This window comes from Typopeltis vanoorti, chromosome 24 (genome assembly GCF_054136105.1).
Source record: "Typopeltis vanoorti isolate ZY-2024b chromosome 24, IOZ_Tvanoo_1.0, whole genome shotgun sequence".
Lineage (NCBI taxonomy): Eukaryota > Metazoa > Arthropoda > Arachnida > Uropygi > Thelyphonidae > Typopeltis > Typopeltis vanoorti.
Window position 1 is genome coordinate 32,024,298 of NC_143572.1, and position 144,179 is coordinate 32,168,476.

Here is a 144,179-nt window from a genome sequence, read left to right on the forward strand (position 1 = left end):
AGATGAAATTGTGAGACACCTATTGCTCCACATCCAAAATTTTAGTCCTTCAAAAGTGTAAGGATATCGGATGTTCATTCCTATTTGCATGACATTTACGCAGAAGCTATAAAAATAGAAGTTACTGAATATAATTATATTTTTATTTATAAATAAATTCCTATGTAGTTCATAGGGATTGGTTTTTGCATTTCTCAGCGCTAAACTGACCAAAGATAGATTTAAGTTCTAGCCTAGTCTCAAACTAGAGGAAGATAAACTTTTTCTTCTGGAAACTCGGATTTTTCGTCCCTAAACTGAAGAAAATCGATCGTAGAATCCACGCTATTTCAGATATTAAAAATATTGTGTTAGGGTTAGGGACCAACAGATAATGGCACTTGTTGAGCCATATCTTCACTACAAGCCACTTAAATTAGTGACAGCTTTGGCACAGCTATCTCTGATTGGCTACCAGCGGAGATTAAATTGCCCACTCAGTCTCCAAAAGTTAGATAAGGCTAAAATGATTTCGTCTCCTCCCTATAACGAAATAAAAGGCTTTAGCTGATTTTTTTATATAACTAAATTCCCTACTATTAAATAATGGCATTTACAAACAATAAAGTGTGTGTGTGTGTATATATATACACACACACACACTTTATATATATAATATATATATAAAGTGTGTGTGTATATATAATATATATATATATATATATATATATATATATTATTATTATTATTATTATTATTATTATCATTATTCCTGATACCTCCAAGGAGTCCCAAGACTCATCGCGGGAGGACACCTACAACTGTCTCAACCACTACACTGAACCTCTACTACGAATCATCTCCATCAGCGACATCTACCGCCCACCTCCACCACAACTAGTATTTTTTGTCTGTAAATTGCATGTGTTCTGACACATGTAGAAAGCTTTTTACCTTGGATATATATTAAATTAAAGATACCAAGCAATTTTATAAGCTAGGTTTTAATCCTTTTTCCCAAGTAAGCAAACAGAGAAGTAAGTCAAGTTTGCGGCTGCAAGTAGTGCAACACTAGGCAACTCGTTGTAAAGGTGGAGTAAACTCTGATCACTTTCCTTAGAATTTTCCCTAATGCAAAGATCATCAGAAGTTTAATTCTAGTGTTATCAATTATATCCGATTTTCCTGGATACAACTATTAATTTTAATAAAAACAGTCCCTATGGAAATGGTGTTTTGTTTCCAAAGTGCTACTCTGCCCAAAATCATTATACATTAGATTTTAGTCACCAACCTAAGGATAACCTTTGGGCACTTTTCAGCCATTTTTTGAGTTATTAGATCTTTAGCATTGTCAAATTTATGTCGTTCTTCCAGAAACATTGGTTTTTAATCTTACGTCTAAAAAAAAGTCGAACTCATATACTATTAGAGACCATAATGTAATATTAAGACCACAAGATAGCACCAATTGTTTTCTAGTCTCTCTCACTCTCTCTCTCTCTCTCTCTCTCTCTCTCTCTCTCTCTCTCTCTCTCTCTCTCTCTCTCTCTCTCTCTCTCTTCCTCTCCCCCATATAAAGCCTGTTCATTTATATGTAAATAACTTTTAAAGCAGGCGCCTGTATAACCCCATGGAAATCCTACTTTTTCATTCTAGATTGCTGAAAAAAACACCCCTATAAATGCATTTCTAGATAAAAGTAGAGGAACAATTTTCTAGATATTTTTCTGAGACAATAAAGTCATTTTTGTTGTGTGCACTCTTTTTTATCACAACTCAGAAGAACACACATAAAACTCACATTAATTTAGACAGTAATATATAGAGTTGGGGACTTGAGATTGTGGCAGTTGTCTCTTATGCATTCCTTCATGGATGCATATGAAATCACTCATAGCCTTGACTGAGATAATGGTAGAGTTGGCTACTAATTAATCTTCAAAAATCTGCCTAAAACCTTTTTGCCCATTTGGGGACAAAAGATGTTAGATGATTTATCTATCTTTTTAAGCATTCTGAAGTCGTTTCGTTTGGCTTACCCACGATACTAATGTCCTGCAGAAAGGATATAGATAAAAAATTTTCCCCCAAAAAAAACAATGCATTAGCACTACTTTTTTTCAGCTTCTAAAGTAATTTTGTTTGGCCTACCCATGATACTAATGTCCAATAAGTGGACGGATTTCATGGAAGTAATTTACATTTAAAAATCCTAGAAACAACTTATCAGTGCACTTTTAATACAACTGTCGAAAAAAAATCATTTTCGTAACTCATCTCCCCATTGTAATTCCAAGTGTCTTTTGCCACCATCAGTAAATTTTCCCACGAAGTTATAAGAATACTGCATGCAGCTGATGAATCTTTTTGTCATCAGTCATATTTTTATATTAACAACACTCACAAGATGTTAGAAAACAAATTGGGCATCAATACCATTTGTTAGTTGAGCAGGGGGGGGAGGAATAGTAGCCTATTGATGTGATCCCTCAGCACCCGAAGTTTGGAGTCTGCTGAGATACTTTGCATAGGGACTAGTTTGGAGAGCAAAAGTAGCTGAAATGAAAGAACAAAATGACAAGTGATTATTCCATCAGCATATTATCTCTGAATAAATGATGATTAGTAGCTCTATGCGTTTTGAAGTCTTAGAGAAAAGACTTCAAAACGCTAAATGATAGAAATAAGCAGTTGAGAAGCGACCACTGCTTCTTCCCTTTGTGAATTAGATTACTTAATAAAACAAAAATCAGTTAACACCTTTTTGTTCTATAGGGAGTAGGCGAGGCCGTTTTTTAGCCCTATCTAATTTTAGATTTAGATTATTAGAGAAGAATTAGATTATTTGTTTATTTATTTGTTTTGATACTAATAAAATTAAGTAACCTGTATAGTCCTATGGTAATCGTGTTTTCTTTATTACCACTAGGCTTCCTGAAGAAAGACTGTCATAGGTTTGATTCTGGTCATTGACCAGAGACTCTTTCATAACCTTTTCTTAACTTCAATCCCCATACAGTCATTATATACTATGAACTATAAGGTAAGGTTTTTGTCCCAGAATTGTGACTTTTTTTATTCTATATCCCAAAAACTTAACCAGAGAACTGATACTATTACAGACAGTAATCAGTGTTAACGTTTAGGACCATGAGATGTACTAATCATCTTCCATACTCTCTGTAAATCCTTGGTTCATTACTACTTCAGCTCATTATCACTGAAGGCAAAAGTAGGGAAGACAAGTTATCCATCTGTCATCGGAAAAATTTAGTTAGAGTTAAAAAGCTCAGCATACTCCCTTTGGGGAAAAATCTTGTCTGTTTTCCATTAATCCAATAGTTGATGGACACAGTCAGGTCTGCCGAGAGAAATTTTCGGGCCCGTGACAGGTCTGTGGTCCAGGCGCTTAAAAAAGTGAGGCCAGGACCACAAGTTTCTCCTTTCATTTTTGATTTCAAGATTAAAAAATATATTTTTTAAAAAATAATTAAAAAATCAAATTTATAAGAATATTTAGTTTTAATTTTTAGCGCATGGGCTACACTATACAGTTGCACACTTTACAAACAATCACAAAACCTTCGTCTATCAAAATACTAACAAGAACGAAGCGTTCTGGCAGGGAACATTACTGTGAATGCAATTACTAGCTAGCGCTAGCGCAGCCGACTGCAACAACCTTGCACGAATGCCTATGACGTCATCACCCGCTATAACTACAGCGATCCGCGCCGAGTTTGTTTTAGACAGATTTAGCCGTCTGTCTAAAACAAAACACAGTGTTATTCTCGATAAGCTATTATCCTTTATCATTGTTGTATTATTACGAGAATTGAAACCATGCATTATAAACACAGTTATGTGACACGTCGGGACCCGACGGCCGGGCCCTTTTAGATTCCGGGCCTGTGACAAAAGTCTGAAATGTTACCCCCTCTCGGAGGCCCTGGGTACAGTGCTACATTTACTAGGGAATTACACAGAATAAGATGGTTACCCACTGTCTTTTTTGTCTAATAGTTTCCGATCGGATGTTAGCAGATGTGTATATTCACAGGACCAGTTTGCCTGTTTTATGAGGAAGAAAAACTCCCTAACACCACATGGGACTGGCCACCTTTGATTTAAAAGCCTTCACAAAGTTCCTCGCGTCAAATACGGGATTCCAAACTCAGGTCATTCCAACCCAACGGCTCCATTGAAACTAACTAACTTACAGAAATTCAAATGTATTAGATTTGTTATTTTAAACTATGTGAATATCCTTTAGCCTTAAATAGCTTTTGGGAATCTTTGTGCTACGAATGTTACCCCTTAGCTATCAATGATAGCTGATTTCATTGCTTTACCATAGTGTAAGTGCTGCAGTTGACATCCCTGAGGTGTGTGATTAAAATATACTTATCTATGCCAAAGATATATATCTGAAGGAAGAAATCTGAATAAATATTGAAAACATATAAGCCTGTATTTTAACAGAATAAAATAAGATTTACTAAAAATTTTCCACAAACACACGCCAAAAATAAAAGTTCTCACAGAAATAGCACGTGCAAGCATACAATTTATCTGTAGCGACACTGTTCAAAGAGCAGTGTCGAATTCACTTGTTATGCGCAGTGACAAGCGCAAACAAATATTGGTGAGTCTAGCCGGAACTGACCGAACGTGATAATTTCGATATTGCGTTATATGGCAATGCATTTGTTTCATAATCTAAAGCGTTAATCGAACAATTACAGTTCAGGCAACGTCGAAACATAAGCTGTAATCTTTAACAACTTATATTGCATTTATATAATGTTGTAAGCATTAATATTATTTATAAACACAAACAACATTTATTATTTTCGTTTTTTCCTTGGGGGTGCTGTAGTGTCGCAGTGCTTATGTACAAACCGCCACTTCTGCCTGAAGAAAGATACTATAAGTGCGAGTCTACATGGTTGAAGAATAGAGATATTCTCGGCGTGTTTCTTGAGTTGTTTCCCAAGTTAGTTGTTTTAGGCATGGCATATAGGGTTTTCTTTCAAAGCTCGGGTTTTTAACTCCTTATTTATTTCAAAAATCGGCCTTATTATTACTGTTATTACGCATATTACTGTTACAGACAGTAATATGAGTCTTAGACAGCAGGACCGCGAGATAGCAGCAGTTGTATCTCTCTCTCTCTCTCTCTCTCTCTCTCTCTCTCTCTCTCTCTCTCTCTCTCTCTCTCTCTCTCTCACATACACACACACACGCACACAAAACAAGTCTTGTACGCGCGGTTAGCATTGTGGCTATGCGTTTTGCAACTATATGCCTGGGGAAGGAGTGTCCTAGGTTCGATTCCCGTCAACGACGTGAGGAGCTGAAGGATCTTCCTCAACCATAGCCAAGTTAACCGGTCTTGGGTGTGGACAGCAGGGTTTATTTCCCCCAGTTTATCTGGGGTTTTTCATCCTGCAAGCAGGCAAACCGGCCCCGTGAACACACGCTGCTACAGTCAAAAATACATACTTAATCCCTCATTAAGAGGGCTCAACCAGTCTAAAGGACGGTCGAGGAACGGGAAGAACCCCACACGAATAAATAAATAAACAATGTCTTGGTTCATGGATAGCTTGCGCTCACTATAAGTGAAGACTGAGGGAGGACTTGCTATCCATCTTCAAATTTTGTTAGAGCTACAGGAGCTACACGTACTGAGGGTACAATTACATTTATAACAAAAAATCAATAATAAATTAGCTAACGCCTTTATTCATCAACAGAATTTGGCTTGACCGTTTAGCCCTGACCAAAGTCCCCTTTTGGAAACTAGGGGAAGCAACCCTTAGCCACTCACAGTAATTTTAATTGGCAAACAGAGAAGACAGTAAACTACCGTCATCTGGGTGTCCCTTGGTGTTGAAATCCCGAGTTTCTGAGGAACTCTTGATTGTCGGTGCCAGTTCGCCACTAAAAGAAGTTCCTCTAATCGTGATTAGAATCGAATTTATAGTGGCCTTTCCTCGTGTGACCTAGAATCATGATTGTAAGGGCCATTTCCACAGAGCTATATAGACACCCGTTCAATAATAATAAATGGAATAATTTATTTTAATTATTTTTCTTGAATAATAATAATAAAAGTTTATTTTTTGAATAATACTAAAAATAAATTAAATTTGTTTTATTTTATTGAAAACACTTTTTATTATATTGAAAGAAAGACGCTGAGGTTTTCGATCCTACTTTGTGTAGATATTACACTTAACCATAGCAGGATTAAAATATAGATGAGTGACCCTTTACCCGTCTTCTTTAACAGTCGGCTATATCCTTTAAGCGTGAACCTTTATATGGAGGTGCCGCTAGCTGCTAAAGCAGCGTGTTCTTTTGAAAATGGCGTTGCCTTGTCGTCTGCTTGTGTCTGGGCTTCCACGTTTGTCTCCGGCAGCGAAAGTTTCTAAATGCTATAAACTTTGCCGTTTTCACACGAAATGTTATTTTTCCAGTCGAAAACCTGGAAATAAAGGGTCACTTTTGGAGAAGTACCAGAGTGCAAAACAAGCATGTGAAGGTAAGATGGTCTCTTGAGCATGATATGTTTTGGATTTGATGTGCTCACCAGAAGGTGGACATCGGACGATCGATTGGATTTTAATGAATCTGATCAGGAAAATCAGTGGAATATCATAATCAGCACAGCTTTAAGTTCTTTATACCAGTGGTAAACTAATCACGTGTAAATATCGAAAATTACCGATTGTCTTTTTTTAGTTTATGTAGGAATAGAATACAACTAGGAAATACTCGAATTAGTTAATATTAGCTAGCCCTGTCTCTCTCTTTTTGAGCAAGGCTACAGAATTGCAGAACTAGGTGCCGCCAAAAATTTCAACGAATTTGAAACTATATTGATGGCCTATGATTTTTCTCCTGTGCATTGACTATATGAATGACGATCTCTTATTTTCGCACCTCACTTCTAATGCAGAAATTTTCTGACTATTGCTTGCCTTTTCTTTTGTCAATGGTTCTCTAATATTTCTGTTTCTCATTATAGACTTCCATTTTGAAACAAAGATTTAGAAATGTTTGTTACTTATGCTTATCCCTATGCCTGCCATCCTTAAATGGTAAGAAGAGAACTGGTTATTTTTAATGTAATGGAAATGCAGAGAGATCTGTCTTCTTGTTATTCACAAAACAGATGTCCTCATTTCTTCTTACCTATGATAATATCTAAATCCTGAGATGAGGTTGGTATCACCTTATTTTAACATTTACTTCCATCCCCCCCCCTCCCTTCAGAAAATTTGCTCTTGTCTTTGATCCCAAACATTACTTCTTTCTGAAGAACGATGTTTCTGTCTATAACCTTGCTCACAGATGGTAAAATACTTATTGATTCCATGAGTCCAAGGATTAAATAATACTGAGAATGTGGATCTGCAACAAACATTTAGATTTTGTTTCTCGAGATATGCACTAATTTCCAAAGGTGGAAAGAGTGGTGAAAATAGCATAGCCCAGAGTTTTCTACAACCTGTTAGATAAGCTTGAAGTTTTGGTTGCTCAGTCATTGAATTCAAGCAAATTTTGAACAAATTTAATTCTGTATGTGTATACATGATAGATACATAAATGCATAGGTTGGTGCTGTATAATATGTTAGACCCATGGGTAGGCTAAGGATTGAATAAATGCAAAACACTGTTTTAGACCAGACATGGTCTTTGCAGATCACCTCGGCTACAGTGGAATTTAGCCTACAGCCTCTGCTAGCCAGTTTACAAATATTTGCATTTGTCCTGGGAATGTCATGCCTGTTCTAATAAAATCCCAGTCAGTTCAACTGGAATATAAATTCATAGCATGTTTACTCATCCTGGTTACAATGGCTGTTCATCTTAGCCATGTTCATTGTATTATTCTATGACAATAATAAAATCTTATATAATGAAATTTATGGATTTTATATTTATAATTCATGTGAAATCATTGAAATAAATTAGTCCACCAGAATTCAAAAGCTATATACAAACATTTTATGGGCATTGGAATAGTTAAGTTAATGACTTCACAAGAAAAGATCTTCATGATGGCACTCATGGGGCATCACCCCTAAAGAGAATTGAAGTTGCCTGTGAATGTAGCAAGGTATTTGGGTTTCTTATTAATTCTAGATTAAGCTTTGTTGCATAGTTCATAAGAGATGCTAATACTATAACAGATTGAATACTTAATGATAAATGCTTACTGTACTGTTTTCTGTTTCATGTTGTATACTTAGTCATGTATTACAGTATCATCAACATGTGCTTTAAATCTGCCATACTTCAAAGTTCAGACACCCCATGGAATGTACAGTGGTAATAGGGATCATTACATAACTAGTTGGTCAGTGATTCATTGGTCGGCAAAAACTAAATTTAGCATGGCAACCACTGGTCTGTTAATTAAATTTGTTAATTTGTAATGAAACAGTTGCTTTATTTAAGCCTCAGTTTCTTAGCAGGACCATCCATAATGCTCTAATCTAATGGCCACAGGCCTTGGTTGGCAATGTGGTTAGCATATCAGCTCTCCTGCCAAGAGGTTGTGGGTTCAAATCCTGCCATGGGCATGGATGTTTGTAATTGTCCCACTACTCTTTGTGGAAAGGGAATCTGCAATGCTACCACTTTTTCTTGCAGAAGGTTTCACTCCCAAAACAAATGAGGTACAAGAGAGTGACCACATGGCATCAGAACGTCACGTGAATAACTAACTAACCTAATGGTCCAGGGTTCAAATTCCTGTTAGTGCTATGCTTTTACACTCCAGACATGGCACTGATGTGCTTTTAGGTCTTTCGGCCTCTCAACTTCTGAATTTCAATTTGACATGTTGCCACAAATACTTTCCATGTTTATTGGAAAGAAAGAAAAAAGAACTTATTCAGTCTAGCAGATAACATCTGTCCTTTTTTTTGTTCTTTGTTTCCAAATTAGCAATGGCAAAGTCTACAGAATCTGTTCTGACTATTTATCCTTCGTAAAGTGTAAGATGCTGTTCAAGTATAACAGCTGCATCTTGAAAATTCACATTTGATTTATGTACTGTATTATCATAAGTAAGTTAGAAGAACAATGGTACATTGTGCCCTTCGATTGGAAAAGGCCCAAGTTGACTCTCGTTGTGACAAGACGAATCTTTATATGTTTTTTTTTTTTTAATTGGAAGTGAGTTTGCCGATCTGTTATGGAGGTAGCAAGGTTTTCTCCCAGAAATTTAGGTTTTTCATCCTGCATGCAGACAAATTAGCACTGAGAAAACACACAATTTACAGACAAAAAATACTAGTGGTGGTGGGCAGTAGATGGCATTGATATAGATGATGATGGTAATTGCAGTGTGCTGGAGTTAGTGGTGGAGACAGAGAGCTGTAGAGTAGGTGCCCTCCCTTGATGAGTCATTTGACTCCTTGGAGGTGTCACATAATAATTATAATAATAATGAAATTTGATGGAAGTTTTTTCACTAGGCTATGCTACCAATTATATATTTGGTTTAATCCTTTATTCAAGTGTAAGCAAACAAAGTTTGCACCTGGAGTATTTTGGACTGGAGAAACTCATGGTAAAATTGGAATAGGTTCTGATCACTTGCCTTAGAATCTCCCATAATGCAAAGCACATCTCCTTGCGGACCACTACCCAGACCAGTTTTGACCAATAAAGGTCGAAACCTGTATGGGTAGTGGCCCTTCTCTTAATGCATAGCATTACACATCTCTGCAAGGAGATGTGCTTTGCATTATAGGAGATACTAAGGCAAGTAATCAGAACTTATTCCACCTTTACCACGAGTTTCCCCAGTCCTGAAAATACTTCAGGTGCAAACTTTGTTTGCTTACACTTGGATAAAGGATTAAATCAAATATATAATTGGTAGCATAGGCAGAGAAGAGGGGATATGATAGAAACATTTAAATTACTAAAAGGTTTTTATAAGATTGATGCAGGAATGGTTCAGCTGTGTGATAGAAGAATTTTTTAATAGAAGATAGATGGAGAATTCTTTAAGGAAAAGGTTTTATTAGATTGATGCAGGAGAAATGTTTCAGCTGGGTGATAGTGATGGAAGAACAAGAGGTCATCCCTGGAAATTAAGGAAAAGTGTGATTAACAAGGGTGTGAGAACTAGGTTTTTCTTCTGGAGGGTGGTGAATGAGTGGAATGCATTGCCTGACTCAGTTGTGAGTTCTTCCCATGGAGATCCCCATAATAATAATAATAATATTTTCGCAATGTTCAGAAACAATGTTTGCAAAGGTTTATAAAGGAATTAACACACAAAGAAAGTTGGCACACAAAAAAAAAATTAACAGAAAATAGCACTAGAGATTTAGCAATGGTGTATTACTTCTGTAGAAAAATTGCAGAGTTTACATTATCTACTGCCACTTATTTTGCACTGGTTTCTTTAATTTCATAATTCAAATTTTTCGATCTTGGAAGACAGTGAATTTATGATCATTCTTGTTTAAATTTATGTAACGTTGTGTAACTTTTTTTCTTTTTATCTTTTTTCCCATTTTGGTGGGGGAAAAAATTAGAATGTTTCCTGCATATTACATGACTAGACATGTAATTCTATTGTTAGCATATCAGCAAAGCAAAGTTATACCGGAGTATACAGATTGTGTTGTGTACAGTTTTTTTTTAAAACAATAAGTACCAGTACTCATTCTTTACTAACAGGAAAAATTGATAAAAAAATTAAAAAGATATTGCTATTTCATAGTGTGATAATATTTCGGAATAAGAACAGCAAATGAAGTATATAACACGCATGATTTATTAAGCATAAATGTAATGTACAAATATACAAAAAAAAAAAAATAAAGTGTGTATTTTTTTTTTTTATTATATGGCAATGAGATATTTGCCAAAGCTTCATGTGCCAAATATCTTAACTGACATAGTGAAAAACATAAATTTAATTGAATAAACCAAATGTGTAAACAATTACTGATTATTGCAAATCTCTAAATGTACTGTATATGTATGCCATACTGTTGTCGTGTATCCCCCCCCCCCCAAAAAAAAGCAATATATGTGTATTTTTAATCCTGAGGATGATCCTAATATTAGGATCATCCTGGTATTACAGTTCTGCTGAATTGCATCCAGCATTCCTCTGCTTTCAGTTAAACTTATAACATGAGAGATAGCTGCTTCACATCCATTCATAATCCAACTGGAACCTCATTAGACCTGCTTCTCCTTCCATTTCATCTATCTCTGTTCACTGTAATAGCCTAGCCAGCAAAGTGTAACACTTTTAAGCTTCCTTATATATTAAATGAGAATGTACTAGTTGCTTTAGCCATAATTCTAACCAACCCATCCATCAAGTGTTCTCTAAGGACTATAACTCTATTATTATTTTGGTAACCTTTATGGATTCAATAAACATATCATAGGAGGCCCACTCAATCAGCAACATATCTATCATAATGAACTTTGAAGTTATTTAAACTACCTGCATGCACAGTGCACTTCTACAATGCATTCTACTTACAACCTTTCACATACAAATCCACTACTGATACCCTTCTTCACCACATCTTTATATAATTTCCAGGGATAGCCTCTCATTCTTCCTGTCTTAACATCCACTCATTTTATAATTCCTTCTGTATTAATCTGATAGAATACTTTAACTAACTTGAAAGGTCTCTATCATATCTCCTCTTTTCCTCCTGTCCACCAATCTCTGTAATCCACATTTGCTCAGATGCTCTTCATAACCAACACTCCAGAGTTTTGATATCACTTTGGCCATTCTTCTTTGGACCCTCTCTAGTGTTTCCACATCACAGTGAAAACTAGGTGACCAAATCTGACTAAATTAGTCCATATATGGTCTGACCAATGCCTTATGTAGAGGCACCACTACCTCCTTATTGCTACATGTCAATGCACTTTTTATCATAGCAGCAATACAATGTGCCCTCAGGACTTCAGTTCACTGTCTACCATCACTCCAAGATCCCAAATCTCATCCACTTCCTAAGTACAGCTTCACCAGTACAATACACAGCATATTAAAACTGCAACCCCCCATTGATTTGTCTGAACTAAAAGTCTATTCAAATCTTCCTGTACAGAATTAATATCAGCACTACTCCTGATCAGGGCTGTGCCAACCCGAGGGTGAAAGGGGTACACCGCACCCGAGCGGCATTTTATGTAGCTAATATCTAATTTGGATTATACAATGCAGTATTAGGGGCAGCCAATAAAAGTTTGCACCCAGGCAGCAAATACCCTTGCCGTGCCCCTGCTCGTGATAATTCTAACTTTGCAGCATTGACAAACATTTGAAGATTCCCAGTATCCACACAAAATATTATTAACAAATAAGTTAAACAGTAGGGGCCCAAGAACAGAACCCTGAGGCATGCCACTCGTCACCTTTCTTTTTTGAGACACTGCTCCATCATACACAACTTGTTGGTATCTTTCAGAAAGCCAGTCTTCAATCAATCTAAATAATCTGCTATCTAATCCCATTTTCTGCAGCTTATACACCAATCTGTTATGTGGTAATTATCAAATGCCTTTACAAAGTCCAAGAAAATCACTGTATATGAATCTCCCTTATCTAACACATTTGTCACCTTATAAAACGTAAGCAAATTGCTAAAACAAGACTTGCTCTCCACAAATCCATATTGACCATCATAGAAAATCTTATCCATCAACCCAATCCTGTATTCTATTTCTAATTAATTTTTCCAACATTTTGATCACAATTGCACATATACAGATGGTCCATAATTGGATATTTCTGTTTTTGTACCATGCTTGTGGAGTGGTATTATTTTGCCTTCTTTCTGCTCCTTAGAACCTTCCCCACTGCAAGACTTTAAATAACCAGTTCAAGGGCATGGCTAACTCTTTTGCACATTCTTTAAAAATATGTGGTAATATGTCATCCATTCTCACAGCCTTATTAACAGCTAATCCAAGCAACACTTGATACACCTATGATTCTTTCACCTTTAATTATCCTACATATTGCACAGCATCATTCACACCACTATGATATACACTGATGAAGTGTTCATTAAATACTTCAATTATATCATTTGCTATAGTTACTCTGCTACTATAACCCTAATGATATTCAAAAATACCATTAGGTTCTTTTTCTCCTTATTCACACTCATGTCACTAATGTGCTATAGGTTCTGTAAGTGGGATTGATATAAAAAAATACAAAAAAATGCTGAGTTGTCAGTTTATTAGATAAACCCATTTAATAGTGTGAACAAGCGAGCCATCAGAACCTTGATACACTAAAGTATATTGACTCTGAGTTTCTATGGAAACAGGGAACAGCTGGATTAATTCCTGCAGTTCCATCAAATTTGATAGGGTGAACTCTTTCATGCATATCTTGTTCCATATTATCCCAGAACTCTTGCTTTATTGACACTGAAGAGCCTCTGCTGATATTAGTGCTTGTATTGTTGTAATTAAACATAATGGATCCATGTGTTTGGGTTATCATGATACCCTCCTTTTCTCATGAAATAAAAGAACTGGAATTCATCATCTCCATGTGACCTTTGTCTAGTACTGCTATTCCTTTGCCCATCTTAGCTGTAGTTACTTTTTTTGTTGTTGTTGTTGTTGGACCTGGTATAGTACCCTCACTGATTGTCTGCTGTTACTCCTTATTTGAGTCATAGTAGTAGAGTAAGTTTAAAATTGGACTCAGTAAGTGCTGAGAACTGCTATTCAGTTATAATAGTATTGTTGGTAGTGCCAGAATTGGAGGAGACAGTGCCCATTGAAGTATAGAAAAGGCACATTTTCTATTCTTCGGTGGGCACTGTCTCCTCCAAACAGGGAAACTATGGAATGGAATGAGGAAAATATCATTAAACAATATTCATGTTGGAGATTTAATAGTATTGACAGCACTAATAAAGGATCAGAAACTAATTTTAATGCTTCAGATATTTTGTCAGGCACTGAGACATCTTTAAGGAGTATAAATAACACTTGTAACACACACACAATGACAACATAATGCTCAATGAAACACGTGATTATGACTAAAGGCCACTTTAAACTAACAGCTGGTGTTAGTTTATTTTCACAGTATTGATTACAACACAATGATAAAATAATTAATATTTATTAACTTATTAGCTGATATTTTTCTAGTATTATATCCAGCATCTTCAGAGCACAAGAACAGTTTGTTATAGTATCTAGGTGGTACACCCCCTATGGGCATCTGTAGGTGTCTAGTATGTAAATTGGGACCCCCGATGATTCACAATTCCCAAATTTTGGGACATTTTTTTGCATCATATTTGTTTAAATATGGTTGATTTCTTAGTGCTGCTGCAGATTTGAAAAAACAGTTTTTCTTTTTTAAAACTATAATTACTGTGATGAGCATGGTGATTTTCTTCCAGAAGATCCTGTTAGTGGTCCAGTCAATAAATTAAAAAAAAGAAAGACTATTTTCGAATCAGCAGCACTCAGAAATTCAACCAAATTTCAAGAAATAAGATTTCAAAAAAACTTCCAAAATTTGGTAAGATTGTCAGGGGTCCCCCCAATTTACATCCTCATCCTAGGATGTCTACAAATATCCACTCATGGTATCATATTGTCCTTGTGTGTGTGTTAAGAGTGTTATTTATACTCCCTGAAGATATCTGTCACTGAGACAAAATATTAGAAGCATTAAAATTAGTTTTTAATCCTTTCTTACTGTTCTGTCAATACTCCATTAAACCTCCAACATGATGTTCTACCAGCACTTAAGCCTTAACATATGGAAACAGTATTCCACAACTAAACAGACTTAGGGAGGATTAGCAGTTCTGATAAGAAGCAACATTTGGAGAAAAGAAACTGACTTTTTCAGGATGCTGTGGTAGCTATAACTCTGATATGTTTTATGCTAGAAGAAATAGATTAATGTTGTTCCCTAAAAAAGGTTGTGCCTTTTGATACTACTGGTATCAAGGGCAGAAGATTAAAGGTAAGATCAGATGGAATAGATTATATAGTGAAACTTTTTTTGTCCTCAAGCACGCTACTGTACGCATAGAGGAATTCCAATATAAGCATGTGCACTAACTTTCCTTTGTATAATGTATAATGTCTTAAGATACTTAAGACGAAATATCTACATATTATTAAAATTTAATTACTGTGGTATGTGTGGGAATTTTTAGTTGGAATAGATTATTTTTTGAGAATTAAAGCAGGACTGGGTTCTGTAGAGAATCTACTAGGTTATCTTCCTTCCACTGGAGCAGCATTTCCCAAACCTTTCCTATGATGGAACACTTCACAAATCCTGAAATTTTCACGGAACACCTTGGTTATTTTGTAATGTATTAATTAATTATAATAAATTTAGTTTAATTCTTTATCCAAGTGTGAGCAAACAAAGTTTGCGCCTGAAAATATCTTCAGGACTGGGGTAATGTAGTACAACATCGGGCAACTCGTAGCAAAGGTGGACCAAACTAACATCACTCCTATCTCAGTATTTCTCATAATGCAAAACACATCTCCTTGCAGATATGTATAATGTTATGCATTAAGGAAAGGACCACACCTAGACTAGTTTCGACCCCTATTGAGGTCTCCTCAGTGGGAGACCTCAATAGGGGTCCAGGCCCAGAAGTGGAGATACCAGGCAGAAGCAATGGCGAGGTCATCTTTACCTATAGGAGTTGCCAATGTGTTTTGCATTATTCTAGAGGAGTGATATTAAAATGGGATCTTCTTGATGTTCCCTGAGAAAAAATGTGTTCAGAGCGCAAAGATCAGGGAGCGATTGGTATATGGTAGATCCTGATAAGTCAAGATGGTTACCTGGTTCCAACCAAGAACATCATCCTTATCTTCGATACATCTCAAATTCCAACATCTGTAAAAGCAGGATATCTCAATTCTCCTATTAGGCTGTACATTTGTAATCCACTGAAATGCCTTAAATGTCAGAAATATGGGTATGGTGACAGCATAGAGCATGATAATAAATCAAGCTCTGGGAAAAAAGGGGGGGCTAAAATGTGTCAACTGTCACTGAGTTCATCCAGCTTATTCCTCATACATGTCTGAATTAAAAGAATGAAAAATAAATACAAAAGATAAAACAGAACAAAGTATATCATATCAGGATGCAAAAAGGAAGCTATCCACCACCATCACATCTATCCTGAAATCTTATGCTAAGAAGGTAACAGTTAAGAAAATATCAATAATAACTCAAACCCATATGTCTATTCCACCATCTGATAATTTCCCCATAATTGAACTTTGTGATCATAAGTGATTCTCTTTGCAGTGTGAACTTGTACCACCTATGGTGGAAGTTTATTTTTCACTTGGTTAGACTATAATAAATTTAGTTTAATCCTTTATCCAAGTGCGAGCAAACAAAGTTTGCGCCTGAAAATATCTTCAGGACTGGGGTAAGGTAGTACAACACCGGGCAACTCGTAGCAAAGGTGGAACAAGCTAACACCCTTGGATAAAGGATTAAACTAAATTTATTATAGTCTAACCAAGTGAAAAATAAACTTTCAACATCTTTCTCTAAATCCAGAATAAGTTAATAAAAAGGTGGCAAACCGTTTGGCAACTCCTATAGGTAAAGATGACCTCACCATTGCTTCTGCCTGGTATCTCCATTTCTGGGCTTGACTCCCACTGAAGAGACTTCAATAAAGGTCAAAACTATTCTGGGTATTGGCCCTTCCCTTAATGCATAACATTATACATATCCACAAGGAGATGTGTTTTGCATTATGGGAGATACTGAGATAGGAGTGATGTTAGCTTGGTCCACCTTTGCTACGAGTTGCCCGGTGTTATACTACCTTACTCCAGTCCTGAAGATATTTTCAGGAGCAAACTTTGTTTGCTCACACTTGGTTAAAGGATTAAACTAAATTTATTATAGTCTAACCAAGTGAAAAATAAACTTTCAACAAAAGGATTAATTGTTAATTTAGCTGATTTTTATTATTAATTAATAATTAATTAAATATCAATTAAACATAAACATCATTAAATTAATTTGTGCTGATTTTCATTTGACATATCCCATTCTGATCACCAAAAATGTATAATATGATTATAAGTACTTACGAGTGAATGCAGACTTTTTCTCCTGTCTGCTGGTAGTTTTCCCTTCCTTTTGTACATCCTGGAGATCGCTTTGTAGACTGGAGGTGGATGAATCCCTATCTGTTGCATCACAAATACCTTCAATAAGAGATTTCTTAATACCAAAATTAAACAAAGTCCCTTTCTCTTATTCATATTAAAATTAAAATCTGCAGGCCTATTACTTTTAAAATATCACTACACTATGGTTTCGAAGCTCTCGCTCTACAATATGAACTTGCGAAGAAGGTATTCAGTATTACTAGATTTGAGAACCAGATGCAGACTACCTTGATCTTCAATTTTAATGGAAAAATTTTCTTTATACTTCCTTGCTGATTGGTCACTAACATTTGCAACACAGTTGTTATTTCTTTCAGTTTTGAGAACAGAGGATATGCCGTCCATTGTTGTAATTAGCTTGCAGGCAATTTTTATGATCGGTCATAAATAGCGGTATTCTCTTTCTCGATTGTCGAAAGGTTTCTACATGTGAAAATTAATGATAATTCATGAATATTTCCATGTTTAAAAATATACTGCTTGGTCACTGACATTTGCTACACAGATGTCGTTTCCTTCAGTTTTGAGAACAGAGGATATGTCGTCCATTGTTATAATCTGCTTGCAGTAAATTTTTATGACCGCTCATAAACAGTGGTATTCCCTTTCCCAAATGTTGAAAGGCTTCGATGTGTGTAAATTAACGATTCACAGATGTTATTAGGCTTTCTGGGTCTGAGCTTTTCGACATATTCACCATTATTATTCTCCTCAGAATATTTCCACTATAAAATATTTATTCATGAAAAATGCTTAGAAAACTGAAACTACAAATTCCAGGAGAACTTCTCGCAGAACACAGTTTGGGAAACCTTGCCCTGGAGAATGGTGAAATGATTATTATAATTCTAACAGATTCTACATGATGTGATTATGCATCATGTAGAATCTGTTGTGATGTCTTACTCTGCACATATTACATAATATTACAAGTCTTACTCTGCACAATCATGATGTGATTATGCAGAGCAAGACTTGTAATATTATGCCTTTCATTTTTTTTTCTTTTCTTACAATCGAGAATAATTACAGTAGAATTTTAGAAATTACAAATCAACTTTTGAAAAATTCTAATAAACAAAAAAATATTACCTTTAAACATTACAATATTTCTTTTTTTTTTTTATATTCCCTTACTGTATTAAAAATACACTTAATCATATTTAATATTTATGAATGTGATTTATTTTGCAGTTGATCTTCCTCCACCTGAAGTTAATCCTCATGGTGTGTTTGCAAATAATGAGCTTGATTTGTCTGATATTGAAGTCTATGGTTTTGACTATGATTATACCCTGGCAGTTTATAAGGAATCTCTACATTACCTCATTTATGATTTAGGTCGTGAGTGGCTTATTAATAAATTTAAGGTGTGTCTCTTGTTTTGTGACTAATTCTTATATTATGGTAGTTAACCCCTTTGTGTGGATAGAATGATTGAATCTTGTAAGACATATTTTTTGGAATAAATTTCTTATTAATTAAAACTTATTTTTTTAAAGTAAGCATTTGATTTGTTTTTTGGCATTACATTTAAATATTAAATTGAACATACCTAAATAACATTATGATGTTTGTTTTCAACATTTTAAATTTAGATCTCTCCATGTCTTTCTGTTATGTTTGCTAGTTGAGATATTATCTGAAATTTTACAGACTGCTTGCAGTCTGTAAAATTTTAAAAATTGCCTGCAATTCATTTTGGATCCCTGAAATAGAAATGTCTTTAAATCAGTGAACCTGTTGAGCTGCAATTTCATCTCGGGAAGTAAAAAAAAAAAAAAAAAATTACCAAGTCTGGGGAATACGGATCAATTCAGAACTATAGCCATATATTCTTGCTCCAGAAACGGTTGCACACACGGTCTGCTAGAGCGTTATCGTGGTGAGGAAACTTTCTATTTGTTTTCAGTGAAGATCTCTTAAAACTTCTGTGATATTCTTAGTTGACAGTTTGACCTGCAACTCCTTCACGGTCATAACCTGGACTCACAGAATACTTAAGTTTCAATACTCAGTGTTCAATTATGAACCTAGAAAACTACACAGAAATCAATGTTCTTTCATAGCTTCCTCTATGAATGCTGTTCTGTTTGTAACATTACAAATGGTTGGAAAGAGCTAGGTTCAAATCCCATGCAAGAAATTACATACTCTTCAAACGAAGGTGAGGTGGATTTGGATTGGCTGGTCTCGTATGGATGTGGTAGGAAAAAAATCACCGATGGGAATTCAATACTCCTTCTGAAAACAAGCAGGCTAGCCAGAGAACACACACAATTAACAGACACAATTGTTTTTCAAAGTTCTGTGAAATTTTAATCAGTTTACAAGAAAATTTAATGCACACTCTTAGCTCTTTCATGTCACTCATTTAGAAGATTACTGAGCAGCTAAGCGACATTTGCACATAAACACTGTCATGTGATGCTCAAACTCATAATAAAGCAACATACTTAAAGAGTAGTAAATCATATTACTAGTTGTGTGTGTCTCCCTTTCAGCCAGTTCAAGAAATTTTAGTTAGCACTTTGTAGTTTTCATTCCATCCCTGCTGAGATAATGCAGTTATTAAACATCTCATCCTTCATATGTTATTGAGCATAACTTCATTAATAATATGTTACTTTAATTGTTGTGAATGAGTTCAGTTTTTTTTTTTTTTTTTTTTCAAATTTTTTTTTTCCTTGATAATGGTTATATACAACTAAAGTAGTAGTAGTGGTACGTGCATTTAGCCTAGTGGCTGTGCGCTTCGCAGCCATATGCCTGGGGAAGGAGTGGCCTAGGTTTGAATTCCCATCGGTGATGTGAGGAGCGGAAGGATCTTCCTCAGCCATAGCCAAGTTAGCCGGTCTTGGGCGTGGACAGTAGGGTCCCCCCCCCCCCTCCGCCGCCCAGTTTATCCTGGGAATTTTCATCCCGCAAAGCAGGCAAACCAGCCTTGAGAACTCAACACTACTGGACCTAGGATACACCAGGGCATAGGGATGACCACCTTATCCTGTGAACAGCTTGAGATCCGATGATTAATAAACCTTCGACACCGCAAGGTAAAAGAGGGCATAAAGAAGATGGTGTAGTAGTAGTAGTATGAATTCTCCCCTCCCCTCTCAAATATATCTGTGATGATTTGACTTTGTTACACCGTTCGGTATATCAGTTTAAGCCTGTTAAGTGACTTGTAGCTTGAGTCCTGGCAGATGCTGTAAGAATTTCTACTCTGAGTCTGCCTAATCGCATATAATTTCCAAGATTCATCATGTAGCATACCTGCAAAATGAATCTGAAAGAATCTGAATGGGGCGGTGAGTTTTGTGGGCTCATTAGCCCACCAAACAGCAGAAATGGTTATGACAATCTCAGTGGAGATGTTCATATAGATCATAAATTGCTTCTTGATTCCCAGTATAAATAAGTTTTATTCTTCAAATTAAGGGGATATTAAATCCCACATTTTTTTAAAACCGAATAAGAAAGTCAAAGATTGGAATCAGAAAGTTTCATGCCGAATATAGTAAACTATAAAAGTATCGGCAGTTACTAGTGTGAACTAATGCAAGTAGTCCTTGTACATAGCACAATCTCAGGCAACTCGTTGCAAAGGTGGAGAAAGTTCCGATTGTTAATCTTGGTATTTTCCATAATGTAAGATAGAGCCTTTAAAGTAACATATTATTAATGAAGTTATGCTCAATAATATATGAAGGATGAGATGTTTAATAACTGCATTATCTCAGCAGGGATGGAATGAAAACTACAAAGTGCTAACTAAAATTTCTTACATTTTTTCCATAATAAAGAGCCTGTTGGCTCTTTATATTTAAGTAACTTAATGGTTGCACCTGTTTGATAACTCATATAGCAGAGTATATAAGTTCTTTTCGCTATACCCTTTGGTATCTATTTGGTCTAGCTACTCACTGATGAAGCCTCAAAAAAGGCTGAAACCGGTCTGGGTAGTGACCTCCCACCATAATGTAATAACAACATACATTTCCTAGGAATGTGTTTTTACATTATGGAAAATACCAAGATTAGCGATCAGAACTTTCCCCACCTTTGCAATGAGTTGCCTGAGATTGTACTACATACTAGGACTACTTGCATTAGCTCACGCTAGTAACCGCCGATACTTTTATAGTTTACTATATTCGGCATGAATCTCTGATTCCAATCTTTGTTTCTTATTCGGTTTTAAAACAATGTGAGATTTAATATCCCCTTAATTTGAATAATGTTTATATCGCTGAAATGAAGCCTATTGGCTCTTTATATTTAAGTAAGTTTTATTCATTCTGCCAAAGATCACATTAGATGCAATTCTGTGATTCATAGTTATTCTTTTGTTGTTATCATGCCATTTGTATGATTTAATTATTAAATATGCAGAGCTTTGCAGTATAACCTTGTCTTTGGAGGACTGATATGTGAATATGGTCAGGTTCCAACACTGTGACAGTATTGTTGGAACCTGACCATAACATGCATATTTTTAGTGAATATAGAATACAATCTGGTCAGAATCGTAAATTATCAGTCTGTTCTCCATTCAGCATACTGGTGGATACCTAATCCTGTGACGTTCCACATGAAGGTTAGGATTGGACATAAAGTCAAACTCCATTTGGTTCTTTCTGCATTCCTTAAAGATCAAGTAGGGATCTCCTTCCAGTTATATAGCTTTGATCTTTAAGGATCAATGGTTAATAGAAAATGTAGTGATATTAACATGTTTATGCTGGATAGTATCCACACTAGCTCTGGCATATGTCATTTCTATGTCAGGACTCACATTTTCATATAGCTTATACAGCATGTCAGTTGCACCTTTTTTTAGGAATGTTATTTGTAAAATTAGCATTTGAGAAATCTTAATGATATTGAAAATCTCAAATGCAATTTGAAATTATTTCAAGTTTATAAGAATATGTATCTTTGTTTGCTTTAGAAAATTTGTTTTACATAAATTTTGTGATTTCTTTGCCTAGCTGTTACTTTATAAACAGCTATTACACATTTTCTGCAGCTGAAAATTTGAAAGAGGATGTTAGGACAAATGTTTAGTTAGACACAGTGTTTTGGCACTATAATAACTGTTTCTAGCATGCATGAAGCATAGCATTTGTGAGAAGGATAAATAATTCCAACAGTGATTTGGAAATTATTTATGTATATATTACCTGTAAAAATTGTATACTGATCATTAGTGAATAAAAGAAAATTCATAGCAAATCGAGCAAAATATAAATAAAACAGAAATAAATACACAAAACAAGCACAACAAATTTTACAAGATGATTTGCTGCTTCTTCAACCCACAATGTATTCTTGCTATGCCTGTGTTTATTATTTTTTATTTTTACTGTCATCAGTTGTTCCAGTTATTTAAAAAAAACTTCAATATATTTTATTTACTAAACACTGTCACATTTTCTTAAAATGTGACAGTGTTTAGTAAATGGCAGCCAGACAAAATTCTCTGGCTGCCATTCTCAAGTTTTCATTCTCTCCCTACTTGTTTTTCCTCATTACTCTGATACTGAATGCTTGCTCTCTCTCTTTCTCTCTCTCACTCAGTTGTCAATCACCCATCAATCTCCTCAATAAGCATGCACACATTCCTGTAAATGGCAAGCGATAAGTTGGGTAGTGATGACTGACAGAATGTCGTCATTAGTGTAAAGAGAATGTCTTTACAAAACACAACAAATATCTCAACACTTAACAATTTTAAATTACAATAAAAAAGATTGAAAGTAACACAACTATCAGAATCTAGTAAGTACATCAATTTCAAATGGTTTACATTTTCATTTTAACAATAATATCAATAATGGCACATCGCAAGTCCGACCATACATGACCAAAACTAATAATAATGTACTAACAGAGAAACAATTGTAAAAAGATTTGTAATTTTAAATTATGATTATTTTTACATCTAGATGGATCACTAGATTAGTCCTTCCCTTAGTTATTTACTGAGCTAACAAACATATACTACTGCTTTTTATTATGGATTAGTTATTTATATTTCGCAAACATATCTCCTTCACTCTCTTCATAAGTTTTTTAATTATGTCTTGAGTTTATAGGATTACATGTCATTCGCTCCACCCAGCAACTTATAGGACACATACATACATACATAATATCACAAATGCTAATTATTAATACAGTAATTACTATTTATCCGACCCTTCAGTTATCAGAACAGAGTTCAGATAATTGAAGGGTTAACCTTTTGAAGTTTGGATAAATGGTAGATCACTATAATTCTTTTCTAATAAGGAAAGATATTTCTGTTCATATGTTCTTCATCTCCCTTATATTTCCCATTATTATGCAACTTATTAATAATGGTTCACATATTTACAACTTATCAACTAAACGTGACATTTTCCTTAATCATTTTCTATTTTTTTCCTAAAATAAACATATAAGCCCTCCCCCCCATACACAGATTTGGTTGTAATCGAAGAATAGTCACAATATGTGGTGCATTTGCCAGTATATACCAATGACATTCCCCAGAGCACAGTGTCATCACTTACCCTGCCTTAGATGGTGAGGTAGCGAGATAGTCCCAATCTCCCCAACATGAATGCGTTGAGATATTCAGCAAAGTATGCATCTCTCTTCCTCCACCACTGCCTTCCTCATTAGCAGTGTTATAAAATTGTCATTCCCAATATTTTCACACATCTTTACTGTGATGTATATTTTAGTCCATTAACAATGTACTTGGTGGGGTTGTATATATTGCTGCCATCGTCTATGTGTGTAGTGTATCTATTAAATGGATTCAGTAGTGCACTGCTGAGATTTTCTGCAGGATTAAAGTAACAAGAAATACCTGATTAAATTACATTGTTTAAATAGAGAAATACAACTGAAATGACAGAGGTATTATCATTTTGAGAGATATTGATATGGATAGTTGCATTAGAACAGGTAAGTTCTGCATTAGTAGATTGACAAGAACACTTTGTGAAGTAATTGCTTTCCAAGCAGATAGCCAAAATCAGAGAGCTGTTTGCATATGCAAACAGCTTACTCAACTTACTCAACTTTTTTTTTTTTTTTCCTGGAGATAAAATATGTGATTACTTCCACTGTTAGATGCTCTTGATTTATTTATTTTGCATCCCTTTATATGCAGGTTAACCCTCCTTCCCCTCTCTCCCCAAAAAAGGGCCCAAAGTCAGATATTTTTTATTTATTTTTTTCATATTCAGTGAAAATTGGATATATAGATAAGTTTTCTACAACTTTTAAAAATTATACATCCAATACTACTTCCTGCTTTTGGAGCATATAGTATATGCTCAAGATATCCTATTTAGATCAGCTTCAAGACTGAAATTGATTTGGCTCCCCCACACAAATTCAGCCCCGAGTGATAACTCACTTTCTTTCCTGATGTATGAAGCAAAACATCATCCTGCTGGAATCAGAATTAGAAAGCCATTTAATGATTGAGACATACCCGAAATAGAAGCCATTTAATGATTGAGATGGCGCGTCTTCTATCACTCTGGATTGAGGATTATAATCAATAAAAATAACTCTTGGTACAGGGAATATTCAGGCAAAAGCTCTCAATATTTTTACCTCATCGAAAGAAACCAAACCAAGAGGAATGTGAAAGCTTTACTGCGAGTTTAGGATGGTTTGACTATTTTAAAAATCAAGCTGGGCTGTAGAATGTAAGAATAACTGGGGAATCTGCTAGTGCTGATTAAAGATTCTATGGCAAAGTTTCCTGAAGAATTGGAAAGGATAATTCAGGAGGGTGATTATGACGATTGGCAAATATTCAACATTGACGAAACTGGTTTCTTTTGGAAACATATACCAACAAAAACTTTCCTAGCTAAAACTAAAGCATCTCATTCAGGATACAAAGTATCTAAAGATCATTTTATGCTTCTATTAGATGGCGACTTTAAACTTCAAGCCTATGTTAGTTTATCATGCGCAAAATCCAAGATTTCACGTTATTGAAGAAATCAGCACAATTGGAAAAAAATAACTTGGATTTAATGAACTGGATAATGAAGATGTGAGAAACTTGCTTGATTCCCATTCAGAACAGTTAAGCATGAATGATCTCCTTCAACTAGAAGAACAGTGTGCATATGAAGAAGATAGGAAGTGCAAACGAGAAGAGAATGTTATAACTAAGAAGCTAACTGCAAAAGAACTTGAGCTAGTTTTCAATTTTGTTTGATGCTTATATGGAACAAAACTTCAAAGTCCACCAAAATCTTGATAAAGTGATTGCCAGCTATTGCAATTCAAACATCTTTACTTAATTATTTTGTAAAAAAGTAGTTCAATCAAATGTTTAGACATTAAATAAAAATTTAAGCAATTGATTTTTATTAAACTTGATGATTTTATCCTCTAATATAGCTTATATTGTGATTTTTTTTCCAAATTAACGCTAATTGATTGATGAATTATAATTATGCCTATTGTTTATTGTATTTGCTTAATGCAATTTTGCTTAGCATGCATTAATCGTGTTAAGCGAGATTTTCCTGTAGATACAAATGTATAGCAGGATTGCATATTCTGTGACTGAAGACATGTTTTGTTTATATTTGCTTATTCCCTTTACATCCCTGTCATTACCTTTTAAAAGCATATTCTAGACTTCAAATCTAATGAAAAGGTCCTAATAAACATAAATCCAGAAACCTTGCATTTCCAAGATATGACCCATTGCAGCAGCAGCAGCAGCACAAATACCAACATCCTGCAATTCAAATAAAGACAATGTCAAGATATAAGCATAAATCCCTTAGAAACTGGCAAAAGAAACACTGTAGTATAACACGCCTCACAGCGAGTGTTAAAAATTACCTCTGTTGACAGCCTCATGAAGTTCATGACTGGTGTTTGATGGCAGTGAATGTTCAACATATTCTTCAGTTTGACATTCTTAATAGAATACACCAGTGATTTCATATAACCCTACAAGTGAAAGTTAAAAGAATTTAAGGTTGGATTACTAAAGAGGCCATGTTCACTTGAACCAATCCATCTTTTCAGGAAATTGTTAATTATGACTCCCGCTGGTCTCACCACTGGAGAGCAGTGAAGCTCCATCGTGCATGAACCATATGTTTCTCCTCCATACCAAGATAACATAGAGTTCATCATGAAAAATATTTTCTGCTCTTTTATTGCAAGATGCCGTAGTACAAAAGTCCTGTAAGCCTTCTTAGCAAAACATATTTCTGTCTTGATCTATCTTCAAAGATACCTGTCCATAGGTTGATGGAGAATTGCTGCTGATGTGTCAACTGAATGACTGCATGTAATTGTTGCAATAACCAAAAATACCAAAGTTAACAAGCCTCATCTGTAAACAGCATGCAAAAGAGAAATCTTCCTCCTCCTCCCCCCCCCACACACACATACATTCTGTTATAGAAACTGCTAACAAAATACTAATTGATTATCATCTGATAGAAGTGCTTGAAACTGCTAGAAATAGAACAGTTAAAAGCTGTTCTATTTATAAAATTTTATCAAATGTTATATGCATAAAGACAACACACACAAAAACTGTCTCCATACTCTGAATGATCATGTACTGCTGTGAAATGCTTAACTCTGTGCCAGTTTCTTACCTCCATATATTATGACTTTAAAAATGAAAAAGGTCAGTGAAAATATTTGAAAGGAATGCAGAAAGGAGTAGATGATATTCGACCAGAAATGTTCAAGTATGGAGGTATAAAAGTTTTATACTTCCATAATAGCCACACTGCACAGTTCATAAATCAAATGCTGAGTATTACAGAAGAATTTCCCAACTGAGCGAGACAAATAGTTGAGAGATAATGGGATTTTCACAAGGTATGTCTGAAAGAGACGTGTGACAGGGTACCAAGAAAAAGCTGGTTTAATTGCTACATTATGTGGTGTAAATGGGACATTATAGAGTTATTATCCATAGTCTATATTTAAGTTGTAAGTTGGTTAGAATTGAGATGTAAGAAGATAACCAGATGGTAAAATTTCAAGAAAGTATTAGTGCATGCTTTTGTCTTACCTCCAATATCTCCACTCTTGTCATCTGTATGAATTTATAAAGGAAAGTGGCATTAAACCTGATATCAAAAATTGGAGATATTAATCTTAACAATTCATGCACATGATGTTATACTCTTAAATAAATCCAGTACAAGTCTACAGATTCCTTAACTAAAATAATTGTTGTAACAAATTTATCAAGAAAATCAATAATGAAAAGACAGACTATCAAAATAAGCAAGAACCTGAATAATGTGGTGGCATCCTTAATGGAGAACCTGTAAAATAAGTAAAATATGTTAGCTATTTAGGTCCAATTTTTAGTGAAGAGGGCAAATTAAATATGGAAATAAACAACAGAACAAGCAAAGCTTGTGCTATAAGGGGAAATCAACTGAAATTTATATAGAATAAGAGAAAGTTTAGTCAAAACACTAAACTATCTGTATACAAGACAGTGTTTAAACCAGTTTTAACTTATGGATCTGAGAGATGGGTTAAAAATAAAAGACTTGATCAAAGACTAGTAGATTACAGATATAAGAGCTCTGAGAAACATTAGGGGAGGGAACATGATGGCATCATTGACAGAATCATATTAAAAAAATAGGACATGTGGAAGGAACTTAACATTGCTAGCATTCAGGAACGTGTGATCCGAGCTAATATGAGGAGGTAATGGTCACTTAAGTAGAATTGAAGAAGAAAGGTTAGCAAAACAAGTGTTTTTTTTTTTTCCCAAGCAGGAAGGATGCAAGAAGACCGAGATCTAGATGAACTGATCAAGTAAGAAGTGCCTTCAAAGACCAAAATATAAGATGTGATAATATCATAGTACTAACGGTTAACAGAACAACTTGTATGAAAATTGTCAATAGGAAATTAGTAATGTGTATAGATGTAAACTTATCATAGAATCCTGTACACCCCTTGACAGGACATATCAGGAATTTGATCTCCCTTTCCAAGATTCAGGTTCAATCAAATTGTGAATGAAAATGCTCAGAATGCAGTGGGAAAAATGCATTCATGCAAATCATAATTGTGTGTATTTCTTATTACACATTTTTCACATTCCTTTAATGCCAAGTGAATGTACAAATTATGTGACCATTTTCAAACATGTGACCACAATTTTCATTCTCTAGTTGCGCATTAAAAATATCAATTTTCTAAAGCATAGCTATGTTATGTAGTCATAGAAACTAAATGATTTCAGTGTGGTAGACAAGTTGCTAGTTAAGTGGGCCTTCCACGGTGAGTCTGCCGACTTGATGGAGGTTACTATAGTAATGACGTAATAATAAGTAACTGGTCCAATTATTTGCTCTTTCTGTTCTATTACAAAAAAGATATTTTTTAAAGAAGTGCTGAACAAAATTTAGTCAGTCTGTATTTTTATTTGTAGTATCCAGCAGAAATTGCCGATCTACAGTATAAACCTGGATTTGCAATCAGAGGGCTTCATTATGATATTCAGAAGGTAAGTTTAAACCACATAAAATTATATGTGTGAGAAAATTGATAAATCTAGCACTCATCCTGCAATGTGTAAATTATGATCACATAATTTGGATGAATTAAATTGTAAACTAATACACTGGCATGTATGTAAAATATAACGTCATTAAAAATGTTGCTTTACAAGTGAGATATTACATATATTAAACTTTTCTTATTGTGATTCTACAAAGTTCATTGACCTCATTTGTTATTCTTTTACTCTTGTTAAAGCCAAGAACCCACTTATTTCTCTTCTGTGTGGATTCTGTTTGTAAGTGACCTATTACCATGTACTTTAACAAAATATGAGCTTGAAATGGAGACATATTGTTAAAACTTTCTGTATTTCTATTATGTATTTCTCAACACTGCTTTGTCTTTTTTTATTCTTTGGTTAAACTTCATGAGATGTCGTAAATGGTTGATTGCCTTAACTATCGACTACCATCATTTATATATTTCTATTGGTTCTTATGTTCTCACGCTCTATAGTCTAGCAAATTTATTTGTTTTATGACTGCACCAGTTAGATTATGTACTGAGTGAGAGATTAAGATTTTAAACTAAAGATAAAGCAGACATTGTTAGCATTCCTCCACTTATATTAATCTTTACCCTTAATTAGTCATGGTTTTATTATTGATCGCTTAAACTTTATCTTATGCAGATTCAAAATTTTCAGGATAGTGCATTGATAGAATCAGTTCAATGTGTTGTTCACTGTTATATCGATGTTTCTATGTGATTTATGCTTAATTAGTTGTTTATTTAAATCTATCCTTTCTTACCTAAAACCTTATACAATCAAAATCCTACCGGCTGCTCTATTGTTATATACTCACCTTTCATTATTTATTCTTTCTTCTCTTACTTTAATCTTATTCTTATATCTAGGATTGTTTCCTCTTCGGATACTGGTGAATTTATATTTTGCTGTGCCAGCCAGTATCCTATAGTAGAAAAGATCCTTACTCAGGGAGACAATACTAAATTCTTAGCTTTCTTACACAATATCTTATTTAAACTGCCATATAGATTCAGATTATTGCAGTCGTGACTTAAATCTATATTTAAATTCACTCTCTAAATCCTTCCCGCCAAAATAGGTTCTATTTTTATAAGTGGTAAGTTGGAATCGTAATCAGGCATGACTCAGGTTCCGGTAAATATGACATGTTTATTGGAATATCTAAAACACAATACAAAATTCATACACTCAATTATGCTCAATACTAAATAAAACTCGAACTAAGAGATTAACACATTCTAAACTAATTAAATCTTATAAAGCATGCTAAACACAGTAACTGCATATTGGGATAGATAGCAAATGATATGAAGTTAAGCTAAATACCTTTCAGTAGTATTACTCGCAAGAGAAAACTAACAAATTCTAATGTTACTGAGATACTAAATTCTACTATTCTTATCGCATCAAGTTAATCCTATCACATACAAAATTACAAAAGATTTCTTCCAAACAATTCTTCTTACGCTCAAAAGAGGTTAACTTTTTAAATAGAGACTGTCCACAGAGTTCTTTAGAATACAGTTCTTAATTTCACATTCATAAACAATCTTCTCTCTTCTAATGAACTTTCACGCAAAATGGAGTAATTGCACCTTACTGAGCTTTTTCCGCATCGTTCTGCACCACATGTATTTCTGGATACTTCTCATCTATTGGCTGTCCATACGCCAACATAGGGGTTATGCTATCTTCATTCCTTCTGCTGAAAACAGACTCAAATCTTTGCGTTTCAGGAACAACTCGATGAGACTTTTCAGTGATGGATTGATTCTGCTAGGGCTGGAAATTTTACCTTCAGCTTTGCATAGAATCCTACTTCATTTTAAGAACGCTTGCAGTCTGACATCTTATCACAGACTTCACCCCCTTTATGCGAAACTGCCTGCTACCTTCCGAACCACCAAAACAGGAAAACGTTACGACCAGAGAGAGTCTTCCGATATGGGCTCAACCCCTTATATTCTTCTATAGAGCGCCCTCTTTTCTCAGTCCCCTATTTGCAAACGGCCCTTATCTTTTCACTCCTTTGGGTTCATCCTTTACTTTTACGACACTGTTATACTTGGATTCACAGAATACATGGCAACGTAATTTTCCGAGTAAACTATAGCCGCTTTACACGTGTAGCTTTATGCCTTCCAGGAATTATTACTTAGCAACTTTTTTGATGACTCACAGTAAATTTTATATAGCTTAAGTGAGGCTTAAATTTAAATCAGATTATCTCTCTTTTTTTAGACATACTTAAAAATGAAATCTTAATATAATCACATCAGCTTAAATATAAGGCACTTGAAATAAAGAATAGAAATTTTACATAAAGTGAAGAAGTTTCACTTTTAATTACAGCTGATGTGCAGGTATTTCTCTTTGTCAGCAAGTTTTATATGTTAGATTCCAAATGAATGATTTCTTTCCAAGTTTCCTTCATTTAGGATCTAACATCACAAACCATTTAATTAAATCAAAAATTAATATTTACACAGTTGGATTCATATTTACATATATATATATATACAGTTGCATTACAAATCTGTTATTTTCAATTCCTACCTAATTCAAACTTAGTTCTGATTTTCTTCCTTTAAAGTTAATTCATAAACTAGAATATCCTGCCAGTCACATACACAAACTGATGATAAAGCATATCGTGAGTAAGCTTAATTCAATATCAATATGCATTATCTCACTGCACCCATAAACAGATACACTTGATTTACAACCTTGTTCGGAATTATCACATATATAACTACTAACAGTTCTTATTCAGCACTGCCTTTTACATGAATCTTTTGTTCACATAAGTGCTCCCTTTTGTCCTTCTTTCCTTCTGCTGGCTTCTTCTCGATTTCCTGCCAAATTTCTTCTTTGTCCGAGTCGCCAATTATTCTGTGCCCTTTAGGACCCTTGCGACTTATGATGCTCCTCTTTTGATTGCTGAAGACAGACCTCGCATGGTGGCAAACCCAGATAAGAGAAGGTGAAGACCCTAAGACAAAATCCTTCTGAATAATTCGGCTTATAAAGGCCCGGACTTCCATTGTATGCATGCACACGACCCATGAAACTTCCATATATGGTCACTATTGACATCTGACCATGATGATGTCATACTTCGAGGATATCTTTTTCTCCTCTTTTCATGTCACCTTTATCATCTCTAATTCCTTTTACATAACTCTTTCCTCCATTTTTGAGCTCTGTCAACACCTCTAGAATATCTTTCCACCTTCTTGATATCTGTTTTCTATATTCTTACCAAAGTCCTCCCATGACTTTTGTTTAGCTAGTTTTACACAGTGTTTAGCTTTCTTACATTTGTCTCTGTATTTTCTCTAAGAGTACAAGCTGACTTATTTGCCAGGAACTTTTGATATGCTTTCTTCTTTTCCTTCACTGCCTCTTTAACTTCCTGTATCCACCATGGGGATTCTGATTTTTCTATCCTTGTAAACAAAACCTCACCACATGCCTCTCTGGCTGAATCAATCAATGTTTTCTTCAGAATTTGCCACTGACTTTCCAAGGTTTGGTTCCAGTTCTCAAACTCTTTCATTTTTTTTCTTGAATAATGTTTGTGTATTTTAGTCTACAGTTTACATCTGAGAGCTGTGCAACTTTTATTCGCTTCAAAACTTTCTTACATGCTCTTGTTTTCAGTATGAAATTGAATTTTATCCTGCTCAAGACTAAATGGTGATCACTTCCAATTTCAAATCCTCTGTACACTCTAGTGTCCTGCACAAGGGAGAAAACATCACTATCAACAATAACATAGTCAATGAGACTTTTCTTATTCCTTGCCTTTTCTCTCCATGTAAATTTGGGCACATTTTTATGTTGGAACATTGTATTAGTAATAACTAGTCCATGTCCTGAGCTGAAATCCAAACAGGTATTTGCCATTATTATGAGCTTTGCTCTTTTCTCCAAATTTTCCCAAAATATTATTGTATGTCTGACAATCATTTCCTACTCTGCTATTTAGATCCCCAATAACGACCAACTTTTCCTTTTTCATTGTGTCAGTTGCTTTCTCTAAAGCCTCAAAAATTTCCTCCACTTCTACCTTAGTAGAACCAAAATCTGTTCTAAGGAAATCTTCTGTGGAACCATAGGCACAAATAAGTCTCATTGTCCAGTTCCCCATTCTCATATTTGCCCACATTACTCTACTTGAGACTGCCTGCCATTCAAGAAGATTAGCCTCGTCTATCGACATAATAGGGGTGACTGAAACAAAAAAGGCAAAAACTGGTGAGATCTTTCTGAGCAATAAATACAAAATGTTATATTCAGGCCTTTTTTGTTTCAGTCACCCCTATTATGTCGATCTGGGATGTACATGATAAATATTAGACATGGTAGAAAATGAAGAAAACAATTATATAATAAACCTATGCAATTTTTTAGTCTAGGTAGTACTAGGAAGTTGAGAAGAAATTTCAGCTGTCAAAGAAGCAGTTGGAGGCTTAGGGCTTCCACTATTAAACTGCTACTATTTAAGCAATGCAGGCCCAAAAGTTCATAATATATTTCTGACTAATCACACAAGAGCAAACCTTCTCCAGTACTTCCTGGGTGTTAATCTTCTGTTTGGAATAAATGATAATGGCCTAAGAGCTGAAATTGTTCCTGAATAATACAGATGCTTAACTTGAAAACTGCTGCATCATTCTGGCACTGATATTCTTTCCACTAATAACTGCAAAATCTGTTCTAAGGAAATCTTTAACCACTTCTTCCATTAACTTCTACAGTTAGGTACTATAATTACCAAAAATAATCATTCAACTGCTTAGGTATTTGATGAGACACCAAAGCAATTTCTTTAAAGAGAGACGGATAGAGATGCTCTTAAGAAGAGTATGGGTATTTATAAACACTTAATTTTTTGTGTAGTTTAACTGGGTTTTTTTTTTCATTATTTTCTTGCAAATATATAATAAAATATGATTTTTTACAATTATTTGTAAAATTAATGAATTTTTAGAATTCATTTTAGCTTTTTTTTTTCTGATTTTTTTTTTTAAATCATTAAGCTTATGCTGTTTGGAATATGCATTGACTCTTACCTTAAACTATAGAACTACTGAAAAAGAGTAAAGAACAAGAAATCTGAAGGAAATTTTCTAGAATACAAAATTATCTGTAAGTTACTTAAGGAAAAGAATTCCAGAAGACTACAAAACTTTCAGGATACAAAACCTAAGAGAAGCAGTGCAGGCAAAACCAGCCTGAAAAAAATAGAGAAAGTAAATTTTAAAGTCAATTCCATCTGCTTTACAGGATCAAAATAAAGAAAAACATGTTAATAGAAAAAGAATAAAAGAAATTGTGCAGAATTTTTATAACTATCTTTGTGCAACTAAGTGCCAAGTCTCAGAACCTATCATTCCAAAACCAAGCAACATATCAGATCTACTTAAAGAAGAAATAGAACACGCCCTCAAGAAAATGAGTAAAGGTAAAGCCTCAGGACTTGATCATGTTAAGACTGAAGAAATCCAACAAGGTGGACCAACTATATTCAAGGCCTTGGCTGCCAGATTCACGTGGTACTTCAAATAAAGAAGGATTCCAGAGGAATGGAAGACTCAAAAACCATACTTCTATTCAAAAAAGGGAACAAGGAAGACAATTATTGCCCAATCTGTCTACTCTCTCACATAAAATCGTGAACAGAATCCAAACCACACTCGAAGACAACTCCAGTAGAGAGCAGGCAGGATTCAGAAGAGGCTTCTCCACAATAGATCATATCCAGGTCATTTCGCAACTAACAGAAAAATGCAGAGAATACCGAATCCTCTGTTTCCTTTTTATTGATTTTAAAAAAGCATTTGATACCATAGAACACAATGCAGTCATCAGTGCCTTACTGGAAATAAATGTGGACCCTACTTACATCCATATGATAAAAGAAATTAACAAAAATCAGACAACACAAATAACGCTATTTGATCAACCTATAAATATAGATATAAAGAGAGGGGTCTGCCTATGTGATCTCCCAAATATATTTACCAGCACTTTAGAATACGTTCTGAAAAAAATGACCTAAATGGAGGAATAAGCATAGATGGTGAAAAACTACAAATCCTTATGTTTGCTGATGATCTAATACTGATATCCCACAACCCAAAAGACCTAGAAGAAATGGGTGAAAAAATTTACACAAACAGCAGTAAGATAGGCTTAGAAATGAATCTAGAAAAAACAAAATGGACTAAAAACATCTACACAAGTGACAGTCGCCTATGCATTAATAACAATAAAGGACAAACAATAAAAATGAATAATGATATATCTGAAGAACTAGCAAAAAGAAAGAAAGCTGCATGGTTATCATTTAACAAACACACTAAAAGAAACACTTACTTGATCCAAATATTAACATTTCTGTGAAGGCAAAACTATTTAATAGTGATATTCTTCCATCACTCGCATATGGATTAGAAACATGGAACACGACAAGGAAAGAAGAGACTCTCAGAATAACTTGGCGTGCAATAGAACATAGGATTTGTAATGTCAGCAAAATGGAACATGTTAGAAACACCGAACTAAGAAAGAGATCAGGCATGAAAGATGTGGTAAGTGAGTATACGAAAGCAAGATGAGATGGGCAGGTCACATAGCCAGACTCAGGGATAACAGATAGACATATAGATTACTCAACTGGCAACCAAGAATAAAGAGAAAACCCAGGAAGACCACCTACTAGATGGGAAGATCCACTAGTGAAATCTATGGATATAACATGGAAGAGAGAGGTTCAAGATCAAGATCGTTGGAGGCATCTTTGTGACCTGCACTCATGGAGAAATCTTGAGTGAAACACAGGTCCATCAAGGTAATACTTTGGATATAATATTTACCTGTTTTTAGTCTTGTTGACCAATCTTACTGTTTTGATTTACTTTGTCAGGTACTTCACTATACTTGAATAAGTCTGTGATTCAAGGTTTCAATTTAGCCTTTCATTTATATATAGGGTTTGTTAATGAAGATCGATTCTTTTCATCAGATACAGTTTGAAAGTGTTTACCGGTAAGTTAATTAACTTTTTATCTTTTTGGGTAAATGTTAGTTAGAATTGCTCCTAATTACAAATAATTTATACTACATGTATTCTAATTGTGTGTGTGGGGGGGGGGGGGTATGTGAGGAATAGTTTATAATGCCAAGAGGTATTGGTATCTAATCTGGTGATTTAGGAAACATTGGAGCATAATTAAACAAGTTTTTTGTTCAAAAAAATCAGCTAGCAGCTTATATTCCTTTATAGGCAGCAGGTGAGGCCTTTTATAGCTTTTGGAGACTGAGTGGGCAGTTCAGTCTCCACCAGTAGCCAATCAGAGATAGTTGGCCCAAGACTATCACTAATTATAAGTAGCAACTGATGAAGAGACTGGCTAATTGTTCTCTTTGTTTGTTTATATGATGTTTTACAGTTAGTGTGTCACTCAGGAAGGCATGAGGAAAGGAGAACAAATATTAGAACCATATCTTTCATTAAATTTAGATGCAATAAAAATCTGAAATTCAATGAGTTCCCTATTATTTACCCATTGTTATCAAAATCATTGTATCTGAGGTTATACTGAACTTTTGCTTAATTATTTTGTATTGAGCATTGTTTTTTCTTGTGATAAGGAAGAGTTGACTGTATTTAGTGTTTTCAATTTGGTTTCACAATATTAAATGAAAACACTTAAATCTCATTATAATGCTCATAAGATGAAAGGAATAGTCTGTTATAGAGAAACTTTGCTATAGCAAATTTCCTTTAGCATTGCTGTTACTTTTCAGTAGTTTTATAGTGAGAGCCACTATATTAAAACTTGACTCTTCTTGGGCTTATATAGTACTTATTTATTGCCGAAGTTTGTTTATTTTTATTTCTTTTTTTTTTTTTTTTTCCATTTACATGTACAAGTTACATTCAGTAGTCTTTCCTTGATGTAAAATGTGTGTCTTTACAGAGGACCTCACTCCATTAAGTGAAAAAGAAGTGGTTAATATTTATGAAGGTTCCTATATTCCCCAGTACTTATTTATTGCCGAAGTTTGTTTATTTTTCTTTCTTTTTTTTTTTTTACCATTTACATGTACAAGTTACATTCAGTAGTCTTTCCTTGATGTAAAATGTGTGTCTTTACAGAGGACTCACTCCATTAAGTGAAAAAGAAGTGGTTAATATTTATGAAGGTTCCTATATTCCCCAGGCATTGATTCGAGGCTCATCAGGTGAGGTATGTGAAAATGTTTGCACTAACTCTAATTCTGAGTTTGTAGTTCATTTTAAGCTGTTATTGTTAGATTTAGTACTATATCGTGTTCTTTACTATCCTTTTAGTGTTAACATCACATCTGTATGACATGAATTTCATTTTAAAAAATGTGTTCATCTGACTTCTTTGGCTATATTGAAGTTCTTGAACATTTTTTATAAGAATCACATAACCAATTCTGATATTTAAAAAAAAAAAAAAAAAAAAAAAAAACTTTTAACAGTTCTTCAATTCTCAACTAGTTTTGTTTTGTGTCATTCTGTATACTTTCAGCAGAGCATATTTTATATTGAATTTCATTTCTCTGTATCTGAAAAAAGTGAATACATATTTTTTTAAAAAAAAGGTTAGTTTTGCTGATTTAAATAATCGAAATTCTGCACATAGTCAATAAAGAATTTACCAGGGCTTCTGACCTAATGGTTTTCACTCTCTATTGTCAGACCTTCTAAGTAGATATCTATGTGGAATATCAGTTAACATACTGAAATGGGCTGGCCATTTGAGACACAGCTGACCATATTATATTCTGTATTAACAAAAACTACACATATATGATGTAATCAGATACTCTTTATTCAGGAAAACCAGGACAAATAGTGAAAGGCTACTGCAACCCTTGAACTCGACAGAATTGAAGGTAGCTCTATCAACATATGAAGCATGGAGTTCAAGGAATTACAGAAACATTCTACCAACAAAATTAATGTTGTCAAGATGAAGACAAAAACAGGAGCAATATCTCTAAATAATAACTTTGATTTATTCAGGTAATTGTGATGAGGGAGATGAAGGAATAGCTAGGTATTTTGCAGTGAATATAAAAATAAACTTCATGAAAGCAGACATTTCAAGTAGAATGTGATGTGGACAGATTTCAAAATACGAAATTGAATGAGACATATTCTGCCTGCGGTTTTCAAAGTTCTACTAGAGAAAAAGTAAAAATCTTTGAATTGTTTAAAGAGCTGACCTAAACAGTAGATTAGAAAATAATTCACAAACATACAGAAATCTGAGATATGATGAAAAATGCACAATAATTGTAAGTTTCTGTTCATTATGTAAAATATCATCAAATTCCTGATATTTCTTCAAGGAATGTACAGAATAGTATTGCATGATTAAATTCCCATTATTAACTTCCCATTGACAACTTTCTTCCAAATTGATCTGTTTGAGGGGGAGGAGTCTGAAAGTAATGTCTTCATTGTGATAGTTCCACATCCAAACGAGATGTCACTTAAAAAAAAAGATAAGGTTCTTACTTTATTTTCATACACTGTTTCTCTTCTCAACATAGTCTTCCTCCATTACCAAGTTTGTCAAAGACATAGTAAACCTCGTAGGTTTAATTTTCTTGCCTTTGCTTTGACCTGTTTGTTATTTCAAAATAGATACCTGTGAGATGTGTCTTCAGTTTATGAAGTAACCAGAAGTTTTATGGAGCAAAGTCTGGGATGTCTGGAGGATGTTCCACAACTTCAGTGAATGCACTGTTCTTGGCCTTGCACTCATCCTGTTTCTCTAAACAAGAAACAGGATGAGTGCAAGGTTAATTCATTGTTGTTCCTTTCATTACACAGTCTTGTGAATGATACCTTTCTTATCTTGAAAGATGGTCAGTATGCACTTTCTGACAAAAGATTGTTTCATAATTTTTGAAAAGCCTGAAATGAATTATGGAGACAGTATGCTATACACTATACCTTTTGGCAACTCCTATAGGTAAAGATGACCTCGCCAATCCTTCTGCCTGGTATCTCCACTTCTGGGCCTGGCTCCCACTGAAGAGACCTCAATAAAGGTCGAAACTAGTCTGGGTAGTTGCCCTTCCCTTAATGCATAACGTTATACATATCCACAAGGAGATGTGTTTTGCATTATGGGAGATACTGAGATAGGAGTGATGTTAGCTTGTTCCACCTTTGCTACGAGTTGCCCAGCGTTGTACTGCCTTACCCCAGTCCTGAAGATATTTTCAGGTGCAAACTTTGTTTGCTCACAATTGGATAAAGGATTAAACTAAATTTATTATATGCTATACATTAACTTTTCATGGATCATAATGATTGGGTCCAGCTTTTGTTCCTAGTCACAATTTTTTTTTCTTTCCTTTTTTTTCTGAAGAAATGCATTATCTTTGGTAACATTGAAGCAATCAGCAATAAACTTCCTAATTTCATTTGCTTTTCATTTCACTTAACTAGTCAACTGATATATCACCCAAAGCGTGCAATTTTGTTATTGCCCATTTCTGTAATTAATTGATTAACTCATGCTAATCTGGTGTTCAGTTTCAGTGCTAGTGATCTTTATATATATATACTATGGAGCACCCTAGTATATATATATAAAATTACTAGTAGCAATTATATATTATATATATAATTAATAAAAATAGAAAGAAAAAAAAATCCTTAACTACTGATGATATTGAATGTACTGTAAGTTTATAGAAGCCATATAAAAAAAAATTTAAAAAACCTGGGTTCCCTTGAATGAATAAACAAACTAATGGGGAAAAAAGTATCAGTTAGATATAAAAAATAATTAACCACTTCCAAAAATGTGTTTCACTTTTCTTTGAATGAAAAGTGGCCTTTAGATTGGCACTTAATTGTCAAAGCTGGATTTCTGAGAGCAGTCTTCCATATCACTTTAAGAAGTGGTGAACTGAATAACACTAAAGTCATTCTACAATTCTTATCACACTGTAGTAGCAGATATTTTCCCCTCCCTCATACATTACACAAATTTTATAATGAACTGCTTAACAAAGACTTCTTGGTTGCCATTGTCCTGCTATGTATAGCTGCCATACAGACAACATATAGTTTAAGGAAATATACGTGTTTCACTTAAGTCTAAATAACTCTGTATATCTCACACACTTATAAATCAAAATACAATAAATTAACTCAGTATTATTAGCAAAAATTTCAGTCATATTTTATTAAGAGATGGTGTAACAAGAAAGTATTTATATAAATGAGTGTATAAAAAAGAGTGAAAGGATTAGTTCAGAAGAGGTTTTCGAAGAGTGTGGTGAATCCATTTAAAGGAACGTCAAATAACTATCTCATCTCATCTTCTCATCTTCCTTATACCCTCTTTTACCTTGCGGTGTTAGGGAAAATAGAGATAATGGAATTCCCCTTCAAATAATTTTTATGGTGCTCAACACAAATGGGAAGACATGGATTCAATTATTAGAAGAAACTCCATGAATTTATTTTTATGCAGTTTCATCAGTTTACTTTTGCAATATAATATATTGCTTGTTGCAGTAAATTTTGTGAACTCTGTGTATATGTATTTAGTAGTAATTTCAATTTTTTACATGTTGTTTTAATATAAAATAAATTTATTAAGGTAAATTTTAACAAAATTAACATGTTATGTTATTTTTTTTTAATTATCTTTATTAGGATGCCAGAATGAAACAGTTGAATGATCTGTTTTCCGTTCCTGAAATATGTTTGCTGTCAAATGTGACAGAGTATTTCGAAAGACATAATATAGCTTATCATCCAGAAATCCTTTTTCATGATATTCAAGTGAGGAAGTTTCTTATTTCTGTCTGTCTCTCAGATATTTCAAGTAATTTCAAATAGTTTAAAAAAGTATGTTAACTTTATAATTTAAAGAATATATATTAAATATAAATGTTTTCAATATTTATTATGCTGTATGTTTCACTAGTAATTAATGACTTATTACATGTGGATCATTTCCTGTATGCTTACGCAACAGTGTGCTTAGAATCTTTAGATTCGAGATTTGATGCATTTTCATGATTCAGGTAACTTTTTTTTTTTTTTGATAATCCTGTCTTTGTAAGGTTAAACTTTATACTTTGTTAGCACTATAGGCTCGTAGTTGATCTGACTTGAGCCTGCTGTGGTAATTGTTATGGGACTAAAGTTAGATAAGCCAGAATCCCTTCCAAACTATCATGTTTGGAAGGGATTCACTGTTTAAAAAGAAGGGTGATAAAAATTCATATGCCACCTTAAAAACATTCAGACATTTGTACAATTGGATTGAAATCTATAGCCAGTTGGATATAAGTTAGAATCCACTCAACCAACCAACCAGGAGAAACATAGACTACTTGTACATCAGAATCTTTAAATTTAGTTTGCTGTACAAGTAGTACAAAATTCATCCTGACTTGCAAAGTATATACTGAACCATTCCATTTAAGTTGCATACCACCTGAGATTAGTTCTGCTCACACTTTTCTGAATGCTAACAGTGTCAAGTTATTTTCTAATATCCTCATTTGTAACATGACACTACCATTGATGTCCTTAAATCTTTATCAAAACATCAAGTGTTTTATTCTTACCCAGATCTCGTATCCATGTGTTAAAATTGGTTTGAACACTGTGTACGGCTAGTTTAACTCTTCCTTTTTCTTTGTGTCAGTTACCTTCTCTAAGGCCTTTGAAGAATTGCTCCACTTCTTCCTTAGTAGAATCTTCTCTGGAACTGTAGGCACAAAGACGTCTCATTGTCCAGTTACCCCATTCTGTATTTGCCTGTGTCACTCTACTTAATATTGTGTACCATTCAAGATTATCCTCATGTTTAGTGTTGAATACTATAACTACCCCTTCTTTTTCCTGATCATTACTGTCCAAATATAACATCCTGTTTGTTGCTTGGATAAATCTCACTGTTTTTGTGTTGTTTCAGTATCAACTGTTATGTTGATCTGATACTCATCCAATTCTTCTGCTAGTTCCATTTCTGTTACATTGGGGGCTTTGACTCCATAGAGAAAAATTTTGTTCCCTAATTATGCATACAGTCAATCATAAGAATATGAGCTTATTCCAGGCCTTATGCCATATTTAATAAGTTGGCTTAGAGATATTAGGAGCAGCCACTTAATATGCTAATATAAGAAAGAAATTGTTTGGATTTTTCTGTTCTGTTCCTAAGAAGAAAAACAATCTTTATCATCAGTTACTACTGTATTGCTTTCACTTTGAAACATAAAATATTTCAAAAAATTGTAAAAAACCAGCAACTGCACTTCCTGGAATTGTATCTACAATCCCTGGCAAAAAGTATCCAATCAACGATTGTAATACTAACATCATATGTATATTAGGATTTATTTTTCCTCAATATATACATTTTGTTCAAATTGAACAGTTATGAATATAAATATGGTTAAAAAAGAAATAAAATTTATTAAAAAATTATTTTATTGTTACTTTTAACCAGAAATTAGGTGAATGGAAAATCAAACACTGAATCAAAACGTATGTGATCATTCTTTGATCAGGAAATATTATCCAATCACTAAACTCAGTATTTTGTTATTCTTCCTTTAGTCTGAATGACGGCTTTCATCTTTCGTTGCATGGACTCAAGCTTTTGACAGTCAGTTAGCAAAATTTTGCTCCAGCTTTCCATGATTGCTTGACATAATTTGATGACATTATGGGCGTTTTGGTGTCAATTTTTTGCTTTCAAACATTACAAACATTTTCGATCTAATTAAGGTCAGAGCTGTTCGACGGCCAAGTCATAGGTTTGATTGAAGTATTTTCATTGTTTTGCAGATAGTTCTTAATTCGTCTGCTGCAGTGACAAGATACATTATCATCTTGAAAAATGAAGTCATTGGAATCCTGGAACCATTTTCCGATACAAGGAACCAAAAAAATGCTCTGAAATTTCTTCATAGACTTTGGAATTGACTGTACATAGCATGATACACAGTTTTCCATCATCTTGTGATATCATTCAACCCCAAACTGTAAATAAAGTTGAAAATTTAACATGGTATTAATGCAATCATCAAGGAACGTTCACCAACTCTTCTCCATACAAAGGTATCATTATTATCACCATTTTAACCACACTACCGACCAGGACGTATATATACATCCACATTACCATGGATGCGAAGTGCATATTAAAATTGTAATACCATTGATATTACATTGAAATTTACGATGGATACGAATTTGATCTTTAATGGCCAGTAAGGTGGTTAAAGGCAAATTAGAGATTCGTCACTAAAAATTACTTTTTTTCCAGTCATCAGATAGCCAATTTACTTGATTTTTACACCATTGGAAATGCGCTTTTTTATGTTGCTTTGTCAAAAAAAGGTTTCGTTTTTCCTTGCAAAAGTGAAATCATTGACCATTCAGCCAATTTCATACTTTGTGGTCACTTACATTCACTCTTTAGTTTAACCATGCAACACCAAGTTGTCTGGATTTGAATAATGCATGGTTTTCGCAACTTCAGCCAGTTTTCTGTCCTGTCTGTATGAGGTTGCACAGACATCCACTTCGAGCATGTTTTTTACACTATTAGTCGAATGATACTGTTCCAAATGTCGTATACAGTACTTTGAGCACATTTTAGTAATCTAGCTACTTGTCCTTGAGACATTCCATCTTTCAGATGTTCAATCATTGTTTTTTTAATTGCTAGAAAGTGTTCTTTCATAGAAGCCATCCCTTAGCACTAATAGGAAGAATTCAGATTTCTCAACAACGATTCTGCTCCTTATAAACGTTTTTTCTATGCTTTACGCATGCACAAACAATTGTTTTTTATTTGCAAATTGGGGAATAATAAGCATTTGTTTCCTCAGCGATTGCTTATTTTTTTCCAACTCTGTCAACTTGATCAGATACTTTTTTCTAACATTGATAATTTATTTTCTTTGAATCATACATAAATTTTTCTTTTCTTTTTATACTTTAAAGTGAGCTATTTCATTTATTGCATGCTAAAACGTTAGTATATTAAAATTTCCAAAAAATATATGGGGTATATTGCATTTGTTGCAGTGATTGGATACTTTTTTTTGTCAGGGGCTGTAGACTTATAAATGAGTTCCAACATGGGATCAATTAATAAAAAAAAAAATATATATATTAAAATATTAGTATATTAATATAATATAAAAGCAAAATACTGATTTACACTAAAACAGTTGACATTATTTTATTAGAATATTTTAATTAAATGTTTCTCACTTTTGAGACATTATCAAAAGAATGATATTAAAGTTTCCGTTTTAATATAATTTCCTGGCCTTTATAATGAATTTGCACAGTACAGTCATGTCAAGAGGATGCATACTAACTTTTGTGTCCAATATTTTAGTGATAAGCATCCATTTATTCCACTTTTCAAAAGATGATCCTAGGAGGATTTGTTCATGCAAACAAGGTAACAGCTTATCCTTCATTCTCTAACATCCTTTTTTTTTATTATTCCATACATATTTATACACATATTCATAATAATTATCAGCTACTCAAGTTTATCAAATTAGATAGGTTAATTAAAATATATATACCAATTATCTCTAGCCATATTTACTACCTAAGTCTTTCTTAAAGTTAAATAAATTCACTACTTAACTTGAAATGAACTTGAAAAAAAAAAAACGAACTTATTCTCATTTTTCTTTTTCACTATTTTTTTTTTTTTTTACTCTCTGTCAGAGCTTGCTTCAGCCAAGTGCTATTCTTATATATTTTTCTTGAACTAACTTATAAATTTCAATTAATTTTGTCCATCCCATGTTAAATAAACTCATTAAATTACAAAAAAAAAAAAAAAAAAACGGACCATCATAACTAACAGTCTGTCTACACGTTAATCAGTCCTCTATTAAAACCCTGGTTATTAAAGTTGGGAGCCATAATCTGATATTGGTATGACTAAAAATTTATATAATATCTTAACTTTTTTTCTACAAGTGATGGTCCTTTTAAGTCTGCAATCTTCTGAGCTGTGCTAGTTGTCTTACCAATATGAACTTGAATTCCTTATCAAGTAAAATGCCCAACTCCTTCTCTTCACAACTTTCTAAAGTCTGTCCAGTCAACTTACATCCATCTAATATTATCATCTTCTTACTGAGTCACATATGTATATACAGTAATATGCCATTTATCAGATTTATCAGACCCTTCAATTATCAGAACTTGTTGTTCTGATAATTGAATGGGTTCGATAGTTAATGGTCTCTTTCTAGGTACATTTTGACTGTTAATAACACTCCAGTAGGAAGGGTGGTGGTGTTATACTAGCTGATGAAATTCATCTCCCACCTAAAGACAACTGCAAATATTCATGCCTACAGTAGGATTCTGCCCTGTAGCTTGTTGGTTGGAGAGCAGGTACACTAAAACTCTTGGCCAACCATGTTTACTGAATAAACTTATATGAACAATCGCACTATCACCCTGTTCAGCAAGTTCAGTATAAAGCCAAAAATGTTCGTGCAGTGCCCAGTTATCTGTGTCACTTTAATTATCCAGTGGCTGCAACCACTATAAAATAGATGCATCCCATCTCTGTGTGTGATCATATATATATATTCAGTGTACATCTGATAAAACAGCCAAATGGTTAAAGATAATTTTCATCCCACTTTTAAACCACACATCAAGCATCAAACTAGCAATTATCATCCATTCTCTTAAGAATAAACTCTGTCTACTAAGACATCCAGGAATGTATAAAATGCCTTGTATCTGCTATTGCTGCCCATGCTACTGATGTGCTATAGGTTTCACAAACTCTCATGTGTTGAATTAAAATAAATTTAATGAAAATAAATTATTAAATAAATAAAAACTTGCTCTACAATTGACAAGATCTGTTAATATCTACTTTATAAAACATGAGAAATATACATGCTACCATCATTTATAGCAAGTCAGAGTTCGCAGATCATGATTTACATAGCCCTTTGTGTAGAACTAATTGATAAAATGGTATGTTGGAAGTTTTTTCACTTGGTTATACTATAAATTAAAGATACCAAGAAATTATATACTTGGTCATCATCGTCAAATTCCTGACATATACCCTCAAGAAGTGTACAAGATATGATAGTACTGCATGAAAAATTTACATCATTACTAACTTCCTATCTACAATTTTCCTCCAAATCAGTCTGTTACCTGTCAAGGCTCCAGCATTGTCAGATCTTATATTTCTATCTTCTAAGGCACTTTTTACTGTATCAATCCACCTATATCTTGGTCTTCCTGCTGGGTCTTTTTCCTGCCAAGTGGACAGAGAACACTTGTTTTGCTAATCTTTCCTCTCCCATTAAGTGACCATACCACCTAAGATTAGCTCTGCTAATGCCTTCCCGGATGCTGACAATGTCCAATTCTTTCCTGATCCTCGCTTTTAATATGATATTGCCATTGATGCCATTTGTTCATGCCCCTAATCTTTCTCAGGACTCTCATATCTGCTGCCTCTAGTCTTTGGTCAAGTGTTTTACTTCTCGCCCAGCACTCAGATCCATAGGCTGAAATTAGTTTGAACACTGTATTGTACAGCTAATTTAATTTTTTGACTAATTTCTTATTCCATTTTAATTTATTCAATTGACCAGCTTTGTTGGGTTTTTTTGTCTATTTCCTTATATATACACACTTGGTTTAGTCCTTTATCCAAGTGTAAGCAAACAAATTTTGCACCTGAAGTATTTTCAGGACTGCAGAATCTCATATAAGGAAGCTAAGATGCCACATCGCTTGCCTTAATATCCCATAATGCAAAGCACATCTCTTTGTGGACATGTATAATGCATTATGGGAAGAATCACTACCCAGACCAGTTTCGACCTTTATTGAGATCTCTTCAGTGGGAGCCAGACCCATAGATACTAAGGTTGAAGTAATGCAGAAATCATATTTTCATATACAACTTGCCTAAAGGTGTCACACTTTATTATTAAGTTACTCTAGATTAGAGAAAGTTGTTTTTTCACTTGGTTTTAATTCAACCATAGTATCACTTCTGGGTCTGGCTCCCACTGAAGAGACCTCAGTAAAGGTTGAAACCTAATGCTATCCATAATGCATAGCATTATACATGTCAGCAAGGAGATGTAGTTTGCTTTATGGGATACTAAGGCAAGTGATGTGAGGTCTTAACTTCCTTATACGAGTTGTTCCAGTCCTGAAAATGCTTCCGGCGCAAACTGTTTGCTTATACTTGGATAAAGGATTAAACCAAGTATATAATTTCTTGGTATCTTTCATTTATAAAATGGCCCTATTAATTTATTAAAAATTTGAATGATAGTGACTTTAAGACCAACTTCAACCTATTAGTGGTAAACAAATTTCAATCCAGTTCTATAGGATGCTATGATTAGGAAATCAGTTCTTTAGCATTTACAGTTTTAATTGTTTCTACAGTTACTTGATTATTAATAACTTTTGTACTAAGATTTATGTATTTTGAAAACACAAATGAATTTGAAATCCATTGAAATTTCATCATCTTAATAAATTACCACATTTGTAAGTTAATATAGTTAAATAATTAAAACGAATATCACCAATACGTAACCTTTCTACATGTGATTAAACTATATTATTATTATTATTATTGTTCCGGGCAACTCCAAGGAGCCGACAGACTCATCAAGGGAGGCCCTAACATCATGTCAAGAACAACTATTCGACATTCACACAGTACCTGTCATACCTTGCCTTGAACTCATTCACGGTCATAGCACACACAACAGACTCTGGAAGCTTATTCCACTCATTCACTACTCTCCAAGTAAAAAACCTAGCTCTAACACCCTTGTCAACCACGCTGTTGCCCAGCTTCCATTCATGGCCCCCTAGTCCTCCCACCACCAGTCATATTTTCAAAAATATCTTCTGGATCAATCTTATAGAAACCCTTCAGTAATTTGAATGTCTCAATCATATCACTCCCTCCTTTGCCTATCGACCAATTTCTGCAACCCACAAATCTTCAACCTATTCTCATAAGGTTCATTCCACAGACCTGCTATCATCTTGGTCACTCGTCTCTGGATCCTTTCTACTTCCTCCCCATCACGAAGAAACCCTGGGGCCCATAACTGGACACAGTAGTCCAGATGGGGTCTTATCAAGGCTCGATACAGAGGAACAACAACTTGTTTGTCTCTGCATGTTAAAGTATTTTTCAGAAGCCAAGTGATTTGGTGAACTGTTTTAGTCACTTTTCACACAATATCAAATTATCATTTGCAAGAGGGTGGATCTTTGGAAACAAAGTGGCATATTGTTTTTAAAAAATTTATATACTGTTTACAAAAGATTGCTAATTGTTTATTCATCAGTATGTTTTCACTTCATTACATTTTTAATCACAGTTTGCAGTGCACTGTGAAGCATTGATTACACTGTCCAACACAATTTTTGCTGACTTTTATATGAGACTTGTTTTTTTTACTAATTTGGGTGCGTTGATTTCAAATATCAAACCCATTTTTTTCTATGACGTCAGGTTTTTCCTCTATGGCATTTTCTTTTTGCTAATTTGTAAGTTTTTGATATTTTTAAGGAGGCAGTACTATTTAGAGGATCAAAAAAATCGATTTTTTAATATTTTCTGAAAGTATATACTTTTAAAAATCTGTTCCTTACTTTTTATCAAGAAATTCGAAAAATTCCCAAAGATATAGCCTATTATTCAAAGCGGTGCGCAGATCAGAATCGGAGCGCTCACCGCTCTCACTTTTTAGTAAACGAATAAATGCGTAAGAACCCACAATGGCACGTACTTGCGTTTTGAATGCGAGAGAGGCCGATAATTAGATACATAACTACTTAACAATATTCATTAAAAATTACAAGAATATTTATAAAAAAATAACAATTTTACTTACACATGAGTTTCAGGTAATAAATTTTTGTTTGTAGCAATTTCTGCTGTGTGTTCTGTTTTGGCAATCCCTTTGAATACTCCAACAGTAGTCGGCCATCATGTGAGAATTCCATCTTCCTTGGTACCAATCTTCCATAGTTTTTAAGTCTTGATGAAATCTTTCACCTTGTTCATCACTTACAGCACCTAAATTCTCGGGAACTCTCTCAAGATGACTGTATAGGAAATAAAGCTTTATGCTCATGTTGCAACCTAGGCACTGGAAATTTTCAAGCATTGTTTCCACTAGATCTTTGTAATTGCACACTTTTTTATTTCCAAGAAAATTATTTCGCAACCATTGTAAATTAAGTCCAGGCCTCTTTCTCAATTTCGTTCATAGAGTTCATGAAATTTGGGTCTCTCATTAAAGTTCTAATTTGCGGTCCATCAAATACACTGGCTTTAATTTTTTCATAACTAAGTTGTGGAAATTTTTCACATATGTATTGGAAACAGTCACCTTGTAAATCTAAAGCTTTAACATACTGCTTCATAAGACCTAGTTTGATGTGTAGAGGTGGAAAAAGGATTTTTTCTCTGTCGATTAAAGGTTGATTTATAACATTCTGTTCTCCAACATTTAAGGATATTCCAAGAGGTCAATGTTTCTGACTTCAGTGTTGGTTTCTAGCTCGACTATCCCATAAGCATAGAAAACACGGAAGCTTTGTATATCCTGTTTGAAAGCCAAGTAAAGAGTTCACCATTTTAAGATCCACACAGATGATCCAGCTATGGTCTGTATATTTTAATAACTTCAGAACCTTTTTATTGTCCTCATATGGTTCCTTTAAGTGGACTGAATAGCCAATAGGAATTGAGCCATATGCATTCCCATTGTGTAGTAAGACACACTTGAGACTTCTGCTTGAACTGTCAATAAATAAATGCCACTCATTTGGATGATAATTTGAATTTGATAATAACTTAATTTGAATTTGATAATAACTGAAATGAGTGTTGTACAACACTCATTTCAGTTAGTAAACCTGACACATTGTTACAGTAAACAAACCCATACTCGTGTTTAAAATACAAGATTACTTTCCCTGCTACGATAAAAAGTTATCTTCGTATCTTGCTCCAGTAAGTTTTTTTCATTTAATCTTGAAGCTAACAATTCTGATGATTCCTTTGATAGGCCCAAATCTCTTACTAAGTCATTCAATTCCTCTTGAGTAAAACGTTGCAGTCCAGAACTAGAAATTAAATTTTCATTGTCTAAATCAACATCCGGGTCTTGCTCCTCAAGAACATCTGGCATATCCCAATCATGCTCATTCTCAAGTAAAGGAAGTCCTTTATAAATTGGCACAGCTATTTCATTGGAATGAGCAACTGGCCGAATTGCTGAGTCGAGATTTGGATACACAATTTTTTCTTATTCTTCTTATTATAACCAGAAATCTGAACTAAACAAAAATAGCAATCATCTACGTGATTTTTCGGTTCACGCCAAATCATTGGAATGCCAAAAGCTAATTTTTGGCATTTTCCCTTGCTCCACTGTCATAAATTTTCTACACATGACTTACACACTTTATTTGGAGCCCATGACTTGTCCTGATCTGCAATTTTTACATCAAAGTATGCAAAGTACACTTTCTTAACGAAATCAGTGATATTTATCCTTTGACTGGGAACAGTAAAGCTGTCACAAATGTAGCAGAAGTAGACATGATGTATTTTCTTCACTAACATGCAATTAACAAGACAAAAAAAACAGAGACTTTATTGAAATGTTATAAGCACTCATCATACTTTAACGATCGATTAACAATTGACTGATTTCGATCATTCTTTGTTCGCTATGACGCATATAGCATTCATTTGTTTTAGGCAGTTGTCATCGCCTACTTTTCATCACCTAAATGTATTAGGTCAGTTATGCCTTTCTTGCATTCAAAGCACCAGTATGTGCCATTGCAGGTTCTTACGCATTTATTCGTTTACTAACAAGAGAGAGTGATGAGCGCTCCGATTCTGATCTGCGCACTACTTTGAATAATAGGCTATATCTTCGGGAATTTTTCGAATTTCTTGATTAAAAAGTTAGGAACAGATTTTTAAAAGTATATACTTTCAGAAAATAATATTAAAAAATCGATTTTTTTGATCCTCTAAATAGTACTGCCTCCTTAAAACTATCAAAAACTTACAAATTAGCAAAAAGAAAATGCCATAGAGGAAAAACCTGATATGATAGAGAAAAATGGGTTTGATATTTGAAATCAGCGCACTGAAATTGGTAAAAAACAAGTGTCAGATCATAATCAGCAGATAAAAAAATTTTTTTTGTCGGCCAGTGTTATTGATTGAATGAGAACTCAGATAAAAGTAAGCTTACAGCCAATGGATAAGATCCAGAAAAGTAAAATGTTGAGCCTTGACACAAAGCTTTGAGTACCAAATACATGCATATTCACAATTGCTTTCTGTGTGAGACGTGGATAATGGTCAAGGGCTCAATAAGGTGAATATTGGTGTGAATAAGGTGAAAAAAAAAAAAAAGTTATCAAATGAAAAACTCTGCAGAAAAATAAATTGAAAAGAGAATCTAATATAGAAAATAATTAATTCCTCTAACCTTTGATATTCAGTAGAACGGATACTGTAATCAAAAAGGAATTGACCCCAAAGAGTAGTGACTAAATGATGTGAAGGAGTAGTATATAGAGAGAGAGCATTTGCAAGTGTTGAGCCACCTGGCAGTGGACAAAAGGAATGCCAGAAAGTAGTGGGAACTGCATTTGACATCAATTATTAATGATGAAGATGACATACATAAGGAGCTAAACATATTTTTCTTGAATTCTGTTGTTAGCATGGATGTTTGTGAATGTCTGGGTGAGAGATGATCTTCATTTCTTGTGAGACTACCATTCTGCTAATTGGAGCTCTAAAGTAGTTTAACACATTCAGGTCAGGATGATTGTAGCTTATCATTGCAAACCCAACCATCTGTTGCAAGCAAATTTACTGGTAATTTTGTTCCTGCATGTCGTCGGACTTTTCATAACGGTTTCATCGATTGCAACTAATCCCGCATTGAGGAGAGGGGGATAGGTGAAAAGGAATGTTCTTTTCAGAATATATTAAAAAACAATAATTAAAGAGAATTATTAGTTACTATACTTGATTTACTAAAAGATGTAAAGAATAGCAAATATAAGGAAGAGAAAGAATACATATGAATAAAAAACACTTTCAGTACTTCTGTACACTTTCTTCAGTATTTTATGAATAATTTACATCTGTGATATATGTGTACTTGTGTTTTAAGTATATGGGGGGAGGAGTGAAGAATATGTGATCCTATAAACTCTAGACTTTCATATTTGCATTTATGATGGGCATAATTTAAAAAAAAAAATTTATGAATAGATGGAATGGGGATTTGTTTGTGAAATATAAACATTAGCAGCCATTATACTGCAGACACAAGAAAAACACAGTTTTATTGTATCACTGAATAAAGTTCAGAGACGTTTGCAGTCTGTGTAATATATTTGTCAACAAATAGTGCATTTGGATAAAAACAGCACTGCCTAATGAAACATGTCTCTTCCTCCCACAGAAATTGTGCTGCATAGACCCAAGAAAAATAATTTATTATACTGCCGAACACGGCATCTAACTAAAAAACAATTGTCCTAAAATTTGTCCAAATTTTCAATTACATGAAATAAGTGTTTTTTGATTGCATTTGAAATTTTCGATGTCCTTAAGACCGATCACAAATGCAAACATCAAATAAAATTTTACCAAAAGAGCTGTAACAAACATGCTGCATAAACTTTGTCAGTGAGGCTGCCTGCTATCCCGACATGTGGGCATCAATAAACTTCTACCAAAAGGGTTGCAACTAACATGCTGTGAAAACTTTGTGTCAGGTACAATAAACGTGTGAGGCAGTTCCTGACGTGAATGTGTTTAAAAAAAAATGGCAGATTTGTCTTTACAGCTCAGCTTCCAGATTATATTACCTTAGCCCACCCATAATAATGTAGAATTAAATTTCTTGTGGGGATGGGATTTTCACAAAAAAAAAAAAAAAAAGCTTTATTTCGTTTTCTCATGACAACAGTCTGATATTCTTTTCAATATACTTACAGCATGCCGTGAAAAGTATTCATCCAGTAATTCATAACATGTTAGATGTCACAAACATAGGTAAGTTTTAGTTTCAATTTTTTATTAATTACTACTAAAATTTCTTATGAGTTTGGCATGAAATTCTGACTGAACAGAAAATAGGGGCTTTAAAAAAGTAACTGAGATAAAATATAGAACATTCAGTGCAATTAATGTGTATTTGTATAAAGTATTACTGGCTTTTTTGGCTGAGTGGATATCTTGCTAACAGGCTGTGAGTTCAAATTGTACGATGATCATAGATACCTTTTTGAACATCTGTAGATAGCATATGAATTTCATTGCTCTTGTCTGACCATCACCCTTTTTCAAGCCACTAAAAAAAAAAAAAAAAGGACTTGAAAAAGTTCTAGATCTGGATAATTGGGATTTCTGGAACTACATTTTATGTAGCTCCTAAAATTTATGTAAATCTATATAAGGACTAGGTCTTGTGTAAATGGAGGCAGCCCCAACCTATAGCCTTTAAGGAGTTTGGCTACACTATCCTAGCCCTTTATTATATAGACTTCATGTCATGCTTTTTTAGATCTGGATAAACTAATCCTTAATAGCTCACTCATACTAGTGTGTTATAGGTTTAAGCCTTTTGTTGGTGGGATTCAAAATTAAAATATATAATAAAATGGAAGAAGCAATAAGAATATAAGAAAACAGAAATTTCACTATTAGCTATTTTTGAAAAATTCTTTGAATTTTTGCTATCTTAGATCCTCTCTTAACATGAGGGGTCTAAGAAAGGAAGGTGATTCTTACTTTCAACTTCTAAGTTAAATTGAATTCAATGACTTATATAGTTAATATTTTGAAGAAGTTTTTTATAATTTGGAGGGGGAGAGAGAAGAATCTCAAATGGTGAAAACATCTCATTCAAATATAGTGTAGGTAAAATCAGACCACTTATTTCTTTCGGTTCTTTGCAGACTTTATTGGTAAACCCTATCTTAGAAGCAAATTAAAATAGTCGATTATGCCTAAAGAAAATCTACAAATGTCTCTCAAAATCTGAGAGTAATGTAGTATCTTCATTCCTCTTATCAAATTCTGCAGTCACTCTACTAAAAAAAAAAAAAAAAAAAAAAAAAAAAAAGATGATATGCTGATTTGTGTTTATAATCTAGATTTTTTTTATGAGTGGAAGTGTTGCCATTAAAGGTAGATAAGTTAATGAAAGTTGTTTAGCTGACCTATAGTTAGAACTATTTTTATTATAATAATATACATATGCCACAGTTAGATACTAATTTAATAATAAGATTAACAAATATTTTGTTTTACATCTCATTAAACATTGTCATTGCATGTTAAAGAACAGTAATAGAAATTTAAATTTGAACAGTGAAACATATGCATTTCAACAGAGCCCTTTTTAGACATGTGGTCACACAATAGTGGCCACATGTCTAGAAGAAATACTATTGGAAGATAATTGTGTGTGTGTGTGTGTGCATGCGCCTTACTGTATTGGCCTAACATTAAATTGTATTGATTGTCTTTCTATTCTGAAAGTTTGGGAAATTTGTTTCTCTCTGTGTGTGTTGTAGCAACGGCATGACTGTTAACTCTTACTGCATGCAAATGGAAAACGACTAGATAGCAATGGAAATGATAGCCTGCTTATGTGAGATTCTTTACAAATAAAACATAAGATTGAATTATTGGAGAACTCCTGGCAGATGGTATGATAAAGAAGTGGTGTGGGAGATGAAAGCAGAGTATTAAAGAGTGAAAGCATGAGAATAAGGATCAAATTCTGTATGGTGATTCATTGATTGATAAGAGGAGTGTGATATAATCATGTTTCCTGCAGCTAAGATTAAGGAAGTTAGTGATGCCATAATGATGAGAGAAAGAGAGTGAAGATAAATGAGATGCTTATGTTGGCCAGCACAAATGATCAAGTAGATGACAAGTGTAGTATACGAGAAGATGTGAAAGAGTTGCTGATGCAAGCAAAAAAGAAGAGCGAGTAAGTGAAAGTTGAGTCTGTTTTGTTATGATAAAAGCAAGCTTAGGCAGAGAGCCGTGATTGCAAAGAAGTCAGTGCATAGATTGTGCAGGAAGAATGGTGTGGAGTTTGTGGATGTGTAGAGTGAATTTTGTGGATGGAAAGATTTATATAAAGTGGATGGTTTGCATTTGAATAGATTTGGGGTTTAGGAGCCTTGAGAAAATATAGTTATGTTGAAGTTTGGAAATGCAGAGTCAGGGAAACTAGAAAGTTTAGGGGGAACAAAATGCATGTTCAGCAACATAGAAATTAGTAAGTGATAGAATGATAACATGTTGAACGTAGCTTGTCAGGTTCTTAACTTTACTGGGCTAATCACCACAAAGTGTAAGGGAGGGTGTGAGATGAAGTGGGTATTGCAGTTTATGAATACTAATGGCAGAAGTATTTGGAATAAGGATGAGAATTTTTAGCATTCGTTAGCTCAACTTAGCCAGAAATTGTAGGCATCAGTGAGACTTGGTTGACTGAGGATGATATAGTCATAGGAATAGAATGCAGAGGATAGTATCTTTAGAAAGAACAGGAGCTGGGGGGGGGGGGAGTTGCTAATGATAGCAGAAGAATTGAAGTCAGAGTAACAGTACATCAGGAGAACAGAGATGCAGGAGACAGTTCATTTGAGACTATTTGCTATGTGATAGAAGCCATCAAGACAAAATCCTCCTATGTGTTTATGGACATATACACTGCTTGAAAGGAAGTCAACAGACACCCCCATCTAATGAATCTTGTGTTTGTAGCCAGTATAAATTAGAGGAATATGATGCTCCCAAGTCAGTGCAACTGTGTCCAGGTGAAATGGCTGCAAGAAGGGAACTGACAGAGTTTGAAAGAGAATTTGATAGGATTCCATGTTGCAGGACTATCTATTTGCCAAATTGTTGACAAATTAGACCATTTTAGGTCAACAATCAGTAATACGAAACTGAGATGGAAGCTCAGGGAGTCAACTGCAAGTGTTACCCGCAGTAGATAACCCACCACACTCAAAGAATGTAACTGCATATCATTCTACAAAGGAGGATATGTAAAAATCACCATTTGTTGGCCAACACGCTGAACACAGAGTTCCGGGTATCGGCTTGAACATGAATCTGCACAAAAGTATTCAGAACCGAGGCTCGCAACATGAGTTTCCATGGTAGGACCATAATATGCAAGCCCCACATTACCCAAACCAACATTCAGCATTGTCTTGGTGCAATAGAATGTGGAAGCATGGAGCATGTACATTGGGATGTGGAAGCTTGGAAAGCTGTGTTATGGAGCAAAGAATCGTGCTGCACTCTCTATTGAGCAGATGGATAGGTGTCGTAGCAGATGTCCGGTGAACGTCTCTTACCAGAATGCGTTATCACCAACTATGAAATTCAGAGGTGTCTGTGTGATGGCATGGTCCTGGTTTGACTTGGATCTCTGTTTGTGGTGCCACTAGCATTGAACTCTGAGAGGTATCTGAACAATGCAGTGCTATCTACTTTTGGCATTTCTACGGAATTGACCATTGTCTCTTTCAGCAAGACAGTGCACAATGTTGGAAGGCTGCTACCATAAATGCGTGGTTTTATGGACATGGATGTCACTGCTTGACTGGCCTGCACAGAGCCCTGATCTCAACCCTATCGAACATCTGCGGGATGAACTGGAGGTTAGATTAAGTCAAGGGACATCCACACCAGAACAGTCCAGGACTTCATTATATGGCTACAGGAAGAATGGTCCAAAATTCCCATTGATTACTATTGTACACTTGTGGAAGGTATACCCATAGGATTGCCACAGTCATTGCAGCAAAAGGAGATTCTACATCTTATTAAGGATGAAGTGGTGAGTGCCGTGGCTGTTTGTTCCTCACACTATGGTGCCCGTTGGCTTCTTTCCAAGTAGTGTATATTGGGAGGAGAAATGGTCAGAGGAAGGGAAATGGAATTTATACTGCTGCTAAGAGATAGTTACCTGTGACAGTATGTAATGGATGGGACACGATGTTAGAGAGTACTGGATCTGGTCACAGCATCAGAACCAATCTAGCTATGCTGCCTCTACTTGGGAAAAGAATCATCCAGTCTTGACCTGGGAGATTGCCAGACAAGCAGAATTTTCTCTTAAGAAAAGATATATGTGAAATTACAAAGCAGGTGATTATGGTGCATCTTATTGCAACTCCGTTGAAAGCTGAGGAGACAGCTTTCATCAGTGTCATGGCAAAATAATTTGGAGGAGATAAATGCTAGTGGTACATGGCAGATGGTTAAAAGGTGTTTGAAGAAAGCAATATCAGACTATATACCCAGAGTTAGAATGTAAAATCAGGTAGGATGAATAGTGTCATTAAGCAGGAGTTGCAGACAAAGTTGTGAAGAGAATATAATGGTGGGGAAGGCAAAAAAAGGTGATTGGCAAGCCCATCACTTCAACAGTACAGGCAAGAAGAATGTTTTATATGGTAAGGAAGACCAAAGCTAATTATGAGAGAAAGCTAGCTGATGAGGACAGAAGAAATTATTACAAGTATTGTTAACAAGGGTGTTAGAATTAAATTTTTGGCTTGGAGATAAGTTTCTAGAGGTGAATGCATCATCAGTGAATGAGTTTAAGGAGAGGTGTATAAATATCATGTGAACGATGGATCTTCACACTCTATGGAGATACCTGTATAATAATATAAATATGGAAGTCCCAGTGGGTATCTTTACATAACAAGGTAGAACTATGTATCCTCCATATGTCAGAGTACAGATTAATGTGTGCTCTGATATGTGGTAGATATAGAGCAAAGCAGACATAATCTATCCTTCGGGTCATTGTTCTAGTAAGTAATTCACCAAGAAACTCTTTTTTTTTTAAGTTATTAATCTGTGATTAATAAGCAGCACATATACAGATTCTCAGTATTTAAATATTGTGCAGAATATGCATAGAAGAGAAGTGAAGAATTCTAAATCTTTACAGTCTGCCTTGTTGTAAAACTTTAACAACTCTGTATCTAGCAGATTGAAAATCTTTAAATTTGATGGGTATCAAAATTGCAAATTGGCAGTTTTTCACACTTTTAAGGGAAAAGTTAAAGGCTAACATTCAGTATTTGATTAATGACATAAAATTGAAGGGTATATTTAACCAGGAGATTAAATACACCCTTCAATTTCCTGTTACATAGGAAATCTTAGTGGAAATATTTTTCCTGGTTTTTCTATTACTGTTTTTCATGAGTTGCGTGTTTCTCGAGTAATTTCTAGTGATTTGTTTCATGTAGTTTTAGGAGAAGAATTTTTGACTCTTCGTGGTTACTATTGCAATTATTCATCTGGAGTTATTTCTTTACATGGATTGACTTTCTTAAGCCAGTTTACAAATTCTCTGCTAAACCTCCCCAAAGTTTTTCTTTTGTATTAGTAAAGAAGTCCATGAAGTTTATTTTTTGACTGAAAATACTAGATATTGAAATAGGTCTCTCTTTTTGTTTGAGAAAACATTGAGCAGAATAAATTCTGTCTGTTTCATTTTGAAATTATGATTAAATAAACTTTTCTGCACTAGGAACAAAAGAACTGTCTTTTGTCAGGTCCAATGCTGGAAAACAGTAATGGCAGAACATAATGGTGAACTTGAATGCAACTTTCTCAGTTGCATTTATGAGCATGTGTTTCTACACATGCTCATAAAAGAAAGTTATTGGATGTTACTAAGCATTTAGCTGTTCAGGAAGTAGGAAATGAATACAGCAGAGGAGGAAGCCATGGAATTTTTTTGTCTTCAGTATATGAAGACTGAAACAGAAATTAGAAGAAAAGTTAGAAATCTCAAACTGAGAGATGATATCCTTGTATAAAGAGATAAGTGAAGTTTTCATAGTCATTAATCCATATAGGATTTATTTCAGTTAAGACTGAGTTTATTGATTGCCAGTTTATATAGAAATGGGCCCAGTAAAGTTTATTTTATTTAGGATTCTCAGTCTCATGTATGATTTCTGACAGTTGATATGTTTTTAATTATTTCTTCGCAAGCTTTCATATAGAAGGCAGGGTTTTTCCGAAATGACAAAACCGTTGATGAGGCTGTAAGAATGTTGACTTTCATATAGAAAGTTAATTCATTCTGAAGTCTATTCAGTGGAACTTGCTGTTACTTTCATATAGAAAGCGAAGTTATAGAAGTGTCTTGTGTCAGTGTTCTGTGATTTAAGATGCCAGAAGAATTTGACTAACTCTTATGTTGCTGTCACATAGAGAGCACTTTTGTTTTGTGTTAGTCTTTCTCCAGTGTGAACTCAAGAAGGAATAAAAATTCTGTAGGAGGCAAGAGACTAAGGTTCCAGGAGTTTTGTCCATACGGGATAATAACTGTTGGTTTTATTTATTGTAAGAAAGTTGCTCACATTTGTATCTCTTGTTGTAATCTGTAGAAAATACTTATTCTTTGATAGAGGAATTTTCTTGATTCCAAATTAATTTTCATTCTTGAAAACCATTGTGCAATTTGGGATTTAGCCGACCAAATTGTATTCTTATTGGTTAAACCAAAATAAAAAATGATGGTACGACATGACAAAATTTCATGCTGCTGGGGTGTCGCCCAGTTAAACAAGGTCCCGTTGTTTTCGCCAGGGAACCAGGGCAAACAGCGAAACGTCAGCTACTGGAAAGAATCTGAAAACACACCCCAACTCAACATCACCAGAGTTAAAGATTGGAACTATCAACATAAGAAGCCTGAATGGCAAAGAAATGGAGCTAGCTGAGGAATTAGATAAGTACCAGATCGACATAATAGGGGTGACTGAAACAAAAAAGTCAAAAACTGGTGAGATCTTTCTGAGCAATAAATACAAAATGTTATATTCAGGCAATGACAATCAAAGAAAAGAAGGAGTAGCCATAGTATTCAACACAAAATACGAGGCTAATCTTCTTGAATGGCAGTCAGTCTCAAGTAGAGTAATGTGGGCAATTATGAGAATGGAAAACTGGACAATGAGACTTATTTGTGCCTATGGTCCCACAGAAGGTTCTACTAAGGCAGAAGTGGAGAAATTTTTTGATGCTTTAGAAAAAGCAACTGACACAATGAAAGAGGAAAAGTTGGTGCTGTTGGGGATCTAAATAACAGAGTAGGAAATGGCTGTCAGACATACAAAAATATTTTGGGAAAATTTGGAGAAAAGAGCAAAGCCAATAATAATGGCAAATAATTGTTGGATTTCTGCTCAGGACATGGACTGGTTATTACTAACACCATGTTCCAACATAAAAATGTGCACAAATTCACATGGAGAGAAGAGGCAAGGAATAAGAAAAGTCTCATTGACTATGTTATTGTTGATAGTGATGTTTTCTCCCTGGTGCAGGAGACCAGAGTGTACAGAGGATTTGAAATTGGAAGTGATCATCATTTAGTCTTGAGCAGGATAAAATTGAATTTCATATTGAAAAGAATGACATGTAAGAAAGTTTTAAAGCGAATAAAAGTTGAGCAGCTCTCAGATGTGAACTGTAGACTAAAATACACAAAGATTATTAAAGAAAAAATGAAAGAGTTTGAGAACAGAAATCAAACCTTGGAGATTCATTGGCAAACTCTGAAGAAAACATTCATTGATTCTGTCAGAGAGGCTTGTGGTGAGGTTGTCTGCAAGGATAAAAAAATCAGAACTCCCTGGTGGACACAGGAAGTTAATGAGGCATGAAGGAAAAGAAGAAAGCATATCAAAAGTTCCTGTCAAATAAGTCAGCTTATGCTCTTAGAGAATACAGAGACAAATGCAAGAATGCTAAACACTGTAAAACTAACTAAACAAAAGTCATGGGAGGACTTTGGCAAGAATATAGAAAATAAATATCAAGAAGGTGGCAAAATATTCTGGAGGTTGTTGAAGAAACTTAGGAATGGAGGAAAGAGTGCTGTAAAAGGAGTTAGAGATGATAAAGGTGACATGAAAACGGGAGAAAAGGATATCCTTGAAGTATGGAGTAATTACTTTGAAAAACTGCTAAATGAAACAAGCAGTGATGACAGCACAGTGGTAAAAAAACACTGACCAGGCATGTAGTCAGGAATATATATTTATACTTGAAGTAGAAAAAGCCATCAAAGGCTTGAAATGTGGAACGGCAGCAGGAGTAGATGATATTCGACCAGAAATGCTGAAGTATAGTGGTATAAGAGTCTTACAGTGGCTGCACTGCATAGTTCAAAAAGCCTGGACAGAGGGACGAATTCCCAATGATTGGAGTAGAGCTCTCATAGTACCCATATATAAAAAGGGAAATAAAACTGAATGTGAGAATTATAGAGGTATTTCCTTACTGAGTGTTCCTGGCAAGATCTATTCAAGTATACTTGAGAAACGGTTGAGAAGAATTGTGGAAGAAAAGCTTAGTGAAGAACAAGCTGGATTCAGGACAAATAGAGGCTGTCAGGATCAGATTGTCACTTTATGACAAATAGTGGAGAAATCATGGGAATATAAGAAAGATCTGTATTTTAATTTTGTCGATTTGGAAAAGGCATCTGACAAGGTTCCAAGAGAGAAGCTATTCAATACGCTACAGTTATATGGAGTCAATGGGGCATTATATCAAGCAATACTTAGTCTTTATTTGAGTTGTCAGTCAGCAGTTAGAATTGAAAGAAGTACAGGAAGATGGTTTAATGTTAAATCTGGTGTGAGACAGGGATGTACATTATTCCCTCTGTTATTCATTATCTATATGGATCGCATTATGAAGGAAAGTGGTATTAAACATGATATCAAAATTGGAGATGTTAATGTCAGCTCTTTGCTTTATGTGGATGATGTTATACTTCTAAATAAATCCACTACAAGTCTGCAAGATTCTCTGACTAAATTGAATAGCTGTTGTAATAGATATGGTATGAAGGTCAGCAATAAAAAGACAAAGACAATGAAAATAGGTAGAATTGTTGTGAATGGAGAATCTGTGGAACAAGTGAAACATTTCGGCTACTTAGGCACAATTTTTGCTGAAGGTGGTAAATTAAATATAGAAATAGACAACAGAATCAGCAAAGCTGGTATGGTAGGAAGTCAATTGAATAAATTCATATGGAATAAGAGAGAAATTAGTCGATACACTAAATTAGCTGTATACAAGACAGTGTTCAGACCAGTTTTAACTTATGGATCTGAAAGCTGGGTCAGAAGTAAAACACCTGACCAAATATGAGAGTCCTGAGAAAGATTATAGGCGTGAACAGATGGCATCAATGGCAATATCATATTAAAAATGAGGATATTAGGAATGAACTTGACATTGTCAACATCCAGGAATGTGTCAGCAGAGCTAATCTCAGGTGGTTTCTTCGCCCATTAAACAGAATGGGCAAAGCAAGATTAACAAAACAAGTGTTCTGCCAGTTGGCAGCAAAATGACCCAGAGGAAGACCAAGATATAGGTGGATTGATACGGTACAAAGTGCCTTAGACGATAGAAATATAAGATCTGATAATGTTGGAGTCTTGACAAGTAACAGACTGATTTGGAGGAAAATTATAGATAGGAAGTTAGTAATTTTTTTCATGTAGTACTATCATATCCTGTACACCCCTTGAGGGTACATGGCAGGAATTTGATGATGATGATGATGAAAACCATTGTTATAAAGCATATTAATACATGATTATTAATGAATATTAATACTTATGTCACATAACTCATATGTGTGCTTTCCCTTAACAGTAGTAGTTTGTCAAGTGTTCCTGTCCAAGTTATTTAATGTTATCTTATATTAAATATGTAACATAAAATTTAATTTGATATTAAATCATGTATTATTTGACTACTCAGACATAACTTTGTGACTGTGCAACCTTGAGGTTGGCCTCAAACATTAACTATACTTTCTTTTTCACTCAAATGTATTTTGCTGAGTTATGTTTTGTTCTGAAAACACTTAATGATAAACTCCTGAAGACCTTGTTTATGCATCTCCAGTCAGGACTACTGTTTGCAAAATAACTTATACAAGTGATAGTTTTTATCAGTTTTTCCTATGAAAATATGTACTTCATAAACTATTTGCAATATAGCCTTTTATTTATGGTGTCTTGGAAAACAATCTATTTTATGGTTAACATTATTAAAAAAGGGGGAGAAAAAGGAGTGATATTCTAAATCGTTTTTTTTTTTTTTTTTTTTTTTTCTAATGTAAGACGATTATCTAAACATATACGTGACCAGAGCTTTACAAATCTACTTGCCCATGGTGAGTAGTTGCAGACTGGATGAAATATAATATTCTTCACTTAATAAAAAATAACTTTCTAAAATATCTCTTTAGCTTTAAAAAACACCGATGCAACACCCTGATTAGTGTATGTAATTTCTATTGACTTATTGAGACATATCATTAAAAAAATAAAAAAAGCAGGGGAAAGGATCATGGGAAAGTAAAATATTTGAAGAGTGAATAGGATTTTGCATAATTTCTCAACCCTGTACATGGGGATGTCCTAAGTGGTGCATAATTTGATTAAATAGTCTTTTGCTAAGATATTGCACTTAATTCTAATCATAAATTAACGTAAATTAAGTGAATATTAAATCCAACATCATTTCAAAGCCGAAAACAGAAACTATAAAAGTTTCATGCCAAAATTTACCAGAGAGCTTGCGGGAATACACTTGCTGCCATACTACAAGTTGCCCTAGTGAACCTTATAAGAATCATGAACACTCGGAGTGCCTGTGTATTCACCTCCTGTTGGTCCATTTTGATAAGGTTTCACTGATCTGAAAGATGTTTCAAACTCATTGGTTTTTGTCAGAGACCAGGCAGAAACCTAAGAGAGCAAAAACTCTCAGTACTAAAGAACTTGGAAGCGTCGGAGGTGTATTTTCCTAAGAAAATTCTCAGTCAGTGTGTTAAGTATTTACTAAACTTAATTTATGTCATTTTGCATTGCCGAAGTGAAGCCTTTTGGCTCTTTATTTTAGTAAATAAATTAATGTGTTTATATATATTAATCCATATAATAAATGAAAAACTTTTCTGTTAGATAAATACTTGGAGAAGCCAAAAGAACTGAGTGCTTTCTTGCATCGACTGAAAAATGCAGAGAAGAAAATGTTTTTAATAACAAATAGTCCATTCAACTTTGTGTAGGTATCTTGATGAATTCTTTAGTAGTGATTTTTATAAAGTTTGCTTCTTTTTATCCCCTAGAAATAAGAGTTTTTTTGTTTGTTTGTTTTTTACCCTGACAAAATTATTTATTTTATTTTTTTAATATTTTATTCAAACATATTTTGCTTTAAGAAAAAACGTTGGGTTTTCATCTCATTGCACATTTTATATACTAATGAATCTAAGAATTTGCATAGCTATACTAAGATGTGTTAGGGATATAACTACCATAACATCAGACTGAAGTGTCTTACTAGCTTGTTCTCATCTTCTAAAATTAGTTTTATTTGTGAATAAAATTATACTTTACAACAGCAGTTGCTTATTAGATGTATTTTACAAATTGCATAACTATCCAATCTCATACATCCAGATCATTCTGGGACTTTGATTGGACAAATTTTATGGAAATCCTTACAAAAATCTGAACCATCTTTTTTATCAGACCATTGCAGGAGTGCAGAGAGCAAAATATCAAAATTTTATATTGCAAGGACTCTGCCGTGGCTGGACAGAATTTGATAAATCTTCATTTAATGCCTGTATGAAGACCATATGTTTTTAAAGATAGATTTATTAAAATAAACAATATAACCTGAATTTAATATATACAAAGCTTGTATATATTAAAAAAAAAAGACCAGAAAAAAATTAATTACACATAACAAATATAAAATCTTCAACAAATTAGTGCAGTAAACTGAGTGACTTTGTAGCTCAGTCAGTATAGATGAAGCTCTTTGGTCGGAAAGACCTAGTTTCACATCCCATCAATGCCGTAAGGGACCTTTATCTGGTCTTTTTCGACTAAAGGTGAGTTAGCCACTCTCATACAGTGGTGGAGGTTTTTTCATCCCTCAGAACAGGCAAAAATACCCCATCCCCAACATCAGGCTCTGCAACAGGTTGGTTGGGATCATGCACATAAGGTCACATCATGTAAAAAGGCCAACCCCAAAGAGATGGGATAAGGCACAAGAGGAAGAACAAACAGAGTGGCAGATTCCCATTATATTAACTAATGTGCAAGTGTAGCAATGCTACTTGTTGCTGTTGAATTCTATGGTTCTAAAAACATATCCCAGTTCCATGGCTGTTAGATTTTGTGATGACATTGCTATGTAACAAAAACCAAGATTTAATCCTACACCAAGTTTGGTCTGCATTCATGAAAAATCTAACAACTGCAGAACTGGGATAGGACAAACTTTAAAATGACCACAGAACATGTTAGAAGCATTCAAACAACTAGATTGTTTGAATGCTTGCCCATTAGTTAATACATTTTTTTTTTATGTACTAAGCTTTGTGGAAGTTCTTATAATATCTGTTATATACAATTAATTTTTTCTAGTCTGTTTTAGTCTCTCACTTTGTTTATTATAAGTCTTGTACCTCTGCAAGTCCAATGACTTACAAAACTTATTGGATTATATTGTTTATGTCTGTTTATTTTATTAAATAAAGGTTTGCTAAACCACATAAATATTCATCATCATCTGGAATTTGATAAACTGGGATTTAGAAGGCATAAGAAAATGTCCATGTGATTTTTCTTCTGGTTTTGCTTCATTTGTATAATTTTTATTTACAGAATTTGCAAAACAATTAAAATTGCTATTAATAATTACATACTAGCCAGATGAAATTTAATATTTAGGATTTCTTTTAAAATTTGAATTGCTTAGATTTAGGTTTTAATCATAAGGCAAAACAAAACCATATGTTAGAGTGTATAATCCTAAAATGAGGTCACATGTTCCAAACACGCCCTGAATTTTCACACCTTTTATAAAAATGCTGCCATTCTTTCAGTAACGTAAATTTGTTCTTGATGTTTCTATCTTGCAAAAACAATGGAAATATCAATAGTTAAATTCAGACTATTCTGAAATTGTATCATATGTAATTATCTCCAGGTTCAAGACTGCTAGCTAAAATATTTTTTTCCCCTTATAATTCTTTTCTTTTTGTTAAAATGTTTTAATTTACCAGATCCTTAAGGGATGTACAGGATATTGTGAGTGTACTAAATAATTTTTTGCATTATTTGTAGCTTTGTTCCAAATTAATCTGTTTTTGTCAGGTCTTTATATTCTCATATCTTAAATTTTACTCATTCTGTTAACTGCATCACTCTGTCTCTAGATCTTGGTTTACGATGTGATGTGTCTATTTACTGGCATTAAATGTAAATTTATGCCCATTTTTATGTTGGAACATTGTGTTAGTAATAACCAGCCCATGTCCTAAGCAGAAATCCAACAGGTATTTGCCATTATGATTAGCTTTGCCTTTTTCTCGAAATTTTCCCAAAATATTTCTGACAATCATTTCCTACTCTGCTATTTAGATCTCCAACAAGGACTTTACATTGTGTCAGTTGTTTTCTCTAGCCTCAAAAAAAAAAAAAAAAAAAATTCCTTCACTTCTACCTTAGTAGAACCTTCTATGGGACCATAGGCACAAATAAGTCTCATTGTCCAGTTTCCCCATTCTGATATTTGCCCAACTACTTGATATTGCCTGCCATTCAAGTTTAGCCTCGTATTTAGTGTTGAATACTACAGCTACTCCTTCTTTTCCCTGATTGTTATTGCCTGAGTATGACATTTTGTATTTATTGCTCAGAAAGATCTCATCAGTTTTTGTCTTTTTTCTTTCAGTCACCCCTATCCAATTCCTTAGGCGGCTCCGTTTCTTTGCCATTCAGGCTTCTTATGTTGATAGTACCGATCTTGAACTCTAGTGATGTTGAATTGGGGGGGGGGGGGTTCAGGATTTGTTCCAGTAACTGTCTTTTGGCTGTTCACCCTGGTTTCCTTATAAAAAACAACAGCAGGTGGTAGGGGACTTGTTTAATTGGGGAAGGCCTCAGCTGGCATGAAATTCTGTCATGTATGATTATTTTATTTGTGGTTTAAGCCAATAAGAATATAATTTCATCAGTTAAATCTCAAATTTTCAGCTCATCCTTGTTCGTTCAGTATTCAGGTAGATATCTAACAGGGTGCTCCACAGGAAGGTGAGGATTGGACATTGGGTCAGAAGCCCTGGTCAGTTCTCTGCATTCCTTTAAAGGCTATATTGGGGTCTCCTCTCAGTTATTCAGCTTACCATTAAGCACTCCATTAAGAAAAATAAGGAGAGAGGAAAAAAATGTTAAACTTAAATAATCAGAGAAAACCTGGCTTCTTTCAAAACTTATGACAAGATAGTAATGAAACTAAAACTGATATAATGCAAACTTTACAATGGAAGAAATCCAATAACAGTACATCAAAGTAAATCAGGAAAATCTCCTGGAGAAGGATGAAATAAATATTTAACTTATTAAATATGCCAGCATCCTGTTCATCAGGTGACTACTAAAATTATTTAACTATCTGGCAGCAAAGAAAAATACTGCAAGTTGGAACAAGGCCATGATAATTTCCAGTGTGTGTGTGTGTGTGTAAAAGCAATAAGTGTAACAGTGAAAACTGTAGAGGAATAATTTTTCTGAATATTGGTTAGAAGCTATACATATAATTAACATTAAAACTCAAATCATCTTCATGAAGTACATCTTCTGAATAACATGTCTTCCAAAAAGCATGATTGTATATTGACCCTTTTACATGAAAAATCCTAGTGAAAAAGTATTGTGAAATCAACTTAAAAGTGCACCACGGTATTTGCAGATTAATTTGAAAGTCTTTGACAAAGTTATAAGGAACAAGCTATGGATCATACTTGAGTAACTGTTTTTAGCAATAACTAACATCTATTAGTGCCTCAAGGGCTCACTTTCCTGAGTACGGGCATGGTAAACCTGAGGTGCCTGATGTTGGACCATCCCTTACTTCATGTAATATACATCTGTTATATTATCTGTAGACTGGTCCCTCCTCTTCCTTCCTTGCCCCTTACCTCGAATGCTATTCGAGGGCTAGGGGTGAATCTTTCCTATTTTGCTGTGTCATTTCATCTTATGCACTATTGTGAGGCACCATCCCATCTGGCAGCGTGTTGCTATAAGGCCAAATATCTCCCCATGAATGAATGAATAAAATAGGAAAATTACATACTGGCTCGTCCGTCGCCCAGCATAAAAAGGGACGCATCCTGGACTTAGGCAGACAGTCTAGGTCGAAAAATATGCTACAGTCTCCACTAGCTACAATGAGTCCACCTACAGTGCACAATGATACTGCAGATCTCTATGGGATGGACAGATTGGAAGAACTGATGAAGCAATTGGAACATATAAAATGGGACAGTGTAGGCCTTTCAGAGATAAGAAGGAAAGAAGAAACTCTCATGCAATTAAAAGATGGACATCTACTCTACCACTGTGAATGTGACAGAAACTCAACTGGTGGTGTAGGATTCCTAATAAATAAAACAATCAAGGACAATGTCCTGTTTGTAAATAAAATAACATCAAGAATAGCTGAACTAAGTCTCTTCATAAATAAAAGATACCAACTGAAAATTATACAAGTATATACCCCAACTATGGACCATCCAGATGAAGAGATAGAAGATTTCTATGAAACATTAGAATCTCCATTCAATAATTCTAAAGAATTTCATAATTATAATGGGCGATTTTAATGCCAAAATTGGAAGCAGAGATGACCATCTGAACTCCATCGGTAAATTTGGACTTGGACAGAGGATTGAAAGAGGAGAAAGCCTTATTGAATTTGCAGAAGAAAATAACCTCTTTATTATGAACAGCTTTTTCAAGAAGAAAATCAACCGAAAATGGACTTGGAGAAGCCCAAATGGACAAACTTACAATGAAATTGATTTCATCCTCTCCAACAGAAGATATATAATAAATAATACCGAAGTGCTTAATAGATTTAACACAGGAAGTGACCACAGACTAGTAAGGGCAAAAGTATGGATCAACAAAAAATGGGAACAGAATAGCTCATATTCTGTTTAGTGAATCTACAAAATCTCTACCACAATAAAAGCTGTTATAGAGAATCACTCAAAAATGAACTAAAAAAGTTAAACACAGCTACTGCCATCGATGATGCTAATGAAATATTAACAAAATCTATCTTGAATTGTGCACTAGAAATAGGAGGTGTAAAAAGGCACCAAGGAGAGGAAAAACTAAGACATAGGAAACAGGAAACCTTAGATCTGATGAAGAAAAGAAGAGATATGAAAAGAGATTTGAATGACACCAATAAAATAAAATATACAGAAATTTGTAAAACTATACGTAAAAGGATGAAACATGAACTTAGATCGTATAATACTAGGAAAATTAAAGAAACAATAGAAAACAGTAGTAATATGAAGGTCCTAAGACAAACATTATCAGGTGGAACAAAGGAAATAGCTGCTTTAAGAGGAAAAAATGGTGAACTGATAAAAAATAGAGATGCAATAATCAAAAGAATTCAGGAATTTTATACTGAACTCTATGAAGACAAAGACCGGGACATCCAAGAATCCTCTATGGATAACTCGAGTGAGGAAGAACATGATGCCCCTGAGATCTTACAAGGTGAAGTGGAAATGGCACTGTGGGAAATGAAGAATGGAAAGGCCAGGAGAAGAAGGAATTATGGTAGACTTCTTAAAACTGGGAGGAAGCCCTGTTATCAAACAGTTGAGTACTCTTCAATAAATGCCTGAAACAGAGAAAAATTCCGAAAAATTGGAACAATCACTTCTAATATTAATTTTTAAAAAGGGCAATAAGGAAGAAATTAAAAACTACAGACCTATAAGCCTACTCCCCATCATATATAAAGTTTTCACAAAAATTATAAATAATAGAATAAAATCTAAACTAGAGGGAATGCAATCCTGCGAGCAAGCTGGATTTAGGAAGAATTACAATACTTTGGACCATATTCACACATTAAGACAGCTCATTGAAAAATCATTTGAATACAATAAACCCATATGTCTGGCCTATATAGACTATGAAAAATCATTTGATTCAGTTAAAACATCTGCAACACTAAAAGCACTTGAAACCCAGGGAACTGAGAAACCATATATTGAAACACTAAAATATATTTACAATAATGCAACTTCTGTAATTAAATTATATAAAAACAGTGAAAAGTTCCATACAAAAAGGCATCTGGCAAGGCGACACCATATCTCCCAAATTATTTACAGCTGCACTAGAGGAAGTCTTTAGAAGCCTTGATTGGGAAACAAAAGGAATAAACATAAATGGAGAAAGGCTGCATCATCTGAAATTTGCAGATGATATTGTCCTAATAGCAGATAATCTTGAAGATTTGGAAGAAAGGCTAAATCAGCTAAATGAAGCCTCCAGAGAAATTGGATTAAAAATAAATAGAGAAAAAACAAAAATAATGATGAATAAATACATAAACCATAGAACTATCAAAGTTGAAAACCATGAAATAGAACAAGTTACTTCATATGTATATTTGGGCCAATTGTTATCCTTTGAGGAGTGCCAAAGAAAAGATATTGAACGAAGAATTCACCTTGGATGGATGGCTTATGGGAAAATGAGAGACATATTCAGAAGTGACATCCCTATGAGTCTAAAAAGGAAAGCTTTCGACCAGTGCATACTTCCTTTCCTAACATATGGAGGAGAAACATGGACTTTAACAGAAGCCCTAAACAAAAAGCTGAGAACAACACAACATCGCATGGAAAGAAGTATGCTAAAAATAACATTAAGAGATAGGAAGACAAATATCTGGATAAGATCTCAAACAGGTGTCATGGATATTGTAAAATATTAAACAGGCTAAGTGGAGATGGGCTGGCCATATTGCCAGATGCAGTGATGGGAGATGGACTAGAAAAACATCAGAGTGGAGACCAATGGATGGAGCAAGACAAAACATCTCTCCACCTTCTCCACCCAGAAGAAGGTGGAGAGATGAACTGGAACAAATTGCAGGAGTGAGATGGATGGGAGAGGCAGAAAACAGAGTGATCTGGAAAATCATGGGGGAGACCTTCGTCCAGCAGTGGACAGAACAGAAGGTTGAAGAAGAAGAACATCTATTAACAATCAGATAGATCTGAGAAGCAGTGAAGCTCCAGAATATAAACCAATGTCCATCACTGATGTCCAGCATCAGCATTCTTATTTAATATCTATATAGATGAAATATACTTTAGATTCTGAAACTACACTTAATATCTGATGTTTTCAAATGGCCAAATAATTATAGCAAGAAGGGAAGATGAACTCCAAAGATCAGTATTTTCCTTAAACATAATTGCTAAAATTGGAATGAAAATATAAACATATAAAATGAAAATCATGGCTTTTATAAGATTATTTCCAGGGCAAAGTAAAATCATGATTTAAAATAAAATTTTAGAACAAATTAACTGCTTCAAATATATTGGATGCTCTACATCATATGTAAAAGATACATATTGGCGATTAATTTCAAATTTCCTAAAGATAACAGGGATAATTAGTAATATTTTCAAACCTAACTAAATTCAAAGGCACACAAGAATAAGAGTTTGATATTCTAGTAAGACCTCTTTTGTATGGAAGCAAAATATAAACCAAAAAAACTGCAAAGAAAAAATAATAGAAATCGAAGAAATTTCACTGAGGATAAAAAAGCACAGAAATATGTAAAGAACTAAAAATAGATTCAGTAATAGATAAATAAATAAATACAGAAAGAATTGATATGAACATATTGAAAGAATAGACAATTCAAAACTACTCCCCAAAAAATACTCTGATACCACTCAGAAAAGTCAGTAATGACCAATGAAACAATATGGGATTAATGAGATGGAACATGCCACTAGGCCTAAATTCCTGAAAGGAGAAGGATGATCTAAGAACTATATGCATTGTATTCCATTATGAAAATTTTTTATGGTAATCCTACTGACTAAAAGCAATTGAACCTAAGATTGTCTCTCAGCAGGCGATGAAAATTACATATTACCTAATGACTTTTACATTTACATTCCACAATGAAATTTAAATCCATGCATCGCATGTACAGGGTGTCCCAAAATTCATGCAAGATTTAAATTTAGCGCCATTTGTGCGGTAAAGTGTTGCCAACGAGAAAAGAAATACAACGTGACAGCTGACAGTTCAGGGTTATTAAAGCATTATTATACACAGCGAAGAGAGTTCGTTGAATGGATTATGGAACAACAACAAGTGGATGCTTATTTTTCGAACAAAATCATCTTCAGCGATGAGGCTCGTTTTCATCTTGATGGCTTCGTTAATCGACAAAATTGTCACATTTGGGGTTCAGAAAATCCACGAGTGATTGTTGAGAAACAAATGCATCCACAACGTGTCACTGTTTGGTGTGGATTTTGGGCTGGAGGCGTCATCGGTCCATTCTTCTTCGAAAATGCGGCTGTTAAGGCAATAACAGTTAATGGTGCTTGCTATCGCGACATGTTAATCCAGTTTTTTGTGCCTAAATTGCAAGATATGGATATGAACGACATGTGGTTTCAACAAGACGGTACCACATGCCATACAGCCCGAGAAACAATTCAATTACTGCTTGAGTCATTTCCTGGTCGTGTAATTTCCCGTTTTGGTGATCAGAATTGGAGCCCAGATCATGTGACTTAATGCCGTTGGACTTTTTCTTTGGGGTTTTTTGAAGTCTAAGGTTTATGTCAACAAGCCCACAACCACCCACACCTTGAAGGAGTAAATTGAGCGCTGTATCAATGAAATTCAGCCAGGCTTATGCAAAACGGTCATGGAAAATTTCAGCAAAAGAGTGTGTATGTGCCAGCAAAGCCATGGATCCATTTACCCGATATGCTATTCCATGCATAACCCTATACTGTATACTTTATGAATCAATAAGAAATTACAATTTTTAATTAAAAACCCATGTTTTCTATCAAAATTACTTCTTGTGTGAATTTTGGGACACCCTGTAGATTGCAGAACAGTCTAATGATATGTACTAATAATATACAAATGAAAAACATCTTAACATCAAATTCTCATAGTTTAATGTACCACACTGATCCACTAAAAGAAAGAAAAAAAATTTTTCTGATGCTATATAAGGAGGTACAGTTAGTGATTTCTGTGTATCTCAAACTCACTTAAAGAAACAAACTGTCAAAAATTTCCAGTCTCGATAACAAAAACCTTTTGCTATAACAAGCCATTCCTTTGGTTCCCACAAGCTGACTGAATTTAATGATTTTCTGTTTGAGATTTTGTTTTCCCAGTTCAGATTTAAAAAACTTATGGAACTGTGCTGTGTTGTAACAGTGATTAGCAACAAAGTGAATGGTAAATGATTGGTTTCTGGTTGGAGTTAGTTTGATAGTGTTATGTCTGTGAGGGGGGGTTGTTATTTTTTTATATATATTCTTTTCCTTTGTTCTTTTTAAGGTATATGTTTTAAGGGACGTCTCTTACATATATTCCTTATCGTATACACTCAATTGTTTATTTTTTTTAGAATGATTAAGTATATTAAATAAATTGACAAAGGGTAGACTTCTGAATAGAGTCCAATCCTCAGCAATAACGGTCAGGAGTTACCTCCTAATCAGGTTCTGGCAATATTTATTTTATCAAGCTGCACCAGCCAGATCCCTAGGTTAGAAATTCCTTTTAACCAAGGAGTAACCCTCAGAAAATATACTAAGTAAATCAATCTATTAATTACTCTTTATCTCAATTTTATCTATCTCTCTTAAAATATTTGAGTTTGCAGTCGTGGTCTCTGTCATATAATTCTCTGCCGCTCAGATTCAAATGTTAGCAAGCGGTGCATTGGATTCAAATCAAGGCACAAAACAGGTTAAGATAATCAAGATACATTTTATTAGATTCCTAAGATTACACATTTAAAAAAAAAAACACTCAATAGGAATAGAGTTATTCCAAGTTATAAGGTAAGACATAGCAACTGTAATTCACACATCATATCCAAGAGTAGGCTTGTTTCACTATACAAAATTCTTGCTAGCATCTTTTAAATATCTTTACTAGCTTACTCATATTCTTAAAACATTCACATCGATAACTCTATAGTAGATCAATACTTATAGCAAATTAACTACTACTCGTTCACATAAATACTAAGGAAACAGCCTTTAGATTCTAGACACTAGTATCTAAATCTCACTATAGTCCTTCTTCCTACAAGTTTAGAGTTTTATAACCTAACATCTCGTTTCTTCCATAACACAATATTCCGTTCTTTTATATTATAATTCTATATAATTCTTTATATTATAACCCTTCTATAATTCTTTCTTAACAAAAGAATTATAAAAGGGTTTTACATTACCACATTCCTAGAACTCATTCAGTCTGTCATTTTTTTATAATTTCCCTCCGAATGTTCGATCTTGTCCTTGTTGATTGACTCACGGGCTAGATTTGGCCTTCATTGTTTTGTCCTTCCATCGCGTTCTCGACTGGAAACAGCATGGCTTGGATCGATCCACGTGGACATATGTGGTGGCCAGTTTCTTCGAGCTTACTCGGAAGAGTACCAATTATTTCTTCATCTATTCTTTCCACACGACATCGCAAACCGACAGCAGAGAATAGCTGCCCGCTGTTGATTAGATCTCGAACTCTTCCTGACTCCACAAGAAATTCTCCAGCAACTCCAGATGAAAAAACCTAAAAAGCCCTGAATGGAGGGGCAAACCAGTTTTATGCCTCGTATCTCTAGCGCCCTCTTCACCCATAACGTTCTGCCCGACACTTTCTTTTTGCTCCCGGCTCCTATTTTCATTTCTATCTTCCTGGAATACTTCGTACGCGTGCCACGTCTTCCCGGAAAACACCGTGCGTGTGCCGTTCGCACGTGAACAATTTGCCGTTGGCTACACAATTTATCCGAAGTTGTTGTTAGTGGACTTTGAACCTTCGTTACTATGCTCTAACATATATCTTATAGAGAAACTTCTTACATTATCTTTTACAAATAAATGACATCTTTCACCTTTAATTAATATTTCAAAATTTGTATTAGTATAATTCTTTAAACAAATTAGTATCTTCACTTATTTACAAACATTTTCGTTATTGTTTTAGCTAAATTTGTTGGATCTTGAAACAAAAATAATTTTCCAAGGAAATCCTTTCATTCAAGATCCAACAATAGGTAGAAAAGGGGATGTGATAGAAATGTATATGTGACTGAAAGGGTTTGATGTTGAAAATCTTTTAGCACGTGGCTGAAAAGACAGAACCAAGAAGTCATCTCATGGAGTATGAGTGGTTAATAATGGTGTGAGATTTAGACTTTCTGCTTGGAGAGTGGTGACAAATGGAATGAGTTGTCAGGATCTGTGCAGTGCTTTCTTGATGAATGCTTTCAAGGGGTGATATGTGTGAGTCTGCCAGAATGAACCCCAGTCATCATGGAAGTTCCTGTGCACTAATAATAAAATAAGAGGAGATATGATGATACAAGGACACAAATTACTGGAACTATCACATTTAACAGTCTCCTACAAGTATAATAAAGTACAAAGAAAAGAAAATAATTAGTGTGGAACAAGTTAGATGATTTCATAAAAAAAAATCAGCTAACGCCTTTTTATTCCCTTATATAGGGAGTAGGCGAGGCCGTTTAGCCCTATCTAACTTTTGGAGACTGAGTGGGCAGTTCAATCTCCACTGGTAGCCAATCAGAGATAGTTGGTCCAAGGCTATCGCTAATTAAGCAACACACAGTGAAGAGAGACGGCTCAACAAGTGCCGCCATCTTGTGGTCCCTAATCCTAACACTCGTATTTAATGTCTGAAATAATGTGGGTTCTACAGTCGATTTTCTTGAGTTTACGGGACGAAAAACCCGAGTTTCCGGGAGAAAAAACCCGCTTGCCCGTGCCAGAGATAGACTAACTTGGGAACCGGTCGAAAAAAGGCTTAGAAAAATTTCTTCTAGTCACCGACTAGATTCGAAATCAAGAAGTCTTCCTTCGTGCAGTCAAGCACCATGGTGTGCAAACGCCACATCCATTGAGCCACACAGGCTGTTAGATGATTTCATTACATTCTTTTATGATTTCACTTTTTTTTTTTTTTTTTTTTTTTTGGCCTACTGCATTTAAAGTGAAACACCTTTGTCTACTTTCTTATTGCTAAATGTACTAGGCCATCAATAATATCATGATCTTTATCTTGCTCTTTAAGCAGATAAGTGCAATAAAATTTGCTCACCATTGATCTAAAAAAAGAAACTACTACTGTAAATGTTTGTGTAGTCTCTACACAAATCTCATCTCTTTACTTTTCATATCCCTTATTCCATCCACACCACCATCATCACTGATACTTCAAAAAGTATAAGGCATTGATCATAAATGATTAGTAGCAACATAATTCTTCAAAACTGCAATACCTGAAATGCCTTTATCTTTATGCAAAGGATAATATCTACATATTTCTGAGTTATAAATGGAATAGGAAGTTTTGTTATGCCATTTCATTAATCTTTTCAGTATTAGATATCATGGAGAATAAAAGATGTTAGAGGAGATGTTTATTTCATTTAATTCCACTATACTAAATTAATTATTAAATTCTTTCTGAATTATGCTTCTGTAGAGATATTGGAATGAAATACATGATTGGACCAGAGTGGATGAATCTTTTTGATGTTATAGTTGCTCAAGCAAGAAAGCCCAAATTTTTTACAGATCAAAGCAGGTAAACATATACTGCATATAAATTATTATTATTACTAGTAGAAGAAGAGATCTATTGCAAAAATTGTTTCTCATCCATCTTTAAGCTTTGTCTTATGATATTATTGATTTTGTACCATTACTGTTTTTTTTATCACTATATTTCTTCCCAATTTTATATAATAATTTAGTGGCAATTTTATTTCATTGGTATTTGTTTGGAAAGGAATAAGTTAATGTTTGAAGTTGAAAAGTTTAGAGTTGTATGTGAAATTTATGTTAAGACACCTCAGTGGAGCTGTCTGTAGAATATCATAAGCCATTGGCCATAAAAGCTTGAATTTTAAATCCTGTAAAAAAAATTTTTCTAGTAACTCGCTCATCTAACCTTGGAAAGAGTGAAAACCTTTCTTTCATCGAGACAGTTGAGAGGAGATACATAAAGTTGACTGATATAAAAACACCGACGCCTCGAATCCTTAGAGAGATAAACAATTATAAATTTTGTTATTTTATTAACAGTGATGTGGTCAACAGTAATTTGTTATAATAAGTTCCCTATTTGAATTTAAATTCACTATAATGGTATAGATTGTATTTGGTACTGATGACATGTCAATAAAGACTATAATAAACCTATAGTACATGAGCACTGTGGACCAAGGAATCTGGTTCCTCTTCTCTGGAAACCAAGTGTGGTATTCAAGCTACTTGAGAACTGCACTAAACATTACAAAAATCATCTAACATTTTAAAGACTAACAAACATCCACAAATTCCTCCGTTCCCATGGTGGAATTTCAATCCACAGTCTAATAGTTGGAGATTGGTTACAGTATTCACTTGGCTGCACTGGCTGGCATATACTATGAAAAATTAAGCAGTGACAGAACACTAATAGAAAATATTCAAGGAATGAAATCTGGAATGTATATCAATACTCGAGTTAGAAAAAGCCTTGAGAAACCTGAAATGTGAAAAGATAGTTGAAGTAAATGATGTTCATTCAGAAATTGTTAAATGTGAAAAAATAATTGAAGTCGAATTCCAGATTAGAGTAGAGCACTTATATCATCTCTCTCTCTCTCTCGTTTAATATATGTTTAAAATTATTAACTGACTTAAACACTGAGAAAAAATATAAGAGATTTAATAAGGTTTTGCTACTAGTTTCATTGGAAATGCCAACTTCGTCAGTTGAATACAGTACCATGGAGAAAACAACATCTTAAAAATATATTGTACTTTGCACAAACACAGAATTAAGAACACGTAGTAGTTGTGTTTGAAATTGAGTCCGAGCATTTGTTCTGGCATGAAGCACTTTGTGTGTGAATGATATCATGAGTATGCCAAAACTGGATTACAGCGCTATGTGAATCGGGCAGACTGTAACTGAGATTGCTGTTTAGATGGGTAGGGTTCAGAGCTATTTCTTTGGATTCCAAGATACGTCTTTCTAATTCATCAGAGCATTTATGGATGTCTGAAGTTAAGTTTCAGGCTATTTGATGTTGTTGTCCTTCAACACTGGTATTGGCAGAGAATAAAACATGGCTGGATAGGGCACTAGCACAGGTTCTGTTATAAGAAATGTTCATGTTGGTGTTCTTCTAGGCGAAGAGAGATGGACTTTTCTGTCTGCCCATAACATGGTTTGCTGCAACTGCAAATGATTTTGTATACTCCTGGGAACTGAAGAACGTTGTGTTTTACTTTAGGTTGACTGAGGAAAGATCGGAGTTTTGGAAAGGTAGAGAAATATGTCATCATCATCAAATTCCTGTCATGTACCCTCAAGGGGTGTACAGGATATGATAGTATCCTGTATGATATGATAGTACTACATGAAAAAAATTACATCATTACTAACTTCCTATCTACAATTTTCCTAAAACATTTATAAATTATTTATTAACACATAAATATAGGGTGTCCCAAAATTCACACAAGATTTAAATTTAGCGCCATTTGTGCGGTAAAGTGTTGCCAATGAGAAAAAAAAGGACCGCATGACAGCTGACAGTTCAGGGTTATTAAAAATGGAACACTACATGAAAGAATAAAGCATTTTCATTGTTGAGCAATATTTTAAAAAATAATGAAGGTTTGGCAGCTACAGTTCACAATTTTCATACAAAATATGGTCGGAATAGTGATTTAACTTTGTCAACTGTGAAAAGATTAATTAAAAAATTCAAGGAAATTGGATCAATTAGTGATCTTATACACTCTGGCCGTCCTTCAACAAGTCGTTCAACAGAAAACATCGAAGCAGTTCGCGATAGTGTTGCTGAGAGTCCAGGAACATCAATTCGGCACCGTGGTCTTGAATTGGGCATTTTGAGAAGCTCTCTACAGCGTAATCTCACAAATGATTTGCATCTTTATGCTTACAAAGTTCAATTGACTCAAGAACTGAAGCCTATTGACCACATACAGCGAAGAGAGTTCGTTAAATGGATTATGGAACAACAACAACAAGTGGATGCTTATTTTTCGAACAAAATCATCTTCAGTGATGAGGCTCATTTTCATCTTGATGGCTTCATTAATCGACAAAATTGTCGCATTTGGGGTTCAGAAAATCCACGAGTGATTGTTGAGAAACTAATGCATCCACAACGTGTCACTGTTTGGTGCGGATTTTGGGCTGGAGGCATCATCGGTCCATTATTCTTCAAAAATGTGGTTGGTAAGGCAATAACAGTTAATGGTGCTCGCTATCGCAACATGATAATCCAGTTTTTTGTGCCTAAATTGCAAGATATGGATGTGGACGACATGTGGTTTCAACAAGACGGTGCCACATGCCATACAGCCCAAGAAACAATTCAATTACTGCATGAGTAATTTCCTGGTCGTGTGATTTCCCATTTTGGTGATCAGAATTGGCCACCCAGATCATGTGACTTAACGCCGTTGGACTTTTTTCTTTGGGGTTTTTTGAAGTCTAAGCCAACTAGCCCACGACCACCCATGCCTTGAAGGAGGAAATTGAGCGCTGTATCAACGAAATTCAGCCACATTTATGCAAAACAGTCATGGAAAATTTCGACAAAAGAATGCGTATGTGCCAGCAAAGCTGTGGAGGCCATTTACCCAATATGCTATTCCATGCATAACCCTATACTGTATACTTTATGAATCAATAAGAAATTACAATTTTTAATTAAAACCCTGTGTTTTCTATCAAAATTACTTCTTGCATGAATTTTGGGACACCTTTTACATAAATATAAAATTAAGAAAGAAAAAATTACATAAACACATATTAAAAATCACCATTTTTGATATGTGTTTATTTCAGATTTTTCTTGAAAATTTCTGCAGTTTCAAAATTGGAATTAGCAGCTTCTCCCGTTATTTGTATGTTATGTAAGTTTGAATCGATAAAACCAACCTTTTCTAGCGTTAAAAGTGTGCTCGCCGAATTTATCTTCTTGTTTCCTTAAATTGTCAAATAGGCTGCGTGCTTTTGTTTGAATCGTAAACAAACTGAGAGGAATATTCTTGTTGAATTGATCATCTGTCCATATCATTAAAATCTTCTCCATTTCATGAATTGGTCCTTCTTTTTTTTTTGTTAAAATTGTACATTTCATATTAACTGCCCCTTTAGCTGCTTCCATTATTCTTGATTTATCTTTTATGATTGTTGAAACAGTTGAATGCGATAGTTTTTCTTCTCGTGCTATTTCACTGACTTTCTTTCCTTTGTCATATGCTTTACTCACCTGCATTTTAACATCTAAACTTAAAGCTTTCCTCGCCTTCTTTTTTATGTTTGAATTTTCATCAGTAGCATTACTTCTCTTACTGGACATAATAGGGTTATGACGAGATACAAAAATTGCAATGAGAGAAACGGACATTTCGACTGCTGATTAGCAACTAACCTGCCAAAGGCTGTGATAAGTTAGAACTGGGTGAATCATATCAGCAGCTATTGGGTATTGGTGATAGGCTTTGCTTGTCAACTAATGGCGACGTTCAATGTGTATACAAAAGTAATGTGATATATGTATGTATGTGCTAGCAGCAAAGTTAAATTATAGAATTTTTAATAATATTTTGGTCGTCGTAAGTTGAGGACTGCCTGTAGTCTCTTTCCAGTGTTTTTAATCAATTATACCTTGTTTTCTTTGTAAAGATTTTGTAAAAAAAAAAAAACTTTTTTTTTTTTCATAGAAAATATGGTAACATAAAAAATTTAAACCAGTCAATGATATCCATTTTCTATCAATGAATTAATCTATTTTTAATTTAAGACCATTTAGGATCTATGACAGGGATACACAAAGTCAGCTATGGGAGAGAGTTACCATGCTGCAGAAGGGAAAAATTTACATTGAGGTAAGTCTGGTTGGGAAAAAATTCATATGAATTAAATTTCTAAATCATATGTATATTGCCATCATCACTTCTGTAAAGCCAAAAATCTCATACATTCATGTTGATGTTTTCTTGAAGGGAAACTACATAGAACTAGGACTGTAGTAAATAATATAATTGCTAAACTGTTGAATAGGTTCTTTATTTGAATAAAACCACTAATGATTACTACTAGCTGAATCTGACATTATCTAGGCACTAAAAAGATGCATGTGAGCACACACATCGTTAAAAGACTAATTGAAATGACATAAAGAACAAAAAAAAAGTCATTTCCTGATAAGTGTCTTCAAGGAGCATACAGGATACTATGAGAGTACTATAATATAAAGTTTACATTAACAGTAACTTCCTATTCTAGCCATTTCCATTCTTCCAAATTCTCCTTTGGTCTTTTTGGTCAATCACCAGTTCAAAGACTTGGAACAAGTCTCTTGGATTGTTCCAAGTCTTTTTCCTGCCATCAAACATGCTCTTCAGGTTAGGTAAAATACAATGTTAAATTAACTCGACTAATACTTTCTTGAATACTAATTTCCATTTGTAATATGATGCTTCCATTAATTTTATCTGTTTCCTGTCCTGATTTTTCTCAGAACTATTATATCTGTGGTCTCTAGTCACAATATTATAACTTATTTTATTTCTAAGCCAACTTTAAAGCTGGTTTGAACAGGGTCTTATATGCTGCTAGTTTAGCATTTCATCTAATTTCTATTATTCCATAAAACTTAATTCACTTAGGCCCTCCACCTTTAGTGTTACTATTTTTCTGTTATCTATTTTCATATTTCATATAAGCTAGGTTCAGAACTATATAAATACGCAGGAACAAGATTCAAAGGAAGACTCTTATTATTTTTAAATAAAATTTACTCAACTGGTATCCCCCCCAATAGAATGGAAAAAAGCAATTGTGATTCCTATCTTTAAGAAAGGTAATAGAGATGACCCTAAAAACTATAGAGGTATCAGTATACTAAATTCATGTTACAAAATATACAGCAGAATCTTAAATAACAAACTAATGAAATATTCCGAAAACTTTATTCTAGAGGTACAAAATGGATTTAGAAAAGGACGATCATGTATAGACCCAGCCTTCTGCCTAAAATTAATAATAGAGAAAAGAAGAGAATATAATTTAGAAACACATATTGCATTTATTGACTTTGAAAAAGCATTTGACAAAGTTAAAAGAAACATATTATTTAACATATTAAAAGAAAGACAAATACCAAATAATATCCTAAAAGCTGTCACAAGTATATATGAAAATAATCAACTACAAATAAGATTAAATCATGAGCTATCATATACAAGAGAGATAAACCAAGGGGTCAGACAGGGATGTCCCCTCTCAGCAACTCTTTTTAATATCTACTTAAATGAAATAATAATAAAATGGAGTAAAAACTTACATCAAGGAATTAAACTTTCACCTACAGTTAACTTAAACACTCTCCTCTTTGCAGATGACCAAATAATAATTACAAATTCTGAAGATAACTTACAGAAAGCTGTTTTAAATCTAAATGAGATATCCAAAGATTATGGTATGATAATATCAACGGAAAAATCAAAAACTATGGCCTTTAAAGGACAAGATCCAGCAAGAACTAAAATAGTATTAGATAACAAGATCTTAGAACAGGTGAATTCATTTAACTACCTAGGATGTATGAACACTTATGAAAATGAAAAAGATATAAACATAAAAATTGCAAAATATTTAAAAATAACAGGAGTAATTAACTCTGTATTTAAACCAAACCTAGTTCAAAAACAAACCAGGCTAAAAGTATACAACACTTACAACAGCTCTACCGGTCTTAATGTATGGAAGCGAAATCTGGACAATAAAACAAAAAGACAAACAAAGATTAACAACAGCAGAAATGAAGTTTATGAGAAAAACTGCAAAGTATACCCTATTTGATCACAAAAGAAACAAAGATATTATGAAAGAATTAAACCAAGAACCAGTAATTGAAAAAATTAAAAAATATAAACAAAGATGGATGGAACACGTTCAAAGAATGAAAACAGAAAGATTACCAAAACAAGCCTTAAAGTACAAGCCATTAGGAAAAAGAAAACCAGAACGTCCTCTTAAACGATTCAACGATGACTTCTAAGTCCGGAACAGGCCATATAAGTGTTTTAATTTTTCTAATTCACTTAAGATTGCAGCTAATATTTTCCAAGTTCCTTCATAGTTTTGGTTTTGTATTCCAAGTATTATAATTAAAACATTGCTAATATATGTAAACATAATAGAAAATTTTAGTTTTATGTTTTCTTTATTGAATTAGATTAAAAGATCTGATAATAAGTTTAAAAGGTGTCAGCTACCATTGACACCATTTGTAAATGATGCTTGTTTATCTTTTTAAAAATGTAATTTCTTACTATTTATTTCAAAAAAAAAAATTCTACTTTATTTTTAAAGAATGGCTGCTCTCACAAAAAAAAATTAAAAAGAAATGTTTTCACTGTGTTTTAGTGGTTCAGCCAGAATGCTACAACTTTTTTTCATTTCAGAGTAGCACTTAAAAAATAAAAAAGAATTGCCCACCTCTCACTGGCTTTTTAACCAAACTATTTGAGAAGTTAGAATTCATATTATTATACTGCTTACTTTGTCTTGGAAACAGAAGATTACAGGACTGACATGGTGATATTTTTCCTTCTTGGTTGGCTAAGTGGTTAACAGTGCTACTCTCCAACCAAGTATGCCTTGCTTGGGTTCAAATCCCACCATAGGCATGAGTATTTGGGATTGTCAGTTGGTACATGAATTTCATTGCTCCTATGTAAGGACAATCACCCCGCTTATTGCAGACCTCAGGAGGTTCAAGAGTTTTGAAAAAATTCTGCTTTTATTTTCTAAAGCAGATTTTATGGATTATCTATGCCTTAGTCCAACTACAGTATTAATACAATAACTTTACAACTTATTGTACTAATGTAAGGTTTTTAATATGATTAAGCAACATATTTCATAAAATTGCAAATAGAAACTAAGGAGAACTATATGGGAGCATTATATACTCCCATACAGTTCTCCTTAGTTTCTATTTGTCATTCTGTTGCTTGTTAATTGAATTCTTCAATAAAGGATTTTCCTTTAGGGTGATGGAATTTTTGATTTAAAAAAAATTATAAAATGTTAAAGCCTAGAAAACTGAGAAGAGACCACCAAATAGCTTTTAAGGAATGCAGAGAACTGACCAGAGCCTGACAAATGTTTAGTCCGCATCTTGTGGTGTACCTTATTACTAGTTATTCACTTGAATACTCAACAAAGGTCTACTTGCAACTAGAAACTTAGCTAACCAAATTTAATCTGCATTGGCTTAAACTGCACACAAATACAAAAGTGTAACATGATCAAATGTCAAGAAATGACATTGTCTGATTAAACAAGACCACTTCTGTTTTTATAATAGATTGAGCAATGAAAAATCAGCTACTAAAAAAAATTGCAACTCAATGAAATTGAAGTAAAGACACCATCACCATACAAAGCATCAGTGGAAAAGAGGTGACATTGACTGAGGAATTATAGAAGTTATGTTGACATAATTAGTTTTGCCAAGATGAAGAAAATAGGTAAGATACTTCTGAATAATAATGTTATATATTAATACACTGGTAATCAGGAAAGGGAAGAAATAGCTACAGTATTCAATGCTAAATATGAAGATAAAATTCTGAATGCAGATTCTTGTTGGAGATCTAAGCAGCAGAGTAGGAAATCAATTCCAGAAATAGAAATGTTTTGGGAAATTTTGGAGAAAAGAGTAGAGCTAATAGTAATGCTAAGTGACATTGGAACTAGTCATTACTAATGACTATATATATTCTGTATATTAGGAATATACAGAAACCTTATATTCTTTTGGTGAGCACCATTTGTTTTTGTGCAGAATGAAAAATTCATTCTGCACAAAAAGGCAAATATATTGCCTTTTATTAGTGTTCATGTATTTTAAGTAATACATGCCAAGATAAATTTCATGCTGAAGGTTATATTGTCTTAGACTGTGTAGTAAAATTTTGAAACTTTCAAGTGTTATTTTATATCCATTATCAAATTCCTGCCATGTACCCTCAAGGGGTGTACAGGATATGATAGTACTACATGAAAATTTTACATCATTACTAACTTCCTATCTACAATTTTCCTCCAAATCAGTCTGTTACTTCTCAAGACTCCAACATTATCAGATCTTATATTTCTATCGTCTGAGGCACTTTTTACCATATCAATCCATCTATATCTTGGTCTTCCTCTGGGTCGTTTTCCTGTCAACCTGGCAGAGAACACTTGTTTTGCTAATCTTTCTTCGCCCATTCTGTTTAACTGACAATACCACCTAAGATTAGCTCTGCTAACGCATTCCTGGATGCTGACAATGTCAAGTTCTTTCCTAACAACCTCGTTTTTAATATGATATTGGCATTGATGCCATCTGGTCACGCCTCTAATCTTTCTCAGGACTCTCATATCTGCGGTCTCTAGTCTTTGGTCAAGTGTTTCACTTCTTACCCAGCTCTCAGATCCATAAGTTAAAACTGGTTTGAACACTGTCTTGTATTCAGCTAATTTAGTGATCCGACTAATTTCTCTCTTATTCCATATGAATTTATTCAATTGACTTCCTACTATACCAGGTTTGTTGATTCTGTTATCTATTTCCATATTTAATTTACCATCTTCACTAAAAATCCTGCCTAAGTAGCTGAATTGTTTTACTTGTTCTATAGGCTCTCCATTCAAAATGCAGTTGAAATTTTCAAAGATTCTGCCTCTTTTCATTGTCTTCTTGTTATTGCTGATCTTCATACCATATCTATTACAACAGTTATTCAGTTTAGTTAGGGAATCTTGCAGACTTGTAGTGGATTTATTTAGAAGTATAATATCATCTGCATAAAGCAAAGAGCTGACATTAACATCTCCAATTTTGATATCATGTTTAATACCACTTTCTTTCATAATGTGATCCATATAGATAATGAATAACAGAGGGGATAATGTACATCCTTATCTCACACCAGATTCAACATTAAACCATCTTCCTGTTCTTCCTTCAATTCTAACTGCTGACTTACAACTCAAATAAAGACTAAGTATTGCTTGATATAATGCCCCATTGACACCATATAACTGTAGCGTATTGAATAGCTTCTCTCTTGGCACCTTGTCATATGCCTTTTCTAGATCTACAAAACTTAAATACAGATCTTTGTTATATTCCCATGATTTCTCAACTATTTGTCGTAAAGTGAAGATCTGATTCTTACAGCCTCGATTTGGCCTGAATCCAGCTTGTTCTTCACCAAGCTTTCTTCCACAATTCTTCTCAACCATTTCTGAAGTATACTTGCATAGATCTTGCCAGGAACACTCACTAGGGAAATACCTCTGTAATTCTCACATTCAGTTTTATTTCCCTTTTTATATATGGGTACTATGAAAGCTCTACTCCAATCATCAGGAATTCGTCCCTCTGTCCAGGCCTTCTGAACTATGCAGTGCAGCCACTATAAAACTTTTATACCACTATACTTCAGCATTTCTGGTCGAATATCATCTACTCCTGTAGCCTTTCCACATTTCAAGCCTTTGTTGCCTTTTTCTACTTCAAGTATGGATATGTATTCCTGACTGTATGCCTGTTGAGTGTTTTTTACCTTTGTGCTATCACTGCTTGTTTCATTTAGCAATTTTTCGAAATAATTACTCCATACTTCAAGGATATCTTTTTCTCCCGTTTTCATGTCACCTTTATCATCTCTAGCTCCTTTTATAGCACTCTTTCCTTCATTTCTAAGCTTCTTCAACAACCTCCACTCCAGAATATTTTGCCATCTTCTTGATATTTATTTTCTGTGTACTTCCCAAAGTCCTTTCATGACTTTTGTTTAGCTAGTTTTACACACTCACTGTTTAGCTTTCTTACATTTGTCTCCGTATTCTCTAAGAGCACAAGCTGACTTTTTTGCCAGGAACTTTTGATATGCTTTCTTCTTTTCTTTCACTGCCTCTTTAACTTCCTGTGTCCACCATGTAGTTCTGATTTTTGTATCCTTGCAGACAATCTCACCACATGCTGTCTCTCTGGCTGAATCAATCAGGGTTTTCTTCAAGGCTTCCCACTGAATCTCCAAGGTTTGGTTCCTGTTCTCAAACTCTTTCATTTTTTCTTCAATAATCTTTGGCCTACAGTTCACATCTGAAAGCTGCTCACATTTTATTCGTTTTAAAACTTTCTTACATGTCATTCTTTTCAATTTGAAATTCAATTTTATCCTGCTCAAGACTAAATAGTGATCACTTCCAATTTCAAATCCTCTGTACACTCTGGTGTCCTGCACCAGGGAGAAAACATCACTATCAACAATAACATAGTCAACGAGACTTTTCTTATTCCTTGCCTCTTCTCTCCATGTGAATTTGTACACATTTTTATGTTGGAATATTGTGTTAGTAATAACCAGTCCATGTCCTGTGCAGAAATCCAACAGGTATTTGCCATTATTATTAGCTTTGCTCTTTTCTCCAAATTTTCCCAAAATATTTTTGTATATCTGACAATCATCCCCAACAAGGACCAACTTTTCCTTTTTCATTGTATCAGTTACTTTTTCTAAAACCTGAAAAAATTCCTCCATTTCTACCTTAGTAGAACCTTTTGTGGGACCATAGACACAAATAAATCTCATTGTCCAGTTTTCCATTCTCATATTTGCTCACATCACTCTACTCGAGACTGCCTGCCATTCAAGAAGATTTGCCTCGTATTTTGTGTTGAATACTATGGCTACTCCTTCTTTTCCTCGATTGTCATTTCCTGAATAATACATTTTGTATTTATTGCTCAAAGATCTCACCAGTTCTTTGTCTTTTTTGTTTCGGTCACCCCGATTATATCGATCTGGTACTTACCTAATTCCTCAGCTTGCTCCATTTCTTTGCCATCCAGGATTCTTATGTTGATAGTACCGATCTTTAACTCTGGTGATACTGAGTTTGTGGTGTGTTTTTAGATTTTTTCCAGTAGCTGACTTTTTGCTGTTTACTCTGGTTCCCTGGTGAAAACAATGGGGGCCTTGTTTAACTGGACGACGCCCCCAGCCGGCATGAAATTTTGTCATGCTGTACCATCATTTTCTATATTGGTTTAAGCCAATAAGAATACAATTTGGTCGGAAAAATCTAAATTGCCGGCCCATCCTCGTTCATTCAGTATCCAGGTAGATACACAACAGGGTGCACCACAAGAAGGTAAGGATTGGACGTTAGGTCAGAAGCCCTGGTTGGCTCTCCGCATTCCTTTAAAGGCTATGTGGAGGTCTCCTCTCAGTTATACAGCTTTGACCCTTAAACACCCCGTTTTATTTTATTTGACTATAAAAAGATGACATTCAGTATGCTCGTTGTGTGTTACTTAATTTACCACACTGAAGCCTTTCTGGTCCTAATATCGATAATTGAACCAGTTTTTTGTATTAAAATAAATGAAGATTACTAACTTCATTTATTTTGTAAATGAAGTTAGTAATCTGCTCTTTACAGGTACCAAACACCAAACTTAGATTTTGGTAACTGAAAATGAACTTGAAAAAAAATTTAGGTGTAAAACTTAAATGATGCAAGGAGATAGTTAAACAATTAATTATAACATAATAATAAGGACACTTACCAAAAAAAAGTTGTGTACTCATCAGACAAAAAACATGGATATATCAAGCCATGGAAATCTTAATAAGCTTAATATCTTTTTTGGATAAAATAGTGGTGTTTATTATTAAGGACAGCTTGAAGGAACATTTAAGTGCCAAAAAATGTATAAGTGAATCATGACTTGGCTTTGTTAAAGATAAGTCTTCTTTATCAAACTTAGTTACCATGATACTTGTAAATAAGAAATTAGATGCAGGTAATAATTTCAACTTCATATATTTCTAATCTTAATAGTGCATTCAATACTGCACCATACTCATCTTATTTACATATCAAAGGAATGTGGAAGGAAAAGGAGTAGCTATAGTATTCAACACCAAATGTGAGTATAATCTTCATGAATGGCAGACAATATCAAGTAGAGTGTGGACAAATATTAGAATGGGGAACTAGACAACGAGGCTTATTTGTGCCTATGATCCCACAGAAGGTTCTACTAAGGAAGAAGTGGAGGAATTTTTTGAGGAATAAGAAAAAGCAGTTAACACAATGAAAAAAAAGAAAAATTGGTTTTGTTAGATATCTAAACAGCAGAGTAGGAAACGATTTCCAGACATACCAAAACGTTTAGAGAAATTTTTGGAGAAAATAGCAAAACTAATAATAATTGCTTGTGTTACATGTGGTACTCGCATGTGATAACATGCTAGATTTCTTCAACAGGACATGGACTAGTTGTTATTATTAGCACCATGTTCCAACATAAATACGCGTACAAATTCACATGGAGAGAAAATGCAAGAAAAAAGAGAAGACTCATTGACTATGTTATTGTTGACAGTGATGTTTTCCCAATGGTTCAGGACTCAAGCATATATAGAGGATTTGAATCTGGAAGTGATCACCATTTAGTGTTGGGCAGGATAAAATTGAATTTCATATTGAAAAGAAGGGTGTGTAAGAAAGTTATGAAATTAATCAAAGTTGAACAGCTATTAAAGGTAAAATGCATCCTTAGGTTCAACTCAGTACACAGTATCGGTTCAGCTCAAGAAAAAAAAAAGAAAGTGTTTGTGAACAAGAACCAAATCTAGCAGATTCGGTGGCAAACCCTGAAGAAAATATTGATTGATTCAGCCAGAGCGGTATGTGGTGGACTCAGGAAGTTAGAGGCAGTCAAGGAAAAGAAGAAAGCATATGGAAAATTCCCACAAGTAAGTCGGCTTGTACTCTTAAAGGATAAAGGAAGGAAAATTTAAGGGAGCAAAACTTAAATCTATTTTTAAGTTTTGTAGATTTCAAAAAGGCACATGACAAAATGTCAAGAGGAAAGGTGTTCAAAATGCTCCAGTTATATGATGTAAATGTGACATTATGTCAAGCAATACTTAGTCTACATTATTATTGTATTATGAGTATCTCCATAGAGTCCAAGGACTTATTGCAGGAGATCCACACAATCTATCATACCTCTCCTTAAACCCATCAATAGACAAAGTGCTTGCAACCGACTGTAACCCATTCATTCACAACTCTCCAACTCTCGAAACATCTAGTCCTCAAACACCTACTAATCTCAACTTTACTCAACTTCCAGTGATGACCTCTTGTTTTCCTCCTCTAGCCAAGTGCTAAAACATTTGTCCTGCATCAATCCTATAAAATCCTTTAAGTAACTTAAGTGTTTTTATCATATCCCCTCTTTTTCACCTGTCAACCACCTTCTGCAGTCCACACACCCTTAATCTATCCTCACGGGGAACATTCCACCATTCACAATCTTGGTCGCTCATTTCTGAATATTCTTCACTTTCTCATCCCTAAGAAACCTAGGAGACCAGACCTAGCAAAGTAATCCAGATATGGACATATCAAGGCCTTAAAGAGGAATAATAACTTCCTTATCTCTACGTGTGTATTCTTCAATAGCCAAGTAATCTTATGAGGCTACCTTAGCAGTATGCCCTCTAAACTTCAATTCTCAATCACCACTAAATCCCTAGCTTCATCTAATCCAGGAGTACAGTTCCATTCATGTAGTACACAACTTGTAATCGATTTATCCTAAATTGCATAACTTTACATTTCTCCATATTTGAATATAATAAATTAGTAGTTAGAATTTGAAGAGGTATGGGAAGTTAGTGATGTTAAATCACATGTGTGACGAGTTCACATTTACTTCACTGTTATTCATTATCTATGTAGATCACATTAAAGGAAAGTGGTATTAAATCTCATATCAAAATTGGTAATGTTAATCATAGTTCTTTTCTTTATGCAGATGATGTTATACTTCTGAATAAATCCAGCACAAGTCTGCAAGATTCCCTGACTTAAATTGAATAACTGTTGCAATAAATTTGGTATGAAAATCGCAACAAAAAGACAAAAACAGTAAAAATAGGTAGAAACATTGAAAACATCAACTCTATCCTGAATGGTGAACCTATATAACAAGTAAAGCATTTCAGCTATTTAGGCACAATTTTTAGTGAAGATGGTAAATTCAATATGGAAATAGACAACAGAATCAACAAAGCTGGTATGGTAGGAAGTCAATTGAATAAATTCATGTGGAATAAGAGAGAAGTTAGTCGGAACACTAAATTAGCTGTATACAAGACAGTGTTCAAGCCTATTTTAACTTATGGATCTGAGAGCTGGGATAGAAATAAAACACTTGATCAAAGCCTGGAGAGTTCTGAGATTAGTGAAGTGAACTGATTAGTGAGAAGTGAGAACGATTAGTGGAGTGAACTGATGGCATTAATGGCAGTATTGTATTAAAAATTAGGATATTAGGAAAGAATTGACATTGTTATCATCCAGGAATATGTTAGCAGAGCTAATCTCAGGTGGTATGGTCACTTAAACTGAATGGGTGAGGAAAGATTAGGAAAGCAATTTTTCTCTGCCAGGTTGGCAGGAAAAATCGAAGGAAGGTATAAGTGGATTGATACAGTAAAAAGTGTCTTAGAAGACATAAATATAAGATCTGATAATGTTAGAATCTTGACAGTTAATAGATTAATTTGGAGGAAAATTATTGATCTGAAGTTAGTAATATAACTTCTTCATGTAGTACTATCATAATATCCTGTACACCCTGCTTGTGAGGGTATATGTCAGGAATTTAATGATGAGGAAGAGGAGAAGGAATATGGCATAAGGGTTAATCACTGAAGTGGTCAGAAGCATAATTAAGGAAGAGAAAGCAGAGTGGTATTGAATATTAGCAATAAAAAGACAACTGTGAAAATAGGTGGGAATATAAAAAAACATCCACTTCATTCTTGTGAGTATAGAGCAAGTAAAACATTTCATATATTCAGTCACGGTTTTTAGTGATGATTGTAAATTAAATTTGGAAATAAATATTGGAATAAGCAAAACTGTTATGGCTATAAGCCATTTGGATAAACTATATTGAAGACTAGAGAAATAAACTGAAATACTAAACTAGCACTATTGAAGTCAATGTTTAAACAATATTAATTTAATGATCTTAAAGTGAAGTAGAAGTAAAACAGTTGCTTAAATATTAAATACCGCAATTAAATAAGAGCCATAAAAAAAATTAGAAAAGTGGACATGATGGAATCAATGGAAGGATCACATTAAAAATAAAGTATTAGTGAGGAACTTGACATCATTAGCATTCTAAAATGTACAAGTGATATGGTATGGCTAATTTAAACAGGATGAAGTAGAAAATTTAATAATGCAGATGTTTGATAGCAGGAGGAAAAAAAAACAGAGGAAGACAAGTTTAAGTGGACTAATGAAGTTAGAAGCCCAAAAAATATTTGAGTATGTTGAGACATCATAATGTAATTAATTTTGAATAAAATTTTTGTTAGGAAGCAGTAATGATGTAAACATAAATATGTAGTACACTCATATTATTTTTACACCCTTCAGCACACTTATCAGGAAATGATGATGAAAAGTCAAAATGACTAGGTTACATTTACAATTAACAAAATTTTTTAGACACCTTGCATTACAATTCTATATGTAAACTTACTAAAATTGTGATTTTGTTTGTTTTGTCTCTTTACAGGTAAAATTTCATTGACTTATTATGTACTGCAATATTCATTTGAAACATGGATACAATGAATTAGTAAACAATTCTTATTTCAGGGAAATTTGAAAGAACTGCAAGATATGACAGGATGGTATGGTAGTTCTGTGCTGTATTTTGGGGACCAGATATATAGTGATCTTGCTGATCTTACTTTGCATCATGGATGGAGAACAGGTGCTATCATCTTTGAATTATCTGTAAGAAGATTTCAAGTCTCTTAAAATTATGAATCACACATAACATATGAAACTTTTACAGTTTCTGGTTTATCATAATCATATTTATCTCCCCTCCCCACGGCTCTTGTAGTAAACTCAGATTTTCCTCTTGTAAAAAGACAACATATTGGCCAATGATCACATGCAATTAACAGATATTGTACACTACATTTGTAGTTGCTTTAGAAGTCCTCTCTTCAAATACATCCTTTGAGTATTGTTTTGTGACTAAGGAAATAAAATTTTATCCCCCCCCCCATGGTTTGTTGCTTTTTTTAAGTGGTCATAATTATATATCTCAGTTGCATGTGTTCCAGGTGGAAAAAATCCCACCATCTCTATCTAAGACCATGTGATATAGCTTTGCTTGAAAACAAACAAAATTTTTTCCATCATCAGAAACATTGTATTTCTTTCCTTGCTGAGTGAGGTATGGAAAAATTACTGTCACAAAGAACATTTTATAATATGTTTAATACTTTATTTAATTTTATATTTATAAAGTGCTTCAATAGCACAGTTAGTGATGATGGTTGGAAAGGCCTCAGTTCGCATTGTCTAAAATGCAAAAAAAATTATGAAAGCTTTTTTACTAAACATGAGTTAGCTGATCTCGTACGCATGCAAAACAGACAATCCAGTCCAGAGCATATTTTACGGACATGACAGATTATAGGGACAGGACTCGCCATCCTGTCATTACCAAAATTGCACATCTTCACTAATGTGCCTAATTAATAGAAAATATAGAAAATAAAATTAGTAGAAAAGATAATGCCTCTGTAGCACAATTAAAAGAATGACAGTACATTGCACCCTTCGATTGGAATAGACCTAAGTTCAATTCTTGTCGTGATGGGAGGAATCTTTATGTGGACTTTTTCAATCGAAGGTGAGTTAGCCGATCTCATATGGAGGTAGCAGGATTTTTCTCCTGGAAACTCAAGTTTTTCATCCCGCACACAGACAAATCGGCCCTTCAGAACACATGCAATTTACAGACAAAAAATACTAGTTGTGGTGGTGGTGGGCAGTTGATGGAGATAATTGGTAGTAGAGGTTTCGGTGTTAGTGGTGGAGACAGTTGTATATTAGATGTCCTCCCGCGATGAGTCTTCAGACTCCTTGGAGGTGTCACGAATAATAATAATAATATTATTAAACATTTCAGCTATTTAGACACAATTTTTAATAAAGATGATAAATTAAATATGAAATAGATAACCTGATAACTGGGAGTTATGGTGGGTAGAAACTTACTTTGGAGACTAAACATGAAACTTATCGAGCTGCCTTTGATGTAATAAGTATGGTGATGGTGTCACACCAGATAGTGACATTCATTTATATTAAATAACAAAATTGATAACTTAAGTGAAATGAATAATTTAATAAAAAAATTTTCACCCATGCATAATTTGCAATGCAATATTTAGGCTTTGTCAATACAAAAAATTAAATACAATGACATACAGTTGAACTGGGGGGTGGGGGGGGATAAACAGAGCACCACAAAAACTTTAATAATGTACAAATGGTCAATTTATTCCTACAGTTAAAAAAAGAAAACACTAGGATGATGTAATATTCTTCATCGCTTTCATTATAATGTTCCTTAAATTTTGAAAGGAATGTTTCGTGGGGATGGCATGTTCCACAAAGCCTGACTGTGCAGGGATTCTTAAAACTTGATGTATGTTTTATGTTCCTCTTAAAAACAGAGACAAATTAGTTGACCATTTATTACTTTACTTGAAGCTTTTTGGTGATTTGTTGAATTTTTTTTCTCTTCAGTTATTCTGTTTCTTTTTCTTTCTATGAGGATGCTTATAATACCTAGGTGAAATTTTTTTGTTATTTTTTTCTTTTATTTTTTTAATTTAATGTCTACTTAAGTTCTTAGTTTAAAACAGACATTCATCTACTACTTAAAGACATTTAAAAACTTGGTGCTCATGGTGTGATTTGAACCAACAGCCAGTTGGCTAGAAGTGGGGTAAGCTACATGTTTGACCAACTCAATCAGTTCATTATTAAAAATCGCTAACAGCAAATGTGCAGTTTTAAAAAAAAAAAAAAATCTCTCTCTCTCTCTCTCATATATGGGTCTATTTTAATTTTATAATATTTTATTATAGGAAGAAATTGAAATTCTTAATTCAGAAGAATTTAGGCATGCAGTCAGCTGGTTGCAAACTTTGCAGCACCTAATTGAGGAAATGCAGGTAATTTCTTCATCAAACACTTTTTATTTTTATAGTTGTAAAAAAGAAATGTTAGAACTTTTTTTTTCACACATTATGTTAGATAATCTAGTTCCACTGCTGTAGAGATTAAACATGGTGGTACTCTTTCAAGTCACTTGATTTCTTCAGCAAGCTAGGTGAAAGTCAGTCTCATGCTATACACCAAAAGTCATCTGCCTCCAACTTTCACAAACATCCATGCCACAGGGGAGTTTGAATTTACAGCCTGTTGATAGAAGAGCAGGTGTGCTATTTCATTGAGTAATGAGTATTTTTACATTTTATGCTGACAGTTATAGGTGTGTGTATGTTTTGATTTAAATAAATTGCAAATTGCAATATAAACTTACTATCTTAGAAACATTAGAATACAAAACTTATCCTTAATATTTTAATAATCAGAGGAATGCTGACTCAGGAAACCTTACAGCATAAATTGGATTGAATAATTGTTTCCTATATATGTACTGAAATCATTGTTTTATTACTTCTCTACATTAAGAAAATATTTTCATAAAAAATATTTAATCATTACAATAAATTTTTGGAAAGTATTGTGCAATTTAGATACCTTAAAAGAAATTCAAAGGAATGCGGAGAACCAATCAGGGCTTCTGACCTAATGTCCAATCCTCACCTTTTTGTGGTGCACCCTGTTATGCATCTACCTAGATACTAAACGAACAAGGATGGCTGGCAATTTGGGATTGGATTTAGCCGACCAAATTGTATTCTTATTGGCTTAAACCAAAATATAAAAATGTTGGTACAACATGACAGAAGAATTTCATGCTAGCTGGGGCATTGCCCAATTAAACAAAGTCCCGGTTGTTTTTGCCAGGGAACCAGGGCTAATGGCAAAAAGTCAGCTACTGGAACAAATCCTAAAAGACACCCAACTTGTCACCAGAGTTCAAGATTGGTATTATCAACATAAGAAGCCTGAATGGCAAAAACATGGGGCTAGTTAAGGAATTGGATAAATACCAGATCAACATAATAGGGGTGACTGAAATAAAAAAAGATAAAATCTAGTGAGATTTTTCTGAGCAATAAATACAAAATGTTATATTCAGGCAATGACAATCAGGTGAAAAGGTGGTGTAGCAATAGTATCAAACACAAAATACGAGGCTGATCTTCTTGAATGGCAAGCAATATCAAGTAGAGTGATGTAGCAAATATGGAATGGAGAATTCGACAATGAGACTTATTTGTGCCTATGGTCCCACAGAAGGTTCTACTAAGGTAGAAATGGAGGAATTTTTTTAAGCTTTTGAGAAAGCAACCGACACAATGAAAAAGGAAAAGTTGGTCCTTGTTGGGGATCTAAATAGAAGAATGGGAAATGATTGTCAGACATACAAATATATTTTGGGAAAATTTGGAGAAAAGAGCAAAGCTAATAATAATGGCAAATACCTGTTGGATTTCTGCTCAGGACATGGATTGGTTATTACTAACACAATGTTCCAACATACAAATTTACAAATGGAGAGAAGAGGCAAGGAATAAGAAAAGTCTCATTGACTATGTTATTGTTGATAGTGATGTTTTCCCACTGGTGCAAGACAGTAGAGTGTAAAGAGGATTTGAAATTGGAAGTGATCACCATTTAGTCTCGAGCAGGATAAAATTAAATTTCGTACTGAAAACAAGAACGTGTAAGAAAGTTTTAAAGGGAATAAAAGTTGAGCAGCTCTCAGTTGTGAACTGTAGACTAAAATACACAAACATTATTGAAGAAAAAATGAAAGAGTTTGAGAACAGGAACCAAACCTTGGAGAGTCAGTGGCAAATTCTATAGAAAACTTTCATTGATTCTGCCAGAGGCATATGGTGAGGTTGTCTACAAGGATAGAAAATCAGAACTACATGATGGATATAGGAAGTTAAAGAGACAGTGAAGGAAAAGAAAAAAGCATAGCAAAAGTTCCTGGTAAATAAGTCAGCTTGTACTCTTAGAGAAGACAGAGACGAGCGTAAAAATGCTAAAGACTGTATAAAACTAGCTAAACAAAAGTCATGGGAAGACTTTGGTAAGAACATAAAAAATAAATATCAAGAAGGTGCCAAGATATTCTGGAGGCTGTTTTTTTCCTCTATTTCTGAAAAAGCTCAGAAATGGAGGAGAGAGTGCTGTAAAAGAAATTAGAGATGATAAAGGTGACATGAAAACTGGTGGATAAAGATATCCTTGATGTATGGAGTAATTATTTTGAAAAATTGCTAAATAAAACAAGCAGTGATGACAGCACAGTAGTAAAATACACTCAACAGACATGCAATCAGGAACACATATCCATACTTGAAGTAGGAAAAGCCATCAAAAGCCTGAAATGTGGAAAGGAAGCCGGAGTAGATGATATTCGACCAGAAATGCTCAAATATGAGCATTTCTGGTCGAATATCAAAGTATAAAAGTCTTACAGTGGCTGCACTGCATAGTTCAGAATGCCTGGTCAAAGGGGCAAATTCTGGATGATTAGAGTAGCACTCTCATAGTAGCCGTATATAAAAAGGGAAATAAAACTGAATGTGAGAATTAAAGAGGTATTTTCCTCATGAGTGTTCCTGGTAAAATTTATGTAAGTATACTTGAGAAACAGTTGAGAAGGACTGTGAAAGAAAAGCTTGGTGAAGAACAAGTTGGATTCAGGCCAAATAGAGGCTGTCAGGATCAGATTTTCACTTTAAGATAAAAAGTTGAGAAATCATGGGAATGTAACAAAGTTTTGTAGATCTGGAAAAGGCAATGACAGGGTCAAGAGAGAATCTTTTCAAAGTGAAAGTGCTTCAGTCATGGTGTCAATTGTGTACTATATCAAACAATACTTAATCTTTATTTGTGTTGTAAGTTCATCATCAAATTCCTGCAATGTACCCTCAAGGGGTGTACAGGATATGATAGTACTACATGAAAAAAATTACATCATTACTAACTTCCTATCTACAATTTTCCTCCAAATCAGTCTGTTACTTCTCAAGACTCCAACATTATCAGATCTTATATTTCTATCATCTAATGCACTTTGTACTGTATCAATCCACCTATATTTTGGTCTTCCTCTGGGTCGTTTTGCTGCCAACCTGCCAGAGAACACTTGTTTTGCTAATCTTTCTTCGCCTATTCTATTTCAGTGACCATACCACCTGAGATTAGTTCTGTTAACGCATTTCTGGATGCTGACAATGTCAAGTTCTTTCCTAACAACCTCGTTTTTAATATGATATTGGCATTGATGCCATCTGTTCACGCCTCTAATCTTTCTCAGGACTCTCATATCTGCGGTCTCTAGTCTTTGGTCAAGTGTTTCACTTCTTACCCAGCTCTCAGATCCATAAGTTAAAGCTGGTTTGAACACTGTCTTGTATTCAGCTAATTTAGTGTTCCGACTAATTTCTCTCTTATTCCATATGAATTTATTCAATTGACTTCCCACCATACCAGCTTTGCTGATTCTGTTGTCTATTTCTATATTTAATTTACCATCTTCCGTAAAAATCGTGCCTAAATAGCTGAAATGTTTTACTTGTTCAGGCTCTCCATTCAAAATGCAGTTGAAATTTTCAACGATTCTGCCTCTTTTCATTGTCTTCTTGTTATTGCTGACCTTCATACCATATCTATTACAAAAGTTATTCAATTTAGTCAAGGAATCGTGTAGACTTGTAGCAGATTTATTTAGAAGTATAACATCGTCCACATAAAGCAAAGAGCTGACATTAACATCTCCAATTTTGATATCATGTTTAATACCACTTTCCTTCATAATGTGATCCATATAGATAATGAATAACAGTGGGGGGTAGTGTACATCTTTGTCTCACACCAGATTTAACATTAAACCATCTTCCTGTACTTCCTTCAGTTCTAACTGCTGACTTACAACTCAAATAAAGACTAAGTATTGCTTGATATGATGCCCCATTGACACCATATAACTGCAGCGTATTGAATAGCTTCTCTCTCTTGGCACCTTGTGATATGCCTTTTCCAAATCGACAAAACTTAAATATTGATATTTGTTATATTCCCATGATTTCTCCACTATTTGACATAAAGTGAAGATCTGGATCCTTACATCCTCTATTTGACCTGAATGCAGCTTGGTCTTCACCAAGCTTTTCTTCCACAATTCTTCTCAACCGTTTCTCAAGTATACTTGCATATATCTTACCAGGAACACTCAGTATCATTTTGTATTTTGGTTTAACCAATAGGAATACAATTTGGTCTGCTAAATCCCAAATTGCCAGCCCATCCTCGTTCATTCAGTATCCAGGTAGATACCCAACAGGGTGCACCACGAGAAGGTGAGAATTGGACATTAGATCAGAAGCCCTGGTCCGTTCTCCGCATTCCTTTAAAGGCTATGTGGAGGTCTCCTCTCAGTTATACAGCTTTGACCCTTAACTAGTAATCTATACAAGAAATTGAAATTATCATAATGTTTTTAGTTGTTCAAAACGTTCTATTAATGAACACATTGCTACATCTAGAAGTGTATAAAACAGATTCACTCTAAATTTATCTTCTGGTGATTGTGCCGTTTCGTCGTGATGCTCGTAGTCAAATTCTCCTGTCTTCTTTCATCGTCGAACTTCCGTACCAGTTTTAAATTCTTATTCTCCATTCACCTCTTCACTCAGTTTTTTGTCGTTTTTAGAACTACTTTAAAATTTGCATCTGATCGATACTCTTGTAAGAATGATTTTAAGTTTTCGATAGATTCTAAAGCAAGTGTAATGCTCATTTTTTGTCTTGAAGCATTTTACTCACAGTGTTTATTCTGTTAAGTAAATCATGCCAAGTTATAAGAGAGCAAATAAATTTGTAGTCCTTTAATTTAGCACATAATGTTTGTGCTTCATGCTGAGTTTCTTTATTAAAATTTTCGTTATTTAAAATTTCAAAAAGTGAATCGTAAATTTCTCCTAATTGATATCGTAGAGCGCGGATTGCATTAATTTTACTTTTCCATCGCATTTCTGATGGCTGTTTCAATGTTAATTTTTTTACGAACTTTAAAAGGATTGCTAACGTTTGTAAGAAAATGAAAAGAAATTGTATATTTTTTGAATAATTGCAAAGAAACTAATTGTATATGCATTCAATTTGGCTGCATCGTTAATGGTTAAATTTAGAGTATGAGCAGCACATGGCACGTAGAAAGCTCGAGGAGTTTTGTTTAAAAGCAAACTTTGGAGCCCATATTTTTTCCCTTTCATATTTGCCCCATTGTCATACCCTTGACCTCGCATGTCTTCAATGGGAATGTTCTATTTTTCCAGTTGTTCCACTATTGTTGCACATAAACCACGTCCTGTGGAATCTGATATATCTGCGAAACCTAAAAGTTTTCCCTGTTCTTGACAATTCCATTGTCACAGGAAACAAAGCGAATAATAATGGTCATTTGTTCTGTTTTACATGCATCAGGTGTGCAGTCTAAAATTATGGAATAACATGTAGATTTTCAAATTGATAATAAAATTGTATCCCTGATTGCATTAATTAAAGTTTCTAATATTTCATTTTGACTGTCTTTACTCAAATACTGTACTCTATTGTTTCGTTGTAGGGCCCTTTCAACATGATTTTCCATAACAGGATCAAACTTCGCAAACAGTTAGACTAATTTTAAAAAATTGCCATTATTCCTTTCATATAATTTATCAGATGATCCACAAAAAGCTAAATTTTGGCTACCAAGGAATTTTATAAATCAATCAAGCCTTCTAAAACACTCGTCCAACGTTTCTTTTCCATTTCATACATGCTTTGAGTCGCAAAAGTTCCTTCCATTTTAAGAAATTTTTCATGTGAGTTAAACTAGTCTCATGACTATGCAAAGTTGTTCTTACATTTCTCCAATCGTTATAACCTTCTACAAGACTACTTGATTCGGTAGGTGTGAAAAGTTTGCAACAAAAGCAAAAAACAGAATTTAAAGTTTCGGAATAAATGAGCCATATTCTTGGCACGAGCTCACCGTTTTCCATTTTTCTATTATAATACTTGTTGCCAAATTTACGACCATATGTATCCCTGGGATATATTATATTTTTCTTTTGAATAGGGTCCCATTTCAATTAAAACAACTCGTAATTTTTCATCAATATTTTCCCATTCACCTGGATCTTCTAAATTTACAGAGACTAACAATGTGTTAGTTTCATGGTCAACTACAACTAAATTTTCTGCTAACTGTTTTTCACTTAAATCATGCGTCTTGTTATCTTGTTCAATAGTTTTCAATAGTACTTTCATGCAAACTGGATGATGTGCACGGTTGTTCAACTCTGATTTCTGATGTATCAAGTTGGTTACAATCTGAATCAGCATATTTTAATATTTTAACAAATTTATTAAGAGCTCTAGTTTGTTTCTTAATGTCTGCTTCTTTCGTAGCATGATGCTTACGATTTTGTGCACTGATAACTTTTTTTAAACAATTTTTTATTCCATTTCTATTTTATACCCACAAGAAATTATTACACAACACAACACAGAGACAAAATAATAGTCTGCATTGCGCTACTGTCAGTAGCCTACTGAGATGAGTACCATATTACACAACACAACACAGAGACACAATAATAGTCCGCACTGCGCTACTGTCAGTAGCCTACTGAGATGTGTACCATATGACTGGTTAACTAGCAACAAATGTTTTGTACAAAATTTGTTTCTGCGCATAAAAACTGTTCACCATTTCACTTTAGATAGACAGCAGTAGACACAACATTCTGCAGGCAAGCATTTAGCCTGCTCTCACTGCAAAATTGTAAACAGCAGGCTGATCAAAGAGGCGGCAATATACAATTTTTTTAAATTTTTATTTGGTGTATCCGGCCTTATTTATTTTATTATTGATCATTCTAAGAATTTTTTGGTTTTATGATAAAAATTTTGTTTTTTAAAAATGAACTTATGAACCGTGCCCTGGCTGCGCGATGCCTGCTTCCGCCAGCCCTGATCTTAGTCATCATCAAATTCCTGACATGTATCCTGAAGGGGTGTACAGGATGTTATGATAGTACCATGTGAAAAATTTACATCATTACTACCTTCCTAACAACAATTTTCCTCCAAATCAATCTGTTATCTGTCAAGACTCCAACCTTATCATATCTTCTAAGACACTTTTTACTGTATCAATCCACTTTTATCTGAGATGAGTACCTTGGTCTTCCTCCAGTTCTTTTTCCTTCCAACCTGGCAGAGAACAATTGTTTTCCTAATCTTTCTTCACCCGTTCTGTTTAAGTGACCATACCACCTTAGATTAACTCTGCTAACATATTCCTGGATGATAACAATGTCAATTCTTTCCTAATATCCTCATTTTGAATATGATACTGCCATTGGTTCACTCCACTAATCTTTCTCAGAACTCTCATATCAGAGGTCTCCAGTCTTTGATCAAGTGTTTTATTTCTATTCCAGCTCTGAAATCCATAAGTTAAAATTGGCTTGAACACAGTCTTGTGTACAGCTAATTTAGCGTTTTGACTAATTTCTCTTATTTCATATAAATTTATTAAGTTGCCTTCCTACCATACAAGCTTTGTTGATTCTGTTTTCTATTTCCATATTTAATTTACCATCTTCACTAAAAATCATTCCTAAGTAGCTGAAGTGTTTTACTTGTTTTATAGGTTCTCCATTCACGATGCAATTGATATTTTCAGTGTTTCTACCTGTTTTCATTTTCTTTGTCTTTTTTTTGCTGATTTTTCATACCAAATTTATAACAACAGTTATTCAATTTAGTCAGGAAATCTTGCAGACTAGTGCTGTATTTATTTAAAAGTATAACATCTGCATAAAGTAAAGAGCTGTGATTAACATCTCCAATTTTGAAATCATGTTTAATATCAATTTGCTTCATAATGTGATCCATATAGATGATTAATAACAGAGAAGGTAATGTACATCCTTGTCTCACACCAGATTCAACATTAAACCATCTTTCTGTACTTCCTTCAATTCTAACTGCTGACTTACAAGTCAAATAAAGACTAAGTATTGCTTGATATAGTGCTCCGTTGACACCACATGACTGTAGCACTTTGAACAGATTTTCTCTTAGCGCCCTATCATATGCCTTTTCCAGATCTACAAAACTTAAATACAGATCTTTTTTATATTCCCCATGATTTCTCAACTATTTGTAATAAAGTGAAAATCTGATCCTGACTGCCTGTATTTGGTCTGAAACCGGCTTGTTCTTCACGAAGCTTCCCTTCCACAATCATTCTGAATATCGCTTCTCGAGTATACTTGCATAAATCTAACAGAAATGCCTCTGTAATTCTCATATTCAGTTTTATTTCCCTTTTTATATGGGTGTGATGAGAGGTCTACTCCAATCATCTGGAATTCGTCCGTCTGTCCAGGCCTTCTGAACTACACAGTGCAGCCACCACAAGACTTATGCCTCCATACTTGGACATTTCTGGTCCAATAACATCTACTCCTGCTGCCTTTCCACATTTCAGGCTTCAGAAGACTTTTTCTACTTCAAGTTTGGATGTGTACTCCTGATTGCATGCCTGTTGTGTTTTTTTTTACCATTGTGCTGTCAATGCTTGTTTCATTTAGTAATTTTTCAAAGTAATTACTACATACATTAGAAAAGGGTCAAAGCTGTATAACTGAGAGGAGATCTCCACATAGCCTTTAAACCAATGCGGAGAATCGACCAGGGCTTCTGGCCTAATGTCCAATCCTCACCTTCTCGTGATGCACCCTGTTGGGTATCTACCTGGATACCGAACGAACGAGGATGGGCTGGCAATTTGGGATTTAGCCGACCAAATTGTATTCTTATTGGCTTAAACCAATATAGAAGAAGATGGTACAACATGACAAAATTTCATGCTGGCTGGGGCATCACCCAGTTAAACAAGGCCCCCCCTTGTTTTCGCCACGGAACCAGGGTGAACAGCGAAAAGTCAGCTACTGGAACAAATCTGAAAGCACACCCCAACTCAACATCACCATAGTTAAAGATTGGTACTATCAACATAAGAAGCCTGAATGGCAAAGAAATGGAACTAGCTGAGGAATTAGATAAGTACCAGATCGACATAATAGGAGTGACTGAAACAAAAAAGACAAAAACTGGTGAGATCTTTTTGAACAATAAATACAAAATGTTATATTCAGGCAATGACAATCAAGGAAAAGAAGGAGTACCCATGGTATTCAACACAAAATACGAGGCTAATCTTCTTGAATGGCAGACAGTCTCGAGTAGAGTGATGTGAGCAAATATGAGAATGGAAAACTGGACAATGAGATTTATTTGTGCCTATGGTCCCACAGAAGGTTCTACTAAGGCAGAAGTGGAGAAACTTTTTGATGCTTTAGAAAAAGCAACTGACACAATGAAAGAGGAAAAGTTGGTGCTGTTGGGGATCTAAATAACAGAGTAAGAAATGGCTATCAGACATACAAAAATATTTTGGGAAAATTTGGAGAAAAGAGCAAAGCCAATAATAATGGCAAATAATTGTTGGATTTCTGCTCAGGACATGGACTGGTTATTACTAACACCATGTTCTAACATAAAAATGTGCACAAATTCACATGGAGAGAAGAGGCAAGGAATAAGAAAAGTCTCATTGACTATGTTATTGGTGATTGTGATGTTTTCTCCCTGGTGCAGGAGACCAGAGTGTATACAGAGGATTTGAAATGGAAGCGATCACTATTTGGTCTTGAGCAGGATAAAATTGAATTTCGTATTGAAAAGAATAACATGTAAGAAAGTTTTAAAGCGAATAAAAGTTGAGCAGTTCTCAGATGTGAACTGTAGACTAAAATACACAAAGATTATTGAAGAAAAAATGAAATAGTTTGAGAACAGGAACCAAATCTTGGAGATTCAGTGGCAAGCTTTGAAGAAACCCTCATTGATTCAGCCAGACAGGCATGTGGTGAGGTTGTCTACAAGGATAGAATAATCAGAACTGCATGGTGGATATAGGAAGTTAAAGAGGCAGTGAAGGAAAAGATGAAAGCATATCAAAAGTTCCTGTCAAATAAGTCAGCTTGTGCTCTTACAGAATACAGAGACAAATGTAAGAAAGCTAAACACTGTGTAAAACTAGCTAAACAAAAGTCATAGGAGGCAAGAACATAGAAAATAGATATGAAGAAGGTGGTAAGATATTCTGGAGGTTATTGAAGAAGCTTAGAAATTGAGGAAAGAGTGCTGTAAAAGGAGTTAGAGATGATAAAGGTGACATGAAAACAGGAGAAAAAGATATCCTTGAAGTATGGAAAAATTACTTCGAAAAATTGCTAAATGAAACAAGCAGTGATAGCACAGTGGTAAAAAACACTCAACAGGCATACGGTCAGGAATACATATCCATATTTGAAGTAGAAAAAGCCATTAAAGGCTTGAAATGTGGAAAGGCAGCAGGAATAGATAATATTTCGACCAGAAATGCTGAAATATGGTGGTATAAAAGTCTTACAGTGGCTGCACTACATAGTTCAGAAAGCCTGGACAGAGGAACGAATTCCTGATGATTGGAGTAGAGCTCTAATAGTATCCATATATAAAAAGGGAAATAAAACTGAATGTGAGAATTACAGAGGTATTTCCCTACTGAGTGTTCCTGGCAAGATCTATGCAAGCATACTTGAGAAACGGTTGAGAAGAATTTTCGAAGAAAAGCTTGGTGAAAAACAAACTGGATTCAGGCCAAATAGCGGCTGTCAGGATCAGATCTTGACTTTACGACAAATAGTTGAGAAAGCATGGGAATATAACTAAGATCTGTATTTAAGTTTTGTCGATCTGGAAAAGGCATATGACCAGGTGCTAAGAGAGAAGCTATTCAATAAGCTACAGTTATATGGTGTCAATTGGGCATTATATCAAGCAATACTTAGTCTTTATTTGAGTTGTAAGTTGGCAGTTAGAATTGAAGGAAGTTCAGGAAGATGGTGTAATGTTAAATCTGATGTGAGATAAGGATGTACATTATCCCCTCTGTTATTCATTAACTATATGGATCACATTATGAAGGAAAGTGGTATTAAACATGATATCAGAATTGCAGATGTTAATGTCAGCTCTTTGCTTTATGTGGACGATGTTATACTTCTAAATAAATCTGCTACAAGTTTGCAAGATTCCCTGACTAAATTGAATAACTGTTGTAATAGTTATGGTATGAAGGTCAGCATTAAAAAGACAAAGACAATAAAAATAGGTAGAATTGTTTAAAATGTCAATTGTGTTGTGAATAGGGAACCTGTGGAACAAGTAAAACATTTCAGCTACTTAGGTACGATTTTTACTGAAGATGGTAAATTAAGTACGGAAATAGACAACAAAAGCTGGTATGGTAGGATGTCAGTTGAATAAATTCATATGGAATAAGAGAGAAATTAGTCGGAACACTAAATTAGCTATATCCAAGACATTGTTCAAACCAGTTTTAACTTATGGATCTGAGAGCTGGGTAAGAAGTAATAAAACACTTGACCAAAGACTAGAGACCACAGATATGAGAGTCCTGAGAAAGATTAGAGGCGTGAACAGATGGCAATAATGGCAATATCATATTAAAAACGAGGATATTAGGAAAGAACTTGACATTGTGTCAGCATCTTGGAATGCATTAGCAGAGCTAATCTCAGGTGGTATGGTCACCTAAACACAATGGGCGAAGAAAGATTAGCAAAACAAGTGTTCTCTGCAAGGTTGGCAGGAAAACGACCCAGAGGAAGACCAAGATATAGGTGGATTGATACAGTACAGTGCGCCTTAGACGATAGAAATATAAGATCTGATAACGATAATATTGGAGTCTCTTGACAAGTAACAGACTGATTTGGAGGAAAATTGTAGATAGGAAGTTAGTAATGATGTAAATTTTTCATGTAGTACTATAATATCCTGTACACCCCTTGAGGGTACATGTCATTAATTTGATGATGATGATTTTTTTCCTCCAGTTTTCACGTCAACTTTATCATCTCTAATTCCTTTTACAGCACTCTTTCCTTCATTTCTTAGCTTTTTTCAACAACCTCCAGATTATTGTGTCACCTTCCCGATATTTATTTTCTGCGTTTTTGCCAGTCTTCCCATGTTTTGTTTAGCTTATTTTACAGTGTTTGTCTGTATTCTCTAAGAGCACAAGTTGACATTTACCAGGAATATTCAATATACTTCTTTTTCTTCTTGGCTTCTTTAAGTTCCTGTGTCCACCATGGTGTTCTGATTTTTATATCCTTTCAGACAACATCACCACATGCCTCTCTCTTGCTGAATCAATGTTTTCTTCAGAACTTGCCACTGAATCTCCAAGGTTTGGTTCCTGTTCTCAAACTCTTTCATTTTGTCTTGAATAATGTTTGCGTATTTTAGTCTACAGTTCACATCTCAGAGCTGCGTAACTTTTATTTGCTTTAAAACTTTCTTACATGTTCTTTTCGGTATGAAATTCATTTTTATCCTGATCACGAGTAAATGGTGATCACTTCCAATTTCTTAGTGAGAAAAGTGTACACTTCGTACACTTTTCTCACTGGTGCAGGACTAGTGTCCTGCACCAGTGAGAAAACATCATTATCAACAATAACATAGTCAATGAGACTTTTCTTATTCTCTCCATGTGAATTTGTGCACATTTTTATGCTGGAACATTGTGTTAACAATAACCATGCCATGTCCTGAGAAGAAAACCAACAGGTATTTGCCAATATTGCTCTTTTGTCCAAATTTTTCCAAAATATTTGAAGGAGTAGTAAATGATTGTCTAGCAATCATTTCCTACATATGTGTGTTGATTAAAAATAAATATTCCTAATGTCTTGATATGGTATGCTACTTGTTAAGAAGACCAATTTGCATCTTCCCCTTTATCAGGAATAGGAAATGATTGTCTGGCAATCATTTCCTACTCCTATTTAGATCTCCAACATGATGATGAATTTGTGTGTGTGTGTGTGTGTGTGTGTGTGTGTGTGTGTGTGTGTGTGTGTGTGTGTGTGTGTGTGTGTGTGTGTGTGTGTGTGTGTGTGTGTGTGTGTGTGTGTGTGTGTGTGTTAAAATAAATATTGCTGATGTCTTGATATGGTATGCTACTTGTTAAGAAGAGACCAATTTGCGTCTTCCCCTTTATCACCTAGTTCACATTTCTAATGTAAATTGCAGAATGTTATAGAGAATCAAAAAAGAGATGTAATAAACAACTTTCCTAACATTAAACTGTGCCTTGTTCAGTGTCAAACACAAAATTCATTTGAAACACATACAAATAATACACATGTAATCCAATACAGAAATATCAAATAGTAAAAAAAAATCTTATCTAGTTGGACAGTTTTTAAACACTGAACACATCAAATTTACAATTTGACCACGCCTTAGTGCTGGCAATACAATATGTTAACATACTGTGTTGCCATCGATAATCCAAACTCATTCTATGGATAAAAGAAGAAAATCAAGAATAATCAACTAAAAAAATCTACCTTCATATTTCTTTATTTGTAATTTCATCTCTAGATCAATTGTGATATGTTTGTGGGATGATTTACGTTTTGATTGAAGGGCACATTTACTGCCAGCCATTGTGAATAATATGTTGAAGTGCAGAGTAGATGCTTTTTACATAATGAATGATTGGTGAGCGGTTGTATATCGAGAGCATGTGAATGTTAATTGTATAAATGATTTTAAGTTTGTTTGTTGTTGAAGGTTAAGTGAGACTTTTCATGGTGAGTCTGTTGAATCTATGGCAGTTCAGTTAATAATGATAATTGAAGTAAAATGCATACACGTTGACTGGTTAATGTTCTTCCCACTTCATGCTATATTGAGGTCAGTCTTCACACTGCTTCTTAGGTAGCATCTTCACATAGCACCAGAAATCATGACTCTCCTAACACTAAATTGCCCCTTGTTCATTGTACTCTCTTATCATGCACATCAGTGAAGTACTGATGAATCTCCACTTCTGGAATGTATTTCATCTTTAAGAAAATTAAATGAATCATGAGCCTGCGTTTTAAGCTATGGTGCTACGTTGAACAGCAGTTTCATGTTCTTTTTGGTATATCAGTACTTGCAGGCTAATTTAGCCATACCATCATGCTAAATTAGTTCAGTACTAAAAAAAATTCACTTTTTGTATTTTAATCAAAAAATTTTCAAATTTTTTATTAGAATGGAAATTAGAATGCAAGCGATTTAAAATATGAATATCTTTTCACAGCAAGCTCAGAGTTCCTGTTACACCATTCAGATTTAAATTGAAATTATTGCCTCTGTGTCCTGAGATTTGGGAGATTCTTATCCTATGTAAATATCAAAAGTGATTAATAATAAACTATTTGATATGATCCTAATGTGGATTATATCAAATGTGGGGTGCTTAATTGTTTTTATAGGTTAACAAATTGGTGTATTTGCCATGTATTCTGTTTCTCTTTGAATATTTTGTTTGTTCCATACTGATGATGATGTACTACCTGCATTATAAAATATTTGATTAGACACAGTATTAATTTCAATAAAGTTAAATGCTGTTTCTAATCTGTACTCTTGATTACTATGCTACAGTCTCTGCTATTACTTGTATAATGAAAGTAGGGGAATTTTTGGAGTCCCATATATCTGGCTTCAGTGTATATATATAATTTTAATTTTGTCATGCCAGAATGTAATTTTTTTATTAATAATTTATGCCCTTGTTTCTTTGAATTAGGGAAATCTCAATCCATAATTTAGTAACTTTACCTTGATTCATTCTCCTAAGTACAAATTTTAACCACTAATATCTTGCAGTATATGAATTTCCATGCTTTCAACTTAGCTTCTTATAGATTTTACCTTGATGGACCTGTGGTTTCAGTCAGGATTTCTCCATGACTGCAGGTCGTAAAGAGTCCAGCTATTCCTGTCTTGGCTTTTCTTCTCCATTTTCTTCCAACTTTCTTAATCATTGGGTCTTCCCACCTTAAGGCTGGTCTTCCAGGTTTCCTTTTGGTATCTCTCGGATACCAGTTTGTAACTTTGATTGTCCATCTGTTGTCTCTCATTCTGGCGAGATGTCCTGCCCATCTTCTTTTGCTGTTGTAGATTGTTTTTATTATATCTGTGAGTCCAGACTTCTTCCTGCTTTCTGTGTGTCTTACATGGTCTATTTTGTTTATATTGCATATTCTTCTTTCTATTGCACGTTGAGTTGTTATTAAGCTCTGTTCTTCTTTTAAAGTTGTGTTCCATGTTTCACTGCCATAAGTTAATACTGGTAAGATGTGACTATTGAAAAGATGGGCTCTTATGTCTATATCTATGTTTTGGTTGGTAATTGTTGATTTTATTTTGTTGAAGGCTATCCAAGCAGCTCTTTTTCTCCTTGTTATTTCATTTGATATATCATTATTCATTTTTATGGACTGACCGAGGTAGATGTATTCTTCAACTTTTCTAAAGATTTAGAAGCTGGGGGGAGGCGAAGACGGATGCTTCCATTCACTGCTTTGTTGTTTCATTGTAGAGTCATATTGATATAACCAAGCTTCATCTGCTGTAATGATGCGTTTTAAGAAGTTGTTGCCTTCTTGTTCCAGTCTTTCTTTCCATTCTGTGCACACATCCACTCGATGCTGCATTTGCTCCGGTGTCAAGAGTTTGGGAATCCATCGGGCGCAAACACGTTTGTCCCAAATGTTCAGCCATGATTGAGTGAACACTTCCCACAGAAATATTCAGGACAACATGCAGCTGCCGTACTGTAATTCTGCGATCCTCCTTAATGATAATTGCTGCTGTGTTGATCATTGTCTCTGTGATGGACGTTGAAGGTCTTCCCTCATGTTCAAGATCTTCCACATTTTGCCTTCCGTCCTTAAAAGTTTTATGCCAGCGAAAAACACTTGTCCTCGACATTGCTTCATCGTGGAAAGCTTCAAGTATCATGTTAAAAGTGTCCAATGCCGATTTTTGTAAATGCACACAAAATTTAATCGCATAACGCTGTTCCAAGGACGCTTCCATTTTGACGACTGGTCGTGCCTCGTAGGTGCGCCAAAACAAGCTTATGTTTAGTCACGTGACACTCTGGCACATCAGCCCATATACGCCATCTATCAACCTCTTTTGTTAATACAGACAGCAGCATTTCTTTATTCCACAGAAATTAATATTGTGATGAGTGGTTTCGCGACAGTAAAATTAGTCTTATTACTTATTGAGCAGCCCTCGTACAACAAGAGTGAACCTTATCTCCATTGTTATTCATTATCTATGTAGATCACATTATGAAGGAAAGTGGTATTAAATCAAAATGGTAATGTTTAATCCTAGCTCTTTGCTTTATACAGATATTATACTTATGATTAAATCCAGCACAAGGTCTTTTGCAAGATTCCATGACTAAATTGAATAACTGTTGTAATAAATTTGGTATGAAAATCAGCAACAAAAAACCAGAAACATTGAAAACATCAACTGTATCCTGAATGGTGAACCTATAGAACAAGTAAAACGTTTCAGCTATATAGACACAATTTTTAATGAATGGAAAATGAAATATAGAAATAACACACGTGATCAAAGACTGGAGACCTCTGATATGAGATTTCTGACAAAGATTAGTGGAGTGAATAGATGGTATCCATGACAGCATCACATTAAGAATTAGGATATTAGGAAAGAACTTACCATTGTTAGCATTCGGGAATGTGTTAGTAGAGCTAATCTCAGGTGGTATGGTCACTTAAATAGAATGAGAGATGAGCAGGTAGCAAAACAGATGTCCTTTGCCAGGTTGGCAGAAAAAAGACCCAGAGGAAGACCAAGATGTATATGGATTTATACAATAAAAAGTGCTTTAAAGGACAGAAATATAAGATCTGGTATTGTTGGAATTTTGAGAGATAACAAATTAAATTGTTTTTTTCATGTAGTACTGTCATAATTAACCTGTATACATCCACTCCCTGAGGGGACACATCAGGAATATGATGATTATGATAGTGTATAGTTTTGTGTGCTCTAAAAATGCCAGTGTGAATTTCATTGAAATTTCAGAAACTTGAGAAATAATTTTTTGTTCTATACGTGTGGATAGGCTTATGTGTTCATCAGACATTTTTGTAATAGATTTCACGGTTTGATATGAACACAGATGGATAGGAAAATAACTATTTATTAACTTAAAAGCTAATATTTCGCTAGTATTATATCCAGCATCTTCAGAGCACACAACAAAACGTTTGTTACAAATGCAAAACAACCACAATCCGGTGTAACAGTGGGGCTAGTAAAAGTAATTGCAGCATGCAACACAAGACTAAAGTCCTAATATGGCACCATCTAGGTTTAAAAAAAAAAAATTCAAAGTTGTTTAATAGTAGTCCAAATGATAGTCTTAGAAAGTTTGAAAATATGAAATAAAATAAAAGTAATAAATAAGAAGCCTTAAAACATACTCCAAACCTTAACAAGTATGGCTGTATAAATCTACCAAAGATTTGGGAGAAGTCATCTTAAGACCAACTTAATATTTATTACTTTTATTTTATTTCATTTTTTCAAACTTTCTAAGACTATCATTTGGACTACTATTTCAAAACTTTAAATTTTATTTATTTTTTTTAAAAAACCTAGATGGTGCCATATTAGGACTTTAGTCGTGTTGCACGCTGCAATTACTTTTACTAGCCCCACTGTTACACCGGATTGTGGTTGTTTTGCATTTGTAACAAACTTTGTGTTGTGTGCTCTGAAGATGCTGGATATAATTCCAGCGAAATATTAGCTTTTAAGTTAATAAATAGTTATTTTCTTATCCATCTGTGTTTATATCAAACCGTGAAATCTATTACAAAAAAATTTTTTGTTCTTTTGGTGGTGTTCATGCCATGAAGCATAGCTGGAATAATCACCAGCACCTAGACCTTTCAACATATCTGAATAGAATATAAAGAAATCAAGGTATATTGAAAGGCCTAGGTGCTGGCGATTATATAAAATCTTGGAAATATTGCTATGAAAAGGGATTCAGAAAAACTAGAGAAAATTGTAGCTAATAACCAGTGAGTACCTGTTGGATTTCTATTCAGGATATGAATTAGTCATTAGACTAGAATTTTTCAAATTCTGGTCTAATAACTTTATTGGGGCTTTTCAATTAAAAATGGATTAGCTGATCTCATATGGAGGTGGAGGATTTTGCTCTCATAGAAACCCAGATTTTCATCCCTTGAGACAGGCAAATCAGCCCTGTGAATTTGCATATCTAGAGAAATAAAATACTTTCCATAAGGGGATATAGCAGAGGAGTGACAGGCCATCTGCATTAATTGCCCAAACCTCTAATTGGCATCCCAACCCATGTCAAGTAGATGAGAAATGAATGGATGTATAACTTACCATATATTTTGCTTTCTAGATTATGAATTATTCATATATAATTAAAGGATTTTTTTTCCATCTTACTGAAGAAATCCAAATATGCTCTCAAGTCTTGAAATAACAGCATTGTCAATTTAAATTTTAGATTACTCTCTCTCTCTCTCATATATATAATTTAAAAAAAAAATTGACTGATTCAAAAAAAAACCTTTTATAGGATTATGAAGATGCAGAAGAAATGATAAATCAGTTGCTTCAAGAAAGAGATCAGCTAAGGTAAATAAATGATAGTTTTTCACATTATATGTTCATTTCCTTAAGTGTGGAATGTTAAAAATGATTATTTCAACCTTTCTGCCAAAAGACATTAATTAGTCTATGTAGGATGGGATGGCAACAGTATAAAATCTCCAAAATATCGCTATAAAAAGGAATTAAAAAAAAATGAAAAGTGCAGCTAATAACCAGTAAGTATACCTTTTGGATTTCCATTCAGGCTATGGATTAGTCATTGGTAATACCATCAGTCTGGGTAGTATCTCCTATTGCTAAAAACTTGTCCAGAACTAACACCAATCCTATATTACATTATCTGTTCATTCTTTCCTTCTTGACTGGTATCTGATCTTCAGCACAGAAATAAGCCTGCATTCAGTTCCTTCAAAAAAAAAAAAAAAAAAAAAAAAAACTTTTATAAATTTTAACTAGCAAATGACTCTTCATTTGCTTTACTTCAGTTTTCATTCTCTCAATGTCAGACATTCTTGACATTCCTAGGGCATTTGGGTAACCAGGCTTCTCTTGCTCACTGATTTTCACAGTAATGGTTTCCTCTCCTCATATTTCCCTGCTGATACATGAATACCCAGGACTCTGATATTCTTACCCACTTTCTTTCTTCTGTACATAAATGATCACCTCAAATCCTGTTGCAAAGAACACTCCATTCCTCATTCTCTTTTGATAAATCTTGTAGTGCCTCAATATCTTCCATATCCTGAATTCTGATATCCTTGCTTCAGCGAGGTTGAGGATAGCCTTGTGAACTACAATGCAACCAAACATATCACTCTCTAATTTCTTGCAAGAAAGCCATTACACCACTTCCTGTTACTTATGTTAACCTTTTGTTAGCTAGTTTTACACAGTGTTTAGCTTTCTTACATTTGTCTCTGTATTCTCTAAGAGCACAATCTGACTTTTTTGCCAGGAACTTTTGATATGCTTTCTTCTTTTCTTTCACTGCCTCTTTAACTTCCTGTGTCCACCATGGAGTTCTGATTTTTGTATCCTTGCAGACAACCTCACCACATACCTCTCTGACTGAATCATTCAGAGTTTTCTTCAAGGCTTCCCACTGAATCTCCAAGGTTTGGTCCCTGTTCTCAAACTCTTTCATTTTTTTCTTCAATAATCTTTGTGTATTTTAGTCTACAGTTCACATCTGAGAGCTGCTCACCTTTTATTCATTTTAAAACTTTCTTACATGTCATTCTTTTCAATTTGAAATTCAATTTTATCCTGCTCAAGACTAAATAGTGATCACTTCCAATTTCAAATCCTCTGTACACTCTGGTGTCCTGCACCAGGGAGAAAACATCACTATCAACAATAACATAGTCAATGAGACTTTTCTTATTTCTTGCCTCTTCTCTCCATGTGAATTTGTGCACATTTTTATGTTGGAACATTGTGTTAGTGATAACCAGTCCATGTCCTAAGCAGAAATCCAACAGATATTTGCCATTATTATTAGCTTTGCTCTTTTCTCCAAATTTTCCCAAAACATTTTTGTATGTCTGACAATCACTTCCTACTCTGCTATTTAGATCCCCAACAAGGACCAACTTTTCCTTTTTCATTGTGTCAGTAGCTTTCTCTAGAGCCTCAAAAAATTCCTCCACTTCTACCTTAGTAGAACCTTCTGTGGGACCATAGGCACAAATAAGTCTCATTGTCCAGTTTTCCATTCTCATATTTGCTCACATCACTCTACTCGAGACTGCCTGCCATTCAAGAAGATTAGCCTCGTATTTTGTGTTGAATACTATGGCTACTCCTTCTTTTCCTTGATTGTCATTGCCTGAATATAACATTTTGTATTTATTGCTCAAAAAGATCTCGCCAGTTTTTGTCTTTTTTGTTTCAGTCACTCCTATTATGTCGATCTGGTACTTATCTAATTCCTCAGCTAGTTCCATTTCTTTGCCATCTTTGCCATTCAGGCTTCTTATGTTGATAGTACCAATCTTTAACTATGGTGATGTTGAGTTGGGGTGTGCTTTCAGATTTGTTCCAGTAGCTGACTTTTCGCTGTTCACCCTGGTTCCATGGCAAAATCAATGGGGGCCTTGTTTAACCGGGCGACGCCCCAGCTGGCATGAAATTTTATCATGTTGTACCATTTTTTGTATTTTGGTTTAAGCCAATAAGAATACAATTTGGTCGGCTAAATCCCAAATTGCCAGCCCATCCTCGTTCATTCAGTATCCAGGTAGATACCCAACAGGGTGCACCACGAGAAGGTGAGAATTGGGCATTAGGTCAGAAGTCCTGGTCAGTTATCCCCATTCCTTTAAAGGCTATGTGGAGGTCTCCTCTCAGGTATCTACACTATGAATTGTTGGAACATCCACCCTATTTCCCCAGATTTGGCTCCCTCTGACTTCGATCTCTTTCCAAAACTAAAACTCTTCCTCGCTGGTCAGCATTTTTCTTTGAATCAAGAGGTGATTACAGCTGTAGATGGGTATTTTGCAGATCTTACTGAGAACCAACAGCATTGTTGGAATAAACATATTAGTCTTAAGGGAGCTTATATTGAAAAATAAAAATAATTTTGAAATTATAAATTCGTTTTTTCATTGTTAGGCAGAGAACTTTTCAGACCACCCTCGTATGTGAAAAAGAAAAATTTGGAGATTGAACAGATAGCATTAATATCAGAATCATACTAAAAATGTTGTTTTAAAAAAAAATTTTAATGAGGAATTTGATACAGTTAGTATTCACGAATGTGTAAACACAGCTAATATATGGTGGTATAGTTATTTGAGCAGAATGAAAGAGCAAAGATTATCAAAACAGATGTTGGATGACAGGGAAAGTCTCAGAGAATGACCCATTCTAGGTTAAACTGATGCACCTGCTTTAGAAGACCAGAATATGTGATCTCACAGTATTGGAAACCTGAAATATACTGAGTTAATTTTTAAGGAAATTGTTAATTAAAAATGAATAATATAAACCTGATCATGAGTATTATCACAGTATCATGTTCTCCCTTTGGTGGAACATATCAGGAATCTAGATGACGATAATGAATAAGAGGTGTCTATGATTCATTATCGTTATCTAAATTTAATTTGAGAAGTTGAAGTAGAGTAATAAAGGAGGGAGGATTACACTTAGAATGTTTATTTCTGGCAAGCAAATTAGCCTGTGTGCTTAGAGAATGTGGTGATATACTGTGTAGCAGAAAATATGATTCACTCATGGTATTGCAAAGTGAACATTATCTTTTTTTAATTTGTTGCTACACTGAATGTATCCTACTCCTAAAAAATTATTTGAACTTAGAAAACAGTTGGTGCCCTGTAAGAACTCATCATTTTTTCTTCATTTAATAAAAAACGTTCTCTGAATCAAAGCCAGGGTGTATTATTCCTGTAAATTAGGACACCTTCCATTAGTATGTTAATCAAAAATGGAGAAAGTTGTGTTTAATTATAATGAAATCAACATGTATGTAGTTGTTGTAGCACAAATTATTTTATTATTTTTTAAATTAAATTTTGTCTAGAAAGTATGTTAACAACAATTTGAAACATGTAACAGGGAAAAAAAAAAAATGCTATGCCAGGCTTGATAGAAGCCATTATTGTCAAAAAATTGAAAGTCAAATCATTATTAACACATTCAAATAAAATATATCTTCCTGTGAAACAAATTACTACTATGTGGCAGCAGTTTACCTGTTTCTTTCAAGAAGAAAAAAAACATCATCTGTAATTTGTAACAATAATGTACTCCTTTATAGTACATTATTGTTACAAATTTGCTTTTTTTTTTTGATAAATATCCAGCCCTTGTACTTTGATCTGAGGGACATTGTTGCAAATAGCACCAATCACATGAACATGCTATGTGACTTCGTTCCCACTGAGAGAACAGTGTGGAAATAAAAACAAATCTCAGTGTTAAAAGGTCATAGATTAGAGCATAATATGTGCCCATCGTGTACTGCATTAAAAATCTGAAACAGATTAAATTTAAAAAAAAAAAAAAAAAAAAGTATTTTCAATTAGATTTGAATATTTACTATAGAAAACTACAGCTTTAATGTGGCTGGATATATTGTGATATTTTATAATTTATTATTTTGAATTCTCTAACTCATGTTTTGTTTGTTTTCTTAGGATAACGACAAAATCACTGTTCAATCCTCAATTTGGGAGTATCTTCAGAACACACCACAATCCAACTTACTTTTCTCGTCGTTTATTTCGTTATTCGGATATCTATATGTCTCAAATTACAGATCTTCTAAATTATTCTCTGAAACATATTTTCTATCCACGACGTGGTGCACTTCCCCATGAATGTAAGATCCCATTTATATGAGGCTGCTTTATTTCATTTGAAATATAAATTTAGCTGGATATCATAATTTTGTAGAAAATGTAGGGGATGGGGGGGGATTATTGTATTGATAGTTGTATGACTTATTCTTAGAAGTAAGTTTAGTGAACTTTGTTTGGGTATTGGTATAAAAATAATGTTCAATTTCCTTCACTTTTATTATTGTGAAATTCTGCTGGTAGATTATTTCTTTTCATTATTAAAATGTGCCAAAACACTAATTCTTGCTACTTTTTTATTAAAAGAATTCTTATTTAAATATCAAAGCGTTTATATTAATATTGTTGATAGTAATAATAGTGTTAGTTAAAAGAATATCATTATTGCATAATTTGAATCTCAGCAATATTATGTGTCGTAAAATAGTTATGGAAATTTAATGAGCAAGGTAAGATTCTTTTGAAATTCTGTAAAAAGTGTGAGAATATGAGACATTCATTGAAAAAAAAAAAATTAAAACTTGTGTAAATAACAGTTTGCTGACCTTATCGTTAACTTCTTTCTTTCCTATAATCTGTTACTATTTTAGTAATAATTTTCAATGTTATTCTGAATAACTTTAATGAATTGTCATTTAGGTACAAGATGTATGTTTTGTAAAGAGGTCATTTTTAAAGCATGAATATAGTTAGCCATCTAATTAAGCTCAGTGGTCCATTTTACCTTGACCTTTGTCCTCCAAAATTAATTTTGGAGGACAAAGGTCAAGGTAAAAGGTCTTGTACAATACAAAAAAAATCTGTTTGTATTGTACAAGATTTATTTATGATAGAATTTTCCTGTTTGGTACATCATAGCAAAATCATGGACTATATATAACACAGTAACAAAAAAGTCCTGTTCAGTCCTCATGACATAATTAATATATTCTTTAAAAAAAAAAAGTTCACTATAGCAGACATTATACTATAACAAAACCATTCCTTTGATTCCTGTGAGTTTCCTGTAGTGAAGAGTGACCATATTTCTTGGATTGTTACATTTCTTTGCTATAATAAACATTAATTAAAAGAAACACACGTATTAACCACAGTGAAAATTATTTAATTGTAAATATTTCATCCTAAGTATCTTAAGACATCATCGGTACAGTAGTTTTAAACATTTTCTATTGTAATCATGTGCCCTAACTGTGTGTTATTCCTATTATTGTTTAAAACTATTGTATTGATATGATGCCCTAACTGTGTGTTATTCCTATTATTGTTTAAAACTATTGTACTGATGATGTCCTAAGATACTTAGGATGAAATATTTACAATTAAATAATTTTCACTGTGGTTAATACGTGTGTTTCTTTTAATTATGATTGCACCACAGGTTTCGTTATTTAAAAAAAAATAATAATAATAAACATTGATTGGTAAGTACACGTTGTAATATTGATAAAGCAGTGAGTGGGCATAGCTGGCTTAGGGCTATACATTGCTGATGGAATGATATTTTCTCTCTTAGCCTTCTCTTAACAAATTTAGTGTTTATGTTAAAAAAACGTTTAATTTTCTTGACCAAAAAGCTCTGGAAAAACTTTTTTTTTTTTTTCAAATTTAGTGTTTTTTGAAAGGTTCAATTGAAAACATATAACTTTTAATATAATCCTTCTCTTAATGCTTTTTATTTGTATAGAACACATGTAGTTAACAGACAAAAAATACTGTGTAGTTGATTTGATAGTACATGGTAGATTGTGCAGCAAAGATAGCAGGTCATGTAGTATAAAATAGTTCCCATGATCTGATGGGTCCTCATATTCATGGAGGGAGGTGTCATGTAGTATATTAAATGCATTTATAGTTATTGCAGATTATTTACTTTGAATAAAATAACCTTTATTCATCTTATATGGTTCAGTCACTGCTGTTTTTATCGTGCAAACTAAGAGCGCAGAGCCTTTTTCATTATAAGGCTGAAAATTGATTGGAGAAAGTCCATATCGTTATTTCTAATGATGAAAAAGCGATGACATTTTTTCGTAATGCACGTGTACAGAATTGAACAAAAATATCACATTTACTAAAATATAACAAACTGAAGGATATTGGAAAGATAAATCCTGAAATATTTACTTGCTAATCCACTAATGTCTGTAATTCCCAAAGGGAATAGGTGGAACTCATTTAATTACTCATGAAATTAGTCGGCATCTGGCTCTTGCCCTTTGTTGAAATTAGTTGAATTCAGGCTTTCTAATAATTTCAAGACATCAGGGTAAGAGTATGGCAGACAACTTCCACCATCTCATATTCCTTAACCCCAACTGTTATATTAGAAATTTTAAAGGAAAATGTATAGTAGACATATTATTAAACATTTAGATGGCTAACAAGTGTAGAAAAATATAGATTTTATTTTAGAACTCCAATATATTTCATCGAATTTGCCATGGACATCATCAGGGAAAGAAGAGATCAGTTAACTACATTCAGAACATGAATCATAAGATATGAGTAGAGTAGCTAGTTCAAAGAAACAATATAGTTTCTTTAACTAAAAATTAAATAACTTGCTCGATTTAAAAAAAAAAAAAAAATTATGAATGTCACTTCCCAGAACTTTGAAATTGGCACACAATCAGAGCAGTCCAGGTTTGGATGATGATGTAAGGTTTCATGTGTTTCAAAGAACATATAATCAAATTTTAATCTGCTGGAATGAAGAATCTTGATGTGGTTCCAGAACTCTGTGTTTAGTGTCAATTACATAGAGAGAAGGGCAGACTTGTCAGATTCTAAAAATGAAATGGTCCTGATGTTCTTAGATTCTGATCTTAGCAGAACAACTAATTTGTCCAAAGTAACAAAACCAGTATGAACAGTGCACTCAGTAGACACCTGGAAAGAGGAGAGAGAGAGTGATAATTTGTCCTTGGTAGATGGTAAAGAAGACAGCTTCTGAGCTAGTTTGAAGGAAGTGTATAGATTGTACTTATGAAAATGCATGCTGTGTGTTCAGATGTTCCTTTAAGTTAGGGTATGAAAATTCCTTTCACATCAAATTGTTGTCTGGCTGATAGGTGATAACTGTCAGTAATTTACCAGATGATGGTTTCATTATAACCATTTATAACAAGAGTGATTTTTATTTAATTCATCTACATCTACATGAATCCACTACTGAAAAGGGAAGACTTTTCAGTAGTGAATTTGATACAGGAGTACAATGAGTTTATTTTATCCAGAAATTGTATCAGTTCTTTCTCAAAGTGAGGCCAAACTGCAAAGCATGATATAAAGTTGAGAGAAGAATAAAATAATAATCCTTTAATGCATTTTATTTCCCAAAAGGAATGGATGGAGCTCCTTTAGCCCTAACTTTTGAAGACAGGTGGTAACTAATCTCCATTCTTCAGCCTTCGTTGATAGTGAGCTCAAGCTATCAATGAATCAAAGCTTTGTAGAACAATTTCTTCCTTCATCTTATGACCCAGAACCCTAACTTTGGTCTTATTGTCTACAATAGCAGCAGTTGTGGTTGACTTTTTGAGATGCGAGTTTAAAAACATGAGTTTTGGGAAGAAAGAAAAAAAAAATCCTACTTGCCTAATCCAAAAAGTTGATCAACTTTTTGGATTGGGACTGGAACTGGCTGAAGAAAGGCCTAGGGGGAAAAAAAAAATTTTAAATAACCCATCTAGTTGGCAAATAGAATCAGACCTATAACTTACTTTGGGTAGCCCAGTGCCATAGGAGCAAATGTCATTCCACTAGGCACCTATAAACAGAATTAGGAATAAATTTAATTTAAATTCATTAGATTGAATTATATGCACAAGGTTAGCAAATAGCTCCTATGTTGCAAGTCAGTCTTATGCAATCTCACTCAATACAGCCAACTCTCATTATATATAGTACATATAACAAAGCTTGCTATAGTAAACTACCAAAAATCTGATCATAGTCCAATAGGTACGGTACTGTGCTAAAATAAATCCATTACAAATTATCCACTATAATCATCTATTCCTGTGGTCTACATTATTCACTACAGCAAACTCTTAGGTTTTGTGCTGTAGTGAAAGATGGCTGTATTTTTTTATCCCCAAATTCCAGGAGAAGCATTCAAAAAGAAAGCTAAACGCAAATCAAACTAGAAAGAAGTAAAGAAAAATAACATTTTCTGGCTTTGAACTTCAACTTTCATTTCATTTTACTATAGTGATTCAAAAATCTATGAAATTGTAACAAATCTGGTTATTTGAATCATATTTACAATCATTGTGTATCATATGTGCATTGAAATTCTGCAATAGTCACTTTATCCATTATACAGTATATGCATGTTAATTGTGGATAAAAATTTGATTAATTTTCCTATTTAAACAAATCATTTAAATGGAATTCTGATATACTACCTTTTTGTACTAGAAAAATGTTGCTGTTGCATTTTAACAGCATATTAACCATATACATCAATATGGATGAAATATGTCACTCCTCATGCACTTTGTATCCATCATATATTTCAATGTTGATATTTTGATGATAAATGTAAATTATATTTTTGCTGTATAGAATAGTTGTTTTCAAGAGTTATTTATTTTTATATAGAATTTTGGTAGATAGTTTCAGTTACAAGTTTTTCTTTTTGCATGGTTTCTATTGATATGATTTTTTTATAAAATTAATACAATTTATAGATCATGAAACAGCGGAGAGAATTAAATGTGATAAAATCAAGAAAATGCTCTGCCTTGCTCTATTGGAAATAGTTTAAAAAGTGCTAATAATGTTGCATTTATTTTAGCATTGTTGAGCAGAAGCAGTAACATAGAATGTCTGTGATATTTTTTATTTCCATTTAGATATATCAGGGATTATCATAATCTAAGATATTTTATAGATAACGAGTAATTTTTCTTGTTTTGCTGTTGGTCTTACAATTATTTTTCATTTCTGTTCTTGCATACATTTGCAAAGAAAAGAAATTGCCAGATTTCTTTTCTCATTATTTCATGAATACCACATTGTTGTGATATTCATTAGCTAATGAGGGAAAGGAATTATTTTCCATTTAGCTGAATAGTTGGATATCAGAGATATCCAACCTTAATTCAGAGGTGTGCATCCAAATTGTTATAAAAAAAATAAGTTTCTTCATACTCAGTATGTTTTTATGCATATCTTCTTAACTATTTTAATAGTCAAGATGTATATCCATCCTCAGGCAGTATTATTTTGCGCTCGGCTAGTAATTGAAATGGTGACAGTAATCGACCACTATTTTGAAATCTTATGTCATTTAAAAAACAGCAGGCTTCCAAAGAAGTAGAATACTATTATCAACTAGCAAATATCTTAACTTCAAAAATTATTAAGAATATGTGCAATATGAAAAAAATAATAATAATACAATTTTGTATTATTATATAAAACAATAACTATAATCCAGGAATGGCAGAAAATAGCAAAATAGAAAGTTATAGAAATAAATAACATGAATTATAAGATATTATTTGGCTGCCAGTCTGGTCACCAACTACTGTAGCATATTTCAATCTGTCCAGCAAATGTTACTTAATACAGAGATTTCACAGTAGTATTGAGCGGAAAATACTAACAATATTCTAAAACAGATAAGCTGAACAATACAAAGAAGGGTGTTACAAGTTTGAATTTTTGTTTTCTTTCATTTAACTTGAGGAACACAAAATATTACTGTAAAATATGCAGACATAATAAAAATAATACTATTAATGTACAGGCTGCACGTAGGATGCCTCTGTTCTCAATTCCTTTAATGTTATGTGAACATAGTTGTTTGGTTTTTCAAATATGTTTTCTTATACTAGAGATTTCCTAAGAGAAATAACATCCATAATTATCTCGCTATTACTAAAGGTTCCATATTATCCAAGACACAGAACAAAAACTTTTCTTCAAACAGGTCACAAGATTATACTCAGGTGATGTTTATTAGCATGAGAATGATACAATCATATCTCCACATGTTGATTTAGTTGCTTTTCATGCTGCTAAGCCTTCCCATTTTCAGTTATGTTCATATGTATATATACAGATAATAAATAACATTTATCATCTGTGTGTATACACATAACATATAACTAACATTTGTAAAATGCAGAGATCTATCAATTCTGTTTTTGCCTAATTGATAAACTTTTATAATTACTATATCCAAAAGTTATTAACATTATGGACATTTTGTGTCCGTACACTTTTAAAAATTCCACAGTGAAACTTCCAATCACTGAAGTCTGCATAACATTTTCATTCCCAATGAGATATATTGTTAAAATTATATTGTACAGCTATCAGCACTTCAGCAAGAAATAACACTCATAAAAGAATGTTTTTATCTTTTGAAATATTATCTAAAGTATCACTTAAATAATTGGTTCTGTACTGTACTGTATTTATATAAATTACTCATTTAACAGTAAAACATCCTAAACGCTGTACAGTAATAAAAGGGAAAAGTTGTACTTCATGTTCTTGAATTGCACAGGTGTTATGTTCTTGATAATGTAAACTTTATTCAACATGGCATTATTCAGTGTCTATTTCCCATGGGTTCATTATAAATTATAAATTAATATTACATGCTCAAACATCAAAATTGCTTGCTATACAACGGATATTTGTGGGGGACACAGCTTGAAAATATAGACAGCAGAATACAAAAATTCTTCAGTAGTAGTATAAACTTTTAGCCATTCTTACACAGTTTTACCATCAAAATAAAATTATGCAGTCTTTTTTTTTTTTTCATCTCATCTCACTAAATAAAAAAAAGTAAAAGATTGGTGGTTTTATTACGTTGAATCAGTTTATGTTGGCCCATACAGAGAAGGTTGATTGGTCAACCTATAGTACATTAGTACTGTGTATGGGTGGTGGGTTGGGAAAGGAGGAATTTGTTTACATTTGATTTGAATGACTTTAAATTGTATTCATTGGGAAACACAGCAGGTGGGAGACTTCCACAGTGCAGCAGTTGCAGGGATGAAGGAAGAGGAAAAGAAATTTGTTCTGTTTGTTTCTAGGTGTACTATGAAGGGATGTTGTGCAGCAGCTGCACGTGTTCCAATGAGCTTAGTACTGAGCGGGGGAATTATTGATGTTATTTCAGATGAGCATTTCCCATGGAAATATTTGTAGAATATACTTACTGCAGAGACTAAACGTCTGTGTGAAAGTGGGGGGGGGGGAGTTGGTAAGGGATGGATCGTTGATAAGTCTAATTGCCCTCCTCCGTATTGAGTCGAGCATTTTGAGAGAGCTTTTAGGGGCCACCACCCCATATGTGGGAGCAGTATTCAATAGTTGGGCGGATTTGTGACTTGTATAATGTTAGTAGCTGTTCCGGGGTGAAGTAACATCTTGAGTGGAAGAGAAATCCTAGTATTTTTGAGGCTGAGGATGCAATGTTTGAGATATGTTTGTGTCAGGAGAGGTTTGATGTGAGAGTGATTCCAAGGAGCGAAATCGCAGGCTGTCTGGAAATTTGGGTATCGTAGAAAAGGATACTGGAAAAAAGTTGTTCTTTTTTATGGGAAATAGTACAGAACTGGGTTTTGCTGGTGTTGAAATTTATAAGGTTATCTGAACCCCATTGTAGGATGGCTTGGAGATCAGAGTTGAGGGTGGTGGTGGTTGATGTTCTGTAGGATGAGGTGAGTTGTGTAGGGTAAGGCTTATCGAATGCAGGCGAGGAGTGTAGTGTAGTGTGCTGTCATCTGCAAAACTGTGTATGGAGTTGGAGGTCTATTGCAGTAGGTCGTTGATGTACAGCAGGAACAGGGTTGCTGAGCGGACAGAACCTTGTGGGACCCCAGCATTAATTGAGTGGTGCAAGGATAAGGAGCCATCCACCATCACACGCAGTGTCCATTCAGACAGAAAACTGGCAAGCCACCTACAGAAGTCCTGGGTCAGACCGAATGATGATAGTTTGCCTAGTAGGCCTTTGTGCCAGACCCGGTCAAAGACTTTGGAGATATCTAGTGCAACCACTTGAGATTCGCCAAACCTCTCCATAGCATTTGTCCAGAGATGGGTGACGTATGTGAGTAGATCTCCTGTTGATCGGCAGTGGCGGAATCCATACTGGCAGTCATTTATTTGGTGAGTGTCTTCAAGATAGTGTAGGCAGTGGGAATTGATGATTTTTTCCATTACCTTTGACAGGACTGAGGTAAGCGAGATAGGGCGGTAATTGGATGGCAGTGACTTGTTACCCTTCTTGGGAATGGGCTGAATATACCAATTTCCAGTTTGTGGGATAGATTTCAGTGGAGTAGGAGAGTATATATAGGTGACATAGGATAGGGGTCAGTTCTGGAGCACAATTTTTCAGAACAATTGGGGGAACGCCATCAGGGCCAGGAGATTTTTTTGTGTCTAATTGGGACAGTATTTTTCTGATTTCATACTGGCAAAAGGATATAGGGGCATTGTATGTTGGGTGTCTGGAATGGTTGGGGGACATTTACCATCGTCAGTTATGCATACATTTGAAGCAAAGTATGAGGCCAGAAGATTGGCTTTTTGTGTGGGTGATGAGGCAGTAGAGCAATCATGGTGTGATAGAGGTGGGAATAGCGTTGGACAGAAGTTACGGCCAATTGCTTTGGCAAGAGACCAAAAGGCTCGGCTGCCATTTGGACAGGCTGCTAGTTTCCTGCTTTTTGCTCTTTCGAACTCTGTTTTGGAAGCGTTGATTGTTTTTTTTTTTTTTTGAATCTATTATGGGCTTCGGTGTAAACTTTGAAGGAGGATGAGGTTCTTGATTTCAGCCATTTGTGATATGTCTGGTGTTTCATCTCTACAGCCTTGGCACATCTTTTGGAGAACCAGGGTTTCATTAGGGAATGGCAGTTCAGAGTGTTTTGTGGAATGTACATATTCATGCCGGTGAGGATTATTTTGGTGAGTGTGGTGCTTAGCCTTAGCAACTATAGAAGCTACACTATGACTTCATTTCTGTTGTCATTTCATGATAGCAAAATACTGCCTATGATTTTTAACAAAAAACAATGGTAGCAATACTTGAACTAGACAAATGGATAGCTTTAATTGGCTGGGGGGGGGGGGTAACTGACTTCGTAGTTAGAGGTGTGGGGCGTGAGCCCACATGCATTGTTTAGTTATTATTATTCAAGAGTGTGGTGTAATACTAAGACTCTCAAGCCTTGCTGTTAATTTTCCACTGGTGGTTTTCTTGTCAAAGTAAATGTTTAAATACAAAGAATAACAGAGTTTATTATAATTCAGCTTATGAGTTAAGTTGAAAACTTAAGTTTGAACTGTGAGACTTCATATGTCTATGAATATCCATCAGGAGCGAATATTCTAGATGGGTAGTGCTCATCCAATGAATAGCAATATTACCAATATTATATTTTTGCATTTATTCCCCTTAAAGACTCCCCTAATTGTTTCCAGACTTCATGTGATTCCTAAAAGTAAACACAATACACTAATGCTTCACAAAGAGGACATTTTTGACGCATAAACATTGCATCACATTCGCATTAATAGCCTGGGTGTGCGTTCAAAATACATACACATTTGAGCCCTTTGAAAAGATGTACAGATGGTACAGCTGGTCAAATTCTTAGCATTCTTTCTAGTAGTTTCAAACCATTCAGAAGGCGAGGCTAGGTAAGCCCTGAGACAATAGCACCTAGAGGCTGTGATTGGTTATTGTGTCAATCAATCCAATCAAATGTTGTCATGAGTCACTGTTTTTGTTTTCCGAGTTTCATCTGTTTTGCGTGCATGAAGTGCGAACTGGCATGGTCGTCAAATTTTTATATATAATATAGACAAGATTTTAATATATAATTTTCAATAAATTTATAACTCTGTTTGCCCATATTTACATTGGGAAACAGTATTGCAGTCGAAGGAAGTAAGCCTTGTCCGCCTCCAAATATTACACCTTTGAGTAATTCAAATATACCAACCAAATATAGCATTCTCCTTCATTATTGTTTTGTAATATACAGTATCTTAAAACAAACACATTGTTCCCCACTCTGCGCAGATTTGCTTACAGTTAATTGATAAATTAAAGTATTCAAAGTTATCCTACAATTAATTGCATTAGCCCAATTACAATGAACGCTGATGGACTATACACTCTTAAAGCTTTCATACATCGCTAAAATGCAATCATACAGTCAAACTGGCGTGAATTTTGTAGTTTGGGTTGCATAAGCCACGACAGCACACCCAACCGAAATAGGCACGTGATGCCACTGAAATATATATATTGCTTACATGCTTATTTTATTAGGGCTGAATAAGCCAACATCATCAGATGTTGGCTTATTAATGGCATAAATTAATGGTGGTCTGATGCTGTTTCTAATCATTTAGCACCATTAGAAACACTTAAAAAGAGCATATATGATAGATGCAGGTAGAGGCATGTAATTTTGGCAACATTGAGATATGATCCTAAAATGTATAACGTGTAATTTGGAAAAAGGAGAAGGGAGTTAATATTTCTGTTATGGATTATTTCTGCTCACATATAATGGAATGACATGAAATCATTTGAAATACTTCATAAGATTCTTTGAACAGTCTTTCAGATTAGGAAAAAAACAGAAGCAACTATGTGACTCCATTTAATCACATGGTACATAGATAAGGCATGTTCTGTTAGATCTCACTTACCATGCAGCGAGATATCATATGTTCTTTCCTTATTTCAGCAGTTCATCCAGCCTATTTCAGAATGCAAGAACACGGAATTCTATTAACTCCTGAAAAAGATTATAGATGGACTTTTATTTTGTTCTCTCTAATGAATGCAAGCTAGTGATTCCCATATTTCACAGATAGAGAAAGCAGTCTCCTCTGTAACAGAAACATTGAGGGTTTTTATGTGAATCTTACACATGAAAGGTTATAAACCCGTAGTGTAGTGTACCATAGTTGGACTCTAGATACCAAACATTGAACTTTTTTTCGAGCCATAGGCTTCTGATAAGCATAGTCATGGTTTTTCCATGGGGAAAAAGACATTCACAAACATCCATGTTTGTTGTGGGATTGTAATCCATTGCATGGAAAATAGATGCTGCCCATTCAGCCAACCAGATCAGCAAATGTTATACCTTCAGGTCATATGTCATTGCTGTTAACATCACATATCCAGCTGCCGTCCATCATGTTGCGTCACATGTGCTATTATTAATTATTTCTAACGGTTTCGTTTATCATTGTTAATTAATAAAATAAATAATATTAAAAAAATAGTATAAATAGATAAATTGCTGCTAATATCGCAGCTCATGTCTCATTTCCATCTTTATTTGTATGTTCAGAAAGTTTAATTTTGCCAGTTTCGTGTTTGTTAGGATACAGTATTTACATTTTCTGTTTAAATATTTTTCACTTTTTTTTTCTTATGCTTGATTACATCATAAGCTACTGCAGATATAAAGCAGAAATTCAGAGACATGTCAAGCATTTATTATACACTAACAGACAAAATAGATGTGTGTCAGTCAGTCTGATTTCTTAAATTAACTTTTAGTGCTATTAAGCAACTATGCTGTCAGTTAGCAAAAAAAAAAAAAAAAATTAATAAATCAGTATGTTAAAGTTTATGCATGTACAAATATGCCAAAATGACATGAATAAATCACTGCAAATCCAGCCATCATTTTTGCATCTAGAGAAACATTTATTCTTTGAAGAAAACAAAAACTATGCATCACACACACTGCTTACACTGTATGTCCATTCTTTCTAAATTCATTCACTTTACTTGAAAGGTGTGTAACCCACAGTGTTGAGAATTCTTGGCTTTTGTGCAATCTTGATACATCCTGAAATCTTGCTAGGCACGCATTCCAAACCCCTCATATGTTCTTCATCAATCACATCAAGAAACACATTAAAATTGGTCTGTTTATGTCTTTGGAAGATGCACACACGAATGATTCAATTGATGAAGAATTACCACTACTTCCAATACCATATTTAAAGTAAAACATATCAGTTTAAAAAAAATAAATGAAGAAAAAAAAAAAGCATGCCATATATAGCATATATACATTGCACATTATACAGGTAAATAAATTCTCTAAACACGCAGATTATTAGCAGTTCATCTGCAGTATAATATGTTGCAAATAAGTTCTATGAATTTATTCCAAATTTAGTCCCTATGTTCTTTTATGTTTACTGTGTTAGATACAACAAATGTTTAAGATCCTAGCTCCTAAAGTGTAATATTTGCAGTCATGTTACGTGATTTCATAGAATTCTCTATTTCTTTTAATTATTAATTGCTGTTTTGCGCCTTCATAATCATGTTGGGAACATCTTAATAATACTTTGTGTAGTTTGTGCATGTACATTTTGTGTGTGTGTGAGAAGAAATGTTCTCAAGTAATGATTCCACCTGGATATGTTTTGTTCTTTCTGAATAAATGGTTGACCATGACAATAAAAAAAAATTGTCAAAAAAGAAACTTTGAAAATCATTTAAATTCAACTATTTAATATTTTTATATGCAGTTAGTTTGTTTTCATATATGTTAAAAGAATCTAAATCCTAAGTCAGTGTTTCTCAAACTTACAATATGAGATTTCTTTGGTGGCTGTAGAAACTTTTACTAGAAGCAGTAAAGTTATGGTGCCATATAAGTAATAAATGTTGAAGTTAAATGCAAAACAATGAAAGTTTGGAAAATACTGACTTAAAAATGAAAATGATACTGTTGTGAAATAACAAGAAAAACTTTTTTTTTTTTTTACATAAGGTAGGAAACTAAAATCATGAAATATGTATACCATTAATTTTGTGAATCTCATAATTTAAGTATTTGATTTAAAAAAAAAAAAAAAAAATGTTCTTGTATAGATCTGGTATTGTTTTTTTTTTTTTACTTTTCCTTTCTTTAAAAAAAATTAAATATTATTTGTATCTTGATGCTACAAGTAAATAGTTGTTGAAAAATAAAATGAATAAAATGTTGATTGCTGTGTTTATACAAATAAATTGAATAAATTTTCAGTTATCTATTGTGATTTTGTTCTTAAAATAGGATATCATGATCTTATCTCATTCTATAATTGAATACATTATCTGTAAGAAATGGCATGGTATATCACGGCATAAAGTTTTTCTGTTATTATTCTACCAGTTTCTTCAGCTGTATAGTCAGAAACACTTTCAAAAAAAACTAAAATGGAAATTATTAGGCACAAAATATAATGGGATAACAAATCGATTGTTTATAAACAAACTGAGAGGTGAAACCTTTTACAGTTCTTAGTCTTGAAACTACTATGTTTGCACAATATCAACTATGAACCATTATTTGGTGTGCTTTGCAAAATGTGTAAACACTTATTAGATTCATATTGTCCTTTTGTGAATTTATAAATTATTCAACTCTGGCTGAGTGGATTCTATTGAAGTGTGATATTTGGATTCCTTACTTATATAGTGAAACCTGTAGAGTATTCATAACTAAAAATTCACACGTATGCCACAGTAATTAACTTTTTAATATGTAAATATTTTGTCTTAAGTATCATAAGACATCATCATTACAGTTATTAAACAACAATATGAATTACATTAAAAAAAACATTAGTGTGCATGCTTACATTGGAATTCCTCTGTATATACAGTAGTGCCTTTAAGGATTAAAAACTATTGGGCTGTAATTAAATTAAAATTTAATTGACAAATTTATTTTATACAATTGAGAATAACAATTTCCCATACTTTTGGAATAGTAAGGCAGTCATTCCGGTTAAGATTGGGTCTGTGACATAAGGCTTCAGCACTTTCTTTATATAAACGCTCATGTTTATGTATGGATCTATGTAGTAGCTTGGTGTTTTGCCATTGGATCCTGTTGTTAGCATTTTCAACTCCATGTTGTGCGAGGCCAGATTTGTGAGGTTTGATAAGACAGATGTGTTCTTTGATGTTCAGAGGTGCATTTATTTATAGATCTTACTGTTTGTCCATAGTAAGACAAGTTACAAGAACATGGCACTTTGTATACTCCAAGTAGCATCCATGTACACATCCAACGCAAACAAGATGATTCCATTTCCACTTCTGTCTACCGAAAACCAATGTTTTCAGGTCGTTATATCCATAATACGTCAGCTCACCATCCATCTCAAAAATATGGCATCATAAAATCTTTGGTATCTAGAGCAAACAAATTCTGTTCCTCTGAAGAATCTTTAAAACAAGAATTGGAAATTATTAAAGATACAGCCTTACTAAATGGATATAATCCAATAACAACCCAAAAAATTATTAACCACTCTCCTACACATCAACCCAGACAAGAAGAAGCCCACAGGACTCCTGTGCGATATATCAAAGGCATCTCTGAATATTTGTCAAAAATTATGAAGAAATATAAACTTGCTGCTGCCTATAAATCAATCAACCAAATGCACAATTTGTTACCTTCTGCAAAAGACAAACTCTCTGGTATATATGAAGTGCCATGTTCTTTTAACTCGTCTTACTCTGGAGAAACAGGAAAGTCTATAAATAAATGCATCTCTGAACATCAAGACCACATCTGTCTTATCAAACCTCACAATCTGGCCTCACACAACATGGAGTTGAAAAGAGTATCCACAGGATCCAATGGCAAAACACCAAGCTACTACATAGATCCATATATAACTATGAGCATTTGTGCAAAGAAGGTGCTGAAGCCTTACGTTACAGACACAATCTTAATCGGAACTACTGTCTTACTATTCCAAAAGTCTGGGAAATTGTTATCCTCGATTGTATAAAATAAATTTTTAGTTGTATTTTAATTTAATTTAATTATAGCCCAATAGTTTTTAATCCTTAAACACTCTACTGTATACATAGAGGGATTCCAATGTGAGCATGCACACTTTTTTTTTAATGTAATTCTTATTGTTGTTTAATAATATTGATACGATGTCTTATGATACTTAAGAAGAAATATTTACATATTAAAAAGTTAGTGTGGCATACATATGAATTTTTAGTTTTGATTCCTTACAAAAATTTGAATATTTGTTTCATTATTACCATTTCTAAGCACAAGAAAGAGAAATGTTGTTTGTTTGTTTTTGAAGAACTGTAGTAGCAGCCTGTACATAAGCACTGTGACACTGCAGCACCCCAAGGAAAAAATGAAAAATTTTAATTTTGTTTGTGTTTATAAATAATAACAATGCTTACAACATGTTAAAGGTTACAGCTTATGTTTTGACATTGACTGAATAGTTAATAATTGGAATTGTTCAATTAACGCTTTAGATTACGAAACAAATGCACTGCAATCTAATGCCGATATTCGTTTGTGCTTTTCATTGCACGTTACGTCATTCCCACACTTCCCAAACGGCAGTGTATCTTTAGTTTGCTTACATGCATTATTTCTGTGAGATATGAAACATTTATTATTGGTGCGTGTGCATGGTGAACTATTTTTTGTCAATCTTATTTTAATTTGTTAAAATAACATATAATTATTTATTTATTATAGATACAAGGCTGAATTATGATGAGTGTCACTGTTGAAAATATGAAAAGAATATTTTTTTCAATTATCGTTACACGAAACAAATGCACTGCGATCTAATGCCGATATTCGTTTGCAATTGTCATTGCTATTGATATGAAACTTTTATTATTGGTGTTTGTTCGTGGTGAGGATGAAATATTTTTAAAAAAGCAATTTTTAATATGTAAATTTATTTATTGATAAATTCGTTACTGATTAGGGAAAAAATTTTTTTTTTTTACTTAAAATTTTCACCTGCCACCACTGAAGAACAGTGCCTCTACTTTGATCTGAGGATATATGTTAAATATGTATTTTGTTTAATCATTCATATTCTAATTTTTAGAGATACCTGTGGCATAGTATAATTATTAAAAGAACACATAAGACCACAGTAATAACTTTTAATTAATAAAGGTACAGATATTTCATACTAAAACTAATAGTACATCTTCAGTGTCACACAAAACTGTGACACTGAAGATGTACTATTAGTTTCAGTATGAAATATCTGTACCTTTTATTAATCATTCATATTGGCAAAATGATTCCAGTTAATAATTCTGCACTGGACTTAGTGCAATTTATGAAATTTCGTGTTTAAGACCTGTATAATTAAAATTGATTATTTTCAGTTCCACTAATTATAGTTATAAAATTATGTAATACATATGCCAAAATCAGTTAAATGTGTCATATACTTTGCTGTAATTTGTGAAACTTAATTTTACAAAAGTACTGCCATCTACTGTTTAAATAGCATAATTCAGTCACAGATATAGTTCTCACAAAACAATGGAAATCTTGACAGCTGAAAAGTCAACTTATAAGAGCCTGCAAAATTATGTATGTTTTATCATGTGCATGTGTTGCAGTACATTTTCCATCTTCATTTCAAAGACTGGTTGAAGAAAGTTTTTTTTTTTTAAACTATTATTTATTATCATAACTTGCTGTTTTTATTCACAGAATGATTTTAAATAATTCCTCTCAGAGTTGATGAATTTAATGAAATTAGAATATATTATTTGTAAAATCTTTATTTCAGTTTAGGTTTCACTTGGATCACTTTAATGGCAAAATTGGGCAGAACAAAACCAGCTATTGTCTATATTTCAAATCTGTTGCTTCAGTTGTGATCATGAAGTGCCTGTTACAAGAAACTTCTTCCATTGAAGGATGGATTTTGAGTGTAATGTAAAATTGAATGTATATCCTAATCTTATGATTAGGATTTACATTCAGTCTTAATGCAGCTAGCTTGCCATTCCTCTGCTACACCCTTTAAGGGTGATGGGGTATGTTATGGCTCTCAATACATGTACTGGTTTGCCTTCTTTCAGGAGGAGAAACCTCAGCTTTTGGCAGAAAAGTCTATCCACCTCTTATGAGGTAAATGGACCTAATATGAAGAACCTTATGAAGGTTCTTCACATCCTAAATAGGATTCATATCCAGCTCTTTCCAACCATTGGGCATCATTCTCACCAACTGAGTTATGTGGGCTCCCTACACAAGAATGCAGTTTCAAAATGCATCTTTTATATGATTGAGATTGTGTATGATTTTGAGTCTATCCACCACTTCATTATATGCTGAGCAGATGAACATAATGTTTTTCGTATTCCATATCTTTCTGATTAAAATGTTTAATTAAATCAAACCAAATGTAGTTAATTATCCTACCTTGATATTTTGTTGAACTGAATAGGAGTGTAAGTCAGCTACATAAGAAAATTGCTAAACAATTTTCTTATGTAGCTGTTATTAAGAGATGCAGAACATTTCATTTTGTCACATGCACAGTAATCTTCTACACCCAGTTTCTAATGATGTAGGTGCAGTTATTAACAGCTGTATGGTGTATATCGACTTTTAAAGACCTTCTAGTGGACAGAAGGTAACTTTAGTATTATTTGATTTTAAGAACCATGCTATCTTTCCAAAGCTTTTTTTTATGTGTGGGATAGTAACCTCACCTTTGTAGTTTTGGTTCTTGCTAATGGTCCTACCTCAGTTCACTATGTAAGTTATTAACCATTCTCAATTGATGAAATTGTCTCATGCATCTCTTTAGTGTGCAAAATGTGCATGTGGTATTAGTTATGTTCGGCAGATGGGCCAAATTTAAGAAAAATCAGATATGGATATAGTAATACTGAGAAAAGGATAATACATTAAATTGGAATTTCCAATTTAATGTATTATCAGCAGCCTGTCGGTTGGAAAGTAGAGATGCTATCCATGTGGCCAGGCCAGCAAATGTGGTGGTATACTATCTTTTCTTACAAAAACTGCTGTGACCATAAAAGTCTCCAGTCTTTGAATATATTATTATATATTAAAATTTATTCTAATTGTCTTCATCCCATCAGTAATCTGTTTTCATATTTAAAATAATGTAAACAAAAAAAAAAAAAAAAAAAAAAAATTGCATATACTATTAGAAACATACCATAGTATTTTATATATTCATACAAAATTGAAATCAATATATCTTTACTCAAAGTCTACAATTTTAATTTTGCATTTCCATCTTTTTTCTGCCTGCAGCGGAAAATATTAAAACAGGACAGGTAAAACAGTATCTTTATTTGCTTAGTGATATGATAAAGGGATCATCATAGCTTCTAGAATTGTAATGAAAATATATTTTTATTTTAGCAATAGATATCAGATGCTACTCTAATTTGGTCTGTATAAGTGATAAGAAGATAATTTTTTTTTTTGAAAATATACTGATATTGTGAATATTAAAATGAATGCGAGTTCACAAGGATTACTATTTTTTCTGTACTTAACATGATCATTGTTTTTATATTTAATTAGCCAAACATTTACATTTTTTTACTATTGCATATAAAATGAAAACTGTGCTATTCTTCACTTTCAAAATGTTAAAATATTTTAAACAACTTTGAAGTAAGAGGCAGTACTTGTCATCCCTGCCTGTTCTTTTTTGTTACCCTCACACTTTCAATTTCTCATTTTCATTTATTTAAATTTTAATTGTTCACAAAGAAAGTATGCACCCATTGGAGTTAAAAACCTTAATTTGAAAGTAGTTTGATTCCACTTAAAAAAAATTAAAATATTAATCAAATTTATAAGATATTCTCTAGTGATGCATCTCATAATCCCTTAGTGTATTAGACAACAAATTCATCATCATCATCATAGGTGTTCTGACAATAAAGCATTGTTTTGTAGAACATCTCTTCATTTACCTTGTTTCCACATATTAAGACATTTTTTAATATTGTATGGTCAGAATATTTTATATAGAAATTGGTTGTCACACAAACTATATAGTCTTCTGAAACTGACAGGAGTGTTCAAATACATATAATTTAAATTCATATTAAGCACAATTATTATTTTGCAGTACAATTCACTACAGAAAGGTAACCTTTCTGTAGTGAATTGTACTGCAAAATAACTCTGCCTTGATAGTAGTTTATTATAGTAAATACACTATACGAGAAGGGGGGGGGGGCTGAAAAGTCCTGATAAACACCTAGAACAAAAATGATATTAAAGCAACTTGTAGAAAGTTTTTTTTGGGTGTATATTATGTTAAAGATACCAAGCAATTTTATAAGCTAGATTTTTTTAATCCTTTTTCCCAAGTAAGCAAACAGACAAGTAAGTCAAGTTTGCGGCTGCAAGTAGTGCAACTCGTGGTAAAAGCGGAGCAAGTTCTGATCACTTTCCTTAGAATTTTTTTTAAGAATATCTTAGAATTTCCTTTACCACAAGTTGCCTAGCGTTGCACTACGTGCAGTCGCAGACTTGACTTACTTGTCTGTTTGCTTACTTAGGAAAAAGGATTAAAAAAAACCTAGCTTATAAAATTGCTTGGTATCTTTAACATAATATATACCCAAGGTAAAAAAACTTTCTACATATTACTCTCATCCTGAGATTTTTATTTAATGAGGTCAAAGCACCTTATGGCAACTTGTTTAGGTAAAATATTTATAAGCTCTGTATTACTTCACCCTTGGCATTTTTTGGGTCTGGCTCCCACCGACGAGACCTCAATAAAGGTCGAAACCAGTATGGGTAGTGACCATTACCTTAATGCATAGCATCATACATTTCTGCAAGGAAATGTGCTTTGCATTAGGAAAAAATTCATTTGCATTAAAAAAAGTGATCAGACCTTGCTCCACCTTTACCACAAATTGCCTAGTGTTGCACTACGTGCAGTCGCAAACTTGACTGATTTGCTTACTTGGGAAAAAGGATTAAAAAACCATAGCTTGTAAAATTGCTTGGTATCTTTAACATATTAAAGCAACTAATTTTATATATACTAAAAGAAAAAGAACAAATTTTTACAATGTGATGAAATATGGGGATTAAAGGGTTTTAAGATGTGTTCTTTCTTGTGATTATATCAGTTGCTTTAATAATATAATTATTGTTCTAGGTGTTTATCAGAACTTTTAGCCCCCCCCCCGTATGCTGTTTGTTGTTTACTCACTGTAACATACTGACTAAAGAGAGCCGACTCTAAATACAGTAGAAAATTATTTACTGCTTTATACCTTAAATGCTTGAATAATCAAATTATGCTTTGTTTGTTAAAACAAAACAGTTTATAACTCTTATAATCACGATTAGTTCACATGATAAATCATACCTGAAAATGAATAAAAATGGCTTGCTTTATGCAGGATCCAATAAACCAAAAACCTACATGCCATTTAAAATGAGATGAGATTAGAGTTAATGTGAACAATATCCATTTTTATCTCTTTCCCTTTGGTAACCAAACTGAATTACACAAATATTATAATTATTCCTGCCCTCTGTGGAGTCACGACTCGTCATTGGAGATCCACTTTAGACAATGCAGACTCATATCGCTGCTTAAACTCATCTAATGTTTGCACACTTACCACCCTCTCAGGTAAAGCTGAAATGTCTCAGTCATATTCCTCTTTTGTCTTTTCTCTTAAACTCTGTAGTTTGGTTATCAGGATACTATGAAGACAAGCAATGTTTTGCATCTCCTCATTTCATTTTTGCTATCTGCCTCAGCACCCTTTCTGAGGTTATTTCATGCCGCCTTTCAAATCTTGATGACCATATCTGAGCACAGTAATTCAGATGTGATCTGATCAGAGTTTTGTAAAATTTAACTACCACTCTTACTGGTCAGCATCCTCCTCAATATTAGAGCAGTTCTCTGAATTGTGTTCACAACCTTTGCAATATGTCCTCTGAAATTCAAATTTCTATTTACAATTACCCCAAGACCCTTGCTTCCTCCACTGCTTTATAACTCTGCCATGTAAGTATGAAGCATCTCATATGTGGATCCCAAATTTCAAAACCTTACATTTTGTTGCATTAAACTGACATCCCAATTCATTTTCCACTTTTTCAGCTCATTCAAATCCTCTTGAACAGCCAGAACTTCAACATTATTACTAATAATGCTCCCAAGCTTTGTCATCTGCAGACAACTGAATATCTCCCTCTGGTCCACTTAATATTATTGACATAAAGAGTGTACAATGATGGTCCCAGTACTGGACACCGTAAAATTCCATTTGTAACCTTTCTCAAGTTTATTCATGTGAAAGGTTACAAGTGAAATTTTAGATAATTTTAAATTGTAGATAGGAAGTTAGTGGTGATGTAAGTTTTTCATGTAGTACTGTCATATCCTGTACACCTCCTGAGGGTACATGTCAGAAATTTGATGATGATGACCTTTCACAAGTTTATATTCATTATTTCATTCACGATCATTACGGTGGCCATAGTCCTTTATTTAAGAGGACAGTCCTTTATTTCACTGCTCTGCCCTTAGATTTATTTTTTTTCTAAAATGGCCATTTTGTGAATTGAAATAGAATTGAACACAGCCCATAGAAACATGAAACTGTCATTTCACCAGCACTCAATAGTGGCGCAGCATATATGGCTGTGTTGTTGATGTGCATGTGTACATATTGTACTTGACTGTATGTGTGTGTATAGTGTAGAAGCTGTGGTAGGAGTGAGTGGACTTCTTGAAGTTGGGACGTTGCATTGTCACTGATTCACATATTCGTTCATTTTTAAAAAATCTTTTGAAAACATTACTTAAATTATTAGCTCTTTATATTTAAGTAATCTTTTGAAAACATTTTAAAAATCGTTGAATTTTGCTTATGTCTCCCTGAATCTAATGCCCACACTGAACGAATATTTTCATTAATGAACAATATATGGATCGGTGAAAAAAGCCAATTAAAAATCGAAACATTGAAAGCATGCATTTACACCAAATGCAATTTTGACATGAATTGTATACAGTTTTATGAATTTTTAAAACACAAACCTTATATATTAAAAAAAGTTCATTCTTGTGAAAAGAATGAACTTTTTTTTATTAAACAAAATTAAATGTTTCAAGTAATAATATGATTGTTTAAATGTTACATATATGCTTATATTTTATAATAAATGTTATAATGCTTTTTAGTTTTAGTGAAACAAATGCAACCTGCTTTTTTTTTTTTTATTATTATGAAACAGTTTCTGATTTGTCCTTTATTTTCTCCAAAAAAATATGGTCACTGTAATGATCATGTATTGCTTCCCCATATATATGGGGAAGCAATACATGATCCCCATATATAATTCTGTGATATCTGTCAGAAAGCCAGTTACCGGTTAAATCCACTAACCTGATATCTAAATCCATATGTAACTTAAATAACCTGTCATGTGGCACCCTGTCATCAGATGCCTTTTGCAAAAAAAAAAAACAAAAAAAAAAAAAAAACTTATTTATTATAGATATAATTAATGCCATACATTGAGGTCACCTGTCATAAAGAAAACTAATTAAAGTCTGTGTGCTTCTAAGGTATAGGTTGATCCTTCCAGCTTTGCCAATATTATGTAATGATGTTATGATTATACAAAGGAAACATATAGTCCTCTTTATGTTGTCAACACCTCTACATCAAGTCCATTAAATTCGTTCCGTGTAAGTCTATATTTTTTTTTTTTTTCAAATATTAGATGTATAAAACGTCTCCATTCATTATTTCATTCATGATCATGTAATGAAATCTTTGATCTGCTAATCATGTAATGAACTTTCTTGAATTCCCACACTTCAGAAACAGAATTTACATTTAAACTACTCTCTTCATGAAATTGTTCTGCACATTGTCATTAGTTCAGAACATGTTTGATTGTTTTCCTTGGAGTTCATTAGCCAACTGTTGCAATATACAACTCTAAAACATGTATACTTGAAATTAACACATTATCTTAGTAAAAGTAGAATCATGTAGAAGTTAAATTCCAAAACACATCAATCAAACAAAAACGTGTATAAAGTATAATTGTTGTAAATGAAAAGTAGTGCTCTTTAAAAATTGGGTGATCACATCTTTGCTTTTAAAAACCACATAAAGATAGCCTTGTTAACTGACCTGCTCATTGAGGTCTATAGTACATAATTGTCAAAGTTAAGAAATTTTTAAATTCTTTGAATGCTTTGTTTTCAGAATTTTTTTTTCATGATTGCAGGCAAATTATCTTACACCTTACAAAAGATTATATTAGAAAACATTGAATTATTATAAGTAGAATATTCTTGCTGCTAAATTAATATGCTGTCTGCTATAAAGAATCATCAATATCATGTTATGTACCTTCATGGGATGTACAAGATATCGACAGTCCTACATGATTAAGTTTATATTATTAGTAATCTCCCATCAATAATTTTCCTCCAGTCTCTCGCTTGTCAGCACTCCATTATTAATAAATTTTGCATTTCATGCTTCTTCTAGGGCACTTCTAACTGCATCAGTTCATCTAGATCTTGGTCTTCCTCTGGATCTTTTTCCTGCCATATTGCCATCATGTACCTGTTTTGCCTTTACTCTCTTATTCTGTTTAAGTGAGTATATCACCTTAGATTAGCTCTGTTCATGCATTCTATGCTAATAAATGTAAAGTTTCTTCCTAATATCTTCATTTTAATATGATTCTGCCATTGATACCATCTGTTTACTCTTCCAATTGTTCTGAAAACTCTCATATCTGTTCTTGTATACTGCTAGTTTAGTATTTTGGCTATTTTCATTCATATTCCACATATATATTTATTCAGCTGGCTCCCCACCATACCAACTTTGCATTTTCTGTTGTTTATTTGCACATTTAATTCACCATTTTCATTAAAAAGCTGTGTCTAAATTCAGTTGCTGGATGGAAGAATATACAGTACATGGGAAGGATTTAAAAATTACTTAAATGATACAATATCAGAATTGTTCTGAAAGCTCAAAGAATAAAGAGGTGTAATCTTATTAAGCAAGAGATTCATAAGAAACTGATGATATGGAAGGAATAACCATCTGCATAAGGATGATGTCCATTATGAAAATTATAAGCATGAGGCTAGAAGAATCACAACTGTTGTATGGAAAGCTGAGTATGAAACTACAGACAAACCATCAGAATTCTATCGATATGCTGCAAGAAAAAACAGAGAATGAATATGAAAGAATAACTTTTAAATGCAGATGGTGTGAGGGTGACAGATGCAGAAGGGGTTGTTCAACTAATGAGTGCCCATTTTGCTAAAATCTATCAACCTGGTGTATGCAACATTGAGTTCACTGCTACCTCTTTACTGAATGAAGAAACTCTGGTGTATAAAGAGGAGGTATTAGCTGTTGCACAAACTGAATAAGAATTCAGCAATAGGGAATAATGGTATATGAGCACAGGTGCCAAAAGAGTGTTCAGCTGAACTGGCTATTCCTTTTGACCAGGCTATATAATTTAAATCTCAGAAAAGGAAAGATTCCACAGGAATGGAAAGAATGTATGGTAATTCCATTCCAAAAGGAAGTAAAGAGTATCCAACTATCGACCAGTCAGAGTGTTCAGCTGAACTGGCTATTCCTTTTGACCAGGCTATATAATTTAAATCTCAGAAAAGGAAAGATTCCACAGGAATGGAAAGAATGTATGGTAATTCCATTCCAAAAGGAAGTAAAGAGTATCCAACTATCGACCAGTCAGAGTGTTCAGCTGAACTGGCTATTCCTTTTGACCAGGCTATATAATTTAAATCTCAGAAAAGGAAAGATTCTACAGGAATGGAAAGAATGTATGGTAATTCCATTGCAAAAGGAAGTAAAGAGTATCCAACTATCAACCAATCATAGGAGCAGTGGTGGTAAAGATTTTGTAAAAGATGGTTATGGCTCGCATTCAGAAATGGGTTGACACTGAAGTTCTACTTTGCAATGAACAGCATGGGTTTACTAAGGGAAGTCATGTTTTTAGTAATGTCCTCACATTCTATAATGTTACCATTGAACTAGACAAGGATACACCATGATACTTTTGGATTTTGCTAAGGCTTTTGACAAAATACAGCAATGCAGACTGCTGCATAAATTGGAGAAAATGGGTTTGGGTTATAGTATATATGGATAAGAGGATGACTGACTGACAGATATCAAAAAGTGGTATAATGGGGGGGGTAGCAGTGTACCGTAAGGATCAGTCCTTCGTCCATTGTTATTCAATCTATACATTAACGATATTGGAAAGAATTTGATGAACAACATATAACTATTTGCTGATGATGCAAAGATGGGTAGGGCAATCAAAAATGCTGCTAATATGCAGTACTTGAAGAATGATTTGAATAGGCTGAAATTGTGAACATGGAAAAATGGATATCAGTAGATGTAAAGTCTTGCACTTTGGCATGATTAGATATCCAATGTCGTATTATGTGGAATTATGCTAGAAGAAACTGATCAGGCTAGGGATCTTGGAGTGTTATTAGATAGCAAGTTGAACTTCAGGGGCCATGTAGCAAAGATCGCAAACACAACTCAGAAGATAATTACGATGCCAAAAACAAACTTTAACATGTAAAGATGTTATTTTGCCTCTTTACACCTTGATAAGATCTCACTTGGACTGTTTTGTGCAGGTCTGGTCTCCTGGTTTCTGTTGTGATTCTGATACACTGGTGTGCAAAGGAGAGTGTTAAAAATGATATCAGGATTGTGGAATGCTGATTATGAAAACAGATTGAGAATTTGCAGATGCTAGCAAACAGGAGAAAGAGGGATGAAAGAGTTTTCTCTCATAGGGTGGTACATGATTGGAATGGAATGCCATTGG

General features: G+C 33.9%; 1 protein-coding gene across 1 annotated transcript; it reads left to right on the forward strand.

The window, feature by feature from the left end:
* The first annotated feature begins 6,354 nt into the window (after positions 1-6,354).
* Nt5c (5' nucleotidase C) lies at positions 6,355-118,541 on the forward strand. Its single transcript, XM_090414152.1, has 14 exons — positions 6,355-6,532; positions 18,417-18,592; positions 28,684-28,758; positions 35,807-35,862; positions 36,977-37,067; positions 40,538-40,666; positions 52,955-53,012; positions 64,031-64,133; positions 76,721-76,822; positions 81,072-81,156; positions 93,041-93,181; positions 95,341-95,427; positions 114,069-114,127; positions 118,270-118,541. The coding sequence occupies exons 1-14, from the start codon at positions 6,355-6,357 to the stop codon at positions 118,472-118,474; spliced, it is 1,545 nt and encodes a 514-aa protein (XP_090270278.1). The 3' UTR covers positions 118,475-118,541.
* Positions 118,542-144,179: the final 25,638 nt, after the last annotated feature.

Bases quoted from the DNA above. Each gene is read 5' to 3' on its own strand.
- Nt5c (XM_090414152.1), top strand. From the start codon at position 6,355: ATGGCGTTGCCTTGTCGTCTGCTTGTGTCTGGGCTTCCACGTTTGTCT. The intron at 28,759-35,806 runs GTAAGTTTAAAC...ATTTATATATAG, and splicing joins TTCATTATGATATTCAGAAG to GGTTTGTTAATGAAGATCGA. The intron at 35,863-36,976 runs GTAAGTTAATTA...GTGTCTTTACAG, and splicing joins CAGTTTGAAAGTGTTTACCG to AGGACTCACTCCATTAAGTG.